This window comes from Thamnophis elegans, chromosome Z (genome assembly GCF_009769535.1).
Source record: "Thamnophis elegans isolate rThaEle1 chromosome Z, rThaEle1.pri, whole genome shotgun sequence".
In the NCBI taxonomy this organism is placed as follows: domain Eukaryota; kingdom Metazoa; phylum Chordata; class Lepidosauria; order Squamata; family Colubridae; genus Thamnophis; species Thamnophis elegans.
The window spans coordinates 119,237,793-119,375,118 of NC_045558.1; the positions used below are offsets into that span (position 1 = coordinate 119,237,793).

At 43.5% G+C, this 137,326-nt stretch overlaps 2 protein-coding genes across 2 annotated transcripts; both read left to right on the top strand.

The window, feature by feature from the left end:
- The first annotated feature begins 24,163 nt into the window (after window positions 1-24,163).
- CACNG8 (calcium voltage-gated channel auxiliary subunit gamma 8) lies at window positions 24,164-44,761 on the top strand. Its single transcript, XM_032237772.1, has 4 exons — window positions 24,164-24,413; window positions 29,955-30,038; window positions 39,374-39,514; window positions 44,042-44,761. Exons 1-4 carry the CDS (start codon window positions 24,191-24,193, stop codon window positions 44,686-44,688), a joined length of 1,095 nt encoding a protein of 364 aa, XP_032093663.1. The 5' UTR covers window positions 24,164-24,190; the 3' UTR covers window positions 44,689-44,761.
- An 11,845-nt stretch (window positions 44,762-56,606) lies between these two features.
- CACNG6 (calcium voltage-gated channel auxiliary subunit gamma 6) lies at window positions 56,607-121,056 on the top strand. The gene is made up of 4 exons (XM_032234768.1): window positions 56,607-56,931; window positions 115,317-115,391; window positions 119,949-120,086; window positions 120,818-121,056. Exons 1-4 carry the CDS (start codon window positions 56,607-56,609, stop codon window positions 121,054-121,056), a joined length of 777 nt encoding a protein of 258 aa, XP_032090659.1.
- The last annotated feature ends 16,270 nt before the right edge of the window (window positions 121,057-137,326 follow it).

Consider the following 137,326-nt stretch of genomic DNA (forward strand, 5'->3'; position numbering starts at 1 on the left):
ACGGTGTGAGACGGTGTTTCTCAAACTTCACACTTTTTAGCTCCCAGAATTTCCCAGTCAGAATGGGGAAATTGAACTTCATCCATTTTAAAGTTGCCAAGTTTGAAAAGTCGTTGTCGTTGTCGTCGTCGTCATCATCATCATCATCATCATCATTGGAAGGGACCTTGGTGGTCTTCTAGTCTAAGCCTCGACTCAAGCAGGAAATGCTATACTATTTCAGAAAAAAGGCTGTCTCCTCTTAAAAGGCTCCAGTGATGGAGCACCACAACCCCTGAAGGCAAACCATCCCCCCTGGCTGATTGTTCTCACTGTCAGGAAATTTCTCCTTAGTTCTGGATTGCTTATTTCCTTGGTTAGTTTCCATCCATTGTTTCTTGTTTTGCCTTCAGGTGCTTTTGAAAATAAGTTGACTCCCTCTTCTTTGTGGCAGCCCCTGTGTTCTGACCTAGGCTTCCTGAGACAGTAAAAGGTGCACGTTTAGTCCCCAAAACCCTCTTTTTATTTCAGCGGCTGTGAATTATGTCACAAATAGTTTGTAAAGAGTCTGACAGAAGTCTGCCAAAGTCTTTCAGAATAAGGCTGATAAGCATCCACCTTTATCTCCCTTGAAACACTGCCAAAGACCTAATTGCCCATTAGCTTTGCAAGACCACACGGAGCACAGAGTCAAAATGGAGCTTCAGAATTTAAACCGACCAGAACGAAAAAGTTGCTTTCTGCAAAGTCTTATGTGTCTTTTCTCCTCCTTTATATCTTATGGGAGGAGCCAATCATCTCCAAGTCTTACTCCTGAGTCTCCACTTTTGTCTTAACTGTTCTTGCTTTCTGGCAGCTCTGGGCATGTGCGCACTGGGAACAGGCTCCCGCTGTTCCTCTGCCTCGCTGATGTCCAACTCTGGAGGCTCTGGAGGCAGCACATAACTCCCAGATGGCCCTGGCCCCTCTCTGCCTCTGATGCAGAGCCCGCATCCGAGCCTTCCCCAGACTCCAGGACTGATCCATGTTCCTCCCCAACCTCCTCACTGTCTGAATCTGTTGCCAGCACTGCAGGCTGTCAGTGCACCACAACAACTGGAGATATTGAAACATTGCTATCATGTCACCTCTAGTCCTTCTTTTCACTAAAATCGACATACCCAATTCCCACAACTGTTCTTCATATGTTTTAGCCTCAGCCCCCCTAATCATCAGTTGCTCTTCTTTGCACCCTTTCCAGAGTCTCTGTTTTATATTTATATTATATATAAGATTTGAAATCCACCTATCTTAAAGTTGCAAGCTTGAGAAACTCTGGAATGAGAGCCCCCACTAATGGGAACCCAGTTTGCTGTGCTTCAACCTCTCAAGAGGAAATTCATGCTAAGAACAAGTAGGGAGGCATTCGTGCTAAACAAGGAGAAAAAAAAGACAAGCTGATATAGAAGCAACTCAAAGATCCCACGCAGAAATGCAAATACATGGAAAATGATCTCATTTTACAGGTACTCATTCAATTACAACCATTTGTTTACCGACCATTCAACATCACATGGACACTGGAAAAAAAAATGACTTACCAATTGGTCCTTGCACTTACGACAATCAGTACCAACACATGTGTTCAAAAATTGAGCACCTGACAATTGGAATGTATTTGCAACGGTTGCAATGTTCTAAGGCCATGATGGTAAACTTGTGGCATGCGTGGCACGCAGAGCCATTTGTTAGAGTACGCGAGGCATTGCCCTGTTAGCTCCAGCGTGCATGCACGCGCTGGCTAGCTGACATTAGCCTTCATTTTTTGCTGTCTTTCACCCTCTAGAGCAGTGTTTCTCAACCTTGGCAACTTGAAGATGTCCGGACTTCAACTCCCAGAATTCCCCAGCCAGCATTCGCTCTGGGGAATGCCCTAATGACCAGCTGGGTAGGCGGGGCTTGGTGGTCATGTGATTGGGTGGGCATGGGCAACTCAATGTCACTCAGGTCGATGGGCACATCACTTTAGCTGTTACAATGTAATTAGGCTTAACCAGAGAGGCAGTTTCTGTAAGGAGGGCAATAAAGATTAGGCTAGAAACAGCACCAGAATGTTTCCCTCCTGCCTTCCTTACAGGATTAGCCCAGTAAAGTGGAAAAAACAAAATGAGATATCTTCCAACAACCGGTTCTCTGAACTGCTCATAAAGTTAACAACCGGTTTTCCTGAATAGGTGCGAACTGGCTGAATCCCACCACTGCTCCGAAGGCTTCAGAAAAGCCTCCTGAAGCCTCCAGAGGGCATCCGGGTGGGCGGGGGAAGGCTGTTTTCGCCCTCCCCAGGCTCCTAGAAAGCCCCTGGAGCCCAGGCAGGGCGAAAAACGGGTCCATCGAGTGTCAAAAGTAGGGGGAGGGTGGGGGTCACACACGCATGCACAGGGGGGGTTGTGCACATAGAATTATGGGTGTGGGAATGCCCACGCATACCCCCCCTGCACTCCCCTCACTTTTGGCTCGCGATGGCAAAAAGGTTAGCCATCACTGTGCTAGGGTCATGTGATCACCATTTCTGACCTTCCAAGCTGGCTTCCGACAAGCAGTGGGGGAAACTGGATTCACTTAATAATCATATGACTTACTTAACAACTGCAAGTGATTCACTGTAGGAGATAAGCAGTCTGAGCCTGAGGGAGGAGTCAAACATGGTCATAAGTCACGAGTCCCTGCGCACCCGCAAGAGATCCAAGTCCAGTTCATCTTGAATGGCTCTCTTATCTCCCGCTCATTTCCCTTAGCTGCCAGTTGGTCAGATTCTTGCAGAGGGCTTAAGCTTGCAATAAATCTTTATCTCGCTTGAACTGCTTGAATCTCCTGATTTCTCCAGCATTTGACATTCACTTAACAGCCATGGCGAAAAGAGTTGTAAAATTGGATGTGACTCACTTAACAATCCCCTCATCCAACAGGTACATAATATGCGGATTTCTATCTCTTCCCCCGACTGAGGCTGCTGTTTCATGTCAGGATGAGACAACATGGGCTGAAATTGAAGCCAAAGAGGGGCAAAAGCTGCTCAGCATCTCCGTGTTAGTGGGATGGGGAGCATAGAAATTAAATAAATACAGGTAGCCCTCAACTTACAAATATTCATTTAATGACTGCTCGAAGTTACAATGACACTGAAAAAGGTGACTTATCACCGTTTTTCAAACTTATTGTAGCATCCCCATGGCCATGTGACAAAAATCTGGAAACTTGGCAATTGGCGTGTATTTATGATGGTCAGAGTAACAGGATAATGTACAGTGAAATATCTCTACATATATTCCCACAGAATTACAATTCCATTGACTCCTATGGAAGGAATAAAAATAAAGCTGTGATTCTGGGCATATTTATCTAGTGGGATTTGTGTCAATTAAGATTCTCAGCCGTCCATGTAGGGTGGTCTGGAAGTTGAGTCAACTGAACTTCTTTTTGGTTTGAAACATTTCGCTGCTAATTCAAGTCCCTTCTTCAGGCTGAGCAAGTTGGTTAGGGAGACCCCATATATGTCCTACAGGGCTGTTTATTTCTCACCTAATCTGAATATTGAAGCCTATGGTTTTCCCAATTGCAATGTATGGCTGTGAAAGTTGGACCATAAGGAAGGCTGAGCACCAAAAAATTGAAGCCTTTGAACTCTGGTGCTGGAGAAGACTCCTACGAGTCCCTTGGACTGCAAGGCGATCAAACCGGTCAGTCCTAGAGGAGATCCACCCTGATTGCTCTTTAGAAGGCCAGATCCTGAAGATGAAACTCAAATACTTTGACCACCTAATGAGAAGGAAGGACTCACTGGAGAAGAGCCTAATGCTGGGAAAGATGTAGGGCAAAAGAAGAAGGGGACGACAGAGAATAAGGTGGCTGGATGGAGTCGCTGAAACAGTCGGTATAAGCTTGAATGGACTCCGGAGGATGATAGAGGACAGGAAGGCCTGGAGGAACATTGTCCATGGGGTCATGATGGGTCGGACATGGCTTCGCAACTAACAACAACAAATCTGAATGCGTTCCTCAGGTTAGTAGGCAGAGATCCATTAAGAGTCCTTGCTCTTATATCCTTTCTCCTAGGTGGGCCATCAAGTATGGCCTCCATAGTAAACTTGTGGGATCCCCCTAACCAACTTCCTCAGTAGCTGAAGAAGCTACTTGGATAAGAAATGAAATCTTTCAACCTCTTCCCCCCCCCCCCAAAAAGGAATTCAAGTTGCTATGACTCAACTGAGATTTACCTTCAGTGGGTTGATGTCAAGCTAGCACATAATGTTTTAAATCAATTTTAGTATTAATATTTGTTGTTTTAATGTTTTATCTTATTCTTATGATTGTGGCCTAGCCAGCTCTAAGCGAGATGGGCGGCATTTAAGTTTAATTAATAACTAAAATAAAATAATGTTTATGATTATGATTATGCAGATAGTTCTTGACTTCCAACCATTCCTTTAACAATTGTCCCAAGTTACAACAGCAGAGGAAAAAGTGAGTTATGTCTGGTCCTTGCATTTATGGCCATCTGCAACATCCACATGGTCACATGGTTAAAATTTGGGTGCTTGGCAACCGGTATGTATTTATAATCTTTTCAATGTCCCAGGGTCATGTGACCACCATTTGTGACCTTTCTAGCCAATTTCTGACAAGCAAAACCAATGAGGGAAGCCAGATTCACTTAATGACCAGATGATTCATGTAACAACTGTACAAAAAAGTTGTAAAATTGGACCTGACTCACTTTTACCATTTCTTGTTTGGAAACTAAAGTTTTGGCCCCAATTGTGGTCACATAGGGCAAATAATTTAAGTTAATGGCAAATAGCAAAAATTAAGGGGAACAAAACACCCGAAGAAAATAAGCTAGGAGAAGAAGCCTGATCAGTTTCTAAACAACACACATAGGATATTGCAATAGTTCAGGAGCAATTGTATAATACTCCTCGACTTAGAACCATTCATTTAGAGACCGTTCAAAGTTACAACGGCGCTGGAAAAAGTGGTTTATGACGGTGTTTCACACTTACAACCGTTGCAGCATCCCCCTGGTCACATGATCACAGTCAGAAGCTTGGCAACAGGCTCATATTTATGACAGCTAGAGTGTCCTGGGGTGGGTGGGTTTGTCATGGGATCTCCTTTGGCAACCTTCTGACAAGCAAAGTCAATGGGGAAACCCATTGAGCCGAGGTGGCGCAGTGGTTAAATGCAGCCCTGCAGGCTACTTCAGCTGACTGCAGTTCTGCAGTTCGGCTGTTCAAATCTCACCGGCTCAGGGTTGACTCAGCCTTCCATCCTTCCGAGGTGGGTAAATTGAGGACCCGGATTGTTGTTGGGGGCAATATGCTGACTCTGTAAACCGCTTAGAGAGGGCTGAAAGCCCTATGAAGCGGTATATAAGTTTAACTGCTATTGCTATTGCTAAACCAGATTCTCTTTACAGCTGTGCTATGGACTTAAAGTAACAACTGCAGTGGTTTAACAACTGTGGCTAGAAAGGTTGTAAAATGGGGGAGGGGCACTCACTAAAGAATTATCTCACTTAACAACAGAAATTTTGGGCACAATTTTGGTCGTAAGTCGAGGACTACCTATATTGTGTGCATGGTGTACACTTATTTGCATTTGATTTCTAATTTCCAATTGGAATTACAGGAACAGGGACAGATATGGCTTGGGTGGGGGACCCCGTATAATGCCCGGGTCTGGTCCAGATTCTTTTCAACCTTTCTAGATGGCTCAGTGGCTAAGACTGAGCTTGTCAATCACGAAGTTCCGCAGTTCGGCAGTTCAAATCCCTAGTACAGGTCTCCAAGGTCCCTTCCAACTCCGTTACTATTTACTTTACTCTGTTTAGATTATTCTCCACTATCGTCACCACTAGTGGATGTGAATTCTTTCTTACAAGACGCATGTTAAATTTCAGGAAAATGGCAAGATTATATGCCCGGGTCTCCGTTGAAATCATCTGATGTGTTCTCTGTTGACGTGTGCTACAATTTTTGTTGCTATTATTGTTGCTTGGATGCTGTTGTGTTAGTGGGATATGTGCAGTTCCTGGGATGATGAGTCCTGACATTCAAAAACAACAACAACAAAATGCCTTCGCTGAAACCCAGCAAAAGGGGGTTCACATCCGAGCCTCCAAATCAGCCCACCACCCCCATCCCTCCGGCTTAGGCTTCTGGGTGGGGAGAGGTGGGGTTGTCAGCGTTGACATCTGCTGAGCAGAGATACAGCATTCTGTGTCGTCATGGCAACGGGAGCAGCGGGGGAAGGGAGGTAGCAGAAGCCTAGGCTGGCTTTCTGGCTGTGTCTTGAGCCTACATGCGCTTGCATGTGCCAAAAGAACCAAGACAAGGCACAGCCCTGAGCCATGTGCTGTGCACAACAGTTTCAGCAGCAAGGTGGGTGGACAGAATCCCCATAACTTGCAATGAAGTGATACGCTCCTACTCCTATTCCACTTCAGTGCCCAATGACATCAGTGGACCAGGCAGCTCCTCATAGACCGAGAATAATTTGCATTGGCCTCCTGTAGAGTGCCTTTCAATCAGCATCATGAACAGAGTTGAAAGTGGGAAGGGTCCACAAAGTAAAATCAACGCCATGCAATGCCATATGAAGCATCTCAACACACAATCCTAAGACAATATTCAAAGGCACGTAGCCATTTTCAAGCTATTTGCAGTGTCACCCTGAGAAATCTTAGAGAATAACACAATAATAGAACAGAATAACAGAATTGAAAGGGACTTTAGAGGTCTTCTATTCCAACACGCTGCTCAAGCAGGAAACCCTATATCGTTTCAACAAATGGTTGCCCAATCTCTTCTTTAAAAACTCCAGTGTTAGAGCAGCACAAATTCTGGATGCAAGTTGTTCCACTGATTTAATTGTTCTAACTGCCAGGAAACTCCTCCTTATTTTAGGTTGCTTCTCTCCTGGTTTCCATCTATTTCTTGTCCTGCCTTTAGATATTTTAGAGAATAGGTTCACACACACACCGTTTTTGTGGCAGCCCCTTAGGGTTCTCCTCACTTGGGAGAGGATATGAGGTTGCGTAGTACTCCTCAGTGGGAGATGATGCAATGATATGGGATTTTGCAGTAATGCCTAAAGATAAAGGTTCCTCTTGCACATATGTGCTAGTCATTCCTAACTCTAGGGGGCAGTGCTCATTTCAACACAGAAGAGCCAAAGATGTCTCCGTGGTCATGTGACTGGCATGACTAAACCCCCAAAGGCACACAGAATGCTGTTACTTTCCCACCAAAGATGGTTCCTATTTTTCTACTTGCATTTTTTACATGCTTTCAAACTACTAGGTTGGCAGAAGGTGGGACAAATAACGGGAGCTCACTCCATTACATGGTGCTAAGGATTTGAACCACCGAACTGCCAACTTTTCTGATCAACAAACAAAGCGTCTTAGCCACTGAGCCACCAGGTTCTAGTATGCCCCCAAAAGAGAGACAGCAAGATAGTGTACAAAGCAATGACATATCGCATAGTAATATAGGTGGTCCTTGTTTATCAGCCCTTGTTCAGTGACCATTCAAACATACAACAGCCCTGGAGGAATGGTAGTTGCAGTGAAGCCACTGCAGCGTGGTCTGTGGTCAGGTGGTTGTGATTTTCAATGTTCCCCGTCAGCTTCCCAAATGTAAAGTCAATGGGGAAGCTGGCAGGAAGTTAGAAGTCGTGATCCCTTGAGGTCCTTGCTTCATGACCTACTTGCTTAACAATGGGAGACTGCCAGAACTGCCTTTGCTAAGTAGTGTGGTTATTTGACATGACATGTTATGACTGAGATGGCAATTCTGGTTCCAATTATCATCATCGACTGAGGATTATCCCAACCATCACATTTTTTTTTAACGGACCACAGTCCAATATAAAATCCATTCTGCAAAATGCATTACTCCCCACATTGCTGAACACAATCTTCTTCTGCAAAGTAGCATACTTAGCCAACTTTGCTGAATGTCATGTGGTGACTGATGATAACCCCAGTCTCTTGACTTCTTTCTCATTGCCAATGTGTCTTGATGGCTGGTATAAAGAGATATTACTGAGATAATGATTCTTAGTGGCCTCCTTGTAGCTCTGCGTGATGCATTAAATGGCCAGTCTCTGCACACAACTGAAATGTGGGGGTGAGAGGCACCCTCTAAGCTGAGAGTTGCCCAAAAGGACACTTGGGTGGGGTCCATCTGCTCCCCTGTAGGATGCAATCCAGAAGAATGCAAGAGGGATCGTAGAAAGTGAAATAATGCAAAAGAGAGGACATAACTAGGATTAATGTAATGTATAATCTACCCTTGGTTCTTGCAGATAATCATCCAATTTCAGAGTCTTCTATCATTCATTTGCTTTATTAAAAAAAAGTTCAATCTGGACTGTGTAGGCTGAAGTGCAAAAAATGAGTTTCTTCTACTGAAGAAACGCTGAATTGATGTGGGCAGGAGAAGGACCACGTGAGTGCTGAAACTACATTGCAGATATGGGGAATTTGCTGCCTCCTAGATCTCCAGCATCTTGGAAATCTTGGAAATTTCTTGGACATACTAGTTGGGTGGGATATTGTAATCCAGCAATATGTGGAAGGAAATAAATTCTCCATTCACTCTGTACTGCTTGCGTCTTCATTTCTGGGCATAATTCAAGCGCTATTGTTTTCTAGCCTGCAAAACACTGATCAATCTGTGTCTTGTTGAATTCGAAGTCCTTTTTTCCCCATCTGTCTTCCTAGCCACCCACATCTTTAAAAGGGACCCTGCAAGAAAATGTGGGTCCTTGATCACAGTGTCCCCTGTGATTATGCAACACTCTCTGAAATGAGGCGGTCCTACACTACTCGACTTGATGAAATAAAGGAAGAACAACACAGTAAGGCAGTGGTGAAATTCAAATTCAAAGGATACTGCAAAATCCCCATTTCCTCCCCACTCTGGGGCCAGCCGGAGGTGGTATTTGCTGGTTCTTCAAACTACTCAAAACTTCTGCTACCGCTTCTCCAGAACCTGTAAGAACCTGCTGAATTTCACCCCTGCTGTAAGGTAAAGGTAAAGTTCCCCTCGCACGTATGTGCTAGTCGTTCCTGACTCTAGGGAGGCGGTGCTCATCTCCATTTCAAAGCCGAAGAGCCAACACTGTCCAAAGACATCTCCATGGTCATGTGGCCAGCATGTCTAAACACTGTTACCTTCCCACCAAAGGTGGTCCCTATTTTTCTACTTGCGTTTTTACATGCTTTTGAACTGCTAGGTTGGCAGAAACTGGGACAAGTAATGGGAGCTCGCTCCGTTATGTGGCATTAGGGATTCGAACCGCCGAACTGCCGACCTTTCTGATCGACAAGCTCAGAATCTTAGGCACTGAGCCACCACGTCAACACAGTATGGAATATTATTTCCATATAATTAGAATACAATGGCTTGGCCTCCATAAGTCATGAAGTCCCTTGGAACGTTTTAGGCATGGAGTAGAAATCTGGGTATTATTTTTTTTAAAAAAGAGGGGCACGTTTTGCACTGGGAAAAATCCGGGTACCTAACTCCCAGACAGATCTGCTATTTAAATGGTTAAATGGTTACTCATGCTGCAAGTAAGGGAATACAAGTAGTCTCAATTTACAGCGGTTCATTTAATGACCGTTCAAATTATAACAGCACTGAAAAAAGTGGCATGACCATTTTTCAGAGTTATGACCTTTCCAGCATCCCCATAGTCATGTGATCAACATTCAAACGCTTGGCAACTGGTTCATATTTATGACTATTGCTGTGTCCCGTGATCCTACGGCCACTGTTTGAGAAACTCCTGACAGGCAAAGTCAATGGGGAAGCCAGATTCACTTAACAACCGTGTTACTAACTTAACAAACTGCAGCAATCTACTTAAAAACTCTGGCAAGAAACGTTGCAAAATGGGGCAAAATTCACTTAATAAATGTCTCACTTAAGAACAGAAATTTTGAGCTCAGTTGTAGTTGTAAGTTGATGAGTACCTGCACCAGAGACAGAGGAGGTTAAATTGTTATGAAGATGAAAGAGCATAAATTCTATATTTAAACGAGGCGGCATAGTTTTCTAACTGTGGGGTCATTGGTGCCTCTAACAGCTTGGCTGTAATTTCTTTTTGCAGATGTTTCATTACCCAACAGGATAACATTGTCAGTGCTAGAAGCTCTGTCTAGCACTGATGTCTAACACTATCTATCCCCGATGATGTTGCTTATTTGGGTAACGAAATAGCTGCAAGAAAACAACCAAGTTCAGAGAACATCAAGGATCCCACAAACCTGAACTGCAAATAGTCTCTTCTATTCATAGTTGCCTAAATATGCCAGGGCATATCCCTGCTTGGTTACTCTATCACTTACTCAACAAAAGGATGTATATATGGGGAAGCTTGGTCAAGGGGTTCCCTCTTAATCTGAGGTCACTCACAGGGCTCACCTGCAGCAATTCAATCAGGTGCTAGTGATGCTATAGAAGACACCCAAAAAATATATTGCAGGACCCAAGTGATTATCACTAGGTCACAGGCAAAAGCAAGCAAGGCATAGTCATCCTATCTCAAGCCAAGGTGGCTGTGGTTTACTAAGATGGCTGTGGTGTACTTCACTAAGGTAAAACAGCTAAAGGTAAAGGTATGTGCTAGTCGTTCCCAACTCTAGCGGGCAGGTGCTCATCTCCGTTTCAAAGCCGAATAGTCAGCACTGTCCGAAGACATCTCCATGGTCAGGTGGCCAGCAAGACTAAATGCCGAAGGTGCACAAAATTCTGTTACCTTCCCACCAAAGGTGGTTCCTATTTTTTCTACTTGCATTTTTACATGCTTTCGAACTGCTAGAGTAACAGGAGCTCACTCTGTTATGTGGCACTAGGGATTCGAACCGCCGAACTGCTGACCTTTCTAATTGGCAAGCTCAGCGTCTCAGCCACTGAGCCACCACGTCCCTTAGAAAGTAGCTTACAAACATCCATATAAACATTAGAAATAATGTCTATAGAGATTCTCAGTCATTCGGGACATGATTGTCCCAAAGGTGCTTTTTCTTTGAAGATGTTTCGCTTCTCATCCAAGAAGCTTCTTCATCCAGTCAGAGTTGAAGAAGCTTCTTGGATGAGAAACGAAATGTCTTCAAAGAAAAAAGAAGGAAGTCCAGTTGCCTCTTGAGAAAGCGCCTTTGGGATTAGAAATAATGTGATGTGCTCACAACAATCTTATCTGAAAGTAAGCAACCTATCATAGACCTATCAACTTAGCATCAGGGGTGGGTTGCTGCCAGTTCTAACCTCCGCAATAGAAGAGGTTCCACAAATCTACAGTGCCATTTAGAACCGGTCCCAGCTCCCTCCCCCCGCCCATCCTCACATCATCAAGATGAAGAGCGAGAGGAGGAATTCTGGGAGTTGAAGTCCACAAGACTTAAAGCTGTCAAGTTTGAACACCCCTGGGTTTTTTTTTCCTAAAGGGTTAGGGGTGCAAGGGACTTGCAACTTGACAGCTTTAAGACTTGCGTGCTTCAATGCCAGAGTTCCTGAGCCAACATGACTGGAGGAGGAATTCTGGGAGTTGAAGTCCACAAGTCTTAAAGCTGTCAAGTTTGAACACCCCCGGGGTATTTTTTCTAAAGGGTTAGGGGTGCAAGGATCTTGTAATTTGACAGCTCTAAGACTTGCATGCTTCAAATGCCAGAGTTTCTGAGCTAACATTTTGGTTGCTAAGCAAGAGTGTTGTTAAGTGAGTTTCACCACATTTTACAAATTGGCCACTCCCACCCAGTCACATGGCCAGCAAGCCATTCCCACAAAGCAGGCCACACCTACAGAAGAGGTTCTAAAAATTTTTGAAATCCACCACTGCTTAGTATGCATTCATATGATCAAAATGACATGCCACATACAAAGCATGCATGGGTATGTTGCTCCCCCAACCCAATATACAGCAAGAAAGCACAATGATAGGCAATAGAGTTGTGTAAAAGTCACAAAATTAAGTCACTGAGAATAATGCTTGACATACAGGGCAATGTTATAAATGCCATATTCAGGTTGTCCTCGGCCACTTGTTTAGCCACCATTCACAGTTACAATGATGCTCAAAAAACAAGTTCTGACCAGTCCTTGCACTTATGACCATTGCAGCATCTCCACAGTCATGCAATTAAAATGTGAGCAATTGGCCTGTATTTTTGATCACCATTGGTGACCTTCTCCACCTCTCCCGACAAGCAAAGTCAATGGGAGAAACTGGCTTTGCTTAACGATGAAGATTTGCTTAGCAACCATGCAAAAAGTTTATAAATTTGGGTGTCTCCCTTAACAACTGTTTTGCTTAGCAATGGAAATGTTGGTCCCAATTAAGGACTATCTGTATACTTAGCAGCATAGAAGTAGCAATTTGTAAACCTGCCTTATCCTGCTTAAGGTTGTCACTCCAGGTTTATAGTGCCTGCGTGGAAAGGGGAAGCAGAAGGAAAAATTCAGAGGCATCTAGCATGCACTCTGCTTGTGCTCAGAAGAACTCTTAAACGTTAGTTCCCCACACTCGTACTTGGTCATCTAATGCACCCAGATATGTGCTCCCCACAGCTCAGACTACGCTGGAGAGATGCCTCCCACCACACACATCATCTCAGCGGAGGCTGGTGACCTAGTGCAGAATACACACAATGCCTCACAATGTGTGCCGGCATCACCCAGACTGTCCCCATCGCTACGTAACTCCGTCTCAGCCCGATGTGCCTCTCTGTTGCTTTAACCAGCCTCTTTCTGCTTGCTTTCTTCTTCTTTTTTTTTTCTGCTTTCCCTCCAATGGTTTCGCCCTATGACATAATAACAGCATGCTAGCATCTCTCTCCTATACAGCAAAATACCCCTCGACATAAAACGCCATTTCGCAGGATCTTCTCCGGCTGGTGCCACCACCAACCCACTGCTGGGTGGGGGGGACAAAAGGAGAAGCTGTCTCTCACCTCCCCCAGTGGGTGACACCTTTGGAAAACAGACTCTTTCGGTGGTGTGCTTGCAAGGTAAGCTGCTATGTCTCTCTCTCTCTCACTCACTCTCTCCGTCTCAATATTCTTCATTCTGTGCTGCAAAAGAGGTAGAGGGGAGGCACTTGGGGAGAACGGGAAGGGGAAATGGATCTGCTCTGATTTATAGGAATAATTTTATAACCATATCAGGATTTCTCCCCTCCCCTTCTGCACCAAAACTATCCGATTTCTAGAATGAATTTCTAGTTGCAGGCACTGCTTTCACCACCCTTTCGCTTCAGGTGACGATAACCTCTAGCCAGCTTTTGCTAAAGCATATATGCAACAGCTCTGTCTGAATCAGTTTTTACTGATGGGCATCCCTTTTGCTGTTCCCTCTGGTTGGTTTCAGCTACATTTCTGTGTCTTTATGAGTGTCTTTTGGATGGACTGAGTTTCTCCCAATATTTGAATGTAAACAGGATAAAAGAAGGCAGCCAAGAAAGATATAAACTACATGCATTGCTTTTTTATTTATTGTTGCACCCTCTCATTTTCTTTTCTTTCTTTCTTTCTTTCTTTCTTTCTTTCTTTCTTTCTTTCTTTCTTTCTTTCTTTCTTTCTCTTTCTTTCTTTCTTTCTTTCTCTTCCTTCCTTCCTTTCTCCCTCCCTCCTTCCCCCACACTCTCCCCGAGGTCCCTTTAAGAAGCAAGAAAAATGTCTCTCATGTTAGGCACAGCAGCATGGTTTCAAGAGATAGATGGAAATTTAAACAATGCTGCGGGGGTTTTGGCCTTACGAAGAACAGCTGCTTGTTGGGAGCAGCTGTTGAATGAATGGGGAATTCAGCTGGAAACGTGAAAGAGGAAATACCCTAGGATTAGACTGGACCATGTTTTGTGGTGCTGCTAGTTGGTTGCCCATTCTTTCTAGCATTTTGCACTGAAGCTAGAAGAACCACGCTTCCCGTAAGGTAGGGAATCACAGGCCTCCATTCCAAAATATTTGCAGGAAGAATCAAGGCTGTATATTGCAAGGGTTTGCCAATAGTGGTCTTGATTTCTAAGATTCTGCACATCTGAGTGGTTGGTGTTTTTTTTTTAAATTGTCCCAGAGATTTTTGTTGGAGCAGCAGATCAGATAAGGGGTGGGGGGGATCCTTCCTCAAATACACAGTGCCAAATTACAGAAGGAGGGGAGAAGCCGTTCCTAGATTTCCTTTATCTGGGGAGAGCCAACTGAGCTATGGATTCCTCAATTCTATAGAAAGAAAACCAACAAGAAGTTATATATGGAAGGATTTCTGGAGTCTCCAGACAGAAAGCTCTTTGTGGGTTTCTGTCAATTAAAGGTGAGGAGCAAATTTCCAAGCTGATGGAAACGGGAATTGCAACAAGCAAATGGGTGGAAAGTCCTTGCTGCTCTCTGAGCTTGGTTGCTTCCTTGCAGACATTTCATTTCCTGACTGGGCAACATCATCAGTGTGAGGGAGTGTGGGGTTTGTGCCCTGTTTATATACAGTACCTTGCCCTATTAATCTGGGGGGGCAGTTATATTCTTGCTAGATATATAGAAATAAGTCATTTTCTCCTTGGAAATGCCTTGATTGGGCAATAGTTAATCTGCTTGATTGTTTGCCTGATATTAATCCCTGCTGAGAGATAATTTTAAAAATTTAAGAAGGAAACAAAAAGGTCAGAACACATCGTCTCCAGTAGCCAAAACCCATACGATATAAAATGGGAGCAAACTCCATTCTCACTAGCACTGATGATGTTACCTAGTTGGGTAATGAAAAGTCTGCAGGCAAATAGCCATGCTCAGAAAGCACCAAGGACTTCACAATTGTACCCTGAGCTACAGATATTTTCTTCTGTTGGAACTAGCAAATAAGAAGTAATTAATTGGCTGCTGGATTCTATTTGTCCAGTTTTGAGGGCCTTAAATTTCCAGGCAGTGGCTTCAGAGAGTTTCTGCATTCTAATGCTAGCAATTGATTATGAAGTTGCAGATAATAATTTATGCCAAACAATGTGTTTGAGGAAGAGAAAGAGAGGAAAGTATATGGAAAACTGTGAAAAAAATGTTTTACTAGAGGAAGATGGAAATTTCTGCCTGGAATGGAGAAGTGCACCTCAGAAATCCCCAAGAATGGTGTTTGGGAAGCGTATTTCTTTTAATCCTGGTTCAATATCTTGATTTCTGTTGTGACACCAGTAGTACTTTTACTCCGAGATCATTATTTTATTATGATTCAATTGCCTGGAAATACATGGAAACAGTTACAAGTTGCTTGGAATGTTCCAAAGGAAGGCAATTGTAAATTATGATAAAGCAGAACATGAATTTAATATGTGGACCATAATAATAGTGATAATGATGATTATTGGACATGCTAAAAAACAATCACCAGTAAAAGAAATATAGAAAACTAAACCAGATTTTCTGAGTTCCCCTTAGAGAAGGATTGTAAGGTCAAATATGGCTCTCTGTCTCAAGGTCTATCAACCAAGTCTGTCAGTCCACCTATTTAAGTGGTCATGTTATTTTCACATACAACTTTCTATTGAATAAAATATCCAGTTCCATTTTAGCATCCATAATATTTCTTTCCTGATACTCCCCTTTCATCTGGTATTCAGCCATTTCAAAACCTACTTTCCATCCATTCATAATCCTCCCCTACTTAGCCTTCCTTCCTTCCTTCCTTCCTTCCTTCCTTCCTTCCTTCCTTCCTTCCTTCCTTCCTTCTTCTAGTTCATCACTCTCTAACCTCTCTCCAAGCCAAGATTCTCTCGTTCATCTATCCTCAAGTACTCCATCTGTCCTTCAAATTACTCTGCTTTTCAGGACATGAAACCAAATGTTCTTTATTTTGTTTAGTTTTCTCAAGCAAAGTTCTAATTAAGCAAAGAAAAGGACTCAATTAATTGCACGGAATACCCAGAGGAAGTGAATAAAAGCAACCAACGCAGACAATCCAGCTCTGACTATGTTGGGCAGGATATTTATGGCAGTAGGAACTGTCTCAGAAGTGAATCAAAAGATGATACAAAAGAAAATATTGCCCTAGTGTTACATTAAAGTCCATTAAATTATAGAGACGCTGTAGAAAATATTATGGGAAAAACTGGAAATAAACTGTTTATCGACCCATCATTCCTAATTATAGAATGTATAACTAGACCATTTGAGGAAAGCTATCCATTTCAGTTATCTACCATAGAAAAGGGAATTCCTGATTTTACAGCTCCAGCATCAAGGTCACCAGTGATGTTATAGTACCTGTACCTCTGTCCTTTTCCTAATCATCCATGATTATTCCTTAGGCCTCAAAGCTCTTTGTGAGGTAGAAAAATTAGAAGCTGTAACCAACATTTTATAAATGGTATCCATGGATACTGTTAGGATAGATTGCTTCCCACCCACCCAGGGCACTCAAGCAAAAGAACAGAGACCGTAGGTTGGGGGCTCTGAGCTACCACTTCATTACAATGTAGAAGCAAAAACTCTGGAATAAAAGAGGATTCCTCTGGATCTTGGATTCGGTCAAGACTGGTGTACGGCTGCTGGACTGCAGGTTAAGCCTGGCAAGCTTAAGAAGAGGGAAGCCCACGAAGCAGAAGAGATGAAATCACGAATAGAGCTTTGGTCTTCCTCAACCTAGTGCCCTGCAGATGGATGTCCCACTGGAACATCAGATGGGAACGCTAGGTGGTATCGCTCTAGATATCCAGAACATTTGGAATAATGTGTGGCTGCACAAAACAGAAATAAGAGGAGACACATTTAGGATAATGCAGTCAAGTTTACCGTTTCTTCCATCTTTGTTTCCTCAGTACTATAGTAACGTTCCCATAAAGACTCCTAACAAAATGTTTTATTACTTGGCACAATCATTGTCACATTCCTTTATGTGAATTTAGAGCTTACAGTCTTCTGAATGCCACCCCCACCCCCCCAAATAGCATTTGAAGAGGTAGAAACAGGTGCCGTGTAGATTACATATTTAAACATAGGAAAAGAATGGCATTGAAGTTACATTTAACAATCATGTTTCACACGATTGTTCAGTTAACCACTGCGTTCATATAACACTTCGAAATATAATCTAACCAGTTTGGGGTTCCATAAACCACTTAGCCACATAAATCCTAATCAGGATTAATACAAATCAAACATAGCATATTTGAGAATGCGTCTACTAGAGTTTTACATGATTCAGGTATATACAAGCATAGGGTTCAGTTTCGGAAATCTGGTAGGGGAGTGTCCCGAAAAAGTTAAGGTTTCAAAAGCATTTGTAAATCCCTAAGATTTAAATTCATTTTTTCCCAGTTAGTCAAGGTTAACTGGGGGGAAATGAATCTAAATCTTGGGGATTTGCAAATGCTTTTGAAACCTTGACTTTTGGGTTATACTTAATGGGTTATTTCATAGATAGCAAAACTAGCCAAGCTGTATTTATACAGTAATCTAGGTTGCATCTTGCACATAAGAAAGAAAAATGGCAGAGGCTAAAGTATAAATTCAGTTCGAAAATGTCTCCTTTCTTGTTTGACTTCCACTATCAATATTCAGAAGTGATGTACGCATCTAAAGTTTAACAATCTTCTTGCTGCTGTTTTTAGTTTCAGAGAAAAGGAATAGCCAAGAAGACTCTGGGTATCCCTGAAGGACCACAAGGATGGATGGAGACCTAGAGAGGGACACTTAGAGAATAACAGAATGAGTTGGAAAAGACCTTGGAGGTCTTCTAATTCAACCCCCTGCTCAGGCAGGAAACCCCTATACCATTTCAAACACATGGTTGAACTATCTCTTCTTAAAATTCCAGTGTTGGAGCACCCATAACTGGAGGCAAGCCATTCCACTGATTAATTGTTCCATCAGAAATTTCTCCTTAGATCTAGAAGTTAAACATAGAGTGACAACAATGGCTACTAGCCATGATGGCTCAATATTAATTTTGGGATCAGAGCATCTCAGCTTGAAGTAAGCTTTCGGAGTACATGAGCAGGAGGATGAGTTTGTATTGATGTAACGGTACAGAACGTGAGAAAGACCTTGAGAAAGAGGGCAAAGAAATGCTACCTAGGGAAAGGTCAAATAAAAGAGGACATAGCCCACCGCTGCATAATGGATGCAGAAACAGCTCAGAAGGGATCCTCCCTGACTTCTCAAGCTGTAAAGGGGATTGCGAAAGACTTGTACTTTCAGGCTTGCAAAATTGATGTCAGCCTTCCTGGGTAGCTCAGACAGGAAACATGACCAGATGAGCTAATTCTACTTTACAATAAGGCTAAATTAACATAACTTTGCAGGTCTGAAAGTGCAAATCTTCCATCATCTCCTTTACACCTAGGAGGCTAGGGGAGGGTGTCTTGTAAACCCTTTTCTCTGCCCATTATACAGCTGCAGGCTAAGCTCTCTCTTATCTGACCATTCCCTAGGCACCATCCCACTATTTTAAAATCTTTTCTCACCTATCATTACAATGTCCTTTCTCCCTGTAAGCTTCTGCTTGGAGGCTGGACTGGATCCTGGAGAATGATATGAGAAGGAGAGGCAATGAAAGTTCTTTCCAAGGGTTCCCACACCCGATAGCCCCCAAAATGCCAATTCAAGCTTCTCCCTCTATTTCTAATTCCTAGAGAGGGAAGGAGCTAGAAAACGACCATATGGATTTTAATGTTTGCATACATTTACATCCTGGCAGGTTTGCAATGTGTTCTAGTGTCTGGGTGATATTAGAGAGAGACATCAACTGATCACTAAGTACAGTACAGCCAGAGGAAAACGCCCAGTTTTTAGGATTTCAAAAATGTTTGCAGATTCATGTCTCATCATTTGGGGTTCTGCTGAGGTAGAATCCAGAGTAAAAACTTTATATAGCTGGGGTTTCTTTTCCTTTTAGGCTGTGAACTCAAGTGATAGGTTTATGCTAAAAACATAGCATTTAAGTTGTCTCATATGCTGTATCTTCATCCTGGAATGTTTTATATTCAATTTCTTCTTCAACTGTAATTGTAAGTAAGGCATCTATTACATGGTGTGTTTGCTGTGTCTTAGATCTGATTTTCTTAACAGCTCTGCTTCAAAATATGTGACTTAATAGTACTGAGAGTTTTTACCATGAAGTATATAAGCACACTGATGCTTATTTCTCCTCATGGCTGTTCTTTAGTTAATTCCCGAGCTTGTCAAAATACGGTTATAACATCATCTAACATACTATGAGAACAAGCAAGGTAATTAAAACTTAAATTTCTGCAGAAATGACATATCCCCCCCAAAAAATATAATTATCGTAGCTTCAGATCTATTTGAGGTTGATGTAGAAACAGAATAATTAGAAGCAAAAATTTTACTGTATATTTCCCTAAAAGGCAATCTTAGGTCCTGTCATACTACATGAGAAAAGTAAAAGTCTTTACACGTGTAATCTCAGTTTACTATAATTGCAAAAATGGATTGATGTGGAAATTTCCACTTTTTCCAATGTATTTTGTTATTGCTTGTAAGAAAATAACAGGGAAAAAATAATGAAATGTAAAAATAATTATAATGCAGATACTGTACATACAAAAACTAGAGATAGTGTTTTTATATTTAAAAAAACAGGAAAAAAGATAATAAATAAAATAATAGTTATATAATACAGATCTTACATCCAATTTGTTTTTAAGCCTGAACAGCATCATTGTATAATACTGTATAAAATAAATAGTATTGTATAATGAACTTGAACCATTGTATATTTAATTTGTGCATTTAACTCATATTTTGCTACAATAGATTCCATTCTTAACCATGGGTAGTCTTTAAACCAAGATGTTCTTAACCCAGAAACTTGATGTACATCAATATAGCAATTAACAGTTATAATGCTGTATTATAGAATTGTAACTGGAAATTTCCACTGTTGTAAATATAATTGGAAAATATTATTATGCTCCCTGACATTAGGTTAATCTTCTTTAGATAAGTAGACATGTGTAGTAATTCTGTATAATCTGTGATGAAGAAAAATATTATGTGCATGTCAGAGACGTATTCCTTCTATATTACTTTAGGTTTCTTAACTAAGGGCCATTTTTTACTTAAGCCTAAATGATGTTAGATGGGTGATACTATGAAAACACGATAAGATACTAGATTGGCAATATCTTTTTTTGCTAAGTGCAAGGTGTTTCTTTTGGCCAGTCCCCCCCTAATGCTCTATAGTATCTTTATCGTATCAACTAGCCATTTTAAAGTGATATAAATTCTACCATTATTGGTGTTAGTTGCTAGTGATGGTTAGATGTATAGAAGATGTTATATACTGCAAGTAAGGTAACCTTTATCTCTCATCTCTGGCCAACACAAATTTAAGCCATCCTTTGATTTTCTAGGGTTAAACTAGTATTTCCCCTTATTCTAACATTGCCCAAAGGTCTATACAGATATGTAAAATCTGGTAGGTTTTCTCACCTTTTATCTTGGAGAGAAGACTGATGTCTGGATGGGAAGAGGGGTAATAGTGCAGACAGCAATTCTCAATGTTGACAGCAACTTTCAAAGTAATACAATTATGAGATACACTTTATTTTAAAAACAGATCTATAGAAAACCTTCAGGCAACCAGCAGGATAAAGCCATAAGCCTTGGTAGTTATAGCTCACTAAGTCATTGTTCAAACTAACCATCACAAACCCCAGTTAATGTTAATATGGCTGAGATTTTATTCCCACACCAAGAAAATCAGAAGATAATTTTGTGCAGGAACCCAATTCTTGATTGTATTAATGATTTGAATTGTTGTTTCTTGGGTGCTTGTGTTGTAATTTTTATAGTGTTGTTCTTGTTTTCATTTAAATTCTGTCCACTGAGATCAGTGGCTATAGAGATAGGGTGGATAAATAAATAGTAAATCCATTTCTCGATAAAAATTTTTTTATAAATTTATTTTACTTTTGGATATAGTGATTTCTTCAACCTATGAAATAATCTAATCTGGTTAATTTCCTTCTGTAAGCCAAACTGGACTGAATGATATGAATTGTGTGAGGTTTTCCTTCAGTGAGGCTTACAGAAGGATATTAAATGAAATATAGGAAAATTGCAAGGCTATTTAATCCTGAGTCTTATTTCAGGAAATAAGTGAAAAGAAGATAAAGTCACCAGTCCATCAGTGGTGACCAATTGCAAAGTATTGGCAATTTGAAAAGGAAAACGCAGGATAGATACTTCTGTTGATTCATTTTAAACATCAGTTTGTCAGCTTATTTGCATGAAACAAAGCATTTAGATTTATATATCGCTTCAAAGTGCTTTACAGTACATACTCTAAGTGGTTTACAGAGTCAGCATATCATCCTCCAACAATCTGGGGGCTCATTTTACCGAGCTCAGAAGAATGGAAGGCTGAATCAACCTTGACCCAATCAAGATCGAACTCCTGATTGAGGGCAGAGATAGCCTGTAATACTGCATTCTAACCATTGCGCCACCACAGCTCTATAGAAAGAAAAATATACCATATTGTATTTTCCTTTCTACAGCCACATAAATATAATGGAGAATGTTGGGAAAAAATCCAAATAGGAAAATATAAACTCAAATTCTCATCAACAAATATGTTAAATATCATAACTTCCTCTCCATTATTGCTCCAAATGGTTACAAGTGTTGGTCAGCACAGTCAATGGGGGCCACCCAGACCGAAATCCCTACTAATGAAATGTGATTTAGAAATCTTGATTTGAGAGCATCCATCTTTGTATTTATGCAGGGACTTTTCTGCAGTGGCACCAAAACCATACAATTCCCTCCTGGCATAGTTTTTAATTATCCTTTTACATGCCATGCAAAATCCATCCCAACATTCTATTATTTTTGTGCTTCTTAATAATATTTGGGATACTTTTAATTAGCTTTTGTGTTGCATTTATTTTTACTGCCTGGTTCTACTGCCTACCTCTACAGCTTGTATGACTTTTCATTCTAACGTTTTTCTACAAATCAAACTACAGGTAGTCCTCGACTTACAACCATTCATTTAGTGACCATTTGAAGTTTCAATGGCATTGAAAAAAGTGACTTATAACCAGTTTTCACACTTACAACCATTGCAGCATCCCTATGTTCATGTGATCTAAATTTGGGTGCTTGGCAATTAGCGTCGATTTAAGGCAGCTGCACAAATCCTGTGTGTGTGTGTGTGTCATGTGATGACCATTTGCAACTTTCTCAGCCAGCTTCCAACAAGCCAAGTCAATGGGGAAAGCCAGATTTACTTAATGACCATGTGATTCACTTAACCTCTGTAGTGATTCGTTTAACAACTTTGGCAAAAAGGTCGTAAAATGAGACACAACTCAATTAACAATTGCCTTGCTTAATAGTGGAAATTCTGGGCACAGTTATGGCTGCAAGTTGAGGACTACATGTACTAGCAATGAATTTAAATCATAATCTTATTTATAAATAAATAGTGTTTAAAAGGATCAGGATCAGAGGTGGTATTCTGCCAGTTCGCCTGAGTTTGGGTGAACTGGTAGTGGTGGTGGTGGTGGGAGGCTCTGCCCACCTGCCCAGACATCATCACAGACGCTCTGCGCATGCGCAGAAGGTTCTGCACACATGAATGCTCCCGATTCCAAACCAGTAGTAAAAGTAAGAGCATTTCATGCCTGATCAGGATGCCTGTAGTTAGCACTGCAGCAATGAATGGGGTAAGAACTCTTTCTGTATGAGAATCTCTTTTATACTCAACTCATTATTTTTCTTCCTTTTGCCCCATTTGCTCAGAAATAATATTGGCTGACTGCTTATCAAGTGGCAAGCAATAGATTTATCAATTGCTTAAATCAAGGCAAGCTTCAACTTGAAAAGCCACATCTGGAATTTAGGGTGTCTCATATTTGGAAACCCATGAAGTAGAGATCAGGCAAAGAAAAGAAAGAAAGGAAATCAACCAAATAGACATAACATAAGGATATTGGGTGTATTCTCAGTCATTTCTGAAAACTTCCTGAAGCCGTAGATTAAGGGTGAATGAAAAAATTTAGCAGACACCATGAAGTGTTTTTGAATAATTATTTTTTTCCATAGAGCTTGCAAAGGTTCTTCAGTAGACATGAAAAGAAATCTAAAAGTTATCTGTTCCCTCTCCCCCTTCTTCCTGCTACCAAATCTTAGTGACATGCTAGATCAGTGTTTCTCAACTTTGGCAAGTTGAAGATGTCTGGACTTCAACCAGAGGTCGGTTGCTCCCGGTTCGGCCCGGATCAGGTGAACCGGTAGTGGTGGCAGCGGGAGGCTCCGCCCACCCGCCCGGATGCTTCTGCACATGAACAGAAGAGGCACACATGCATGAGCGCATGCAAACCGGTAGCACCAGAATTTGCAACCCACCTCTGACTTCAGAATGTCCAGAATTCTGGGAGTTAAAATCCACACATCTTCAATTTGCCAAGGTTGAGAAACACTGGGGTAGATGATTCATTAGCTTTCCGAGAAAGTAGGCTTCCAAAACCTGTAGTTCATATCTAGATATTTCATGATAATCATCTGGTATTCCAACTGTAGATGTCCTGTGGTTACTTTCCAGCTGTTTTTCCACTAGTTCTTCAGTATTTTGACAGCAGTGATCTGGAAGCTCCATCTCTGCGAAGATTTCCCAACATATCATAGTCTGCTGAATATCCGACCTTCATCTTCCAATTGTGTCCTCCACAAATCTCATCGGCCTCATTTTTGAAAATTTCTTCATACATTATCCATATGCTTTCCTAAAATTCTTGGAAGTTGTTCAGAAACTGCCTCTGATGTTCCCGTATCTTCTTTGAAACCTCTCTTGAAGTCCATCTGTTCTCCTTTTCTGAAGAGGGGGCACCCAAGATACAACATTTCAGAAGAAACCCAAAGGAAACTTCCACCAGCTTAATTCGCAGGAATCTCAAGAGCTTTGCAGGCGTTGCTAAGACAATCTTCCTTAATCTACTCCGTATTCATCACATTCTTCCAGGCAAGAGAAAATTCTCTCTTCCTCTCATTTCTCAAAAGAATTTGTGTTCCAGATCCTGCCTACTGGAAGAGGAGATTAGATACAGTAGGCAAAACATCCATAATCACCACTGCCTCTGCTGCTTGCATTTGTAACAACTGGCGTCGTTTCTTACCGCCAAGCTGGAGTCACTTAAGCGCTGGAATGAAGAGAGGATGGTCTGGTGTGAGAAAGGTGTCCAGATTCTACTCACAACTGTGGGGGCCTTTGCTGCCTTTGGTCTCATGATCATCGCCATTGGCACAGATTACTGGCTATATGCTCGTGCCTTCATTTGCAATACCACTAATATCTCTACTGAGGAAACGCCCCAGAAAGACAAAAAAGATCCTGGAGGACTCACCCATTCAGGTCTTTGGCGGATATGCTGTTTAGAAGGTAAGTCCAGGGGCGGGTTGCTGCTGGCATTACTGCCAGTTCGGCACACAAAAATGTTTGCGTGCACGTGCTCCGCTTTACTCATGCGCACATCAAATGCACTCTGCATGTGAGCACATCTGCACCTAAAAAGATCTGTACATGCGCACAACGTTAGAAAAGGAGAAAAATTAAATTTCTGCAATGAATATCGTTCTGTGCATGCGCAGAACCGAAAATCATGATGCCACTGCCAGCAGCAGAACCAGTTCGGGAGTGTGAGAGGCTGAGTTACTACCTACTTGGCCGAACCAGGCCAAACCGGTAGGAACCCACCTCTGGGTAAGTCATCCACTCACTGAAACAGGTTCAAGAGAGAAAACGTTCTAGAATTGTCAAAAAGCAAGTTTAGGTAGACATGAGGATTACCACAAGATATTACAGTACCAACAAAGAATATTTGTAGCTCATTGTTAAGCTCAGGGATCCTTGGTGCTCTCTGAGCTTGGTTGTTTTCTTGCAGATGTTTCATTACCCAAACTTGCTAATATCATCATCATCATCATCATCATCATCATCATCATCATCATCATCATCATCACTATGACTGCTAGCACTGATGATGAGAGTACCAAGGACCCTTCATATTACAGTACACCAAACATGGAGCAATTAATGGCCAGGTTCTCCAAGGAGACAATTTATTTACTAGAGAATTTAGCCAAAAAAAGAGAAAGACTAGAGGCAGAAGACAAGAAACTACAAAAGCTTTAAACACTGCAATTATGCACTGATTAGCTGGTGTAAAAACCAATATTGCTTCCACACTGGGAGGCATTGTTTTCCCCTAAATTAACTGAAAGCAGAATTAAAACAGTAGTTCTATTTTACATTTACCCTAGTGCCATATTATGCAGCAGAGCTTGTGTTCATGAGTTTCTATAATATTAAGTAAGTTTGAGTCAGCAAAACTCTCCAGCATACCTTTAATTAGAAGTTCCCACCTCACATCTCCTGCTTTTAATTGCATTCTATACTGTACAACATCAGCATAATTGATGAATCCTCATAAATAAATTGGGTCTTGTTCCTCATGGGATAAGAGAATTTAAATAATTACTTTTTTTTCTACTGAGACTTTTTTTTTTTACTATACGAACATAAAAGAAAAAGAGGAAATCAGTAATCAAAACTCCTAGAGTTCAGGGGAAAGAGAGACTGATTAATAGACATCTAAATTGCAGTTCCATTTGGAACAGGAAGCAATCAAGCAGTAACCACAAGGAGGAAGTTTGCAATTAAAGGCACAATAGTTTTGAAAACCATCAATAATGCTTCTTGTAATCCACATCAGGGAAACTGCCCCAAATTGTATTTGATTCCTGGGAAAAGATGGAAGCTCTGAATAAAGATGGGTAAATTAACAGAAAACATCTGACAACAACAGGTTGCCAATTACCACCATCTGGATTGTCAGTAAAATGCAACTGAACAAATTCCAGATTCTAGCATAGAACATGGCTTAATTACAACTGATGGAGAAAAGCCTTTGGTGAGAGGTAGGTTTAATAGGATGACGGTTCAAATATTTGTCTCTTGCAATGGAAAACCAGTTACCATCGTTCTGCTCCAATCTGCCATCTTTTAATACAATTTAATATAGTCAAGGAAGGATGCTCAGTGGGTAAGATGCTGAGCTTGTCAATCAGAAGATCAGCAGTTCAAATTCCTAGTGCCGCATAATGGAGTGAGCTCCTGTTACTTGTCCTGGCTTCTGCCAACCTAGCAGTTCGAAAGCACATCAAAAACGCAAGTAGAAAAATAGGAACCACTTTGGTAGGAAGGTAACAGCGCTCTGTGCGCCTTCAGGGTTTAGTCACGCCAAGTACATGACCACAGAGACGTCTTCGGACAGCACTGGGTCTTCCGGCTTCGAAATGGAGATGAATCACCGCCCCCTAGAGCTAGAAACCAATTAACAAGTATGTGCAGGGGAATTTTTACCTTAATATAGTCAAGCAACCCACCTCCACCCCCCCACCCACCCCAAAGATAGCCACGATGAGATGTGGAGATTGAACTACCAGTAGGTTGCTGAGATCATCAAGGACGCTAGTTCCCCATGCCTGCATGCAGGTGTTTATTCATAGGGGAAACTGCTGAGATGATATTACAGAAGTGATCTGACAGGGAATTCTTGTAGATACCTTTGAATCTACAAGCCAACACATTTTGGCTGTTATGACAGGCATTATACTAAGTATAAATATGTATATGTTATTCATATAAAGCACTGTCTTGCTCTTGAATTCCTCACCTCACCTACATAAGAGGAAACAGGCTGCCACATTGCCCACACACATATCTACTTTGAGAGAACCTGTGTTTTCACCCTGACTTTGCCTTTCAATGTTCTGAGCCTTCATAAGGGTAGAGCCAGTAGTTTTTTTTCTATTTTCCTTTTAGTCATCCCTCTGCTGTGGGGCAAATCCATTTCCTCCAGAATGGACGTAATTCCCTGATTAAGGTGTTAAATCAATATACCCTTATCTGGTACAGGTAGTCCTTGACTTACAATCATGACTCAACCTGGAATTTTGATTGTAAGATATTGTGGTTATAAGTCAAGCCATCACGTCACCAGACTGGATGATGATGATGATGATGATGATGATTATTATTATTACATTTTTTTCAGGGGTTGTTAAACAAATGACACAGTCCTTAAGTGAAAACATTTTCTCCAATGGGCTTTTATTTTATTTTTTTGCCAGAAACTGGAAGTAAATGCTTAAACTGGCAAACAACATCACAAATCATGGCCACATAACCTGAGAACTGCAAACAGCAGTAAAGGGAAAAGCTGTTGCCAAGTGACCAAGATACAATCACATGACCATGGTATCTATGGAGATTCTCAGTCATCCAGGTCACGGTGTCCCAAAGGTGCTTTTTCAAGACTGGACTTTCTGGTTTTTATTTGAGATGTTTCGCTTCTCATGCAAGAAGCTCTCATCCAAGAAGATCTTCTCAGAAGTGAATAAACTTCTTGGATGAGAAGCAAAATGTCTTCAAAGAAAAACCAGAAATCTAGTTCAATGGAAAATAATGGTGAAAAAAGTAAAGTTCTACATTTAGGCAAGAAAAACGAAATGCACAGGTACAGTATATGTGGTGCCTTGCTCAACAGTAGTAACTGTGAGATAGATCTTGGAGTCCTAGTGGACAACCATTTAAATATGAGCCAGCAGTGTGCAGCAGCTGCCAAGAAAGCCAACACAGTTCTAGGCTGCATAAACAGAGGGATAGAATCAAGATCACACGAAGTGTTAATATCACTTTATAATGCCTTGGTAAGGCCACACTTGGAATACTGCATCAAGTTTTGGTCACTACAATGTAAAAAAGATGTGGAGACTCTAGAAAGAGTGCAGAGAAGAGCAGCAAAGATTATTAGGGGACTTTAGGCTAAAACATATGAAGAACGGGTGCAGGAACTGAATATGTCTACTTTAATGAAAAGAAGGACTAGGGGAGACATAATAGCAGTGTTCCTATATCTCAGGGGCTGCCACAAAGAAGAGGGAGCCAGGCTATTTTCCAAAGCACCTGAGGATAGGACAAGAAGCAATGGGTGGGAACTAATCAAGGAGAGAAGCAACCTAGAACTAAGGAGAAATTTCCTGACAGTTGAACAACTTGCCTTCAGAAGTTGTGAATGCTCCAACACTGGAAGGTTTTAAGAAGAGATTTGATAATCATTTGTCTGAAGTGGTGTAGGGTTTCCTGCCTAAGAGGGGGTTGGGCTAAAAGACCTCCAAGGTCCCTTCCAACTCTGTTATTCTGTTAGTATTCTGTTAATTTCCTCTTGAAGAAGCACCTTTTGGACATGACCATGGTGTGTCTGTGCATGAGTGCAGCTGTCTAACTTTGAAAATGGGGCATAAATAGCTCTGGGGATGTCTGTTGTAACTTTGACTGGTCATTAAGCAGCCAGCCTATAAGTTGAGGACTATCTATTCAAGTGTTGTTTTTCACTTCTATAATCTTCTAGTTGACATGGCTTATGTCTACAGGAATCGAAGGTCAATACCTTTGGATGCTCTCAAGAAGGGGAACATTTAGGCATATCACAAAGGGATATAGTTCTTACCGATCAAATGTTTTGGACTTCCATGCCCATAATCCTTTGCTTCTGGTCACTGTAGCTGGACTAATGGGTATTGACATTCTAAACATCTGACAGGCATAGGATACCTTCTCCCTTCTTTTCCTTCTCCTACAAAAGATCCAATCACTAAATATGGCATTTCAACAGTTTCCCAATTACATTAAGAAGCACTTATTTAATCTGGCTTGTTAAATTATTTTCAGTATTCTACAGTCCCTTTATGAATACATGCTTTAATTAGGGTTTTACAACTTTGGTTTTGCATTTGTTGTAGAAAAAATCTTGCTGGCTTTTAGCTAAAAAGGGGGTACTTAAGCCATTAAAAAACAAGGCCTTTAAAAGAAGCAAATTAGATACAGTACCGTAAGTTCCACTAGTTGCAGCTTTGAATTTAACATGCTGGTTGGCCTCCAGTTGAGGAGGGATACAATAGACAGAGTGTGATCAATACAATTTCAGGAATTGATTAAATAAAACACTCAAGTATGGGGTTGTAGTGATTTCTTCTTCTTTTTTTCAAAACACTAAATGGAACTGCAGCTCTATCCTTTCTTGTGAAAAGAGCCGGAAGGCATTTAGGGGCATAGAGGTTTTGCTCCATGACAATACCGTCATAGCCATCTAACCTATAGAAATTCTATCCCATTGCCTCTCTGACATTCAGCTAAGCATCTGTTACCAGCTCCAGTCCTCCAGGCATTTCTCTAACCCCACCCTAAAGCCACCAAAGTTAATCACCTGGAACCTTTAAGTCTTCTTTTCAAGTCTTCTTGCGAGTGGGCTCAGCAACACTTAAAGGTTACGGATGCAAAATTGGTAGCACACGTATACTACACACTATATAAATCTTATTCCAGCACCCACTGACGATATAGCATGTGTTTTTCAACCTCAGCCGTTTTAAGATGTGTGGATTTCAAGTCCCCAGAATTCCTTAGTCAAATTCCCTGGCGGTGGGATTCTGGGAATTGAATCCACACATCTTAAAATTGCTGAGGTTGAGAAACATTGAAATAGCTGACTGAAAAGCTCATCAAAAAGGATTGTGCTAAATACTAATTGTTCCCGGTGTCACAGTCAAACATTGCAAGGGCAGTAGGGTAGCTGGGATAGCATCTAATAGTAGAGGCCTAGCATGAGGTATAGATCATGCCAGGACATCAGCGTGGCAAACTAGCCTAAGATGGTTCAGATGACCTTCTGTAACTCAATGACCTCCAAATATGGGGCATGCTGTTCCCATCATGCTGAGAAATGCTCTTATAAGAGTGGGAATGAGATGGAAAGTAGCATCATTGGCAATCCAGCAATGGGTTAATTTCAACATCATGCCAACTAACGCTGTGCTCTAATCCCCAAACAGCTGGTAATTTGTCTCTTCCTGTTTGCAGGGTTGAAGCGAGGAGTGTGTGTGAAAATCAACCATTTTCCAGAGGACACAGATTATGATCACGACAGTGCGGAATACCTCCTACGTATGTATAAATAGGTGGCTTATTCATTCTTGTGTCTTGGCCTCGGCAATGCCCTGTCACCATTGTTCTTTGAAATGTATGGATTTTTATGGCATCCCCAGCATAAGGAAAGGGCGGTGTGGCAGCTCAGCAGTTAAGATGCTGGACTTTTCAGCTGGAAAGCCAGCAGCCCAGGTTAGAGACCCTAGCGCCATGTGACGGGGTGCGTTCCCATCCTTGCTCCAGCTCCCTTGCGCTCTACATGGGACAGCCCTTGAAGAGCATTCGGAGACTTCAGCTCGTCCAGAATGCAGCCGCGCGAGCAATTGTGAGTGCACCTCGGTACACCCACGTTACACCTATCCTCCGCGAGCTGCACTGGTTACCGATTGGTCTCCGGATACGCTTCAAGGTGCTAGTCGTCACTTATAAAGCCCTTCATGGTATTGGACCTGGGTACTTGAGAGACCGCCTTCTGCCAATTACCTCCCACAGACCCATTAGATCACACAGAGTGGGCCTCGTCCGGGTTCCGTCTACCAGCGAATGTCATCTGGCTACTACCCAGGGGAGGATCTTCTCTGTGGCAGCTCCGGCTCTTTGGAACGAACTCCCCGCAGAGATTCAGACCCTCACCTCTCTCCAGGCCTTCTGAAAAGCCGTTAAAACCTGGCTGTGTCGGCAGGCCTGGGGTCGATGAGTTCCCTTCCCCTCTCGAATTGTGTGGCTGTTGGTTGTTTTTTAAATGCCCTGTACCTTTGTAGTTTTTGTGTTTTTCCCTTCCCCTCCTTCGGGTTTGTGCGCTGCCCTGAGTCCCGCAGGGAATAGGGCGGCATATAAATAAAATGAAACTCGAAACTCCCGTCAACCTAGCAGTTCGAAAGCAGGTAAATGCAAGTAGATAAATAGATACCGGTTCTGTGGGAAGGTGACTAGAGCTCCGTGATGTCATGCTGGTCACATGTCTGTGGAAATATCTTCGTAAAGCACTGGTTCGTGATCTTGAAATGGAGATGAGTACCTCCTCCTCTCTATGGTGGGATAGGGAGAGGGCGCTCTCCATAACAACAAGCAGAGTAAAGTCCGCAGGGCTAGTGAGCCCTTACAGATGTATTGGTTTCCTATAAAAGGGATGCGATTTTTGTTTTAGTGGTGAAGGAGTGAAGATGTCTTTGGAGACTGTCATATTGCAGAGAAGGATCCTCTTTTGAGGCTAGGAAATGCCTGGCAAAGCAAAAAGAAATCACAGCAGCATAGATGCAGCTTCTTCAAATTTCTGAGTACTCTAGTACAATTTCTCATGGGACTTCTTCTGCCACCACCCCCACCCACCTTCCATCAGCATCCCCCTGCCCCCAAATAACGAAAGTAGGGCTGGCGTCTTCATTATGTGAATTACGCTCCAGAGTAAGGCGTCCAAATTACGACCATTGCCAATGGCCATTTAATTGCTTTCTGTATGCCAAAGGACAAGGGGAAGATCCATATTGCTCCCTTCTTGGTTTCCCTCCCTTTCCTGCAGTCTTCCAATATTACAATTTTACCTCCTGGTCAAAAAGCAAAGTACATCAATATTTGCAGAGGAAGTTAACCTATGGTGAGGTCAGTGAGAGATAATGTGCTTACATAGTCAACTGCAAAAGAATAATTATTTTAGGCTATTGACCTAAGAGCTAAATTCCAGATTCTGCCCCCCACCCCCCCAAAAGCAAGACCTTGTATATTGCCAGATGCGGGACAAAAGTTACCCTTTTCCATCATATCTATAAAGAAGCTGTATAACAATAAAAGGCAATTTTTATACATTCTAAAAACACATCTCTGTATCCAAAACAACAGCATATACCTGCAGAACACAATCAAAACAAGCATCAGTTATAAGAAACATCTGGTTGGGTATATCAGAAGCCTGCTTATGTGCAGTAGTTTCACAACTGGGAAAGTTTTCTTTAAAACTCACTTTTTGTTTTTGGGTGTGTCCCCCCCACTCCCTAAATGCAGAAAAGTGCTTGCTAGATCCTCCTTGGAAAATAATTCAACATCTGTGATTGTTGAATCATAGGTTGAGTAAAAAAGAATTCTGATTTTTTGAGAGGGGAATAAATTTGCTCATAAGAACTTTACTAATGATGGATCTTAAGGCCTGTTTTCTGATCCTAAGTTTAATGTCTAGGCAGGTTTGGGTAAATAAATGGGGTAAATAAATTTACACTTTAGCAATTATTAACCCGTATTCCACTGACTTTACCTTGACTCGGAAGCTAAGCAAGATCAAAGCTAGTTAATACTTCAATGTGACCTAGACAAGGAAGTTGAAACCATTTCCAGGAAGTGCCTGCATCATATCTTTTCTGAAAAATGCCAAGAAAATTGGGTGGTTTTATTCAACAAATCACCAGGAGTTGAGCTTCTCTTATCAGAGATGTCACTTTTATTCACTATTTATGCAGGGGGAGGAATATAACATTCACGTAATATAATCAATATTATTCTACCTGCTAGTGAATCTTGTTTATACACATTGTTTTTACAAAGCTGCATTTAAAATGCAGTTTAAAGAGCATGTCAAGTTTTCAGGTAACTACATATAATCCTCATTTTACAACCACAATTGGGACCAGAATTTACATTGGTAAGCAAGACAGATTTAAGTGGGCCATGCTCAATTTTACGACCTTTTGTGCCATGATTGTTAAGTGAATCACTGCAGTTCTTAAGGGAATCTTACGGTCACTAAGCGAATGTGGTTTCACCCATTGGCTTTATCAGAAGCCACCTTGGAAGACCACAAGATTACAGGAGTCCTGGAAAGCTCTTTGCTGGTTGTCAATCACCCTAATTTTGATTATGTGACCATAGGGATGCTGAGACAGTCCTTAAGTTTGAGGACAAATTGTTAAGTCACTTCAATGTTGTTGTAACTTGAAATGGTCGCTGAATGAATGGCTTTAAGTCAAGGACTACCAGTAATGGATGGGAGACCATTTTCTCTTAATAAGGGCACTGTTGAGAAATCTGCTTCAGACAGAAAAAAAAAATACTGAAGTCCAAAGGGAATATAACCCCATCCAATTAGGTGGCTTCTTGTTGTGGTGATGTAACATTATCCCCTATACAGTTCCAATCCTGAAGATGCTCAAAATGTTGAAAACCAGGCTGTTTCCCAAGGATGTATGAAGGGTAGGGACTCAGCCGCTATGGGATGTTATCCAGTTCAGTTTTTGTCTTTGTGCTGTGCATCTTCTTGGTTGTCTCCTGCTTTAACATTGTAATAGAGCCAGAGACTTCTAGAGTTTGGTAGTTTCTAAATCAGCATATATAATCTCACCCATCCATCCATTTATCCGTCCATCCAATCAATTTAGAGCAGTGTTTCTCAACCTTGGGAATTTTAAGATGTGTGGACTTCAACTTCCAGAATTCTCCAGTCAGCATCGGAATGCTAGCTGGGGAATTCCAGGAGTTGAAGTTCATTCATCCGAAAGTTCTTAAGGTGGAGAAACACTGCTCTAAATTGGATGGATGGATGGATGGATGCATGGATGCATGGATGGATGGATGGATGCATGGATGGATGCATGGATGGATGCATGGATGTATAAATTGATCAATCAGTGGATCAAACAATGGATCAATCAATGGATCCAATACAACTAAATATATCCACCCACACAGTGCTTTGCAGAGGCAATACTTTGATCACTGTGGGAGACACCAAAAATTGGGGATAATTAATAATTGCCGTTATTGCTTGCATTTCAGCACAATTACACAGAGAATGCCATGCACAAAATTCCTATATGTTGTTGGAAAATATTCAGCTCATTTTCATGAAAGCCAACATAATTATAATGTAACATAACATAAACCAATCGAACAGCTTGTCTTCAAAAGTTGAGGGAGTTTCATCACTGGAAGCTTTCAAAAAGAGACTGGACTGCCATCTGTCAGAAATGGTGTAGGGTCTCCTGCTTGGGTGGTGGGGGGGGGTTGGACTAAATGACCTACAAGGTCCCTTCCAACTCTGTGAACCTGTTAATTCTTCTTTCCCATACATTAATAGACAAATCAAACCACAGCCATATTTCAACTTTTGTAGTACAAATTTGCACATCGAATCAATGTGAATGTTCCTTTTTTTTTTTTTTAAGATTCATCACGAAACAAGATTCTCTAGATTTAGGAATGAATGCATAAAATTGACCTACAATTGAAATAAGAGTGTTGTGGAGGCGGAGCCTCCAATGGCGTCTTCGTTATGTCCCTTCCTCTATTTCATGCAACAGTTCTGAAGTCAAATTTTGATTTGCTTCTTGGTCAAGCACAGGGCTCCCCTGCCTGTGGGTCAGACAGCAACTGAAGTAGACATAAACCTATCTAATGGAAGAGCCAGTTTGATGTTTTGGTTAAGGCACCATGCTAGAAACCAGGAGACTGGGAGTTCTAATTCTGCCTTTAGGCACAAAGCTATCTAGTTGGCCTTGGGCTAACCATTTCTTCTCAAACTAGGAAGAAGGCAATGGCAAATCACTTCCAAAATCTTGCCATGAAAACAGCAGAAACTAGTCCAAGTAGTTGCCAGAATCAGCACCAATCCCCCACAAAAAAGCCCCCAAAAGAAATCCATCTAATGCCTTAGGCCAGTGATGGCGAACCTTTTTCACCTCGGGTGCCAAAAGTTTGCGGGGCCACCCCCATGGCTTTCTTTGAGCCTGGGGAGGGTGAAAACGGCCTCCCCCACCCCCGGAGGGACTCTGGAGGCTGGAAACGGCCCATTTTCCAACTTCCAGTGGGTCCGGTAGATTCATGTTTCACCCTCCCCAGGCTCCAGAGGCTTTCTAGGAGCAAAAAACATCCCAATATGCAAACTGGAAGTTCAGGAAAAAAGTCCATTCAGGGAAGCCTCCGGAGGGTGAAAATCGGCTGGAAATCAAGTCCGAAAATCAGCTGGCCAGCATGTGTGTGTGTGTTGGAGCTGACATGGCAACACCTTGCATGACCTCAGAAATGACTCCAGGTGCCACCTGTGGCCCACATGCCATAGGTTCTCCATCACAGCCTTAGACTATGAAGAAATCACAAAACAATTCAAAAGTCTTGGGTTCAGAGCTTAGAGCAGTGATGGCTAACCTTTTGTCCTTGTGTGCCGGAAGAGCCCACACCCATAATGCAATGCGCACACAACCACCCCCGCATGGCCTCCCCCCCTGCACATATGAGTGTGACCCTCTCCATTGCAGTTCGTTTTGGGTCTAGCAGGTCTCCCTGAAGCCTCCTGGGACCAAAAATGGGGCATGGGAGGGGAGGATGCACCCTCCCTGCAGCCCATTTTGGGCTTAGTAGGCCTCCCTGAGACCTCCTGGGACCAAAGATGGGGCAAGGAGGAGGGAGTGCTGCCCCCCACGCTACCCCCCATGCACCTGTGCATGCATGTGCATCTCTTGCTGCGCGGCAGAGACCTGAAAATCAACTGGCTGGCAGGAGGTATGCGTCATGTACGGTGGATTTGAACTGGGTGACGGCTAGCATTTCCGCAGAGAGGGCTCTGTGGGCCACCTGTGGCAAACATGCCATCACGGGCTTAGAGCATCACTTGAAGAAGGAAACAATAGGTCATATTCTGCTCCTGGACACTAGCATCACTTCCCTGGTCAGTTTATTCTTGTGGTGGCAAGGAGATAGAAGGGAAACAAGGCCATCACTAGCCCATCACCCATAGACTAATAATACACACAAGAGACCCAATCTGCATTTTCCCTTTCCATACTAAAGAGAATCAAGGTGTAGAATGCTGAGTTTTTTCTTCATGCTTTCCAGTTTTTACTGGCAAAATTCACACAGGTAGTCCTTGACTTATAACCACAACCGAGCCCCAAAATTTCAGTTTCTAAGTAAGACATTTGTTAAGTGAGTTTTTCTCCATTTTACAACTTTTCTTCCCACAGTTGTTAAGTGAATCATAGCAGTTATTAAGTTAGTAACACAATTGTTGTGAATCTGGATTCTCCCTTTACTTTGCTTGTCAGAAGGTGGCAAAGAGTGATCACATCACCTGACCATGGGAATGCTGCAATGGTCATAAGGGTGAAAAAAAGATCATAAGTCATTTTTTTCAGTGCCATTTTAACTTTGAATGGTCACTAAATGAACTGTTGTAAGTCAAGGACTACCTGTACTTTCCTAACACTTGCTGCATACTGTTATTCAAGGCTATCTCCATAAACCTTCTACAGCTATAAAGAATAACCTCCCCCATCTCAGTATTTTCCATCTGTCTTAATTGCCAAACCAATCTGACTCTCTACAGTAAAATCTGCTGATTTAATACTGTGTGTGCTTTCCCCCTATTATTCTAAATTGTTTAAAAACTATTATGTGTGTCATTATTATAATCCTAGGATCCTTTGAAAAATCCCATAAAAATGGTGTTATCTATATTCTACTAATCCTTTCCTGTCTCTTTGTCTGCTTGTAACCTTCAGTTAGCCCAAATGGTACATCATAGTGCAAAAATATTTGAATCGGGTACCTCAAGTCCACCAACTTAAAGAATGCATACAAAATCTGGGACTCATTACTCCTATGTAATTGAAATTTCAAGGATCTTCACACTAATTGTTTTCACAAAATTGTGACTACTGCAGTGTGGACGGAGTCAGCCACAGCTGTGTGATCATCATTTCCAAATACTCATTGCCAGCTGCCCATAAGGAAGATCAATGGGGAAGACAGCAGGAAGTCAGAAGTCATTCCTGCTCCCATTTTTTTGCTTGTCTGTGGTCATTCTGTTTCTCAGTTTAAGGAAATATCTCTGAAAAAATAACCCAGTGGGTTGTCCAGTTAGTTCTAAAATGCAGACAGGGGTCTTGAATCAGAGAAGTAAGAGTATTTACGGATTTGGCTCAGCTTTTTCTGAATCTAAGGAATTAGGATGTTTGATTCCATTAACACTATCTACAGGTTTAAGTTTTGTTCTGTCATGTTTTGAGAATTTCATTTAGTAACGATCTCAACAATTCAGTTCGCAGGATTCTTTTGGATATAAAAGGCTGGGGATGTAACCCTGAGGGTTTTTTCTCACTTGACAAATTTAAACAATCTCCATCACTCCTGTTGCTGGCAAGAACATTTACTAGCATAAGCTGGACAGCCTCTGTTGCCAATTCCTGTTCTGCCACAGTAATGCAGCTGGCAAATGGAGCTGTTTTGTATGGTTATTGTGGGCCAAAATTAGGAAAAAGGGATAGTTGGTGTAGCGATTAAAGGCACCCAGTTGGGGACGGGGAACCTGGGAGTTCTAGTCACACCTGAGGCACAAAACCAGCTGAGTCACCTTGAGGCAGTCCCTCTAACTCTAGGAAGGAAGCAATGGCCAACCACTCCTGAAAAACCTTGCCAAGAAAACTGCAGGACCAGCCAATGCCCCCCCTCTTTCTCTTATCAGGGATCCAAACTTATCCAACTAAAATGGACTAAAATTCTTATCATCTCCAGCTACCATGAATAAATAATCCAGCACATGTGAAGAACAGGTTGGGGAAGGATCCCCAGTTGGTCTGTGAATGACTGGAAATTCACAAACAGCAAGCCAGCTCGCTTACTTGCATGTTAATTATTTAAAAAAACGAATGTTTCATTAAGTGTTACAATTGTATAAAACTAGATTATTCATACAAAAGGCAAAATGCATTAACCTGAATGGAGACCTTTTTGCCCTGTGATAAAACTCAAAACCACATCCCAGCAGTCACAACTATCCAGATTTAGAGTAATCTTAATCAGGGGTAGGTTCTGGCAGGCACTACTGCTGGTTCGCTCATGGGGACACTGGGTGTGTATGTGTGTGTGTTTGATGGGCACTGCATGCACGCACAGTGCAATATTGTTCTGTGCATGTGCAGAAGTGAAAAACAAAATGGTGGCACCTATGGCGTTGCCCAGAGAACCAGTTTGGGGCTGTGGCAGGCCTCGGCTGCTCCGGTTCCAGTGACCCAGGCCGCCAAACCACTACCGGTTCAGCCAAAGAGGTCCGAACCAGTAGGAACCCACTACTGATCCTAACAGAGTAACCACCGGTTATGATTCCAGGGTGAAATAACATTTTCCATATCAAAAACAAGTGAGCAGACAGTTTCCACCACATCATCTGACTATCTGAATATCTTTACCAACCCATGAAATACAGTACAAAAAAGAGAGTTTCAAGTCAACTTTGAAGATTTAGTTTCTCATTAACATTCAGTTATAAGGTCCTTACTATTCATTCCTGTCTGGCACAAGAAGGAATAAAGATTGTTTGTAACATCCAGTGATTACTGTACAATATTATGAACATCCAATCTTTTTAAAAAGGCATTTGGAGATTTAGAATACAAAACTCAATGTCCCTGGATTTTTGTCATCTTTTCACAGAGACTCCGTAACTATGCCATGTGTGCTTGGGGCCTGCCCTGTAAATGAAACAAGCTTTATGGAGACCATAGTTAGCTCAGGAATATTTGATGTAACAGCCCATGTAAGACACATTTTATAGTGTATTGATTGATATAATGAACTGGAGTTCATTGAGGGCCACATCAGGATTGTGTTTGACCTTGAAGGACCAGGGTGGGTGTGGCCAGCTCAATGTCACTCTTCTCAAGAGCACCTGAAAAGGCCCAAGCGCTTCGCCAGCAAAAATGGGCTCCTGAGCGCCGTTTCTGGCTGCGATAGCCTCTTGCAAACCTGCGGGAGCTTGGGAGTGCCACCCGCGGCCCTCACGGGATCTGTTTTCATCTGCGATGGCCTCCTGTAACCCTCTGCCAGCAAAAGCAGAGCTTGGGATGGCTGCATGCAGCCCTCCAGAGCTTCATTTTTGCTGGCAGAAGCACTGCATGTCGATCCTTTGCTGTTTCTAGGGTGGCTCCATGGGCCAGATCTAAGCATCCCGTAGCCCAGATCCGTCCCCCGGGCTTTGAGTTTGACACCCCTGGTGTAGTTCATGAGGACTGCTCCAAAGGGCTTGTGCAGACTCCATGCTTTAGTGTAGGAGTGGGGCCCTTTTATTAGTTGTGGACTTCAACTGCCTGAATTCCTGATCCAACCCTGCTAGCTCAGGAATTCTAGGAGTTGGAAGTCGATAAGTCATAAAGGGCCACCTCTGCTTTAGCATTTGTAGACACTGATAACCTGACAAAAATAAACTTACTTGAGAAAATGCACAGAATATTATCCAATAACATGAATAAGACTAGCTCAAAATTGTCTCTAGGTTGCCAATTTCCCATGCGTAAAAAATTTGCTATGGCATGTCATTTTATATTCTTCTTTTCCTTCCTTCCTCCCTCCCTCCCTCCCTTCCCCTGCTCCCTCCACAGGAGTGGTACGAGCCTCAAGCATCTTTCCTATCCTAAGTGCTCTTTTGCTGTTGCTGGGTGGGTTCTGCGTAGCTGCCAGCCGTGTCTACAAGTCGAAGCGCAACATTATTCTAGGTGCTGGCATTCTGTTTGTTGCTGCAGGTAAGTTCTACAGTGGGGATAATACAGGTAGTTCTTACCGGACCTACGACCACAATCGGGATCACAACCTTAGTTACTAAGTGATGTGGCATTAAGTGAGTCCTCGTGTGATTGTGTCCAATTTTACCACCTTTTTCACTGCAATTGTTGAGTGAATCTGGCTTCCCCCGTTGTCTTTGCTTGTTGGAAGCCAGCTGGGAAGGTTGCAAATGGCGATCAAATGGGGAAAATGCAAACATCATAAATACATGTTGTTGTTTTTTTGCCAAGCAACCAAATAGCAATCATGTCACCTTTGGGACATCGCAATAGTCCTTAAGTGCAAGGACCAGTTCCAAGCCATTTTTTTCGAACACTATCATCACTGAATGAATGGTCGTAAGTCGAGGACTGCCTGTACAGTGAGTAGATGCAAACTGTCCTTCTCTGGATCTCTAGAGAGATTAGTGGCATAGAGAGTTTGTTCATCAGGACTCTTGTCTCTTGAACTCAAATGCTTCATCCTTGTAACCCACCTCTCCTGATCCATGACTCGCTTTGTACAACTTCATGCATCCTTCTTCAGCTTCACAACTATCACCACTTTTCTTTCCTGGTTGTGTTCTGACCACAGAAAACCAGAAATGTAATTGGCAATTCTTGATTGCAGGCTTGGGTCTGGAGTGGGGGGGGGGAGGGGGAAGCCATTTTGATTTGATATGCTTTCCTATGTGTCTATGGAGATTCTCAGTCATCCGGGTCCATGGCTGTCCCAAAGGTTTTTTTTTCAAAAGGCAACTGGACTTTCTGGTTTTTCCTTGAAGATTTTTTGCTTCTCACCCAAGAAGCTTCTTCAGAACTGAAGAAGCTTCTTGGACGAGAAGCGAAACGTCTCCAAGGAAAAAACGAAGGAAAAAAGCACAATTGGAATATTCCTGTTTGTCATAGATTCCTTTTCTGCGCGATATGGAAGGGTTTCGAATTGTATGTCCTGGTTTGCAACATCTCTAGAATGTCTTATTAGCAGGCCTAACTTTAGCCAGAAGTACAAATGTTACAATATAAATGCACTACAGAGCCTGGTGGCTTTACCATATGAAGGGGGTAGGCCCATGTGTCGCATTATTTCATGCACATAGACATGTCAAGTTTTCTCCATCTTCCTGCTCTTTATTTATTTACCGTTCATCCCTCTTATGTACGTCTATTTATCTATTTCTTCCTTTTCCAGCCCTGAAAATAAGGTAAGGATTTTAAATGACCTCCAGGCCCTTTCATTTTCCTACTCCTCCCATTGTATACATCCAAACGGTAATGAATTTTCTATCTTTCCACTCAAACAGCCCTATAATCAAAATCTGCATCCTGGCAGGACCCAAGGGAAGCCAGGATCTAAAGTCAAGAAGTACCAAATACCAATAGAAACCGCTGATGCTTCAGAATCAGAGGTCTTGAAGGAAAGTAGTTTGTGAAGGGCCCTTGATGCATTTTGAGCTTGGAGCTTTTTTTTTTTTTTGCAGATGTTTTGTTCCCCAGCTAGGTAACATCATCAATCATGCAAACCCCACACCCTTCTAGCACTGATGACGTTACCTAGTTGGGTAATGAACTGTCTGCAAGAAAGCAACCAAGCTCAGAATGTATCAAAGACTCCACAGTCCAACCCTGAGCTACAAATATTATCTTCCATCAGTATTTCTTTCTGAATAGAGGCCTAGATCTCACTATGTGTGTGAGAGAGGGAGAGGGAGGGGGGGGGGAAATGTGGTTTTTCTCTGTCATCTAGGGTAGGGTGTGCAAGCTGTGACCCATGGTTTAGAGGTGGATTCCTACTGGTTCGGCCCAGTTTGGCCAAACTGGTAGTGGTGTGCCAACCTGGCTCTCAGAACCCGCAGCGACCCAGACTGCCCACGCCCCCGAACCGGTTTCCCAGCCGCCACCACCATCTTTTTTTTTAAAGTTCTATGCATGCGCAGAACAATTTCCATTGAATTGCACATGCACACACATGCAGGTGTAGAGAACAAACCAGCAGTAATGCTGGCTGAAACTCACCCCTGCCATGGATCATATTTTTTGTACCTTTCGAAACTTCTCAGGTTGCACTACCCAAATTAGTGGGAAAGTACCAATTATACCAGTGCGCTCTTCAGCTTTTAAGAAAAAAAAGGTAAAATCAATGTATTATACTCCCAAAAGGCTTAGCAAAGCTATTTTTACTTTAAAACAAAAAATAAAAACCAGTTCCCTCCCACTGAAGAGAGAGAAGAAAGAGTTTAGAAGTTCTTGTCCTATCTCTTAAAGAGATGGTTCTCAGCTGCCAATACAAATGAAATAAAATCAACAATTGCCGGAGATGCTGTAATCTGAAGCAATGCAGCTATTGTCCTGCCATTGAATCTTTTGACCACAATTAGGATTAGAATTTCCATTGCTAACCAAGGCAGTTCTTAAATGAACTGCACCCAATGCTATGACCTGTTTTGCCATAGTTGGTAAGTAGATCACTGCAGTTGTTAAATGAATCATGTGATTGTTAATCGAATCTGGCTTCCCCCATTGGCTTTGCTTATTGGAGGTCAACTGGGAAGGTCGCAAACGGCAATCCCACAACTCTGCAACACACGTCAACTGTCGTAAGTACATCCCAGATGCCAAGTACATCCCTGAATTTCGATTACGTGACTGTGGAGATGCTGTAATACAGGGAGTCCTTGACTTACGACCACAGTTGAGCCCAAAATTTCTGTTGGCAAGTGAAACATTTCTTAAGTGAGTTTTGCCCCATTTTACGACCTGTCACGCCACAGTTGTTAAGTGTAGCAGTGCAGTTGTTAAGTTAGTAACATGGGTGTTAAGTGAATCTGGCTTTACTAAATAAAACAATGTAAGTCGTAAGATACAAGCAACGAATTTATATAAAAAGATAAGGACATAGGAAAAATGAGAAGAATAGTAATGCAGCTCTACTAAGTAGTTTGACAGTGTTGTAGGAACCGGTTGTTTAGCAGAGTGATGGCTGGAGGAAAAAACTGTCCTTATGTCTACTTGTTTTGGCATGCAATGCCCTATAGCATTGTCTTGAGGGGAGAAGTTGTCCAGTATGTGAGGAGTCTGTAGATATTTTCACAGCCCTCTTTTTGGCTCGTGCAGTATACAGGTCCTCAACAGAAGGCAGGCTGGTAGCAACTGCTTTTTTTCTGCAGTCCTAATTGTCCATTGAAATCTGTCTGTCTTGTTGGGTTGCAGAGACAAACCAGACAGTTGTAGAGGTGCAGATGACAGAGACAATAATTCCTCTGTAGAACTGAATCAGCAGCTCCTTGGGCAGTCGGAATTTTCTGAGTTGGCGCAGGAAGAACATTCTTTGTTGTGCTTTTTTTAATGACTTTTTTATGTTAGGCGTCCATTTTAAGTCTTGAGATATGATAGAACCTAGGACTGTGATGGTGAACCTATGGCAAGCGTGCCAGAGGTGGCACACAGAGTCCTATCTCTGGGCATGCACACCGTTGATAGCTGCTCTTCTGGGTTCTGGTGCACGCATGCACACGCAAAGACCAGCTGGCTGGCGCACATGCACGTACTGGAACCTGAAAGAGGAGCTGGCCGGCATGCGCATGCACATGGGGCAGCTGATCTTCCAGTTTCCGGCACTCCCACACAAACAAAGACCAGCTGGCCGGCATGCATGTGTGTGCCAGAACCCAGAATAGCATCTGCTCTTCTGGTTTCGGCACTCGGTGATGAAAAGGCTGGCCAATACTGGCCTAGAAACCTGAAGTATCTACTATTAATAATTGATAAATGTCTAGTATTGTAAGTAGTAGTAGTAGAATGGGAGGGGGGCTCCTCCTAAAATCTACTATCATAACTCACTTTTTTTCAGTTCCAGTGTAAGTTCAAATGGTCATTAAATGAATTGGTGTGAGTCAAGGACTACCTATAGTTGTAAATGCAAAGACTGGTTGCAAGTCTTTTTTTTAAAATGCCGTTGTAACCTCAAATGGTTGCTAAACAAATGTTTGTAGGTCAAAGACTACCTGTTTAGGGTTCTTCCTCTTTCTCGCTCTCTTTTTTTTAATCAGTCCATCGTCAACCTCTCCCTGTCAGGCCTGGAAGCCGTCTTTTAACTTTGGGACTTCTGATCTGCCACATTTTCTATTGCGGGAAACTGGGAGGGGGGATTATACAGAGCATGGGTGATTTGTAGCCATAACAACATTCTTTCTCTGAAAATCAAGGCTGTTTTGCCCTGCAGCTGCGGTGAGGTGACTGGGAGGCATTTCCAGTTTTAGAGGGTGCCTGATTGGATCCTGTGATGGACATGTGGTGCTGGGCAGGGAATTGAACTTTCTTTTGGGTGGAGAAAATCTGGAAACTTTCAGATTTGGGTTTTCCCAGATGTGCCAATATGACATTTCTAATAAAATGGAACTTTGAGGAATTTCAGGCCTCAGAGTTTTCATTGGGGGTGTTACTTGGAACCCTGATGCTCTCAGTCTCTCTCTGTGTGTGTCTGTCTCTGCCTCTCTCTCTCACATACAGGCCTCAGTAACATCATCGGCGTCATCGTCTACATCTCAGCCAATGCTGGTGATCCCGGCACAAAACGTGACGATGAAAAGAAGAGCCACTATTCTTACGGCTGGTCCTTCTATTTTGGTGGCCTTTCTTTCATCCTGGCTGAGATGATTGGCGTTCTGGCGGTTAACATATACATTGAGAAGAACCGCGAAGCCCATTGCAAAAGCCGCACAGAACTCTTGAAGAACCCTTCTTCCTCCTCCTCAGCCATCTTACGCCTGCCCAGTTACCGTTTCCGATACCGTCGCCGGTCACGTTCCAGCTCCCGCTCCACTGAGCCCTCCCAGTCTCGAGAAACCTCCCCCGTTGGCCTGAAGGGCTTCCCTTCCACCGACATCTCTATGTACACACTGTCTAGGGACCCGTCCAAGGCCAACGTCAGTTCCCTCTATGGCGGTGCCAGTGAGACCGCCTCCACAGGGGCAACGACCTCCGGGGTGACCTCCGGGACTGGCGGAGGATTCTTACAGTTGCACAACACCTTCCCCAAAGATCCTGGAGTGACAGTCACGGTGACTGGGCCTGGGGTAGCAGGAGCCACTGGTACCCTGGGTAAGGATGCCTCCTCCAACACCAACACACTCAACAGGAAGACCACGCCAGTGTAGGGATGGACCTAAGAGAGGAGAGGGCATGGGAAGGAGAAAAGGGGAAGAAAAAAAAATACTGTTCAGAGGACATCAGGCAAGTCAGAATGTTGAGAAGCGAGAAATCCATCCATCCAGTGAGCATTTTTCTTGCTTGCTTTGCTTTGCTTTGCTCCTTCATCCTCTCCCCCTCCCCTCCTTCCTCTCTTTTCCATTCTTCTCCCTCTTCCCGTCTGTCTTTCCTTTCCACCCCCCTCTCTCTCCTCCCCTCCTTTATCCCCTCTTCTCATTCTCTCCCCTCCCTTTCCCCTCCCCTCCCGTTCTTCCTCTCCTTCCCCCTCCTCTCCCTTTCCTTCCCCTCTCAATCCATTCAACCAACCACTTCCTCTGATTCATCCAACCACAGGATCCAAAACCACAATTTTAGTGGAACAGAGGTGAAGGAGTTGGGCTGTGCTCACCAAGGGGCTTTCAGGAAAGGGGTGCACATATTCTTATTACCCAGATCAAAAGAAATTACTCAAAACACCACAGTCCTTTCAAGCGGGCACACTGGGGAGAACCAGAATTGACCCTGGACTACCCAAAAGCAATGCTGTGATTATTTGCTCTGTAGTCGTGGGAAGAAAGGTAATTCTCCTCACACACTAAGTGAAGACCTCTCCTACAGCCTGCTAAGGGATAAGTATAGACAAAGGCCCAGCCCCCACTCCTAAGCCTCCTACAAATGGCTTCCACAGCATAGTGTGCCAAATTTGGGGCTGCAGTGTGGATCAAGAGATTTGTTGTTTCCTCCAGAGGGAAAAGGAAACCCTCTCTTCCACTGCAGTTTAATTAAGGGCTGACAAAAGTTTGTGCCAAACAGTGCTGGAGAACAGTACAAAAAAAAAAAAGGTGGGTGGGTTTGAAAATCTAAATGGACCTACTGCCCCCTAGTGGTTGTCAGAAGTATTTCGAATCCACTAGTTTTGCCATATTTCCTTCCTTTTTATCCTTGACTTTGGCCCAACTCTTTAAGACCGAGCCATAGCTTTTCCTGAGATGAAGCTGCCTCTGGAGAAGAGGGAATCCTTGCTGTATTATAAAATTGTCCCTTGTCCGTATTGAAGTGACATTCTGCCAATTATTAGTCCTGTGGTTTGTCTTGTCCACCCCACAGAGCAGCCTTCCCCAGACATGATCTACGGTAGTTCCCTGGTTGTCAGACGACATCATGGGAGATCTGATGATTCATCACATCTGGAAGAAAGCTGGTTGGAGAAGGCTGCTGCAGTAGAACGGCTGACAGATTTTTCCCAGCGTTATTATCTTCTTTTCTATATCTGGAAGAACTTTAAAACAAAGAAACAGAGATGGTTTATATCTCTGCCCAATCCTACCTACCCCAGAATCAGCTTCCTAGGAAGACTTTTTACATATATGATAAATTTATAAGTGCACAGACACAAATATACGCCTAGAGATATTTATGAAGAGACTATTGAAATTCTTGTGATGTTTCATAGGACTTGGTTAATTAAACTTTTGGTCAGTAGTGAAACACAGGATCTTCCTTACCCTCATATTTCCTTCACTGGTGGATGCTTTCCCTGAATCTGGAAATCCTCACTGCCAACCTTGCATCTCCTTGTTATACAATTGCACCACCCAGAGCTCCCATAAGGACCAATGCAGTGTTTTTCAACCTTGGCAACTTTAAAATACATAGACTTCAACTCCCAGAATTCCCCAGTCAAACCTACTGATTGGAGAATTCTGGGAACTGAAGTCTGTGGAACTTAAAATTGCCAAGATTGAAAAGCACTGCTCTAGTGTATAATTTATATACCACTACCCCATCTTCCACTTAGTGACATTCTCACCCAAAGTTTATTTTGGCTACATCCTGACTACAAAACAAAAGCTGAAAGTTGCTGGTTTATGCCAAGATTATTAAAGCCTATGGCAGTCAGGTGCCAGATAGGTACTATTTTATTTTTATTTTATTTTTATTTTTTATAGTGACCCTAAAACACGGACTCAGGGAAGGTTTCGGTAAATAGATATTAATAAAATGGAGAACTGTAATCTAATATATATGGAAATGGATTGGAAAATGTAAATTAAAAGATGGATCACCAGAATCTTACTTCTTCTTCCATGAATGAGAAGTACTATAGACCAAATGATCCACATTCTGCAATATGTTAAACAAATATTCAAATCAGCGGAAACTACACAGGCAGCCCACGAAGGCTGTTGCAATCTTGCTTAGTTAGTAAGTATTAATTAGAAGCAGTAGAATTCTGACTAAGCAACCTTACTGTCTGGTTGTTCAGTGAATTAGTATCATTCTGGCCACCGAATTTTGCTTTGGAATTCACAGGTTACAGAATTAATAGAAAAGTCCTATTTGTCTTTACTATATTAGCCCTATATCTAATGGGGTCTGTTTCCTAGTAAGAAAGTTTAAGATTGCCACTCTGGGGGTCACTCATGCAGAATTTCAAGCCAGAAGAGAAAGTGATTTAACTCAGCTACTCATCATGACACACTGATTTGAAGAACCAGGTTAGAGATAAATTAGACAAGTTAGAACAATTAATCAATAGAACAATTTGCCTCCAGAAGTTGTGGGTGCTCCAACACTGGAGGATTCTAAAAAGAGATTGGACAACCATTTGTCTGAAATGGGATAGGGCTTCCTGCTCGTGCAGGGAGTTGGATTAGAAGACCTCCAAAGTCCCTTCCAACTCTGTTATTCTATTATGCTGTTAAATTGTCATGGAGAAAAGCTATCTGTGTGGTTGCTTGGAATAAAAAAATAACGTGATGACATATTATCAATCACTTGTCATGAAGAGTAACTAAAACCTTTGAACAATTTATTGTTTGGGTAATAGAAATACAGTTTGCCAAGATGTTCATTAGGGACATGCTTTGTTTTTTCAGTAGCTAATATTATGGGAATCTGAAAAACAGTTAGAAACTGTTTACTGTTTCTTCTAGGCTTTGGAGAAGAAGTATTTTTTTTTCCTCATATGTTTTAATGAAAATGTATTATTCTTTGTTCGGAGCAGGTCTTAGAAAATGTAGAGAAGGGTGAGATTTTTTTCCCATTCTTTTTGTGACAATGATATCATTTGAAACAAAAAACTCTTCAGAAAGAAGGACATTTAAAATGTGGAAAGAGAAAGGGGGACACTATTCGGTGGGAAAGTATCATCTGTTCCAAGTTTTTCTGTATAAAGTGGGTTTCGTATTTTTTTTAAGAAGTGTTCGGAATACAAGAACAGGAACACTGGCAAAAATCCAGTGAGTGTGCTACACAGAGAAACTTATAGCTGAAGGGAAAATCAGAAGAAACATTAACAATGAAAACACTTGTCTGTCTGTCATAATAGCAACAAACAAATGCATGGATTTTTACTGGAATCTACCTTTCAAATAAAGTCCTATGAAAACACTTTTGTGGGTAGATGTTATTGAAGGGAGAGAAAAGCATATCCAAACTGTGGGTGGTAGAAAGTTTTGTGCCTTGAGAATAGATCATTTGGGGGTGGGGCTGTGAAAGAAAGCCAAAGATTTAACACCAGAGTATCCACAAGGTAGGGTCAAAAAAATGTTAAGGTGGGAATTGTAGTGGTATGATTGAAAATCTGTTTTTTTATGTGAACATATAAAACATACAAAACGTTTTGTTTTGTTTTTTAAAATAGTTTTTATTAAACATTTTTACCTTTAAAAACAGAGAAAAAAACAACAAAAAAGAATAAAAACAAGAACAAACATAACAATATAAAATAGTTATACAGCCTTCTGTATCGGCATTCATAGCCTTTGTAGTTCTCCATTCTCCATTGTCTATCGATTTTAATTTCTATAATAGCATAATAACAGTTGTACTAACACTTGTAATAATATTAATTGTTCATATACAAAATGTGAACAACAATTTTATGTGAACATACAAAACAGGTATAACATTGATTACACCTGTTGAGGCTACCTAGTTGAGTTTTTTTGCCCTACAAACACCCCTGCAATGTTCTGACTTTTTTTTTTATGCTAACCTGTCTAGAATGGACCTGGCTAGCAAGATTTGTGCACTTGTCTCACACACATATTATCCAGTTTTATTTTTGCTTCACGCCCTCAGGTGTCTCAAAGCTGGCTCTGTCTTTGCCCGCAAACAAGTCATTATTGGTAAATGTTTCTGGTAGTAGCTGCCATATCAGCTCTGTGTCTTTCCACATTGCATGTTGAACTTGCTGGACTATTTAATCAGTGGTTCCCAATGTGCACCCCACAATTTGAACCTTGTTTAAACCAGGTAAATGGCCTTTTAGGCTTCCTCTGCATGAGTAGAGTTCACTTTTTAAGTAAAATAAGAATTATATGTCATTGGGGTGAGGGGGGCATCAGGTTTTTAAAGATTCTTAGGTGGAGCATGGCCAAAAAAAGTTTGGGAACTAGTGATTTGGAAGGTGTAATGAACCACTTTTTTGATGATTCAAATCATACTACAAGCTGGTTTCTTAGTATTTACCTCCCTACTTCCAATTAATTTATGTCTGGACTTTAGAGCACTATCTGCCTTCCATGAGCTGCCAAATATGATGGATTTCTAAAATTCTAGTGCTGAGGGGCTGCCAGGAAAAGGTGCACATTATTTATATAAGGAGCAGGAAAAAGAAATACAAAAATTAAGTTTTCCATAGGTCCTTCCAAATGAAGGGATCACAAAAGTGACTACATCTGTTGTTTTTTTTAGAGGATCAGATTGTGTATGTGATTACTGCCCCCCTCCACTGATATTTGAAAGAGGAAGAAGAAAATGTTCTCTTTTCTTATTTTCCATAAGATGATTGAGGGGAAGAACTAATATATTTTCTTCTTTTACTTTTTTTATAAATGTGATTGCTTTTAAAGTAATGACAGAAAAAGAAAAATACAAAGGGAACAAAACACAAAGATGCATATACCTTGTCCCCTACATTATTGAAATTCATTTTCAATACTAAGCAAAAATCAAGAACAGAAGGGCACAGCCTCATACTGAAAAGAGAGACATTAAAAAGTAATGTTCAAAAGTATTCTAAAACTATTCCTTCCTATTATCTCTATATACAAAAATGGCTGTGTGTGTGTGTATATATATATTCCAGCATAACTCTGGAACGCCTTGAGCAATTTCAACCAAACTTGGTACACAGATAACTTACTCACTGGGAAAAAATACTGTCAGAGTAAGACACCCATAACACCCCTCTGGGTTTGTGTTCTGTTAAGATACAGTCTGTTGTGCCTTAAAATGGAGTCTATTGTACTGCTGTAAAATGGCTTATACTGTTCAGCGCAGTGGAGTTGCCATGGTAACGGCTTCACAGTACTCCACAAGGGGGCTCCCTCTGGTAAGGGGGGGGGAGGGGAAATCCAACATTAGAAATTACATTTGGCCTGGACATTTTCTCCCTATAAATAAATACCTGGGCAACGCTGGATTATCAACTAGTTTGTTTATATAATTTAGAAGCTACCGAGATCCAAAATGCTGTGGATAGTTTCTATTTTAAAAATAAGAAATCTTTTTTAAAAAATACTCCCCAACTTACAACCCTTCATTTAATGTTTGTTTGAACTTAGAACAGCATTGAAAAAAGCGATTTTTTTTTTCACGTGACCGTTGCAGCCTCCGCATGGCCACATGATCAAAATCCAGATGCTTGGCAACTGGTTCATGTGACCCCCTTTTGCGACCTTCTGACAAGCAAAATCAATGAGGAAGGCAGACTCATTTAACAATCGTGTTACGAATTTAACAACTGCAGTGATTCTGTTCTGTAGGGAGAACGAGGCAGGCAGGAACTGAGGCAAGGCAGGTTGAAGCTAACACAACCTTTATTAACAGTTTAACAAGATAAAATGCAAGGCAAACCTCGAACTGGCAAACAGCAACATTTGACAGCTGACAGCCCTTTTATACCGGAGCTGTCAGATGCTGAACCAATAGAATGGCTGCATTCTCCCTCCAACTGGCTGCTCGCGTCTTGACCAATCAGGAGCCGGCAATGATAGTCAACGGCCTCGTAGCCTCGAGGACTTAACACCCCTCTCCTCCCAGTTAGCATATGCGTAGTCCAGGGATGTACAGTCACTAGAGGCAAGGGAGGCGGGGCCTCACCAGTCTCCTCAGGAAAAGGAAAGAATTTTAAAGATTTTTTTTAAAAAAAATTAAAGCCAAGATAGTTGCTACCAGATTCCAAGTCACAGTGGCTTGGTGTCTGCTTAGTGTTAACCAAAGCAGGAGGCGAGAGAACTCGGGGCCTCCTTTGCATAAGAAATTTTTCACGTTTTAAAAGTTAAGAAAGAGTTAAAAAGCAAAAAATTTCATATGCAAAGGAGGCACTGATTCTCCCGCCTCCTGATCTGGGAGCAGCGAATCATACCTTGTTGTTGCAGTTGAGCACGCTTACGTTGGGCGGGTTATTTCGGAGGGCGCGCTTCAGAGGAGAGAGGAGTGGGGGAGAAGGAGGAGGCTCGCTCTTCCCAGGGTCCAGATTCCCTTCGCTGCAAGCCTTGCCGTCTCTTGCATCCCAAAGGTGGGTGGGTGTGAGAGCTTTGGTGGCCCCAATTCTTCTCTGGGGGGGGTGTCTCCTGGGGCTGCTGGCTAAATAGACTCCCGAGGAGCAACCCCTTCCCTCCTAGTCTCCCTGTGGGTAGCTGGAAATGTCCGCGCATTTCAGCCAGCCATAAAACGCTTAGCCGGGGGTTTCCTTGCAAGAGCCAGGCGGGAGAAGCCCTCGCTTCTTTCTTGTGGAGACGGGCACTTTGCATCGCGGGAGCTGCCAAGCGCCTTTGCTGCAGACCTGGGCGCTTGGCGGCTCCCAAGATGCAAAGTGCCCCGCTGCCCCCGATGCCACGCCATGCCCTTCCGAGTGATACACTGACTTCCCCAGTTCCTGGCCCAGCACCTCCTTGCAGAAGCATCTGCTGCGAGGCAAAGCGGCCCAAGGCTGCAGGAATGCCCCGCCGGGCGAAGGAGGGGCGGTGGCGGCGGCAGTGGCTGCTTTAAGCATTGCCTTGTCTTGCAGCCGGGGCCACTCCGGGCTGCCGGCCACTGGCACGCGCTCCTGCGAGAGCCTCTGCGTGGCACCAGGAGGCTGCAGAGAAGCTTCGCTCCACTTCTCGCTCAGCCTTCCCCCAGAGGCGATCCGGGACTTCCAGCGGCGGAGCTTGGAGAAGCAGCGACTGTAGGCTGGGGCAGCGGGCGGGCGGCGGCATCGGGGGCGGCAGGGCACTTTGCATCGCGGGAGCCGCCAAGTGCCTTTGCTGCAGACCTGTGTGCTTGGCGGCTCCCACGATGCAAATCCCCCACCACCGCTGAGGCCGACCGCTGCCCCGCTGAGCTGCTTCGCCAAAGGCTGGGAAGGAACTCCGCTGGAGCTGGCGAGTCTTTGAAGAGATGCCCAGCTGAGCCTCACCAGGCATAAACCTCACCGCACGTCACTGGCGTAGTCAGCCAAGCACACAGGCCATGTTGGCTCTGGCCCAATTGTCTTAGTTCAGGGTGGCCAAAGGAAGAGAAGCTGGTGGAAAGTCCTGTGGAGCTTCAGGAGACTGCGCGGGAAACTTGATTGCCATGGGACTGACCGGATTTTCAGGTAAGCCTGGCAACGTTAACGCATCGGTGGAGGGTGTTGCGTGTGATTCTGGTTGCGCTGGAGCAGCCTCTGCCGATATTAGTTCCCCGGGACAGGATTGGGCCTGCACCAGGTGCTGGTCTGCTGCGCTGGTGACTTGCTGTCTGATCTGGCTGATGTGTCGCAACCCACAATGGGTATTGGCTACCCTTGATAATCTCTGAGGTGAAGTGGGCACTGTCTGAGTTGAGCTTTGGTCAGGCTGGGCACTATCCGTTTGATAGTAGCCCAAGAGAACAGAGATTTGGAAGAGCCAGTGTCCACTTCCATCTTGCAGGGTTCTCCCTCTATGTGCACGGTCAGGTATATCTTATGGGTAGCCTTGGTATGGGAAGCATGGCTGATAGCCCATTCAGAGTGCGGCTGGTCACCTGCGATGGCAAAGCAGTCTTCGCGGTGTTTGGGGAGTCTTTTTGTAAATTGTTTAGACAAGGTGCGTTCTAGAGGTGGTTGAGATTGTCATAGCCGCTCTGCAGACCTTGGCTAAATGTCCTTTCCTGTCACACCGACAGCATATTGCGGCTTTGAACCTGCAGACTGACCTTGCATGGTTCCCGCCACAACTCAGGCAGCCCACCTGAGGTAAAAAATCAGCCTAAGTCCATTTTTTCCTGGTGGCCAGTTTGAGGCGGCTAATCTCTTCTTCCTCGTCACAGAAGTCTTCTTCGTTATCTTCTTCGTGATGGACAGCATGGCCCCTGCTGGCATGGGTGGCCAGTGGCAGAAATCTCTGCATTTCTGCGGTGGAGTTGTCTGACATTTCATATGCCGTGGCTTCATCCACGGCTGCCTGAAGGCTCAACTCTTTTCATGCCAGCAAGTCTGAGGTCTTTGATACCACAAACCAGCTGTTCTAACAAGGCATCGTCCAGTACAGGAAAGTCACAGTGCAGGGCCACTGTTCTGAGGGAAGCCATGTATTCGCTCACAGATTCCCCTTCTTTCTGGGTTCTCTGCCTAAAAGCATAATGTCAGGCTTTGCGCGAGGGAGTTGGAGAGTAATGATTTTTAAGTTTCTCCAAAAGAGTCTCCCAAGGCATTGAATGGACGGATTGAGGTGCTCCAAACATCTCGTGGTCACATGAGCTGAGAAAATATCCTCTATTACGGCCACTGGACAAACCGGTGAAGTCATTTGCCTCCAGGAAACACTCAAACCGCTCAAGGAAGGCGTCCCATGTTTCAGTGGCCGGGCTGAATGCCTTGAATGCCACTAGACTAGCCATCCTTAGAAAGACGGAAACTGAGGAGTTAGCCTTGGGGCGATGTCTCGTTGCCTGTGACTTGAGGCAGCTCTTATTAGTGACTTCGCTTTTCCTCAGTTCTGATCTCATCTTTGTCGCCAGTAGGGAGAACGAGGCAGGCAGGAACTGAGGCAAAGCAGGTTGAAGCTAACACAATCTTTATTAACAGTTTAACAAGGCAAAATGCAAGGAAACCTCGAACCGGCAAACAGCAACATTTGACAGACAGCCCTTTTATACCGGAGCTGTCAGACGCTGAACCAATAGAATGGCTGCATTCTCCTGTCAGCTGGCTGCTTGCGTCTTGACCAATCAGGAGCTGGGAATGATAGTCAATGGTGTCGTAGCCTCAAGGACTTAACAGATTCACTTAGCAAATGTGGCAGGAAAGGTCATAAAACGGGGCAAGACTCATTTAACAACTGTCTCGCTTAGCAATGGAAATTTTGGTCTCAACTGTGGTCGTAAGTCAAGGACGACCTGCAAAGAAACAGATAAAGTGGAGAAAATAGAAAACCAATAACAAACTGTGGTTATGTATTAAATCTTGGTATATTTTATGATGAAGGTCGTTTAAACAATTATAGTCAAATGAAAATGGAGGTGTGGTGGTGGTGATGATGATGGTAACATGTATAAATATCTGAGTTAAAATATGAATTATAGCTTGATGACTGTGGAAGAGATGCACGAAAACCTTTTGTAACCAACTGATACACTTTCTACAGTATGTAAATAAGGAAGATTTTATGTGTTGTGTTTGTTTTGAAAATTAAAAAAAAAATATTTTAAAAAAAGAAAACCAATAACAATGAAAATAAGAGCAAGGCCTCAAGGGAACAGCCAGGCTTTCAAAAACACCTTCAAGGTGGGAGCGATACCTGTAGTATAGATGTGGCAACAGAGATGCCACAAGATGTGGCATATTTCCAGGATCCCAGAGGACATGCTGTTTAATCAGGGGGACAGAGACATTTGGGGCACAAATGTTTGAGTGTTGAGGGTGGCGGAGTCAGGAGATGAAGAGTATATCAAGACTGGAGAAATATTTCACCTACAGGTAGTCCTCGACTTACCACAATTGGGCCCAAAGTTTCTGTGGCTAGGTGAGACATTTGTTAAATGTGTTTTGCTCCATTTTACGACCTTTCTTGCCACAGTTGTTCAGTGGATCATTGCAGTTGTTAAGTTAGTAACACAGTTGTTAAGTGAATCTGGCTTCCCCATTGACTTTGCTTGTCAGAAGGCCCCAAAAGGGGATCACATGACCTCAGGATACTGTAACTGTCATAAATATGAACCAATTGCCATGCGTCCAAATTTTGAACACATGACAATGGGATGCTGCAACGGTCGTAAGTGTGAAAAATGGTCCTGTCATTTTTTTCAGTGCCGTGGTAACTTTGAATGGCCAATAAGTGAACTGTTATAAATAAAGGCCCACCTGTACTTCACTGTGGCCATTATTATAACTCTGTAATCATCTCCACAGAATTATAGGAGGGAACAGAAACAGAGAATAATAGTCAATATACCTTAAAGACTCAAGGACTCACTCTCCAAATACAGGTAGTCTTCAACTTATGACCAAAATTAGGACCAGAATTTCTATTGCTAAGCCAGGCAGTTGTTAAGTGAATTGCAGTTGATTTTACCTCCTTTTTTTTGCCAAAGTTGTTAAGCAATTCACTGCAGTTGCTAAGTGAATCATGCAGTCATTAAACATATCTGACTTCCCCTCATTTGCTTGCTGGAAGCCAGCTGAGAGGGTGATCACATGACACTGGAGGGCTGCTACTATTGCAAATTTGTTTGTTTGTTTAACTTTTATGCCACCATTTCACCAGGGCAACTCCAGAGACGGATCAATCACCCACATTTTGATCATGTGACCATGGGATGCTGTAATGGTTATAAGTGCGAGGAGTGGCTGTGAGTTACTTTCTTCAGAGCTAAGGTAATTTTGAAGAGTAACCAAAGAAATGGTTGTAAGTCAAGGACTACCTGTATCCTGAGAAAACAATACTCTAAACAAGGAATTACCAAGGAGAAAACAAAGCCCCCACCAACACTGGCAAGCTACCGTATATAAAAAGGGAGCAAGCCCCACACTCACTACAATTGATGATGTTACCTAGTTAGGTAATGAAACATCTGCAGGCAAACAACCAAGTTCAGACAGTACCAGGAACTCCACAAAATGTGACTATTTTAAAGGCAACACTCACAACTGAGTGCCACATCAGGAGATGCAAGCACCCTACTCTGAAAATAAATCAATGCTTTCTCCAGCAGACATCCAAATTCTTTGTAGGACTTGAAAATAATAAACCACACCAGCACAATAATTCATTGCCTCAAGTCAAACCCCACCAAGCACATGCATGATGGGGAAAACAAAAGGATTTGAAACGTTTACCCATGATAAACAGTCGGCACATTGAGAAGATTTCCAGGGCTATTGGAAGCCAACCAAGTTCCAAAGAGTGGAGGGACAAAGGAAAGTGCCTTGAGCCTCTTCCATGCCTAACAGGGGGCGCTGTGGGAGTGGGCGGCTGGCGCAAGAGGGCCTCCCCCATTCTTGAAAGGATCCAATTTAAGTGTCTTGCTTTTTTAAGAGCACCATACCCCTGCACACAAACACATCCAGACTGTCTATGAACCTCACAGCTTAAAATAACCCTCGCTGCATGGATGGTGGCTGAGAAACAGTAACAGGTGCTCTGTAGGCTTGCCAAGGCACCAGGGTGGCTGAGGTAGCTGCTATGCTCACTGCCAAGTTGGGGGCACTGCCTCGAAAAGACAGGGGTGCAGGGAGAGCGCTCAACAACTTTTTAGCACTGCTTGCAGTGTGTTGACCTAGATAAAACTCAGAAAAAGCTGGGCAACGGACCCAGGCACAAAACCTGGCCCAGAGCTTGGGTGTTTTAACAGGCAGCGGACAAACTAGCTTTTATTTTTTCCCCCTGGCAAAATAGATTCCCTAAACCAGCAGGGATCAGGAAAAGGGGATATGATGTGGCCCAACTTTTTCCTTCAGGACCGGGAGGAGCGCCTAGCTATGCGCAGGCGGGGGGAGACCCAACGGCAGAAAATTATGACGGACGAGCAGGAAGGCAAGATCAAGCTGGCATTCTTTGTGGCCATCGTGGGGATGACCCTGACGGTGTTGGCGGTAGGCACAGAATTCTGGGTGGAACTCAACACCTACAAACAGAACCACTCTGCCATCTGCGAGGCCGCCCACTTCGGCTTGTGGAAATTCTGCTACAAGAAACTCTGGGTCTACGATGTGGGAGAAGAGAGAGACACCTGCGGGCCTGCGGAGCTGCCTGGCGGTAAGCTTGTTTTGAATTCCCTTCCTAGTTGCTCTTCTTCTCTTTTGCTAAGTTTCAGCAGTTCTTTGAAAGTTGTTCTCCAACTCTGTTTGGACTAGTCAACTTTGCAGGCTTCTCCAGTGTCTTCTTCTGGTCTTCTTCTCCTTCCATGTCCCGTTGCTGCTCCTTCGTATGAACAGTTTTGTTATTGCAAGGAGTTTGTCCCCTGTGTTCCAGGAAATGCTCCTGGAGGTGAGATGGATGAGGCCAGCCCTGAAGAAGACAGATGAGATTGTTGCCCTTCTCACCTCCCCAGAAAACTCAACTCAACTTTCCACACACATTCTGTCTCTCTCTCTTACACACACACATGTATGTAATTGAAAAGACTTTGTGTTTCTACTTTGTTCCAGGAAGTGGGAAGGATGAGGTCAGCAGTAGACAGATGAGATATCTCTCTTGCTCACCTCTCAACTCAACTTCCCACACATGTTCTTTCTGTCTCACATACACACAAACACACACAGAGAGAAAGATATGTAATCGGGAAGACTTTATACTTGTACTTGTGTTGCAGGAGATGTGGCTGGGGTTGGGATGAGGCCAACGTTAGACAGATGAGACCAATGTCTGGCTCATCTCTCCACAAAAGCCAATCCAACTTTCCACACACATTCTTTCTATCTCACGTATATACACATGTGTACACATGTAATTGGAAAGACTTTGCACCTCTATAGCCATTCACCATCCACTCCATCACCAGTGGATTCCTCTTAGCCAGCCAAACAGCTGCTGCTCCTGAGTGCTTTCTTCCTCATTAACTATTATGCCACCTGGCAATTTATGAAGATGTTGCTGCCACTCATGGGGAGAATCTTGCAGCTGAAGGGAAATGTGTGCGGGGGAAGGGACTTTGCTGAAGCTTTTCACATGCAGTTGTGGGCACTGATGTCACACAAATTTCCTTATAGAGTGTTTACATGGAAGCATAATAAAATCATAAGGTCCATGGCACAGGCAAGGTAATGGTGGCAATTTGAAGATGAGGTTTTAGCAGCCATCAGTAAATCTGGGACTCTTCTCCTTAATGAAATGGAATAACTGCGGGGCTTACTAAATTACACTTTTCAGCAGTTCCAGCTAGCAAGACCAGTGGAGAAGGGCGTTGTTGCAGTCATGTCTTGACAGTAATGCTAATATTCCTGCTTAGACATATTCACTCTGCTCTTTTATTCACAAAACCAAACTGATACACAGCATCTGCCTCTCTTCTCTTTCTCCCCTTCCGTTCCACATATACCAAGACTGCTTATAATTGAGGCTTGTGATTTCAGGCTTGGCGTCTTTTTACAAGGATAGGCAAAGAACTTGCTGGGAAGAATTGCTGAAGTATTTATTCCCTTCGGCTAATGATGGGTGACTAAGGCCCTACTAGCACATTTTTCAGATTCTGGTTTCTGTAAGCACTTTCCCTCTTTGGATGTAGAATTGTCTTAACAATAGCCTTCTGCACCCAGGTGGATTCCCATCCTTTTGCATTGTAGTCAGTTGCCCTGTTGCCTGGAGGATTATAGGAGTTGATATCCCAACACATCTAGAGGCCACCAAATCAATAAAAATGATTGTTTAAATTAGGACAGCATCAGTTCATAAGTGTCTAAATTCAGAGCCCTTGTAGGGTCCTAGAACGTAAATCTTCCTAATTAGCACATTTTTCTTTGATCCCATCCATCATTTCCCCCCAACCTTTATCATAGACAAAGGAGTCCCTGCAAATGTTATTTGGCTAGTCATTGCGAGCTATGGGGGTGGGAGGCATTCTTATCTCCATTTCAAGGCCATTGAGCCAGCGCTGTCTGAAGACGTTTCCATGGTCATGTGGCCAACATCATGTCGTGGAGGGCTGATACCTTCCCACCAAAGTGGTGCTAAGCCCTCGACTTGCGATCAGTCCTAAGTCCTCGACTTACGATTGACAGTCAACAAAAGCTTAGCCGTGCCTGATTGGCTAAGGCGGGGCTAGCTAAGCGCGGGCTGTCTGCTTTGTTTTCATTGGTCGCCCTGCTTGACAGCTCCGGTATAAATAGCTGTCAAGCAGGCCGAGGTGCTAAATCTTGTATATAGTTATCTGTTGTCTGGTTCTGTTAAAATAAACGCTATTCTACTTACCTCAGCCGTCTCACATCTCCTCAATCAGTCCAGGATTTAATACTGGCGACGAAGGTGGGATGCTGAAGGTTCCAGCATGAGTAGCTACGGAAGAAGGAAAATTGATTAATTTCCTCTTCGTACAAATTTTTTTTTTACCTCAGCGCGATTCTTCTTGCTATAGCTTCACTGCCTCCATTCGCGCCCTTCGGCTCGGCCAACTAATCTTGGGCCAGTTTCCTTGAATGCTTTGAGTGTTTCCTCATTGCTAACAACTACCACCAGCTGCCTTTGGACCGAAAATGCAGTTACTTCCTCAGCTCGTGTGGACCCGAAATGTTCAACACTGCCAGGGCTCTTGCTTCACCTTGGCGGTTTATGAGTTGAACTGGGAAACACTCATCGGCAAACTAAAAAACCACTACGCACCGACTCCATCCCTTATAGCCCGCCGGTACGCTTTCTGTCAGTGCGTAGACACTATAAGCCAATTCTTACAGTGTCTCTGAACGGCGGCTATACAGTGCGAATTCATTGACCTCGATGACACGCTGGTCGAGCAATTCGTCTGTGGGGTCCGTGATGTCTGCCTCAAGCAGAGGTTGCTAGCCCAAGCAGACATCACCTTTCAAAAGGCAATGGAAGAAGCCAGAGCCGCCGAGTTGTCAGAAAAATCTACGGCAGAAATACAACAGTGCCAACATCTAATCACACCATCTCAAAGAACCTGCCTCATAGATGAACTAGCTCTCTTAGATGATCTGGAGGACCTAGAGGCTGCCTCCGCCGGCTGCAAAACGTTCCACGGTGGCTGCCTGTTTGGGTTGCAGCGGCAATCACACTCATTCTGCCTGCCCATTTAAAGCAGCCACTTGCTGCTGCTGTTCTAAGAAAGGCCACCTCGTTCATGTATGCCGCACTACCCTACCACCGGTGCCTCAAGCTGACTACTGCCCGGCTCCAAGCCGACAGCAACACCGACAGCAGACCCAGAGGGACGACTGCTACACAATCACCATGAACCCACGTCTCTGCTGCATCGGTCAGCAAAGCTTTGGCTGACACAAAAAAAATCATGATTTCCCTGCTCATCGAAGGGGCTCCTTGCGTCATGGAGGTGGACTTGGGGTCCTCCTGCTCCCTTTTGTCCTGGGGCGCCCTCTCCAAGATGTGCCCTGCCATCTCATGCAGCCAGCTGACGCCTGCAGATACAACTTTAAAAGACTACCAGGGGACTCAAATTCCTACCCTGGGCAGCTATGCTGTTTGGGTGGACTATGGGGATTTCCACAGGAAGCTCCCCATCCTGGTAGTCGGGAAGCCCCTGCCAGCTCTATTGGGACTTGACTGGTTACCTTTGTTGGGCCTGTCCCTCATGGGAGTCCATCAAACATCTACCATACCAACTACCCTTGAAGACATCATCTCTGAGTTCGCTATCTTTGACAGCACTTTAGGTGAATATAAGAGTTCCCCTATTTCTTTAAACTTAGACCCCCCAGGTTGCCCCTATTAGGCTCAGGGCTCACAGGGTGCCATTTGCCTTGAGGCCGAAGGTTGATGCTGAATGGGAGACTCCAATAGCGGTCCCCATTAAGGCCAATGGGTTTATCAGGATCTGCGCCGACTATAAGTCGATCATCAACTTTGCCCTCCAGGCAAATCCATATCCAGTTACAGTTGTGCAGCACCTGCTCCAATCTTTAGGGCAGGGCTGCATATTTGCCAAACTGGATATGGTACAGGCCTATCAGCAGCTCCCGGTGGATGAGGAGGTCGCCACTGCCCAGATCATCATCACCCACCATGGGGCTTTCCGCTGCCGCTGGTTACAATTTGGCATCTCCATTGCCACAGGGATCTTCCAGAGTCTCATGGAGCGATAGCTCCAAAGGCTCCCAGGCATGGTTCCCTACTTCAATGATGTCCTGATCGCTGCCCACAGTTGATCAGGGCTCATCAAAGTCCTTAGGAAGGTCCTCAATCGTTTCAGGGGCGCGGGCTTAAAATTGAACCGCAGCAAATGTTCCTTTGCTGTGCCTAGGGTGGAATTCCTGGGTTTCCTTGTGGGCGCCCAGGGCATCAACCCCACTCCCTCTAAAGTAGCAGCCGTCAGGAACACCCCCACTCCTACCTCTAAGGCAGAGCTGCAGATGTTCCTTGGTCTTTTAAATTTCTATGCGCCATTTCTTCTGCACAAGGCATCACTTGCCGAGCCGCTGCATTGGTTGCTTGACCAATCTGCGGCTTGGTGTTGGGCCAGCTGCAAGGCGCATGTGTTCACGGTTGTCAAAGCCATGCTTACGTCAGCGGCTGTCTTAGTCCAATACAGTGACAAGCTGCCGCTGACATTAGCATGTGATGCCTCCCCTTTTGGTGTGAGGGCAGTTCTGAGCCATGTCCTCCCCAATGGCTCAGAAGCCCTCATAGCTTTTTATTCCCTGACACTCTCCTCTGCCGAGAGGAACTACAGCCAGATTGACAAGGAGTCTCTGGCTGCTGTGTCTGGGATTAAAAAGTTCCACAATTATCTCTACACACGGCTTTTTACTCTGTACACAGACCACAAGCCTCTCCTTGGACTCTCGTGGATTTAATAAGTGGCACCTATTTATCTATTCGCACTTGTATGTTCTTGAACTGCTAGGTTCTCAGGAGCTAAGGCAAACACAGGGGATCACCCTGTCACATGGCGCTTGGGCCTCGAACCTGAGCTCCAGCTTTCCAGCCAACAAACCCAGCGTCATAACCGCAGAGCCATCATGCTACCCCTCAACTTTTATCATGCAGAGCAATGGTCGGATTCAAATGATTTAACAATTGGTTCTCTGCCCTAATGATTTCTTCCAACAACCAGTTCACCAAACTTTTCAGAAACTTAACAACTTGTTCTCCCAAAGTGGTGCAAACTGGCTGAATCCCACCATTGACACAGAGTCTTTTTTTATTCCATCATCGGTCTTGTGACATGCCCTAAGTATTTTACTTGCTGATTACTACCTTGAGCAAGTAATCACGCTTTGTTTAATTCAGGATTGATTGGTGGGGATCCTCCTTTCGGTCACTCTGTTCTTCACAATCAGCAGCATCTCTGTGGTCATGTAAACAAAATTCAGAGGCTTGGCAATGACTCGTGTTTATGATGGTTGCAGTGTCCTGGGATCATGTGATCACCTTCGGCGACCTTCTGATGAATAAAGTCAATGGAGAAGCCAGATTCACTTAACAACTGTGTTACTAACTTAACAACTGCATGAGGAATTTGGGTTGCAAGTAAAAAAGAAAGTATAGCAATTAAAGTAGTGAAGTGGGCAAGAGACAATGGATAGATGATTCTTGTTTTGATTTCCTTTTCCCTTTTTTTTTTTAAAGCACAGCAATTAAAGTATTGAAGCGGGCAATAGATGATGGATGGATGATTTCTCTTTTTGGTTGTTGTTCTGATTTCCTTCTCTCTCTCTCTCTCTCTCTCTCTCCCTCTCTCTCTCTCCCTCTCTCTCTCTCTCTCTCTCTTCTTATTTTTTAGATAGGGGACATGATTAGAAGTGATAGGAAAGAAAGAAAAAATTGTTTACTAAAGGGTGACATGATTAAAAGCTAGAATAAGTGATAGAAATAAGAGAAGGGGGAATATTAATGTATACATTTTTATGTAACAAAATGAAAGTAATAACAAGAAAATGTGGAATGATTGAACAATGATAGACTGCAACCTAATATAAATGTGTATTATTATTAGAAATATGTAAGTTGAGTGAATGTAATAATTATGATTAACTTTATTAGTTTTATTTATATTAGAATGTATGACACCCAAGTGCTACACTTTTCACACATTGATTTGAGATATTTATAAAAAAAAAATAAAAAAATAAAAAACTTTAAAAAACAACAACTGAATGATTCACTTAACAACTTTGGCAGGGAAAGTTGTAAAATAGGGCAACATTTACTTAATAACTGTCTTGCTTAACAATGGAAATTTTGGGCTCAATTGTGGTCCTAAGTCAGGGACTACTTATATTGTTTTCTTTATTCACTTTTTCTTTTTATTAAATAACCTAAAATCAGAGAGTTGAAAGGGCCCTTCTAGTCCAACTTCCCACCCAGGGAAGGAAACCTCATTTCATCCTAGACAAATGGCTGTCGAACCTTTACATGAAACCATCTAGTACCGTGATGGCGAACCTGTGGCACGTGTGTAGCCATATCTGAGGGCACATGAGGTGTTGCCCTATGTCAGCCCCCTGGAGGGTGGGTGAGGCCATTTACAAACTCCCCCCAGCTTTAGGAAAGCCTCCGGAGCCTGGGAAGGGCGAAAAACAGCCCAACAGGCAAACCAGAAGTTCATTTCCAAATTTCTGGTAGGCCCGTTGGTCCTGTTTTTCACCATCCACGGGCTTCAGGAGGCTTTCCTGAAGCCTGGGGAGAGCGAAAAATGCCCCAATGGGCCTACCGGAAGTCTGAAAGCTTCAGTGAGACCTGCGTGCATGCGTGAAGGGAAGTGCAAGCAGGTTGTGCGTGCATATGTGCGGGGGGGGCATTTCATTAGGGGTGTGGGCACGCACACATGCACGCCTTTTTGGCACCCAAGCAGAAAAACATTCGCCCTCACTGATCTAGTAATAAAATATCCAATTATAGCAATCCTTCTCTTTAATAATTTTGCTTAACCTTGTTATTGTCTATATTTCTAAGCTTAAATTCTATTTTTCTATTCCAGCAAACTGTCCTCCTTTATTCTATTCTTGGACCCACAAAAATAAAATCGTCTATCATTTATTTATTCATTAAGCCTGCAGGTTGACATGATCTTGATCATGAGCTCATTAAGAGCTCATCTACATTTTCCTTACCTCCAGCTAAGAAATTGATATCATCTGTGTATTTCAAATCATTGTTTTCACCTTCACATTTTAACTACTGCTGTCATCATTTCCATTCGCTGTATGTTCTGGGAATATATATCTATATTATATTTCATATTCTATTCTATTTCTCTGAAATCTGTTCTTATATCTCCTCCCCCCCCCCTTCCTCCTCCTCTTCTTCCCTTTTCTCCTTCTTCCTAAAGACTCCTTAGAAGAATCACTTTGTTATCTTTAGCCTTCAATTCAATGGGGGGAAAATTCCACCTCTTTTTTGTATTTTCTCCTTTCCTTTATTATCATTCTCATGTTAGCTTGAAATTTGTCTCCCCATTTATGGCTCCTTACTTGGGGGGGGGGATTAATACTTTGCTATGTGAGAAATTAGGGCAGTGATTCAGTAATTTGCACATTTTCTTGCATGTCTTCTTCAGCGTAGGCATATACAGTGATCTTTCCTAATTTTTAGGTCACACAATTTCATTTCATATTCACTGATATATTCATTGACATGCAATTATGAGCACTTTAATTGCCTCTTTTTCACCAGCTTTATACGGCTTCATTGATATTTCCTCTGGTGCTCTCCTGTTTGACAGGTGGCCTATTATCTTCAGTACTTCATTTTCTAGTGGAGTTGGATTTTGAATATATGATTTTTCTATATATATATTATATTTGAGAATATAATATTTCTATCATTCTACAATGATAAAGGGTTTTAGTGTAGTCCTTCTTCCCGGAGTTTGCCTATATACGATTATTTCTGTTGATGCCTCTTGTGTATTTCTAGCTCAATTGTAAATGTCTCTGTAGTTTCTCTGCTCCCTTAAAAAGTTATTTGTTTCTTATATTTATGTGCTATATGTGTTGATAATTTGGCTGATACCTTTTCCATTGTCCTTTCTAGCTAGATCTTTAAGAAATTCATACAAGCATCTGCACTCACAGAAATTGACATTGTTTGGCATTAAAAGTGATTAAAAAAAATTCTGGCAATGATAAAACAGGTATCTGATAGCTGGATTAAGAAATAGAGACCGTGTGGGAAGGAAGTTTTAGTCAGAGGCATGATATTTTTGGGCGTAAAAGCAGTAGTGGGATTCAGCCAGTTTGCACCTATTCGGGAGAACCGTTAACTTTATGAGCAGTTGGGAGAACCGGTTGTTGGAAGAAATCTCATTTTGTCTTTTTCCACTTTACAGGGCTAATCCTGTAAGGAAGGCAGGAAGGAAACATTCTGGTGTTGTTTCTAGCCTAATCTTTATTGCCCTGCTTACAGAAACTGCCTCTCCAGGTAACCCTTATCCCATTGTAACAGCTAAGGCGAAGCGCCCATCGACGTGAGTGACTGAGTTGGTCACGCCCACCCAGTCACATGACCACTGAGCCCCCCCTACCCAGCTGGCCGTAAGGGCAGAGAAACAATTGTTAAATTATTTGAATCCCACCACTGAGTAAAAGAGCCAGGATATATATAGAGGTAGTCCTCAACTTATGATCACAATAGAGCCCCAAATTTCTATTGCTAAGTGAGACAATTGTAAGTTTTGACCCATTTTACGATCTTTCTTGCCACAGTTGTTAAGTGAGTGACTGCAGTTATTAAGTTAATAACACTGTTGTTAAGTGAAACTGGCCTCCCCATTGAGTTTGCTTGTCAGAAGGTCACATGACCCTGGGACACTACAACCGTTGTAAATATGAGCCAGTTGTAACTTGGAATGGTAACTAAATAAACTGTTATAAGTTAAGGAACACACACACACATATATATGTTGCATTTGTGCTGATAAATAAATAAAAGACTAGCATAGATCTAATTCAAGCTATTTAGCTCTCATCAGCTAGCCATACCCATACTGGGATTTGAACCTGGGCTGTTTTTACATGTTAGGCAGTTGTATTAACCACTAAGCCACAAGCTTATTTAGACATACCAGGTACTTTGACATAACACTTACTTATTTCCTTGGCTCAGCTGATAAGGGAGGAGAGCTTGTGGCTTCGAAAAGCCACAAGATGTGAAGACTCTGGAAAGAGTGCAAAGAAGAGCAACAAAGATGATTAGGGGACTGGAGACTAAAACATATGAAGAACGGTTGCAGGAACTGGGTATGTCTAGTTTAATAGAAAGAAGGACTAGGGGAGACATGATAGCAGTGTTCCAATATCTCAGGGGTTGCCACAAAGAAAAGGGAGTCAAATTATTCTCCAAGGCACCAGAGTGTAGAACAAGAAGCAATGGGTGGAAACTAATCAAGGAGAGAAGCAACTTAGAACTGAGGAGAAATTTCCTGACAGTTAGAACAATTAATCAGTGGAACAGCTTGCCTCCAGAAATTGTGTGAATGCTCCAACACTGCAAGTCTTTAAGAAGATGTTGGATAGCCATCTGTCTGAAACGGTATAGGGTTTCCTGCCTAGGAAGGGGTTGGACTAGAAGGCCTCCAAGGTCCCTTCCAACTCTGCTATTGTATTGTATTGGTTTGGTGGCATTTAAATGACCAAAAATATGCTGTGAAAGCCATTATTTTGGAATTGAATGCAGTGAGATTCAAACCATGCATTAAATCTCCCCCAAAAAATTATGGCTTTGTGTAATGTGTTAACCAGGTCAGAGGGTTATTCTAGACAAGTAACCAACAAAATAGTAACTCAAAGACAGAAATTTGCAACCATAATTTGCTTCCAAACCATTTGTGTCCCTTAACCCTAGAAAGCTTGATAGAGATTCACACTTCAGAAGAACAAATGAACGTGTTGGTGCAGCAGGCATGAGTGCATTCATTCATTATGCTTTTAGCCTTGCCATAGTGGGTAACCTCTAGTTTCATCTTGGTTTAATAGAAAAATTCAGGAATGTCAGGGACGTAAGTAAAGCTTCAGATGGAATCATAGGGCTAGAAGAGACCTACCGGTAGTCTAGCCCAATCCCCTGCCCAAAGAGAACCAGGAAGTACCAGGGAGGATAGTTGCCAAAATAAATGTGGACTTCAATTCTCAAAATTCCCCAGCCAGCATGAATATCTGGAGAATTCTGGGAGTCGAAGTCCACACATCTTAAAGTTCCCAAAGTTGGGAAATACTGCTCTAATTTGTCACTGTTTCTTCTGCCTTACTTGAAACTGTCAACCACTGGCCTAAATTCTTCTTGGTTTGCCAACTTTTCTAAGGAAATCAAACCATTATAGCTATTTATTTTTGATAACATATTAGAGCAGGGGTAGTCAACCTTTTTATACCTACTGTCCACTTTTGTATCTCTGTTAGTAGTAAAAAATTTTAACCGCCCACCAGTTCCACAGTAATGGTGATTTATAAAGTAGGGAAGCAACTTTACTTTATAAAATTTATAAAGCAGAGTTACAGCAAACCCTTACCGCCCATCATGAAAGCTGGAATGCCCACTAGTGGGCGGTAGGGACCGGGTTGACTACCACTGTGTTAGAGGGTGATCTTGATACCTATGGCTTACTGGATTTCTCCTGAGAAAATACCAAGGTTTTTAACTATCTGTCTCCAAATTATTTATGTACAAAGAAATGCATAAGATAAAGAATTCAGAGGTGGCATTATTGACTGCACCTCTTTCCTTTCTCCATGAATATAAACAGCATAAAGGCATGAAACCCTTCCAAGGTTTCCCTACAATACAGTAAGAATGTAATGGTAGCCCTCATTTAGTAACTGTCTCATAAAACAACTATCCACAGTTAAAACAGTGATCAAAAAGAAACCTTGCAAGCCATTTTCAACCTGTGCAGGTCTGTAAAACAAACAAAAGAGAAGTAAAATTGTAAACACAGCCCTGATTTCATTTAGTGACCGCTTTGCTTAATAACTGAATTTCTATTCCCAATTATGATCACTAGATGAGAACTAGTTCCATTACATTCTTATACGTTGTTCAGACACTCCTTTTCCTGGATTTTAGATGGTCCAATCTTAAACACATCTGGGTTATCATGGTGGCACACATGCACAAAGGGATCTTGATCTTCTCAACCTTTTGCCACAAAAGCAGTCATTGTCAAATGATTTGTCAGGCATGAAAGATCAGATCCACATATGAAGGTTCAATTAAACTGATTTATTCCTAAAGACTATGCACAGAAATATTCTCAATTAACAGTAAACAAATGCTTAAGAGTTAGATCAGGGGTGAAATCCAGCAGGTTCTCACAGGCTCTGGAGAACCGGTAGCAGAAATTTTGAGTAGTTCGGAGAACCGGCAAATTCCACCTCTGGCTGGCTCCAGAGTGGAGTGGGAATGGTGATTTTGCAGTATCCTTCCCTGGCCACGCCCACCAAACCTCATCACACCCACCAAACCACGCCCACAGAACCGGTAGTAAAAAAAATGAATTTCACCACAGAGTTAGATAAAAGCTAATGGCACTCAAGGAGCATTAAACTTAATTCATTTGTGACTGCATAACAATTCTAGGCTGATTTCCCCCCTTTCACTCCACCCCCCAGGTTCTATTCTTCATCTACATCTTCCCAAGAAACTACTAATTAAGGTGCAAGGATTTTACCATCTCTGGATTTCCTTCCCTTACATATTAACCAAAGCAATATTTCTCAATCTTGGCAGCTTTAAAAAGTGAGGATGTCACCTCCCAGAATTCTCCTCTCCTAGAATTACTCCCCAGATACTGGCTGGGGAATTCTTGGAGTTGAAAGGCACACATTTTTAAGTTGCCAAGGTTAAGAAACACAGAACTACATCATGAACAATTCTATTTCAATACCTTTGTGGGGAGAGGAGACAGGAAGGACCACTTTTCCCTTTTCATTTTCATAAAGTGCAGATTGTCTTGCAAAATCACACAAATTGACTCCTGCTAAGATCTCCATTTATAATCTAAGCACATTCGCTTTTCCTTTACTGTTGGCTCAGTGAGTTTTAGAGATAGCTAATGCTTGCAGTTGCTTGGGTTTAATTTCTAAATTTCATTTGAAGCACAACAGAAATTCTTAGGGATCTTCAGCTGGGGTAGATATTAAGAGACAAGATTATTTTGGAGTACTTCAGTCGTTGAAGGAACAGGTGTTGCCGGGGCTAAAACTTCTTAATTGCATCTGCTATTTCAGAAATGTTGACACTTGTTCATAGCTTTCAGTTATGTACCATTTCATTTATATCCCATCCTTTCTTCAGGAATTTTGCAATTATGCATACAGGCTGTTTTGCATCAGACTAGTCCTGTCACTAAGACGAGTCAAAGTATCATCTGTGGCATACATATCCTTTGTTTAATCCCTGGACTAAAACTAATCTTATCACTTTCAACAGTTTTTAATTTTGGACGTTGATGAGATGTCATAGCAAAAGATTTTTAAAAAAAATACCCATGCATCTCCCGTCTCAATTTATAATTTCTGCCATCAATGCCAAATTCAATGGGAAGAGGAGAGATCAAAAACTTAAGATGCAATCATATTTATCATTCCAACGGAGTAATACTTAACAACTAAAGCCAGGCCAAATATTTAAGCTCATTTTGAAAGGTTTCCTGTTTTTTAAGGACTACATTTCTATATTTGATATATGCTATTCGATTTGCAAAATTATTCCGGTATGTGTGGCTTGCAAAATATTAGGAGCACGGAGTTAAGATGGTGGATTTCCTTCAATACTATGGAAAAAGTAAGAGTCAAACTTCATTCAGTTTGACTTGGTGAACATACACATGTAGTTTCCTTGCAGACAGAACTGGCTTACTACTGCCTTCCTCTATTCTAAGGCATGTTTTCAATTTCCCAAGTTAACAAACGGTCTACACCTGATCTTGAACCCAATGTCAATTAGTTGCTTTCTCTAATAGGCAAGAAAACCTCATTTGAGCTTTTCTCTCCAATTAGAATATTTTTTTCTAAGTTTAGCAATAGCAACAGCCCTTAGACTTATATACCACTTTACAGTGCTTTAAGCAGTTTACAGAGTCAGCCTATTACCCCCAACAATCTAGGTCCTCATTTTACCAATCTCAAAAGGATGGAAGGCGGAGTCAACCTTGAGCCTGGTGAGATTCAGACTGCTGAACTGCTGGAAGCCAGCAGTCAGCAAAAGTGGCCTGCAGTACTGCATTCTAGCCACGTTTTAATGCAGAAAGAGGTTACGTGGAGGTGATGCGGAATCATTTGGCTTGGACTGGCTTGTGTTACTCTACGATCACAAAAGGACAAAGCAGGTCTCCAATGTTACACGTAGTCCTCGACTTCCAATCATTAGTGACTTACAATCATGACTATTTGAAGTTACAAATGGCACTGAAAAACATGACTTATGATAGATTTTCACAATTATTGGCCATTGCAGCATCTGCTTGGTCACATGATCAAAATTTGGGCACTTGGCAACTGCAACTGGTATTTATAAGAGTTGTACTGTCCCAGGGTCATATGGTCACCATTTTAAACTTCCCAGATGACTTCTGATAAACAAAGACAATGGGTGAAGCCAGTTTTGTTTAACAACGGCATGATTCACTAAGGGATAGGCTGTTGGGGGTTCACAGCGGTTCGGGCAGTGGTGGGTTGCCAATTTTTTTACTACCGGTTTGGGTGCACTCGCATGTATGCGCAGAAGCTTTTGTGCATGCGCAGAAGTGTCTAGGCAGGTGGGCGGAGCCTCCCGCTGCTGCTTCTATTGGTTTGCCCGATCCGGCTGAACCGAGAGCAATTCATCTCTGGGTTCAGGAGAACCTCTAGCTAAGATTCTGTGAAGTTCAGAGAACCCCCAAATCCCACTCCTGGCTGGGCCCGCCCGCCCCACACCTCCCCTCCTAGGAGTCCCCACGCAGACCGTTTTGGATGCAGGTAAGTGCAAGGCACGTGCAAAGGCTCTGGGAGGGAGTTTGGGAAGGTCGTAAATAGGCCTGTTTCTAGCCTCCAGAGGGCCTCCGGAGCCTGGGGAGGCTGTTTTCACCCTCCCGGAGGCTCAAGGAAAACCTCCAAAGCCCAGGGAGCGCAAAAATGCCCCCTCCCACCATGGTGCATGAGGTCAACTAGGCCATACCCACCATGGCCACGCTCACCCAGCAACTGGGCAGAGAACCCCTTGATAAAATTTTTGAAGCCCACCCTTGGATTCACTTAACCACTGTGGCAAATAAAGTAAAGTATTGAACCGAGCACTTTTGACAGCATGCACCAAGGAATATATCAGGGCACTAAGGACAACTAAAAGAACACATATTGCCACCTTGGTTGCGTCCGCCGAGTCCCGCCCAGCCGCCCTGTTTAGGATAACCTGCTCCCTCCTAAATAGGAGGGAGGCGGGGGACCCCCTACAGGGTAAGGCTGAGGAGTATGTCCAGTTCTTGGCGGACAAAGTTGCTCGGTTTCGGTCGGACTTGGACTCCACCCCTGCAGATCCAGCCGAGACACAGGGGAATAACTTGGCAGACCATCTCTGGGTTGAGTTTCAGGATGTTGCCTCTGGGGATGTGGACAAGGCTATGCGAGCTGTGAGTGCCTCTACCTGTATACTGGACCCGTGTCCCTCCTGGCTGGTTGCCAACAGCAGTGAGGTGACACGAGGCTGGATCCATGCGGTCGTCACCGCCTCCCTTCGGGAGGGGCACTTCCCCGCCGCACTTAAAGCGGCGGTGGTGAGACCCCCTCCTGAAGAAACCATCCTTGGATCCAGCCGTTCTTAATAACTACCGTCCAGTCCCCAACCTTCCCTTCGTTGGGAAGGTTGTTGAGAAGGTGGTGGCCTTCCAGCTCCAGCGTACCTTGGAGGAAGCTAGTTACCTTGACCCCTTCCAGTCCGGCTTCAGGCCCGGTTACAGCACAGAAACCGCTTTGGTCGCATTGACCGATGATCTCTGGAGAGCCAGAGATGGAGGCCATGCGTCCATCCTGGTTCTCCTTGACCTCTCAGCGGCTTTCGATACCATCGACCATGGTATCCTTCTGCGACGACTGCGGGAGGTGGGAGTGGGAGGCACTGTTTTGCAGTGGTTCTCCTCCTACCTCTCGGACAGGTCGCAGTCGGTGTTGGTGGGGGGGCAGAGATCGTCCCCGAGGCCCCTTACTTATGGGGTGCCGCAGGGCTCGGTCTTATCCCCCCTACTATTTAACATATACATGAAACCGCTGGGCGAGATCATTCGGAGGCACGGGATAAAATACCATCAATACGCGGACGATACACAGTTGTATCTGTCCGCCCCGTGCCAACTCAATGAAGTGGTGGACGTGATGAACCGAGGTCTTGAGGCCGTTAAGAACTGGATGAGAGCTAACAAACTGGTACTCAACCCAGACAAGACCGAGTGGCTGTTGTGTTTCCCTCCCAACAATTTGGCCAACGTTCCATCACTCAGGCTGGGGGGTCAAAATTTACACCCCTCAGATAGGGTCCGCAACTTGGGAGTCCTCCTGGACCCACAGCTGACTTTTGACCATCATTTGTCAGCTGTGACCAGGGGGGCATTTGCCCAGGTTCGCCTGGTACGCCAGTTGCGACCCTACCTGAATCGGGAGGCCCTCACAACAGTCACTCGAGCCCTTGTGATCTCTAGGCTGGAATACTGCAATGTTCTCTACATGGGGCTGCCCTTGAAGAGCATCCGGCGACTTCAGCTAGTCCAGAATGCGGCCGCGCGAGTGATCGTGGGCGCACCTCGGTTCGCCCACATAACACCGATCCTCCGTGAGCTGCGCTGGCTACCTGTTGATCTCCGGGTGCGCTTCAAGGTGCTACTTACCATTCATAAAGCCCTCCATGGTAGTGGATCTGACTATTTGAGAGACCGCCTTCTGCCGATTACCTCCCTTCGTCCCATCAGATCGCATAGAGTAGGCCTCCTCCGAATTCCATCCGCCAGTCAGTGCCGACTGGCGACTACGCAGAGGAGAGCCTTCTCTGTAGCAGCTCCGACGCTTTGGAACGATCTCCCCGTGGAGATTCGTACCCTCACCACCGTTCAGACCTTCCGCACAGCCCTCAAGATCTGGCTATCCCGTCAGGCCTGGGGATAAGACCCTAATCTCGCCCCACCCGAATGTTGAATGAATGTTGTGTATTATCGTTTTATTTTATTATACTCCACATTTTCTTTTTGTGTTTTGTCTTGCACTCCCTTCCTACAAATTGTAAGCCGCCCTGAGTCCCCTCAGGGAAAAGGGCGGCCTATAAATGTCAAATAAATGACTAAAATGACTAAATGAGTAAAATGAGTTGTAACCTACTTAACAAATGTCTTGCTTAGCAACAAAAAATCTAGGCTCAGTTGTGGTTGAAAGTTGAGAACTACCTGTATTGAGTGGTCCAGTGAAGTACAGGTCAGTGTAAGCTAGACAGAGCTACTAAGGAGTATTTAGCTGTGGGGACCAAAGAAGAAATAGGGCAGAAGAAGGAGATCTTATCTGAAGAGCTATAAACTAATGAGAAAGACCTATCCAGGCCAGCCAACCAAATACCAATGAAAATAACTACATGCTGCAGGACATAAGAGTAATAACAGCATGGTTGCTGGTCTTCTCCAGCAACAGATACCCAGAAGTATAAATCTAACAACAACATTCCCTGTCATCTTGGAGAGATCCTATCAACATAATCATTATTATCATCACCAGCTTTTATCACTCGCAATCTTCGGTGAAACCATTTGCAGTGCCAATAGAAAAAACCACCAGCCTAATAATTATTTGTGATGTTGATAATTCTACTTGATGTTTTGCAACATGGAAAACAGTAGAATAAGTCTGTCAAAATTAGTGTTTCTCAATTTTGGTGAATTGAAGATGGAAGGATTCCCCAGCCAGCAGAATTCTGGGAGTTGTAATTCCACTCAACTTCAAGTGGCCACGGTTGAGAAAATCTGTGTTAAGGTGAGTAGGCTTGGTGTCTTGATGGTAGATGGCCCTGGAGTCTTTCTGAACTTGACTTCCCTTGGATGAAGGAAGATCATAAATAAAGTCCCATGAAAGAGTCCCAGGACCACCAACCCATACAAACTATTTGTTCTAAAAATAATTTTCCAGTTCTCTGGGAACTAAAACTGGATAAAAAAAGAGAAAAACTATATGGAACTTTAGCAACCTTGGCTGAAATTAGGAAGGTTGGCTTTTCTACAAGGCATCCATTGGGGGAAGGTCACAAAAGTCAAGATGGAGGCCACAGCTGTGCCATTAAAGCCCTGTCCCTTTTAGATATGTAGTGCATGTGACATATATATTGAAAAGCAGTCATCACCTTGTCTTGTATGACTCCTATTATTGATGTCCATTCTACAAAATTTCTACTACACATAGTCCTTGATTTACAAAAATTCTTTTAGTGACTGTTGGAAGAATAAATTGGGGTTCCCAAATGAGCTGGAGCTGAGCAAGAATAAATAAAAATGAGACCCAGACAGCTGTGAGTGTTGCGTCCTCTTGACGCAGCCGGCAGCCAAGCCACGCCTTGCAAGAGGCTGATTGGTCTTGGCGGGGCTGTCGGCGGGCGGGAGAATTGCGGCCACCCCGTTGGCCGGCCGCCTGACAGCTATCAGTATAAATAGCTGTCAGACGGCGCTGTCCAGCGCGCGTGTACTGAACTTGCTGTTGTATTACCAGTTGTCAATAAAGGTTCCTGTTAGTTACCTCAGCGCCTCCTTGTACTTAAAACTTGGCGACAAGGATGAGCGACATCGACCCAGTGCACGTCCTGGCCATTGCTGCTGCTTCTTCTTTCTCGCCTTTCTGTCCTGAGGCGGAGAGTTGGGACGCCTTTCTTGAAAGGTTCGAAATTTTCCTCCAGGCCCACAGTCTCACCGATCTTCCTGAGGGGCAAAAGCGAGGAGTTTTCCTCCATTATTGCGGGGCTGAAATGTTTGCCACCACTTGTGCCCTGTCAGCTCCTTCGTTGTCCCATTCAGTTCTGTTCGACGTTCTTCTGTCCCGACTGAAGGTTCACTATGAGCCAGCTCCCTCCCACTATGCCAGGCGCCAACATTTGCGTCGCTGTACCCAACGGGAGGGCCAGTCTATAGCCCAGTATGTGGCAGCTCTTCGCACCACTGCCATCAACTGCGAGTTCCTGGACTTGGATGACGTGCTCTTGGAGCAGTTCATATACGGCCTCCAAGATATAAATCTCCACCGCCGCATCCTTTCCCACTCGGAGCTCTCTATGAAGATCGCCATTGATGAGGCATGAGCATATGAAATGGCCAGCCAGTCCACGCTGGATCTTCGCCATTTCCCTCCTTCGGTCACGGCTTCTCTTCCTCCTGCTTCCATCCACTGTCAGGTGGGCCCAGAAGACCCTCGTTCCGACTTCGATCTCTTGGTGGATCGCCTCTGGTCCCTCTCCTTCAAAGATGCCGGGGCCTGTCTCAGTTGTGGTGGCCGCCATTCCCGTTCATCCTGCCGATTTCGGGCCACCCTCTGCCGCCAGTGTGGAAAAAAGGGGCACATCGCCGCGGTGTGTTGCTCCCCTGCCTCCACGCTATGGCCTGCCAGAGCTCCTGCCGGGCGCCGGCCTGCGTCCATTCCATCATCTTCCCGTCAAGGGTGCTATGCCGTCTCGGAACCCGAGGGGCTCACTTCTGAATGGCTGCTGGACTCCTCTTCAACTGCTCCAAGGGGCCGGGGTAAGATGCACCCCGACATCTTACTGGCCAGCCGACCCTGCACCATGGAGCTCGACACAGGCTCCTCGAGATCCATCATCTCCTGGGACACTCTGAGACAGCTCTTCCCCCGCTTCAGATGGGACCGACTTTCTTCTGCCCCTTGCCACCTCAGGGACTATCAGGGGACTTCCATTTGTCCTGGGGTGCCTCACCTTGCCGGTCCAGTATGGCCGGGTCCAGGGTCCCTTGCCCCTCATTGTGGTGGAATCCCTTGACCTCTCTCCTGGGGCTGGACTGGTTCCATGCCTTCGGCCTGTCCATCACCGGTGTCAATTCCCTCAGGCTGGCCTCCGATCTGGACCTGCTAATCTCGGAATTCGCTGATGTATTCAGCGATGCCCTGGGCCATTATAAGGGCACTCCCATCTCCCTGACCTTAGATCCCCTGGTGGCACCCATTCGCCTCAAGGCTCGCAGGGTGCCCTTGGCGCTGCGAGCTAAAGTCGATGCCGAGTTGGACAAACTCATCTCCCAGGGCATTCTAGAGCCAGTGGATCATACCCTTTGGGAGACCCCTATTGTCCTGCGTCTGAAGTCAGATGGCTCCCTGAGGGTCTGCACTGACTACAAAAATACAGTCAACAAGGCGCTGCAGGGCCACCCCTACCTGGTGCCCGTCATCCAGCATGTGCTGTATTCCTTGGGCCAGGGCAAGATCTTTGCCAAGTTGGACCTGGCCCAAGCGTATCAGCAACTGCCACCGCCCAGGCCATCGTCATGCACCGGGGTGCGTTTCGCTGCAAGCGCCTACAATTTGGCATCAGCGTTGCCCCCGGTCTCTTCCAGGGACTCATGAAGCGCCTATTCCATGGCATCCCTGGCGTGATGCCATATTTCAATGATGTCCTGATTGCCGCCCCGGACCAATCAGGACTCATCTCCACCCTCAGGATTGTCTTGTCCAGGTTCCGCGCTTCAGGTCTCACCTGAAGCACTCCAAATGCCAATTTGGGGTGTCCTCCGTTGATTTCTTGGGTTTCCATGTGGATGCCCGTAGCATCCACCCCTCTCCCGCCAAAGTGGAGGCCATCACCAATGCTCCCACCCTCTCCAACAAGGCGGAGCTTCAGGCGTTTTGGGGGCTGCTTAATTTCTACGCCGCCTTCATTTCCCACAAGGCATTGGTAGCGGAGCACCTTCACCGCTTGTTAGATTCTTCCGCCCCCTGGGTCTGGACCATCCGCGAGGCGCATGCGCTCGCGGCTGTCAAACACTTGTTGACAGCTGCCCCCATGCTCGCTCAGTATGATGAGCACTTGCCCCTCCTGCTGGCCTGTGATGCATCCCCCTATTCGCGCACCATGTCCAGGGCTAAACGGAACTACAGCCATCTGGACAAGGAGGCTTTGGCGGCCGTAGCTGGAGTGAAGAGGTTTCATCACTAGCTCTACGGCCGCTCGTTCACCCTCCTTACAGACCACAAACCCCTTCTCAGCATTCTAGCAGGGGATCGTGCCACCCCCCCCCCCCCCGTCACCCCATATGTCCCGATGGTCCGAATTCCTCGCCGCTTATTCTTACAGGCTGCACTACCAGCCAGGTAAGCATATGGGCCACCCGGACACATTGAGCCGCTGTCCGCTTCCCACCCAGGTGTCCAACCCTGCCTCGTCCGTGGCCTCTGGCATCTTCCTCGTGGATGACTTGGAGTTGCCACTCTCCGCTTCCAACATTGCCCAGTCCACCTCCTCCGACCCCCTCCTTCGCCGCATCTTGGACGCTGTTCGCCGGGGCTGGACGGCGGATTCTTGGGGTCCCGAGTTCCTGCCATTACTCCGCCGCCGCACCGAACTCTCCATAGTCCAGGGATGCCTTCTCTGAGGATCCCAGGTGGTGGTGCCGCCTGTCCTGCGCCAGTTGGTCCTGCGTCGCCTCCACGAGGGCCACCCAGGCATTTTGTCCTGGCACGGCTGCCGGACGGCGGGAGAATTGCAGCCACCCCATTGGTTGACCGCCTGACAGCTATCAGTATAAATAGCTGTCAGGCGGTGCTGTCCAGCACACGTGTACTGAACTTGCTGTTGTATTACCAGTTGTCAATAAAGGTTCCTGTTAGTTACCTCAGCGTCTCCTCATACTTAAAAGAGAGGAAAGAAGAAATATTTATTCCTAAAACAAAAGAGTTTGCCTTCAGGGGCAGGCTGTTTAGAAATGGGGTACAGCAACAGATTTTTATAGGGGGAGCTTGTCTGGGGTGTGGAAGTGTCTATAATATAGACTCTATATGCTGATTCTAGGGGGACACTTGATGTGTGTGTGTGTATGTGTGTGTCAGTGGTGGATTGCAGGTGGTACGCCCCGGTATGGGTGTACCAGTGCCTGCCCAGAGCACTGGATACTGTTCCGGTATGGTGCTCCAGAGAGCTCACACGCTTGCACGAGCTCCTTACCTGTATTTGAGCTCTTCGACGCTTCCATGCACATGCATGGAGCGTACAACGCCTGTGCAACGCTCTGATGAGTAGCTGGAGCATTGTGGAGGCATCGCAGAGGTGTTGTGGAGGTAAGGACGCATGTGCACAATGTGTGCATTTGTGCACTTGCTGTGTGCATGCATGTGGGGGACGTCGGGCCCTGTTGCACCGTACCAGTTGCAATGAGATCTGGAACCCTCCACTGGCTCTGTGTCTGTTTGTGTGTGTGTGTGTGTAGGTATGTTCATTCTTGTGAACATACACTTCCTCTGTGATACTTTAATTAATTCTGTGTTTGTGGATTAATATGTGGATTAGGTCTGAATAATTTATTTAGGGGTTTGAGAAAATTTGTTAATTTTAGTTGATTAACTTAGTTTCATCTTAACTGTCAATTATCTAATGAATCTACTTATTCTCAGACAATTGTGGATTTTGTTAATATTTTAAGGGAAGATGGAAACATTATAAAGAATAAAATATATTTGGAAATAAAACTTCTCACGCAATTGTTTGAAGTTACAAAAAAAGTGACTTAAAATTGGTCTTCAAGCTTACAACCCTTGTTGGATGAGAAGTGAAACATCTTCAAGGAAACACAGAGAAAGTCCAGTTGCCTCTTGAAAAAGCATCTTTGGGACAACCATGACTGGATGACGGAGAATCTCCATCAGACATCCCATAGCAGTGTTTCTGTCTGAATGCGCTATAACGTGCTCAGCTTAAAAGATTTGTGAGAAGCTCCCCTTTCAACCCCACCTCCACCCCTACCGCCAAGCCTGGTTTTCCTTCCCTGTTCTGAGTTAGACGATAAGTTATTCATCTTCCATCTTAAATTCTCTATAGTACAGTTAAGCTGACTTCTAACAAAAGGCTGCTGAGCTGTGCTGATGTTCATATCTCTCTCTCTGCAAAGAAATGCAGCTGTGGGGGCGTTTCAGTTTGATTAGAGCAGCTGTGCTGCCTTTGTTCTTCTTTCCGGATCAAAGTCTTCGCCTCCAGTTCTACTTGTTGCCTCACAATTGGCATATGTGTGGCAGTTATCCCAGATCCAAAGCATCACGCTGAAATTTCACACCATCCTGCCCTGCCACGAAAGGAACCAATTCCTCCGCTGGCCCCCGGGAATGTGACACTGATGCGCTGCATGTAGCTGGTGCTGACGTTCATCTTGCCAATTATGAAAAATCTCCCCTACTGATTTTGGCTGATCAAACTCGCATTAAAATACAGGCTTATAAGACTACGACATACAATTACAATTTGGACCAGAATTTCTGGTGCTAAGCAAGGCAGCTTTAAAGTGAGTCACACCCAGTTTTATGACTTTGTTTGCCAGAGTTGTTTAAGCAAATCCCTGCAGTTGTTAAGTGAATTATGTGGTTGTTAAGGGAATCCAGCTTTCCCCAATAATGTTGCTTGTTGGAAGCCGGCTTGGAAGATCGCAAATGGCCATCACATGATCCAGGGATGCTGCACTTGTAAGTACGTAGTTGCCCAGCACCAAAATTTGATGCTCTAACCATTGGGCCATCTCATGATCATAAAGATGCTGTGACGGTCATAAGTGCAAGAACCAGTCGTGCGTCACTTTCCTCACTGCCATTGCAACTTTAAGTGGTTGCTAAACAAATGGTTGTAAGTCGAAGATACCTGTGCTGCAGTCAGTCAAGTCTTGTGATTCAGTCTCCTTGCCAAATGTTAAATGAAATAATTAGAGGCAAGCATACATGGGTGACCTTGTGGACTATATCTGCCTATGGAACAATTGGCATAATGTTAGCGATACAGGTAGTCCTCCACTTATGACCACATTTGAGATCAACATTTCTGTTACTAAGCAAAACATTTGTTAAGTGAGTTTTGCCTCATTTTACGGCCTTTCTTGCCACAATTGTTAAGTGATTCACTGCAGTTAAGTTAGCAACACGGTTGTTAAGTGAATCTGGTTTCCCTATTGACTTTGCTTGTCAGAAGGTCATAAAAGGTGACCCCGGAACACTGCAACCATCATAAATACATTCCAGTTTTCACGTGTCTGAATTTTGATCACATGAGCATGGAGATGGTACGACAGTTCGCGTGTGTATGTGAAAAAATGGTTGTAAGTCATTTTTTTTCAGTGCTATTATAACTTTGAAGGGTTATTAAATGAAATGTTGTAAGTCGAGGACTAACTGTATTTACATCCTCTCAACCTGAATGTCAGAAAATTTAAAAAGGGCAGATGTGCTAAGTCAGACATATGGCCTTACCACTAAGCCCTGATTTTTCTGTTATGTCCAGGGCCCACAACCACATAATCATAGTCCATTCATTTTACTACATATCCTATCTACAATGTAGGTTAAAAAAAGGGTGGAGCTTTAATTGTGTGGATCAAAGCCCTGGCCTTTTTCATTTTACATGCACTCCAAAGGGGCGGGGCTTTGATGGCACAGCTGTGACTTCCATCTTGACTTTTGTCACACCCCCACACCCCAGAGGTGGTATTCAGCCAGTTCTGATAAGTTCTGGAGAACTAGTAGTGGAAATTTTGAGAGTTGGGAGGGAATGGGGATTTTGCAGTATCCTTCCCCTGCCACACCCACAAAACCACATCCACAGAACTGGTAGGGGAAAAAAATCGAATCCCACCACTGCACCATCCCCTTCTAAATTTATGTAGAAGATCCAACCTTCCTCATTTTAGCCAAGATTGCAAAAGTTCCGCATAAAAAAGAATTTGGGAAGAAACCTTCAATCTTGTCTTTTTATCTACGCTGAGAGCATATGCACCAAAGACAAATTCCTTGTGCATCCAATCACACTCGGCCAATAAAGAATTCTATTCTATTCTATTTAATGCGCTAATGATGAGCATCAAGACAGTGTTCAGCCTCCCCCCCCCCCCCGGTAGCACATTCATAAGTGCACCATTGGCAATCTTACAAACAAACTAGAAAGCTTTTGAGTGTCAGATTAGCAACCAAGACAATAAGAAATGGGGAGGGGGGAGAGATTGAAAGAAAAATTAAACAACAGTGCAGTAATTAGCTTTAGATGCTTAAAAGGCAAATGGAATAGGTGAGGGATGCTGACAAATAATTATCTCACTGCCTATCACTGAAGATGTTACCTAGTTTGGCTAATGAAATGTCTGCAAGAAAATAACCAAGTTTAGAGAGCATCACTACCTTATTTGAACCCTGAGCTACAAATATTCTCCTTTATTGGTCTCTCTTATTTCTACCTTCATCTGTTGTGAGTCTGTGAGAAGTTTGGTGGTGGGAAATTTTGGACAGATTTGCCATTTCCCAACTGCAGCAAGACTGATCCAGAACTATCTAGGTTCATGAAATACATACAGTGAAATATTTAATACCTAATACCTACGTTTAGAACCTCTTCTGTAGGTGTGGTCTGCTTTGTGGGAGTGGCTTGCCAGCCATGTGACCGGGTGGGAGTTGTTGTGTCCTGGCCAGCAGATGGCGCTGTGCAGGGTGCCTCTGATTGGCCAGGACGTGTCTGCCAGCTGGTGGGAGAAACCGGACTCTCCCATAGGTTCCCTGCCTGACAGCTCCTGGTATAAATAGCTGTCAGATGGGGGGTTTGTTTGTCTTGTCTGTTCTAGTGTTAAATAAAGGTTCCTGTTACAGTTAACCGGTTTCCTCAATTTGTGTCCCTCAAAATACAAAACTGGCGACGAGGGCTGGAAAACCGGATCTTTACTGTGTGCCTCCCATGGCTGCTGCTACTGTTTTTTTGCCGTTCTGGCTGGAGTCTGAGGCATGGGACGTGTTCATGGAACGCTTTGAATGCTTTCTTCTAGCCCATGACCTAACCGATCTGTCCATTGACAGGAAGCGCAGCATTTTTCTTCATTACTGTGGGACGGAGATGTTCGCTACTGCTCGAGCTCTCTCTGCTCCCACCCCAGTCTACTCTGTGTCATGGGACCTGCTCTTGTCATGGCTGAAGACCCACTACGAGCCCACGCCCTCCCGTTTTGCGCCGTGCTAGTTCTTCCGCCGCTGCGTGCAGAAAGAAGGGCAGTCCATCAGCCAATACGTGGCTACGACCATTAATTGCGAGTTCTCTGACCTCGACGAGGCCCTCTTAGAACAATTTATTTATGGCCTCAGGGATGTCCATCTGCACCGTTGGATTCTATCTCACTCTGAACTGACACTTAAAATAGCTGTCGACGATGCCTGTGCCTACGAAATGGCTGATCGGTCCACTCCCAATCTCTGCCATTTCCCTCAAACTGTTTCTCCTCAGGTTCCTGCCTTCCCTATCTCCCGCCAGCAGGCCTCGGACATCTTCCAGTCCGAGCTGGATCTGGCTATTGACCGCCTGCAGTCTCTATCACCTAAGGATGGCCGTTCCTGCCTCAGCTGCGGTGGCAGGCATGCCCGATCTACTTGCCATTTCCGCGCCGCCGTCTGCCGAAAGTGCGGCAAGAAGGGACACTTAGCAGCCGTTTGCAAGTCCACCCTGCTGGATCAACGTCAGTCAAGCCTGCCTGCTGTTGCCTACCTATCTCTGGCCCCTCCTCCTGCCTGCCGCCAAAATTGCCTCTCCGTCAGGGATGCGGTCAACGCGTACCCCGAGTGGCTGGTTGATTCAGCTTCTTCCTCCTCTCTGGGGGCTCGGGGTAAGCTCCATCTCTGCCTTCTGCTGGAAGACCAGCCCTGCTCTATGGAGTTGGACACTGGCTCCGCTAGATCTATTATGTCCTGGGACTCCCTCCCCACTCTTTTGCCCCACAACAAGAAGAGCCAGCTGCTTCCCGCCTGCTGCCGTTTACGTGACTACCAGGGGAACCCTATCTTACTGTTAGGCTGTGGCCATTTCTTAATTTCCTATGGCAACTTCCAGGCCCGCCTTCCCCTTCTGATTGTAAAAAGTCCCTTAGCCTCTCTTCAAGGGTTGGATTGGTTTCGGGCTCTGGGGTTGTCTATTGCTGGGATCCACTCTATCTGTTCCTCCCCACCTCTAGGGGATGACCTCTCCTCCCTCCTTTCCGAATTTGCAGACATTTTCTCCCCCACTTTAGGCTGCTATACTGGTACCCCTATCTCTCTCAGCCTAGACCCAGCAGTCGCTCCTATTCACCTGAAGGCGAGGTGCCTGCCCCTTGCGTTGAAGGCTAAGGTGGATGCAGAGCTTGATAAACTTCTGGCACAGGGCATTCTGCAGCCGGTGGACTTTGCCCCCTGGGAGACCCCCATTGTGGTTCCCTTGAAAGCCGATGGATCCATTAGGATCTGCGGTGATTTTAAGTCCACCGTCAACAAGGCCCTGCAGGCCCACCCCTATCTGGTGCCTGTGGTCCAACATGTGTTACATGCCCTAGGCAAGGGAAAATTTTTTGCCAAATTAGATTTAGCGCAGGCGTATTAACAGCTGCCTGTTGATGACGCCTCCACGGCTGTGCAGCTAATCGTCACGCACCATGGGGCTTTTAAATGCCGCCGCCTACAGTTTGGCATTAGCGTGGCCCCAGGCATTTTAAAGAGACTCATGGAGCGCTTGGTCCATGGCACCCCCTGGGGTCACCCCGTATTTTGATGATGTCCTGATCGCCGCGGTAGACAGACTAGGACTCGTTAAAATACTACGGACGGTCTTGCGGCGTTTCCGCGCCGCTGGCCCCTGTTTGGAGGCCTCCAAATGGCAACTTGGGGTGCCTGCTGTTCCCTTCCTTGGCTATTGGATTGACCAGGCCGGCATTCATTCAGCCCCGTCCAAAGTTGAGGCCATCCTAGCTGCTCCTACCCCTACTAACAAGGTTGAGTTGCAGACCTTCTTGAGCCTCCTCAACTTTTACTCTGCCTTCATCCCCCATAAGGCCACTCTTGCGGAGCTGTTCCACCGACTGCTGGACATCTCCGTTCCCTGGGTTTGGACTAGCCGCGAGGAGCATGCGCTTGTGGCTGTCAAACACTCTTTAACCTCCCTGCCCGTCGTAGTCCAATTTGATGAGCGCCTACCTTTGCTACTCACTTGTGATGCCTCCCCCTTTGGGGTTGGTGTTGTGCTGAGCCATGCCTACCCTGACGGGTCAGAGATTCCCCTTGCTTTTTACTCCCGCACCTTATCCAAACCTGAGCGCAATTACAACCAGTTGGATAAGGAGGTGCTGGCCACTGTTGCAGGAGTAAAGAGGTTCCACCACTATCTCTATGGCCGTCCCTTTACTATTCTCACTGACCACAAGCCCCTATTGGGGATGCTTGCGGACAACAGGCCTACCCCTCCTAGCATTTTCCCTGTTGCGTCCTACCGTGCCAGCCGACGGGCGGGGCTGGAGCAGCCAGTACCTGATTGGCTGCGACACACCTGCAAGCTGGAAGGAGACGCGCCGGTCACCTATTGGCTGGCCAACTGACAGCTCAAGTATATAAAGAGCTGTCAGTTGGTCAGGAGCTGTCCGCATTCTGAATCCTCTCTGTTAACTAGACCTGTTTCAATAAACCCGTTAGGAACCGTTACAGTTGCAACGATGACTCTCGCCTCGTTACTTAAAACTGGCAACGAGGATGTCAGAAATGGACCCCGTTGTAGTGCCTGCTCTGGCTCCATCCTCCGTATTCACTGCTTTTCATCCAGAAACTGAGTCTTGGGATGCATTTCTGGAAAGATTTGAGGTCTTCCTTATGGCCCATGATTTGTCGGAGCTCCCCAGGGGAGAAGACCCGGCACATTTCTACATTACTGCAGGACAGAAATGTTTGCCACAGCCTGTGCGTTAGCCGCCCCGGCACCTGTGCATTCACTACCCCTCGACATCCTGATGGAGCGACTTAAGCTGCATTACGAGCTGTCTCCCTCGAAGTACACTCGCAAGCAAACCTTCCGACGATGCATCCAACGGCAGGGCCAGTCAATCGCCCAATACGTCGCCGAACTGCGAGCAACCACAATAAACTGCGAGTTTCCAGACTTAGAGGACGCTCTGCTGGAACAATTTATATACGGGCTCCTAAATATCAACCTACACAGGAAAATCCTGGAAAAGTCCGTACTCTCAATGAAGATTGCTGTTGACATGGCCTGAGCGTACAAAATGGCTGGCCACCCAGATACTCATCAGTTGCCCCCATCTGCGCTGCAGGGGTTGCCCAACTCCTGTGACCCCTGTGCCGACGCCACCGCTACGGTCGATCGCATGAGGGCACAGCCTCTGTGAGAAGGAAACAGCTGTTTGAGTTGCGGCGGCCACCACCCCAGGGCATTTTGTCATTTCCGCATGGCCGTCTGCCGCCGTTGCGGTAAAAAAGGCCATATCTCCAATGTATGCAGATCATCCACCGGAGACGCTCGAAACCCGAGGCCTCCTCCTTCTTCTGCTTCTTCTACCCTTCCCATGACGAATCAGCCTCCTGCTGGCCGCCGTCAAGCCCAGGATCGTCCTCAGGCTGCATGACCTGCTACGCCATGTCCACACCGGAGCACACTTTGCCCGACTGGCAAACCGAATCGGCTGCAGCTTCATCCTACGGCGGCCAGGGTAAAATGCACCTCCGCATATTACTCGCAGGCCGCCCCTGCAAGATGGAGCTAGATACAGGCTGAGCCTGCACCATAATCTCCTGGGACACCTTGAGGGCACTTATACCAACCCTCCAGCTTGCACAATTGAGTCCCGTGGACTGTTTCCTCCGGGACTATCAAGGACATGCCATCCCCATCTTGGGTTGCGGCACATTCCCCGTGTCTTTCCGCAAATTCCAGAGTCGTTTACCCCTCGTAGTGGTCAAAACCCCATTAGCATCACTATTAGGCATGGATTGGTTTAGAGTTCTAGGGCTGGGAATCTCTGGCATTAACTCCCTCCAGCTAGCCCCCTCCCTGGAGTCCCTGTTATCAGAATACGCCAACGTCTTTTCAGACTCCTTAGGGTGCTACAATGGCACCCCCATTACCCTCAATCTGGACCCCTTGGTGGCGCCCATCCGCCTGAAGGCTAGATGGGTCCCCTTAGCCCTGAGGGCTCGCGTGGACGCCGAGCTCGACAAGCTCGTCGCACAAGGCATCCTGGAGCCTGTTGACCACGCCCCCTGGGAGACACCCATCGTTCTACCCCTCAAAGCCGATGGCTCTCTGAGGGTATGTGCTGACTATAAGGCCACACTCAACAAGGCCTTGCAAGCCCACCCATACCCCGTTCCAGTAGTGCAGCATGTCCTGCATTCCTTGGGCCAGGGCCAGACTTTTGCAAAACTGGACCTGGCCCAAGCTTACCAACAGCTGCCAGTGGATGAGGCGTCCGCCACTGCACAGACCATCGTGACGCACAGAGGCGCATTCAAATGTCGCCGCCTCCAGTTTGGGGTCAGTGTGGCACTGGGAATATTTCAGGGTTTTATGGAGCGAGTGCTCCATGGCATTCCGGGGGTCGTCCCTTACTTTGACGATGTCCTGATCGCTGCTAAGGACCGATCAGGACTCATCAAAACTCTAAGGGACGTCCTTTCCAGGTTCCGAGCAGCCGGACTGCACTTAAAGCGCTCTAAGTGCAAGTTCGGTGTGCCATCGGTAGAGTTCTTGGGATTCTTGGTGGATTCCATGGGAATCCATCCCACCCCCTCCAAGGTGGAAGCCATTGCTTCCGCCCCCACTCCCAACACCAAGGCAGAGCTTCAGGCTTTCCTGGGCCTCCTTAATTTCTATTCCCCATTCATTCCACACAAAGCCACAGTGGCAGAACCATTGCATCACCTACTCGACGCATCTGCCCCCTGGATCTGGACAGACCGCAAAGCGCAGGCGTTTGCGGCTGTCAAAACGCTACTGACCAATGCTCCTGTGCTAGTGCAATACAACGAGCAATTCCCTCTGATATTGGTATGCGACGCCTCCCCCTATGGGATTGGAGCCGTCCTCAGTCACTCCTACCCCGACGGAACCAAAGCACCCATCGCTTTTTACTCCCGCACCTTGTCCAAACCTGAGCGAAATTACAGCCAGTTGGACAAGGAGGCCCTCGCGGCCGTTGCGGGAGTAAAATGGTTTCATCATTACCTGTATGGTCGCCACTTCACACTAGTGACCGACCACAAACCCCTCCTAGGTATCATCGCAGGGGACCACCCCACCCCAACCATATTGTCCCCAAGAATGGGCCATTGGTTGGAGTTTCTCTCCGCATACACCTATAACCTCACATACCGACCGGGCAAACAGCTGGGGCACGCTGATGCCCTCAGCCGTTGTCCGCTACCCACCCCAGTCACAGACCCAGCACCCTCTGCATCGGTATTCACTTTGACAGATGACATAACCTGTCCATTGTCGGCCACCGATGTGTCTCACACTATGCGTTCAGACCGCCTCCTCCAGAGAGTGTTGGATGCAGTCAGACGGGGCTGGATGGAGGAAACTCACTTCACATTGATTTCTTCGGCCCATTAGAGGGCCGCTCATTCTTAATAATAGTAGACGCCCTCTCCAAATGGGTTGAAATCTTCCAGATGGCTTCAACCACAGCGGGCGCCACCGTCCAAATTCTGCAGTCACTATTCACGACTCATGGTTTGCCAGATGTCATCATTTCCGATAACGGGCCCCAGTTCCAGTCCTACACATTCCTGATGTTCCTAGCTTCCCTAGGCATACGCCATGCACCTACGGCTCCATACCATCCTGCAGCCAACGGTTTGGCTGAAAGAGCTGTATGATCAGCTAAGGAAGCCCTAGCTAGGCTAAACCAGCTCCCATGGCCACAACGCCTCCACACGTACCTAATGGCACAACTCCACACCCTGTCAAGCTACGGGGAAAAGCCCAGCCAAAGTCCCAATGGGCCGTTGGTTGAGAACCACCCTAGACAGAATGCACCCTGCCTTTTCTCCTACAGCACCAAACATAACAGACCCCCCTAGGAATTTTCTGGAGGATGAGGGGGTGTACGCGCAAAATTACGCAGGGGAACCGAAATGGCTGGCTGGGGTTGTAACAGAGATAACAGGGCCCACTGTTCCCTCTAAGGTGCGCGGCTGCACGGCCGCGCACATGGCAAGAAACCCCCGCGCAGAGGTTTCTAACTGCCGCGCAGATTTCTTTCAAAGTAAACGTAGGGAAGTCCTTTGCAGGCGGCTAGAACTGGCCGCCCGCAAAGGACCTCCCCAAACTTGTTTCAGCGGCAGCTCTCAGCCTGGGCGGCAGCGTCATGTAGGCTGTGGAAGGAGGGGGAGGAGGAGGGAACCAAAGAGAGGCTTTTACCGAGTCTGCGCCCCACAGCCAGGACCGTCCTTGCGCCTCAAGCCGCGTTTCTTCCTGCAAAGCCCTTCTGGCGTCAAGCGGAACTCTCAGGTTGCCCGAAGGGCTTTGCAGGAAGAAACGCGGCTTGAAGCGCAAGGACGGTCCTGGCTGTGGGGCGCAGACCCGGTAAAAGCCTCTCTTTGGTTCCCTTCTCCTCCTCCTCCTCCTTCTTTCTGGAGCCCCTTCCTCAAAGATTTGGTACCAAAGCAATGGCGGTGAGGAAGTTGTGTCTTTTGGATTTTGCACTGTTGTCTTTTCAATGGTTCTCAGACTGGTTGAACCTTTAGCAGCTGGGGTGATATTCTTTACTGTTAAGGTTACAATTGGATGTGTTGGACGAATCTTAAAAGATGAAACTTTTATTAAAACGTTTGACTTAACTAAAAACGTCTTCCTTTTTCTTCTTCTTCTTCTTCTTAAATATGATTTATTTATTTATTTTTACTTCAGAAGTTTGATGACCGTTGTACAAACTAATCCAACCTAAATGTAGAGGAGGAGAAGAAGGGGGGGGATTTAAAAAGAGCAGAGGAAAAAGAAAAGAAAGCATGAAGAAAACATAAAGAAAGGGATGGGAGGGAGGGAAGGAAGGAAGGCACCTTATGTTGAAACAGAAAATATTATATAAGGAAGAAAATGTAAATAACTTAGGAAGGAAGGAAGGAAGGAAGGAAGGAAGGAAGGAAGGAAGGAAGGAAGGAATTGCACTTAATATTGAAGGAAAAGAGAATGAAGGAAAAAGTATTGGAAGGATTGAAAGAAGGAAGGAGGAACAAAGAATTACATTTAATATTGAAATGGAAAAGAAAATATAATGAATGAAAGAAGAAGTATAGGAAGGAAGGGAAGGAAGGAAGGAAGGAAGGAAGGAAGGAAGGAAGAAACAAAGACTGTTGAAACAGAAAAGATAATATAAGGAAGAAAATGGAAAGACGTATAGGAAGGAAGGAAGGAAAAAAGGAAGACAATGTTGAAATGGAAAAGAATATAAGGAAGAAAATGGAAAAAAGTATAGGAAGAAAGGAAGAAATGTACTTAATATTGAAACAGACAAGGGAATGAAGGAAAAAATATTGGAAGGATTGAAAGAAGGAAGGAAGAATGGAAGGAACAAAGACAATGTTGAAATGGAAAAGAATATAAGGAAAAAAATGGAAAAATGTTAGGAAGGAAGAATTACACTTAATATTGAAACAATTTAATATAATGAAGGAAAAGGAAACAGGAATAAGGGAGGGACGGAGGACTTCAGCTCCCAGAATTTCCCTGGCTGAAGAATTCTGGGAACTGAAGTCCACCCCTCGTAAAGTGACCAAGGCTGGGAAAAGAATCCGCACTAGGGACAATGCAAGCTATGCTTCACCCCGTCAGTCCATCTTAGCGTGCAAGAAAGACATCAGACAACGCCATAGTTGCTATGGTAGCATTTGGCTATGCGCAGCGATGCTCTCCTGGTCTTTATGGGTGGGAGGGGGGGCAGTTGAGCTGTGATGCTAATCCCCTCGTGGGAACACAGAGGGTGGGAGAAGAGAACCAAAGAACTTCAAACTCCAAGGTTCTGGAGTGGAGAATAAGGGGATCAACTTTGTCTAAATGATATTGACATATAAAGAACGGTTGTAGGAACTGGGTATGTCCAGTTTGATGAAAAGAAGGACTAGGGGAGACATGATATCAGTCTTCCAATATCTCAGGGGTTGCTCCAAAGAAGAGGGAGTCAAACTATTCTCCAAGGCACCTGAAGGCTGGACAAGAAGCAATGGATGGAAACTAATCAAGGAGAGAAGCAACCTAGAACTAAGGATAAATTTCCTGACAGTGAGAACAATTAATCAATGAACCAACTTGCCTCCAGAAGTTGGGAATGCTCCAACACTGGAAGTTTTAAAGAAGATTTTGGATAACCGTTTGTCTTAAGTAGTGTAGGGTTTCCTGCCTAGGCAGGGGGTTGGACTAGAAGACCTCCAAGGTCCCTTCTGTCATTCTATTCTACGATTAGGGGACTGGAGGCTAAAACATATGAAGAATGGTTGCAAGAACTGGGTATAATGAAAAGAAGGAATTGGGGAGACATGATAGCAGTCTTCCAATATCTCAGGGGTTGCCACAAAAAAAGAGGGAGTCAAGCTATTCTCCAAAGCACCTGAGGGCAGGACAAGAAGCAATGGGTGGAAACTAATCAAGGAGAGAAGAAACTTAGAACTAAGGAGAAAATTCCTAACAGTTAAAACAATTAACGGAACAGCTTGCCTCCAGAAGTTGTGAATGCCCCAACACTGGAAGTCTTTAAGAAGATGTGGGATAGCCATTTGTCTTAAGTGGTGTAGGGTTTCCTGCCTAAGCAGGGAGTTGGACTAGAAGACCTCCAAGGTCCCTTCCAATTCTATTTCTATTGTATTCTCTATATTCTATTCTTTCTCTATTCTATTCTAATCTCTTCTGAACTAAATGTTTATCTAGAACTCAAATAAATAGCTGCTTTTTGGTTTTATTTTTTTAATATTTATCAGTCTCTCTTTTATTCCATACTTCTGGTTGAAAGACTATTCTATGTCATGCTAAACAAATGCATATTCTAGTGGCGGTGGGGGCTCGTTGGCATCTTCAGCAGCAGCCCTGCCTCCTGTGAAAAAAACGAAGATGGAGCAGATCCACGCAGATGACGTTGCTGCAACATGACTGGAGGAGGAATTCTGGGAGTTGAAGTCTACAAGGCTTAAAGCTGTCAGGTTTGAAGACCCCTGGGGTTTTTTTCCTAAAGGGTTAGGGGTGCGAGGGTCTTGTAACTTGACAGCTTTAAGACTTGCACGCTTCAATGCCAGAGTTTCTGAGCCAACATTTTGGTTGCTAAGCAGGACCGTTGTTAAGTGATACTGATATTATATAACACTTTTAATTAAGCGGGTACCTTGAATAAACATAACTTTGAGTTTCAAATAATACTGATTTCGTTGTTGTCTTCGGTGACATCTGTGAAAAAAATTCAGGTGCTCAGGCATGAAAATGTGCCGCTCAAACACTATACTTTTCCGCTCACACTGAAAAAAAATTAGAGGGAACATTGACAGGGCCCTGCTCTTACAGGGTCCTGCTGGCAGACGGACGAGTATGGAGGCGCCATGTGAATCAGCCGCGGTGCCGGGCACCGGCGGATCCTCCCGTTGCAACAGCCGGTACCTGATTGGCTGCGATGCACCCGCCAGCTGGAAGGAGACACACCGGTCACCTATTGGCTGGCCAACTGACAGCTCGAGTATATAAAGAGCTGTCAGTTGGTCAGGAGCTGTCCGCGTTCTGAATCCTCTCTGTTAACTAGACCTCTTTCAATAAACCCGTTAGGAACCGTTACAGTTGCAACGATGACTCTCGCCTCATTACTTAAAATTCCCCCAAATGTCTAGATGGGCTGAATTCTTGGCAGCCTATTCCTACACCCTTGTCCATAAGCCCGGCCACCATATGGGTCATGGAAACGCGCTGAGCCGTTGCCCTTTGCCTGCCTTACTTGATGACCCTGCCCCTACTAATTCTATTTGCCTCATTGAGGACCTCCATCTGCCGATGTCAGCCTCTGACATCGTGCAGGCCTCCCTCTCCAACCCTGTCCTCCCGGCTGTCATGGATGCTGTCCGCCAGGGCTGGCCTGCCAGCTCTGCGGAGGTTTCCCTGCTTCCCTACTTCTGCCACCGCACTGAACTCTCAGTTCTCCAGGGCTACCTGCTTTGGGGCACCTATGTGGTCATCCCTACCATCCTCCGCCGAGCTGTCCTCACCCGCCTCCATGAAGGGCACCCCAGCATAGTCCACATGAAAAGCCTCGGGTGGGGCTATATCTGGTGGCCCTCCATGGATCCGGACATTACAGCTTGGGTACAAGCTTGCCCAGCTTGCCAGCAGGTGTGGCCGGCACCTCCCGCCGCATAGGGACTGGGACCTTCCCCGGGCCCCATGGAGCCGACTTCATGTCAACTTCCTTGGTCCTTTTGAGGGACTCACCCTCTTTATTGTTATGGATGCTTGATCCAAGTGGGTTGAGCTCTTCCCCATGAAGAGCACGACCTCTGGGGCCACTATCTGCGTGCTAGATTCCCTGTTTACGACCCATGGCCTTCCAGATGTGTTGGTTTCAGATAACGGCCCCCAGTTCACCTCCTCCAAATTCCAACTTTATCTCTCCAGCCTGGGGATTCACCATGCTCTGGTGGCCCCATTTCACCCGGCGGGGAACAGCTTGGCGGAGCGCACTGTTCGCTCCGCCAAGGAGGCCCTCAGTCGCATGGCTCTGCTGCCCTGGTCTACCCGGCTCTCCACCTACCTCCATTCCCAACACACCACTCCTTGCCCCTTGTCTGGTAAATCCCCTGCTGAACTTCTCATGGGCCGGAAACTCCGCACCACCCTAGACCGTCTGCATCCCCACTTCATCCCTTCTGCTGTCTTCCAACCCCCCCCCTCAGGCCTTTCTGGTGGGTGAAGGGGTGTTCGCCTGGAATTTTGCAGGCGACCCGAAGTGGCTGCCTGGAATCATTTCAGATGTAACTGGGCCCTGTTCCTACTGGGTCCTCCTCGGCGATGGGAGAGACATTGGCAGAGGAATGTAGACCAGCTCTGCTGGCGAGTTGCGGAGGGGCCCATGGACCATCCGGCCATTCCAGAAGCAACCGGCCCTACCAACGCCGCCTACCGGCCCGACCAACTAAAACCCGCTAGCTCTGAGTCCGCTCAGCCGCCACATTCTCGTCGGAACACTTACCAGTACAAACTGGCACCATGGCCAGGGTGGGCCCTCCAGCATTGATCGCGTGGCCAATCCAGTGGAGCAGAGACAACAGCGCTCATCCTTCTTCAGTGGCGGCCACACCTTTACTGAGACACTCGCAGCGCATGCGCAGACGCCCGAGTACCTTCGTGACTACGCTTGCGCAGTCCAGGGGAAAGGGGTGTTGTGTCCTGGCCAGCAGATGGCGCTGTGCAGGGTGCCTCTGATTGGCCAGGACGCGTCTGCCAGCTGGCGGGAGAAACCGGACTCTCCCATTGGTTCCGTCTGACAGCTCCTGGTATAAACAGCTGTCAGACGGGGGGGGGTTGTATGTCTTCCCTGTTCTAGTGTTAAATAAAGGTTCCTGTTACAATTAACCGGTCTCCTCAGTTTGTGTCCCTCAAAATACAAAAGGAGTGGCTTGCCAGCCATGTGACTAGGTGGGAGTGGCTTGCCAGCCATATGACTGGGTGGGTGTGGGCAACGTGTAAAATGTGGTGAAACTCACTTAACAATGCTCTTGCTTAGCAACCAAAATGTTGGCTCAGAAACTCTGGCATTTGAAGCACACAAGTCTTAAAGCTGTCAAGTTACAAGACCCTTGCATCCCTAACCCTTTAGAAAAACCCCAGGGATGTTCAAACTTGACAGCTTTAAAACTTGTGGACTTTAGCTCCCAGAATTCCTCCTCTCGCTCTTCATCTTGATGATGTGAGGATGGGCGGGGGGAGGGAGCTGGAACCGGTTCTAAACAGCACTGTAGATTTGTGGAACCTCTTCTATAGAAGAGGTTAGAACTGGCAGGAACCCATGCCTGCTATGTCTCTCTGTATAGAAGAATTTGAGACTTACGACCACAATTGAGTCCAAAATTTAGGCTGTTAGGTGAGATATTTGTTAAGTGAGTATTCTCCCATTTTACGACTTTTCTTGCCACAGTTGTTAAGTTAATAACATAGTTGTTTACTGAATCTGACTTCCCCATTGACTTTGCTTATCAGACGGTTGCAAAAGATGAAAACTTGATCCTGGAACACGGCAACCATTATAAATATGAACCAGTTGCCAAACGTTTGAATTTTGATCACGTGACCAAGGAATGCTACAATGGTTGTAAGTGTGAAAAACAGTTATGTCACTTTTTAAAGTGCCATTGCAACCTCGAAGCCTCACTAAATGAGGACTACCTGTAATTCAACAAAAGAGAACATTTATCCATGGTGGAATCTCGTCTGTGCAACCTTCTTCTCTGTATCTATTTGATATTGTCTTAAAGCACCAAAAGAAAAAAAAATCTTTTGAAATGGCTATATTGCTGCATTTAGTTCCACCAAGTTAATGCTTAACTTCACCCACTGCCAAAATTGTTAACATTTATGAAACATGAAAGAGCAAAGTTTGTATAGCGGTTAAAGCATCAGGCTAGAAACTGGTAAACTGTGAGTTCTAATCTGTCTTAAGCACCTCACTCCTCCAGCCTCTTGTTGCAATTCTCCAGATGTGACTGACAATTGTCAGTTGTCTAAGGGCAAGGCTAGCAATAGCCAAGGGAATGGGACTCCTCCCTGCAGCTTAACAAACAGTTCCACCACAAAGTTTTGGCAAGGCACTCTTGACAGAAGCCACTAAACTAACCTTTGTACAAAAGTGAAGGTTGCTCGGAGCCTTGGAAATGAAAGTGTGAAAGTTATATCTGGATACATTCCAGTTTAGAAATGAGGCCGCTGGTATTGACAACAGGAGCAAAGTCTGACCAGATGGCTATGGCGGAGAGCGAACAGTCCATCAAACTGAAATTAGATGCCTGACTGAAGGACTCAGCAGATACCAAGCTCAATTTAATTCTCCCCTCCAAGTTTATGCTATACTTCTATTCCCCATTCACTTTTTATGCACAAATGATAGCCAAAGGGCACTATTTTGTCTGGCTTTACTCTTGCCCTCTCTCCCTGTGGAGGCATAATAATCTCAGTCCAGCCTTATGACTTGGAATAATAGATGGACACACAGGCATTTTCAAACAGATTAGTCTTCAATATCTCTATTTCAAGAATGAAATGTTGGAGAGATGTATTTCTATACATCAGATTCAGATCTGTCTGGATAGAAATGCCATCTGATCAGGATATCCATTGCTCAGATCCCTGGTGTCTGAAAGAATTGCATTCTGCACCTGCACTGGGAAATGCTTATTCCTCTTATTGAATTGTTTAGATGTGAGACAAGACATTGGCCCACTTCTCACATAGTGCTAGGTTTATTGTGGAGTCCTTGTTGCTGTCTGAGCTTGCTTGCTTGTTTGCTTGCAGACATTTCATTACCCCATTAGGTAACATAATCAGTGCTAAAGACAGTGGGATTTGCTGCTCCCTATTTATATACAGTAGTGGCTTGGATTACCAGTGTTGATGGAGTTGTAGTTTTCTTCTTGATAGTCACATAGAGATAAGCCATATTTTGATACCATTCAAAAGAGACAATAGTGAAGTTAAAAAGGAAAGAAAAAGATCAGAACATATCTTATACAGCAGCCTACACTCCGATAAGCAGGGATTAACACTAGACAATCAAACAAAAAACAATACCCTAATCAAGGATGGAGGGATGGGGATGTGCTCATTCTTTAATGGCCGTTTCTGGCTCCCATGAGGGTGTCCCTTTCTTCTGACCATGAAGTGCTTCCCTCAGTTTACACATTAGCTTATATTTCAGATAGTCCTTGATTTACTACAATTGGGATTTTAAAAATCCATCATAATTAGCAGAGGTCATTAAGTAAAATATCCTGATTTCATGACCTTTTTGCTGCAATTATTATGAAAGACATCATACTATCTTGATTTGTAACCCTTCCTGCTAGCTTTCCCACTGACTTTACTTATCAGAAACCAGCTGGGAAGGTCAGAAATGGTGATCACATGACTCCGGGACACTGTAATCTTCACAAATATATGCTAGTTGCCAAGCATCCAAACTGCATTTAAATGAGTGTGGGGATGCTGCATTGCTGGGGGTGCTGAGTGTGGGGACCAGTCATAAATCATTTTTTCACCCAGCACTGTCATACGTTCAAATAGTCGCTAAAATAATGGTCATAATTTGAGAACTATCTGTATTAAAGAAATGGGATTCCTGGCTTCTGGAAATGCTTCTGCCTAACTGGACATTCATGGGTTTAGTCCTCTTCTCAAAGGTGGACAACTTGATTTTCAAAAATGTTTAGCAGTCTTCTCAAAGAGTGATAAGGTCTGGTGCTTTATTCAATTTACAGTTGGGTTGCACAATGGTTAGAATGCAATATTGCAGGCTGACTCTGCCCAGTGCCAGGAGTTCGATCCTGATTGGCACAAGGATGATTCAACTTTTCATCCTTCCAAGTCAGTAAAATGAGGAGCCAGATTGTTGGAGGCAATATGCTGACTTTGTAAACTGCTTAGAGAGTGCTGTGAGACACTATGAAGCAATATGTAAGTCTAAGTGCAATTGCTAAATCAGGAGAGAAATACAAGTTCTTCCAGCTGTTTGTTGCTGGTTTTGTCCCAAATAAAAGTTTAACAGATTTCCTGCTGCTTCTGACAAGAAAAGGTTTTGCATGACTGTACTTTTTACTGGTTTTATGACTGGGGGCAATCCGATTTCTTAGCCAGGGTATTTTATGAACATAGATTCAGTGCTATTTTAAAGAAATGCTAAACCCACAGTTGTCCAGGTTTACCCCACCAGATATTAAAAGCAGGCATTGGTATTTAATGAAAAGAAGGGCAGGGGGTGACATGATAGCAGTCTTCCAATATCTATGGAGCTGCTATAAAGAAGATGGGGTAAACCCAGTGGTGCAATTCAGTTGGTTCTATCCAGTTTGGGCGAACTGGTAGTGGTGGCAGTGGGAGCCTCCACCCTCCTGTCCAGACATCATTACATCCTGTTTTGGACACTCTGTGCATGCGCTCACATTTGCGAACCAGTAGGGAAGGTACGTTGATTTCACCCCTGGGTCAACTTATTCTCCAAAGCACCTGAAGGAGAATAAGGACAAGACACAATGGATAAAAACTAATCAAGGAGGGAACCAACCTAGAATTAAGGAGAAATTTCCTGACAGTTCAGTGGAAAAACTTGCGTCCAGAAGTTGCAGATGTGCCAACACTGGGAGTTTTTAAGAAGGGATTAGACAACCATTTGTTTGAAATGGTATAGGATTTTCTGCCTGGGCAGCAGGTTGGATTAGAAAACCTCCAAGGTCCCTTCCAAATCTGTTATTCTGATTGTTTTTCCTGCTGATCGGTAATGCTAGGTGAAAGGGAAAACACATCCAGGGGGTCTCCTCCAAGCCCTGCCTCCTCCAAGCACTGGTAACACTGATGGTTACCAAGGCAGAATAGAGCTTAGCATACATACATTGTCACAATGCAAATTAATACTGCATATTTTACTGCCAACTCAAGATGATATACAGATCAAAACCACTATGCAGGGTGTTTTTTGTGTTATAGATAGTTCTTGACATATGACCACACTGGAGTCAAAAATTTCCCTTGCTAAGTGAGACTGTTGTTAAGTGAGTTTTGCCCCATTTTATGACATTTCTTGGCAAACTTAATAAGGGAATTACTGCAGTTAAGTTAGTTGCACAGTTGTTAAGTGAATCTGGCTTCCTAACTGACTTTGCTCATCAGAAGGTTGCCAAAGATGGGACACTGCAACCATTATAGATACATGTCAGCTGTCAAGCATCCATTTTTTTATTTTTTTTATTTTTTATTTAAAACAAATACAACATCCTTCTTTACATGCTATAGAAAGTGTATCAGTTGGTTACAAAAAGACTTTTCGTGCATCTCTTCCACAGTCAACAAACATAATTCATATTAACAAGTATTTTAACTCAAATATTCATACATGTCACCATCATCTTATCTCTATTTTCATTTGACTATAATTGTTTAAGCTTCCTTCATCATAAAATATACCAAAATTTAATACATAACCACATACTGGCCTTTCAATTACTATTTCTTAAATCCTCCACTAACACTAAATCCTTATGTCCTAGCTAACATCCATAATATTTAATAACAAAGTTTTCTAATCCTCTTTTCCAAATCACAAGTTTACATCCAGTTTCCTTATGTTATACCCATATCTATATATATGTTGTTATTCTTATCCCTCTTTTATTTGACTATATCCTATATCATAACATTTTCCCCCTAATAATCAAAACTTTAATTGTATCTAACTTAGTTATAGTATTATTATTATACAATTGTATCACAGCGGCTAGTTATTTTGCCGGATTTGGCATTAGTTACTAGTCGGGCCCCACCCAGGGGCCTAGGATGTCGTAAAGTATTTTCGTAATATGCATGCAGATCCAAGCAGTGCGGCTTTTTGCATTTGACTGATGGTGATTTTGTCAACTTTTAACTGTTTCTAATGTAATTCCAGTGCTTTTGGAATAGCACCCAGTGTGCCAATTACCACTAGAATTACCACTGCTGGTTTGTGCCATAGTTGTTGAATTTCGATTTTTAAGTCCTGGTATTTTGCGATTTTTTCATGTTCCTTCTCGGCGACCCTGCTATCACCTGGTATTGCGATGTCTATGATTGTGACCTTATTTTTCTCAACCAGTGTGATGTCTGGTGTATTATGCGCCAGTATTTTGTCCGTTTGTATACGGAAATCCCACAAGATCTTGACCATCTGATTTTCAGTGACTTTTTCAGGCTGATGTTCCCACCAGTTTGTTGCTGTTTTAATATTATAATTTTTGCACAAATTCCAATGGATCATTTGTGCTACTGAATTGTGCCGCAATTTATAATCAGTCTGCGTGATTTTTTTACAGCAGCTGAGTATGTGATCAACAGTTTCATCAGCTTCTTTGCAAAGTCTGCATTTGGCATCATCAGAGGATTTTTCGATTTTGGCCATAATGGCATTTGTGCGGATAGCTTGTTCTTGCGCAGCTAGGATTAGTGACTCTGTTTCTTTCTTTAATGTACCTGTTGTTAACCATAACCAAGTTTGTTCACTGTCCACTTTATCTTTTATTTTTTCCAGAAATTGGCCATGCAGGTGGTGGTATTATTATTATTATTATTATTATTATTATTATTATTATTATTATTATTATACAATTGTATCACAGCGGTCAGTTGTTTCGCCGGATTTGGCATTGGTTACTAGTCGGGCTCCACCCAGGGGGCTAGAAGGTCGTAACGTATTTTCGTAATATGCGTGCAGATCCAAGCAGCCAGGATTAGTGACTGTTTCTTTCTTTAATGTACCTGTTGTTAACCATAACCAAGTTTGTTCACTGTCCACTTTATCTTTTATTTTTTCCAGAAATTGGCCATGCAGTGCTTTGTTCTGCCAACTCTCCATTTTTGATTTTATCACATCTTTTCTGTATTCTTGTTTCGTCTGTTGGGCCTTCGGTAGATTTTTGTTCTTTACTTCGATTAATAGATGTTCTTGACTTTCTTTTAAATAATCAGCCAGTGTATGTTTTTCTTCTTCAACTGTTTGCTTCACTTGTAATAATCCTCTGCCACCTGATTTTCGGGGCAGGTATAGTCTATCAGTATCACGACGTGGATGTAAACTGTAGTGCATTGTCATTAGTTTCCTGGTTTTTCGGTCCAAAATGTCCAAATGGTATTGCCCAGGTATTTATGGCCTTGATTGTATTTCCACCATTCAATTTAGATTTCAAAATTTTCCTAACTCTGTTGGTGTACTCTCGCCTGACAATAGTTTTTACTTCTCCATGCTTGATATTATCCAACTGCAGAATGCCTAAGTATTTGTAGGCTTCATTTTCATTGCATTTAATTAGTTGGCCATTGGGCATTTCAATTCCCTCACATGCAGTGATTTTGCCCCTTTTTATGGATACAGTGGCACATTTTTCTATACCAAACTGCATTGAAATATCGGTGCTGAATACTCAGACTGTGTTTGTCAATGATTGGATTTCTATTTCTGACTTTCCATAGAGTTTCAAATCATCCATATATAGTAAATGCGAAATCTTTTCAGCTTCTTTGGCTGTTTGGTAGCCTAATTTCATTTTTTTTTTAAAGATTACTGATAGTGGGATCATTGCGATGATGAAGAGAAGAGGTGAAAGTGAATCACCCTGGAAAATTCCTCGCTTGATATTAACCATTCCGTAGATCTCATTCCCTACTGCCAACTCAGGTCTCCATTGTTTCATCGCCTTTTCAGTAAAGGATGTAATATTTTTGCTAATGCCAGTTGTTTCTAAGCATTTTATGATCCAACTATGTGGCAGTGAGTCAAATGCCTTTTTGTAATCAATCCAGACCATATTCAAGTTCGTTTTTCTGTTCTTACAATTTTCTAATATCAATTTATCAATTAGGAGCTGATCTTTTGTGCCCCTGCTCCTTCTTTTGTTCCCTTTTTGCTCTACTGGCAAGATGTTGATTGTTTCCAAATAATCCATCATGTTATCTGCAATAATGCCTGTGAGTAATTTGAAGGTTGTTGGCAAGCATGTTATTGGTTTGTAGTTTTCAGGTGTTGTTCCTTTAGTTGCATCTTTCTGAATCAAGTATGTTTTTCCAGTTGTCAACCATTCATCAATTTGGCCCTTTTGTAAAATTTCCTTCAGTTGCCTGGCCAATATTGCATGTAAACTGGTCAGATATTTGAGCCAGAAACCATGCAATTTGCCCTTTCCAGGTGATGTCCAATTCTTTACCTTTTTTACTCGATTTTTGACCATCTCAGTTGTTATTTCTAATACCTGCATTTGTTTGTTGCCAATGCTTTTCTCAAAGTCATGTATCCACTTTGCTTCCTTATTGTAGTCCTTCGCATTTTCCCACAATTCTTTCCAGAATTCAAGTGTGGCCTGCTTTTCTGGTTTTTCACTTTTGGTGTCACCATTCACATTAAGACTTTGATAAAAACGCCGTTGGTCTGATCGAAATTGCTGATTTTGTTTATATTGGATGATTCGTGCCTCATATCTTTCAATTTTTCTAGCTGTTGCTGTTATCCACTGTTTTACAATCTCTACAGCTTCATTGATGTTTCTTGTATCCAATCTATATCTTCTGATTAGCCGATCCATGGTTTTGTTGTTTTTAAGCCATTGCTCATGCATGTTCTTTAAGTTACTAGCATCTGCCCTTAATTTTTTGACTTTTTGTTCTAATCGGATTTTCCACTTTGGCTTTGATGCTTTTTCTGTTGTGTGACTAGGTACTTTGATTTTAATGCCTAGTTCATTAGTGACTATTACAGCTGCGCTGTACATTAACTGGTTCGTTTCCAAGATGGATCCCGATTCAATTGTTGAAAACACTGCATTAACCATTTTCATGATAGGGGCCAAAATTTTCTTAGGCACAGTTTTTAGTGATGGTAAACGTTGCCTTTCCTCATTAAGCAGAAAATGCTCCATGACCTTATCCTTCAATTCTTTTTGTTTTTGAGTTAGTTCATCAGTTGGTTCAGTGATAACTGGTTCTAGTGGTGGTGGTGTTATTTCCTCCCTGAGAGCTTCTTCTGGGAGTTCTACTATAATGTCTTTAGTTGTGTCTTGAATATCAGTTATTTCTGCTTGTGATATTGTTTTTTTGGTTTTGCAATTTGCCTGAATTTCCTCAAGTTCAACTTCACTAAACACTTTATTCCGTATAATAAATCGCCTTTGATCTGCTAGTCGTTGTTCACTAACATTTGAATCTGGATATTGTTCTTTCCATAATTCATACATTCGCTTTAAATAACCTCTTTTTTCTGGCTCTGAGTTGTACTAACAGGCCATTATGGCACGGTTTTCATATGCACTATTTTTTTGTCATTTTGTTGGCTGGTCCACTTGTAGCCCACTTGTCGACGGATGTCCAGGGACCCCAACATCCGCCGTGGCCCTTGTTAACCCGCGCGACGACCGATGTGGTATAAAAATTTTATTCGTTTCTTTCACCATATTGTATGGGTTGGCAGGGTTTTTTTATGGGGCCAGTTGCCAACCTGACCCCAACCCTCCTCCTTTCTCATCCGGGCTTGGGACCGGCAATGGCGGAGTTGTTGTTGTTGTTGTTGTTGTCGTCGTCATCATCATCATCATCATCATCATCATCATCATCCTTTATGTATAATCCAAAGGGATTGCTCATCTTCCTTACATGGGTACCATTCGATATTCATATCCAATTATACTCATCATAACACTACACATTGTATACATTAGTAACATTATCAGTTATTTATTTAAGCTATATCTATTGTCAATAAATTTCACTAAGTTTAATTAGTTTTAAATTATATTCTTCCATCTATCAACCTGTATCTTTCCAAAGGCAAAACAGTCTCATATCTTTTGCCATTTATGGTGCCAGTCCTCTAATCATCTTCTTGATCAGCTTTGTATAGACTCCTCTTAGCAACTCCTTGCTTATAAGATCTCTCATATAATATTGATGCCCGCTTTTTGTTTCCTTATTCAGCTTATCTTTTATTGTCAGCAGTGTTATCAATGCTTTTGCTAGTAGAATTTCTTTCTTTAAATCCATAGATTCTTTGGTTTTTTCTTCTTCTGTATCTTGCCCTCTGGAATAAATTTCCTCTCCATTTAATTCCTCTTTCATTATTCCATTCTTTCCATTTTCAGAGACAAAACAATCATAATCAATATCAGCAGGTTTAATCTTTTTATTTCCACCCCATTTCGCATTTGATAGACATCTTCAATTTCTTTATCATATTTTATTGTTATATGCTCTAAATTTTCTAGTTTTTTCTCTATCCTTTTATATGTATTTGATAATTTCTGTATTTCTGGAAGTATCTTTTGAAAACTTGAGATATCTGTTTCCTTTTGAAATTGTGCCATTCTCTCAGCTAACAAACACAGCTGCTCTAGGTTGTAAGGTTAATAAAATTAAAACATAGATTCACAAAGAACTTTTGTTTTCACTTTTCTCTGATTAAAAATATACTTCAAAAAGACATCTGTGTGCTTCTCTTCTTATCACTCTCTGTAGCCAAGCAGTGAAACCTTGTAGTGCCAAGACAAAACAATCAGTGGAGGGGAAAAAATTGTTCCATTTTCAATACACAAACTCCAATCCACAAACCCTCCCAGCCTCCGAGCAGCAGTAATACCGTTGCAAATCTAATTTCTTTTGTATCTTTTTGTATTTCAAATTAGAAAAAAAAGTCCAATCTTTAAATGAGTTAGAAAACTACCCACAGCCATGAAAGAGGAAAACTTTAGTCCATAGGTTACAGAGAACAATAAAAGAAAAAATAGAAGAAGAAAACTTAATCCATCCATTTCAAAAGGCCTGCATAAATTCCATCCATGAGATAACATTTAAAAAGTAAGATAACCACTGCCCAAAACCATTCCAAATTTAATTCCGCCACTTGATTCTTCTGTTCTCCAATTTAGATTAATTTTAAATTTTTTATAGGCAGTCTCTTTTTAAAACAGTAAAAGTTCCTCACCAGCTGGAAACACTTTCTCTTTCCGTATCCTTCCATTTTGGAGCCGCCCCGACTTCCTCAGCCTTGGCTGGATTTTTTGTCCCCGGCTTGAAGAACTTCTCTTGCTTCTTTCAGGGACTTTGCGATGTCCCTGAGATCAGCAAGACGTATTCTTCCTGTTCACCATCTCTTTGGGACGGTTTAGGTCCGATTGGACCACCCAGCGGCAAAAGTATTGGCTGCAGCCTCGGAGCATCCATATCGTCGTGACGTTGGCTCCTCCTCCAAGCATCCAAATTTTGATCACATGACCCCAGGGATGCTACAACCATTGCAGTTGTAAGTCACTTTTTTCAGTGCTACTATGAATAGTCACTAAATGAACTGTTATAAGTGGAGGACTACCCATATATCTTTGCACATGATGCAGAAACATAAGAGACAAAGTGAAGTTCATATTATTACTAGAAAATGCCTCATTTCTGTCCTAGGAGCTTTTTTTTCAATGCTGGCAAAGATTGAGAGAAAGAAAATGCCAGAGAAAATGTCTCCACAGTGTCTCTGTGCTTGTTTCTCACTTTAGTTAAACGAGTCTCTGTGTTTACAAAATGAAAAGAGCTTCCTCTCCCTCTGCCTCTCCCCCCCCCTCCGTATTTCCTGTCTTTAAGATATAATTGAGATAGAAGCGAGAGAAGGCCTGTTAGCATTCAGGAATAGCTAGACTCATTTTCTGCATCCATTATTATTAGCAGTTCATTCCTTTTAGTGGGATTTTCTACTGATTTTTCTTAGTGAAGCAGTCCGGGTAGTCCTCAACTTACAACCACAATTGGCACTTGAATTTTCATTGTTCATCAAGGTAGTTGTTAAGTGAGTTGCGCCCAATTTTATAATTTTTGGGCCATGGTTGTTAAGCAAATCAGTGCAATTGTTAAAGGTATTATGCGGTCATTAAGCAAATCCAGCTTTCCCCATTGACTTTGTTTGTTGGACAGTGGGTGGGAAGGTCACAAGTAGGAATCACATGATCTCAGGACACTGTAACAATCATAAATATTTTTTATTTGCCAAACACCTAAATTTTGATCATGTGACCATGAGAATGCTGCAACAGTCATAAGTGTGAAAATGGTCAGAAGTCACTTTTTTCAGTGCTGTTGTAACTTTGAATGGTTGCTAAACAAATGTAAGACCACACCTAGAATACTGCATCCAGTTTTGGTCACCACACTATAAAAAATATGTTGATACTTTAGAAAATGTGCAGAGAAGAGCAACCAGGATGATTAGGAGACTGGAGAATAAAACATATGAAGAACGGTTACAGGAATTTTGTCATGGTTAGTCTAATGAAAAGAAGGACCGGGGAGACATGATAGCAGTGTTCCAATATCTGAGGGGCTCCCACAGAGAGGGGGGGGGTGGGTCAAGCTATTTTCCAAGGCACCTGAAGGCCAGACAAGAATAATGGATGGAAATTGATCAAGGAGAGATTCAACCTAGAAATAAGGATAAATTTTCTGACATTGAGAACAATCAACCAATGAAACAACTTACCTTGAGAAGCTGTGGGAGCTTCATCACTGGGGGCTTTTAAGAGATTGGACTGCCAGAAATAGTGTAGAGTTCCCTGCACCTTTGGACTAGATAACCTACCATACAAGGTCCCTTCCAACTCTGTTAATCTGTTCTAAATCAAAGACCACCTGTATTACTTCAACACTCTGCATAGGTTCAGAAACATATCCTTTAATTCAGTTCTTGCTGAATTCAAACCTAGCTGCAAAGCTGCAAGCTACTAATGGTTAATCAGGAATGCAATTTTACAGAAACGCATCAATCTCTGAATTGACGAAGTGCAGAAAGACAAGAGAATCAACTCGAGAGGGAGGGTCTCTTTTGTTTTTTGTATTATAATTATTGTTCAAGCAGGGAACTCAAAGCAATATATCCCAGACCATTTTTGTCTTCCCAGGATTGTGAAAAATAGACGTATCATTATTGAGATATTCCTGGAAACCTTTAATTTATGGGATGTCCTGGAAATGTAAAAGAATTTAGAGCTGAGGGGCACTCATGCAAATATCTCTGGTTCTGTAAGCCACAATGTGCTTCTTTCTGTCAGAACTGGGAACTGAGACACAAAATAGCTTTGGAATATTTTAGAGAAAATGTTGCCATATAAAGACTATTGCTGTACTGGGTGTCTGATGGATAGCATGTTCTTTTTAAGAATCTCAGACTCTCTGAACCATAAATTTGATCCAAGAATAATGGCGCAGAAGTGCAAGATAGAGTGGCTTTCCTTCAAATGTCTTTGCCCCAACATTTTAACATGCTGAAATAATAGCATTAATGCTTCAGGATAGCCTCAGTTTGGATCAGGGAAGATCTGAAGTACATCTGAAAGAATCCCTAAGGAGAATGGAGATGTTATTTGAGTAAACAGAAGCTTCTGGTTTGAAAGCTAGAGAAAAATCCTCCTTATCTGCAAGACTGCAGAGCACACCTCCGGGCATTCTGAGGGAAAAAAAGAGGATGAGATAAGAGTCCCCAAAGATGGAGGGGGATATCTGCATAATGGAGCAACTGCTCCAGTGTTTGGAAAAAAAATTAAAACAAATCTTTGTTGATCTTGATACAGGCTACAAAGGGAAACTGAAATGAAAAACGGAAAACAAACGCTTGCAAAGGATTAGTGAAATTGTAATAAAATGTACACTGGCTGATGAATTATGTTACATGTTAAGGATCTATTAGTCTTCAACTTAAAACAGTTCATTTAATGACCATTCAAATGTACAATGGCACTAAAAATTGACTTATGGCTGTTTTTCACACTTAATGACCATTACAGCATTCCCATGGTTACATGAACAGAATTCAGACGCTTGGCAACTGGTTCATATTTATGACAGTTGCAGTGTCTTGGGGTCGTGTGATCACTTTTTGCAACTTTTGACAAGGAAAATCAGTGAGGCCAGATTCACTTAACAACTGGATTATTAACTTAACAACTTCAATGATTCACTTAACAGTTGTGGCAAGAAAAGTAATAAAATGGGACAAAACTCATTTAACAACTATCTCACTTAGCAACATAAATTTTGGGCTCAATTGTGATCATAAGTCAAGGACTACCTGTATACTCTCCAGATTTGGATTCCAGCTTGTTAAATATTAGTGACTTGGTCAGGAAGAAACAGTTAAATTGCTTGCTAAAAGTTGTTCAATAACAGCAAGATAGGAATCTACAGATGAAAGAAACAGAAGATGGTTGTTTCAATTAGTTCCCTTGGGAATTGTGAATCCTCTAATAAGTCAAAAGCAACAGCTCTTGTATAGCCAGCAAAACCTCACAAACTGAGAAACTACACTGAAACTCTGCATAAAAACTAGAATATCAGAATACTTGTAGGAAATGAGCAGGCTGAATTGGAGGGAGGAATCAGGTGCGTTATCAGTCTTTGTTCCCACAAGAAATCTAATTCTGTTGAATTAGTGAATTCTCTTATTTATTGCCAATTTCCTTTGATCATTAGTAGTTCAGATTCTTGTACAAAATCTTAAATATACAACAAACCCACATTCATTTGAACTGCCTTGTTTCCTGATTTCTTGTGCCTGACAATATAGAGTTAATCAAGCAGATATAAAGTGAAGCAGTCATCATGAACTTTAAAATTGCAAATATGCCACTCAACATATTTGACTTATTCATCCAACCACCCAAAATACAGGAATTACGGAAAATAAAGGAAATATGACCCAAAAGCAATATTTAATGGTTGATAAAATTTGCAGGGACTTTTATACTTGTATTGAGACAAATAGGAGAAATAGACATTTTGTCATTTCCTTGATGGAGCATCCTGTTTTTGTGGTTTATAACTAACAAGTCATAAGTTATTCAGTTTGTCATTTATGTGGAAAATACATTTGGAAGAAAACCACAGATTTTGCAATCTGATGGAACAGGATTTGTGAATGGACAGATGTTTGATAATTAAAAGGAAAACAAGATTATTCATCAGATCTGTTGTTATTATACCAGACTAGAATGAATTAGCAGAAAGAAAGGATCATTCTGTGCTGGAAATATGTACAAATTGGTAGTTGACTCACAGTTGGATTTAAAAAAAATGGTGGGGAGAACCTATTGTGATGGATTGTTACTTTCAAAAACGGCTACCCACAATAAAATATATTCCCTCTTAATTATGGTTGAACAAAAAGCACAGTTTGAAACATATTAGGAGTTTTGGATTAAAACTGGATGCCTTTTGGATCAAAACTGGGTGCCTTTCTCCAGTATCTTTTCTCTTTCTTCAGAAAGAAAGACTTTAATTGTGAAGTTGTGACTACCATCTTGATTTTGATCACTCCCTGTAAATGCCCTGATAAATGCTTGGGAAGGGTCATACTTAATGTTTTGGAAGAATAACATAGATCACAATTCAGGATGCAAAATGCAATGTCTATTTTCAAATCTGAGGCATGGTTTTCTGAGGTGTTTTTTTTTTCTAGATGAGGAAATATTTTAAATTTTTAGGGTATCAACTAATGTTTTGGGGTGTTGGCCACTTTCAGAATGGCAGGAAGCTATACCAGAAACCTGAGGCATAGAAGGAACTTAGGTGGAAGGTCGGAATTAAAGGGAAAAAAGATCTATATTATAGATTGATTATATAAACAGATAAATTGCATCTCTATGGCTTAAAGGCAAAAATGTTGTAACTTCAGAGCAAAAGTCACAGCTCTTGGCTAATTTGTGTCATGAGGCCTTTCAGCTCCAGCGGTCCTTGGAGGAAGCTAGCTATCTTGACCCATTCCAGTCCGGCTTCAGGCCTGGCTACAGCACAGAAACCGCTTTGGTCGCATTGACCGATGACCTCTGGAGAGCCAGGGACGGAGGCTTTGCCTCCATCCTGGTTCTCCTTGACCTCTCAGCAGCTTTCGATACCATCGACCATGGTATCCTTCTGCGACGACTACGGGAGGTGGGGGTGGGAGGCACTGTTTTGCAGTGGTTCTCCTCTTATCTCTCGGACAGGTCGCAGTCGGTGTTAGTTGGAGGGCAGAGATCGACCCCTAGGCCCCTAACATGTGGGGTGCCGCAGGGTTCGGTCTTGTCCCCCCTACTTTTCAACATCTACATGAAACCGCTGGGCGAGATCATTCGGCAGCACGGGATAAAATACCACCAGTATGCGGACGATACTCAGTTGTATCTGTCCGCCCCGTGCCAACTCAATGAAGCGGTGGACGTGATGAACCAGGGACTTGAAGCTGTTAGGGACTGGATGAGGGCTAACAAACTCGTGCTCAACCCAGATAAGACCGAGTGGCTGTTGTGTTTCCCTCCCACCAATTTGGTAAGTATTCCACCTCTCAGGCTGGGGGGGTCAAACATTATACCCCTCAGACAGGGTCCGCAACTTGGGAGTCCTCCTGGACCCACAGCTGACTTTCGAACACCATTTGTCAGCTGTGACCAGGGGGGCATTTGCCCAGGTTCGCCTGGTGCACCAGTTGCGCCCCTACCTGAACCGGGAGGTTCTCACAACAGTCACTCGTGACCTTGTGACCTCTAGGCTGGAGTACTGCAATGTGCTCTACATGGGGCTGCCCTTGAAGAGTATTTGGCGACTTCAGCTAGTCCAGAATGCGGCCGCGCGAGCGATTGTGGGTGCACCTCGCTTCACCCACATAACACCTATCCTCCGCGAGCTGCACTGGCTACCTGTCGATCTCCGGGTGCGCTTCAAGGTGCTACTTGTCACCCATAAAGCCCTACATGGTAGTGGATCTGGATACTTGAGAGACCGCCTACTGCCAATTACCTCCACGTGACCTATTAGATCTCATCGATTAGGCCTCCTCCGAGTTCCATTTGCCGGTCAATGCCGACTGGCAACTACGCGGAGGAGAGCCTTCTCGGTGGCAGCTCCGACCCTATGGAACGATCTCCCCGTGGAGATCCGTACCCTCACCACCCTCCAGACCTTCCGCACAGCCCTCAGAATCTGGCTATCCCGTCAGGCCTGGGGCTAAGACTGTAACCTGCCCGAATGGTATGAATGTTGTGTTTTTAATTATGTATTGTCTTATATGTTAAAAGTTTGTCTCCCCCTCCCCTTTGGGTTGTGAGCTGCCCTGAGTCCCCCCAGGGAAAAGGGCGGCATATAAATAAACTTCTACAATCTACAATCTACAATGAGTAAGATACTCCAGTGATTTTTATCAGATGGCTTGGTATGACTTTGGAAAAGGCTGTTTCCAACTGTCCATCACAACTACGTTCAGAAACAATTCTTTCTTAATATGACAAGGCTGAGTGAGTGCCTTTAGTAGGACTTCACATCACCGAACTCCTGGGGTGGGCAAAAGCATCACCTGAACAAAAGGGAATTGAGGCCACTTGTTAGTTGATAACTGTCTTAGCTTTCTATAAAAAGAACCATCCTTGCCTTTGACTGAGCTGGATCCAACTGTCTGGACTACTGGTACTTAGTACTGATATTAACAATGGTGAACCGTATCAAAACACAAGAAGATACAGATCCCAGACCTGAAATCTCTCTTTCTTAGGACTTTAGTTTGCATCTGACTATGTAGGTAGTCCTTGATGAACAACACTTTGTTTAGTGATTGTTCAAAATTATAATGACACTGAAAAAGTGACTTATGACCATTTTTCCACATATGATTCTTGCAGTATCCCCTTGATCACATGTTCAAAATTCAGATGCCTGGCAGCTGACTCATATTTATGTTGGTTGCAGTGTCCCAGAATATATAATCACCTTTTGCGATATGACAATCAAAGTCAATGGGAAAGCCAGATCCACTTAGCAATAGTGTTATTAGCTTACCATAATAACTACAATGATTCACTTAACAACTATGACAAAAATGGTTGTAAAAATGAGGCAAAATTATCTTAACAATTCCCAAAGGTGCTTTTTCAGGAGGTAATTGGACTTTCTTGTTTTTTCTTTGAAGATGTTTCGCTTCTCATCCAAGAAGCTTCTTCAGCTCTGACAGGATAGTAGGGAATGGATGAGATGAGCTTCTTGGATGAGCAGTTAAACGTCATCAAAAGGAAAACAAGAAAGTCGTTACCTCCTGAAAAAGCACATTTGGGACCACCGTGACCTGAAAGACTGAGAATCTCTACAGTTGAATAAGTAGACTAGACTAGGCTACCTTAGGCTAGACTAGACTAGAAAGGAATAGGAATAAGAATAGAACAGAACAGCATAGAATAGAAGTGGAAGGGAGTTGGAAGGGACTTTGGAGGTCTTCTAGTCCAACACCCTGCTTAGGCAGGAAACCTTATACCATTTGAGACAAATGGTTATCCAATATCTTCTTTAAAATTTCCAGTGTTGGAAAATTTACAATTTCTGGAGGAAAGTTGTTCCACTGCGGAGGTGGGCTGCTGCCAGTTTGGACTGGTTCACCAGTACCAGTAGTTCCAATCACTGGCTGGGCCCGCCACCCTGCCCTGGTGCTATCCCATCCTATATATCTCACTTTCTGGCTCGCTGGCCCCGCCCATGCAGCCCAGCTGATTTCTGCACCGTGCCCACTCAACTCTTTGAGGCTGCCCGAGAAGGTTTGCTGGAAGCCATGTGCATTAAATCGCTGTGTGTTTGATGCCGTGTGCAAGCATGAAAGGTGTGTGTGAGAGAGAAGCGCACATGCTCACTTTTTCGGTTCTGCACTAGGCAAATCAGTTGTTAAATTATGTGAAGCCCACCTCTCTTCCACGGATTAATTGTTCTAACTGTCAGTAAAAAACAAATGACTCACTTAGGAACAGAAATGTTGGGCTCCATTGTGGTTGTAACTTGAGAACTACCTGTAATTAGCACATCTAATCACTCTGACATGGAAATGATCTCATATCTGTCATAGAACTCCTTTATTGCCATTATTGGGTAAAAAATGGATGACTTTTTCAGGGGATTTTGCAGGGAATGGTGAATACACAGTCAAGAGGACTATGGCATAAACATGCAGATTAAAAGCACATCCTGATGTGGGTAAAAAGGGGCCGGGGCTTTGATTGCATGGCAGTGGCTGCCATCATGACTTTTTTAATGCTTTGCCTACTGGCAGTCCTGAAGCATAAACCCCTGAAGCATAAACCTCAAATCTCTACTTCCTCTTGAGTTAAACATCTCACAGGTTCCTTGCTATCAAGTCTTGCTATTTTGAAAATGCATTGTCCCTAGCCAGCCAGCTTCTAACTTACAATTCTGTGTAAAGTGGGTATCTTTTCTCACCAATTCAGTCCCATAAAAATAATTTTTGCATTGAACAAAAATCTGTCAGTTTGGGCAAGGAATCCTGCTTTGGGAGGGTGCCATAATTTTAAATCATAGTGAATCTAAGTGCAATCTTCTTTCTGTCTCTCCACTCTGTACCCACAGAGGACTTGTGCCCTGCAGCTACTTGGAATTTCTCCAATTCAAAAAGATGCAGTTATTGCTCAAGCTTTCCTTTGGGGACACAATTAAATCCACTCCACTGGGTTATGCAAAAAAAAACTTGGAAAAGACAAGGCTTGAGGCATGAATCATAAAGAATATCTTGGGGGAAAGGGCTCCAAACCCTCTGCTTCAGTTGCCAAATTGTAGAAATTGCCTCTCTCTTGAATAAAGTTTATAAATTGGTTCATATGTAAAGGGAGAGATTAGCAACTGCAGGAATTTCATTCTCATTGCCTGGGTTTCTTAACCTTTCTACTACCGGTATCCTTATATACTGTACACAGTATATATGTATTTGAACAATATTTTTGATTTATGGGGGAAAAAAGCAGGAGCAAATCGCTAGTTCTTAGGACTGCAGAATCAGCCGGTGCATTGCAGATATGCAGGGAAAAACTGGTGGCCATGTCAGTCCACAAAGCCAAAGAATGCTTAAAAGGAAAAAGTGTTTTCTGTTCACATTTTTCATGGTTTTTGTGGCAGAAACATCTGGCAGGCAACAATTTTTTTATATAATATATAATGATATAAAGGGGAGCGCTGTAAGAAGTTGTTGGCAACTTGGAAAAAGCATGCACCAGCAGAAATACACTGGGATTATAGTTGTTATTTTAATTGCAACTGCTTTACATCATTTGCATCTGAAAGCAGCTCATTCATAAGCCACAAAATACATCAGCTCTTCAATCCACAGAGTACTACATTCATCCTTTACTGAAACTGTGAAAAACTAAAATGATATTATTGGTTTATTATGTGTGTGCATATGCATAGGAATTCTCATATAAAAACGTTTTGTTCTTTTCTTCTCCTGTCTTCCTTATTTTTTTGTTAAGTAATGCCTCCCCAAATTGAAAAAAATAACTGTAATTGTAATTAATTCAAGAGGAAATTGCCAAGAAGTTACTTCAGGAATCTTTCATTAAAATAATTAAATCATATAAGTACAATGTGTAATCTTTCTGCAACATAGTGCCATCAAAACATTTTGGACTATAACTCATATGAGTTAAAATTAGTTATAATGACAAACAAAAAGTGACTTACAACTGATCCTCACACTTACAACCATTGCAGCATTGTCTAATTATCAAAATTTAGGCCCTTGGCAAGCAGGTTGGATTTTACTATAATTGCAGCTTCCCAGGATCATGTGACCATCATCTGTGATCTTCCTCAACAGCAAAGTCAATGGGGGAAGTCAGATTCACTTAATGATTGTGAGATTCACTTAATAACTGAACTGATTTGCTTAACAACCATGACAAAAAGGTCATAAAATCAGGCACAAGTCACAACCATCTTGCTTAGTAAAGGAAACTCTGGTCCCAACTATGGTTGTAAGTTGAGGACTACCTATACATCTATTTCACCACTGTATTCAGCTATCAACACACATAATTAATTGTATTTTTCATCCTTTTAATTGTGATCCAAGTCTTTAATTCACCTTAGAAACTCTTATGATCTGTTGGCAACTAAACTGATTTTGACCAAAGATGTACTTTGCTTTATATGCTGAAAAAGTATTCAATATAAAATTAATCTATTTTCTCTGGGTTTTTTTTTCAATGTTTAAACTTTAGGCAAATGTTTCATGAAAACAAGAAATGCATATTTTCAGTTTTACAATGTCAGGGAATTGCTAAGCAAGTGTCCAAATAAAATCAGAGACGCTGACACAAGCTTGTCTTTTTATATAAATAAATATATTAATGTCTATATTTACAGCAGACAAGATAGTCAGGAAAACACACTAACATCATGAGGTAAATCATGAACAGCATACACAACACACAGAAGAAAAAGGCGGGAAAAAAGGGAACTCCCCTTTACACCCACAGCAACCAATCATAGTATAGATTACCTCATGCAAGATTCTGCACTCTCTAACCAATCATCTACAAGTGTCTGTGCTGGCCCATTATACAGCTACTAAATTTAAATATCCTAACAAACGGTCATTGCATTGAAAGTTTAAATAATGTTTAAATGATGACAAGTTATTTTCTCAACCACAGTTCTTTGCTTCAACCTTTACTGCATCTAAATTGTAATCTGAATTTTGATACAAAATATTTCCTATCATGAAGCATTCATTAAAATGCAGCAAAGCACAAAAACTTAAATGGTCTTATAAAGATAAAACCTAATCAAGTTATTGTCTAATAGGAAACATTCCTTCATCCTTTTCAATTAAAACATGTTTGTAATCCTGTGCATTGTTTTAATTTGTCATCTTACGTTTGATGTTTGAAAGCTTGGATCATGAATATTTGGCAAAGATCTATACCAACATTTATTTAGCATGAAAGACGTACAAAAATAGTACGTTGTGGTGTAGGTAATTAAATTATTAATAGTAACCAGGGCAGCAATTCTGTGGTCTCTGAGAAAGAGATTTTATTTCAGAGGAGAAATTTGATGTCAGAAACAGTCTCCAGTACTGTCCAAAAGAAAGGTCTGAGTATGGCTGTTTCTGAAACTGGACAGGCGAAAGGAATTACTCTGAAAAAGGATTACAGGGGGAGATTTATGATAGTTTATATGAGATGGCAAAACATTTCCACAGATAAAGTATAGGGGCTGTTCCTGGGAGGATTTTCTTAAATTCATGGCAATTTTCAAGTTTCATTGCTAGAACTATTTTATATAGCCAGTATTTGGAAAGAAAACAAAAACTTAATGTCCTTTTTTGGACTAGGTTTTGTTTCATTGTTTAAGTACCTAAAGTGGAAGAAATATTGAGAGATTTATGAGAAATGAATTTTGTTTGAGATGATTTGAAGAAAGGGAGGAGGAGGAATATAGTAAAGTAATCCTTGATTTGAACTGTCCAACTGTCCATTGCCAAGTGATACCAACAATCAATCAAAAAGAATAGAGCTGGAAGGGACCTTGGAGGTCTTCTAGTCAACCCCCTGCCAAAGCAGGAGATTGGTGGCTGTCCAATCTTTTCTTAAAAGCCTTCAGTGATGAAACATTTACAACTTCTGAAGGTAACCTGTTTCGCTGGTTAATTGTAATATAAGTGATTTTAAGACCTTTTTTTTACTCCCATTGACTTTGCTTGCCAGAAGCCCCTTTGGTAAGCACAAATAATAATCATGTGGCTCAGAATGCTACAACCATCATAAATACATGCCAATTGTGAAGCACCTAAATTTTGAACACATGACCATGGAGACGTGACCGCAGACATGTGATAGTTGGAAGTGCTAGGACCCATTGTAAGTCACTTTTTTTTGAGTGCCATCATAATTTTGAACAGTCATTGAACAAATGGTCGGGGATTGCCTGTGGTATACCTTAATGACAAATGAGTTAAATGCTTTCTTTCTTTTCAGAAGCTAACTGTTCTTATTTCAAATTCTTCACCACTGGGGAGAATGCCAACATCTTCCTAAGGACTACAAAAAAGGGTAAGTCCATCGGAGGTGTTCAGGTTGAAATGTTGTATGACAGGAAGAAAAAAGGAGCTACATGTGACAGTCAAGAGCCTTCTGCATCCCATACTTTTGAAACTAGAAAGCTTTTGGTTCATATGCTGATTCAAGAAGGTTTGGAGAGGGACTACCTGAATTGATGAGAGGGCTTCACTACAGTTGTTCTCAAACCTGCCATTAAGGACAATGCACAACATTTCTGTTGTTCTAAAGGGTCTCTCTTGTTGAATTGTCTGTTTATTATTCAATAATAATGCTGAATAGAAGGAGAAAGGGGTGAGCCATTTGTCTGTCTTGAAAAGCATCCCTCTAAACCAGTGTATTCTAAGTAAATTTAAGATATATGGACTTCAATGCCCAGAATTCCCCAGCTAGCATGGACTGATTGGGGATTTCTGGGTATTGAAGTGCATACATCTTAAAGTTGCTGAGTGAGAAACCCTGCTTTAAATGATTGACACAATTCTAACCTGTTGCTCTAATGTGGGTTGAACATGTAGCATTCTCCCATTCAAACCAGATTTTGAATATGAGCTAACATTTACATTTTCTGAGCCTGCAATTGGAGACTGGATGAAAGTTGTCCTGATCAACTAGATCCAAGGAGAGTCTCTTGAAGAAGAGGCACACTCCTATCTTTTTTCAGAGCCAGTGAAACCATCTCAGTTCTCAAAGACACATTTATCCCTGCACATGCTCCATCCCCAGAGGTCTCAATCAACCAGGAAGAGCATTGATTTAATACACAGTTGGCCACACCCACAACTCCAAGGATGTTGTTCATTTTCTCAGTACTAACACACTCAAACTTATCCCTGATAACATCAGAAGACTGCTTCAGCCACCTATTCAGGACTTGTCTAGCTGAAGGCCAACTCATAGTGAATCTGAGCAATGTTGTCCACCGGGTGACTTGAATAGCACTCATAGGGGTTTTGCAGATGCTCCAATGTCTAGAAGGGTCTAGATTGCCCTGCACAGGGATATTGGCCAATATGTAGAAGAGAAGGATGGAGAAATAAACCTTTTTTTGCCACCCTTAGCACTACATCATAGGCTCTAACAAAAGCTTTTATCTATGTCTGGCTAGATTCATTCTTAGTTTTCTCCCAGGCAAATCTAGGTGTCTCTTCTGTGCTTTATCCTCTTTATCTACAAGCCACAACAAATATCTATAGAGAATCTCAATAACCCAGGTCATCGATGTCCCAAAGGTGCTTTTTTCAAAAGGCAACTGGACTTTCTTGAAGTCCAGTTGTCTTTTAGGAAAGAGAGAAAGTACAAGAAAATCCAATTATCTTCTGGAAAAGCACCTTTGGGAAATGACACAACATGACAAAGGTCGGCATGCATACTTGCAATCCAACCTAAAATTTTGTTTGTTTGTATTTCGTATTTCTCAACTGCCTATCTCCCTCAGAGATTTTACTACTACACCTCATTCCAAATGGTAACTGAAGCATCAATGAAAATGTTAATCAAAATCTCAGGAAAAAACATAAACTTCCTCTCAAACCCATTAAGTACATGGGATGAGCTGATTAAAGAGTCTCGGCCTCCCTGCTGAGGAAGGATGCTATGGAAAACTCCAAAGTGATAAGGGACAGGTGGCAACATCCTGATCATGTAGTCACTGCCAAAAGAAAAGGCCAGATCCAATTTGTGTCCCCCACCCCTTGGTCAGACCTATGATTTGCTAGGTTTGGCTCATGTTTCTGATTGTGATAAATTATGGCACTACCTTCAAGTCTTTTTCCATAAATATCCACTATCTATCTTAGTGGACTATCTTGAGGCTAGGGGCTAAAACGTTAAGAACAGTTGCAGGAATTGGGTATATCTAGTCTGGGGAAAAGTAAGGACAACATGATAACAGTTTCCCAATATCTCAGGGAAATAAAGAAAAGGGGGTCAACCACTTTCCAAAGCACCAGAAGGCAAGATAAGAAGCAGTGGATGGAAACTAATCAAGGAGAGAAACAATTTAGGACTAAGAGCCAAGGTGGCGCAGTGGTTAAATGCAGCACTGCAGGCTACTGCTAGATCAGCAGGTCAGCGGTTCAAATCTCACCGGCTCAGGGTTGACTCAGCCTTCCATCCTTCTGAGGTGGGTAAAATGAGGACCCAGATTGTTGGGGGCAATATGCTGACTCTCTGTAAACCGCTTAGAGAGGCCTGAAAGGCCTATGAAGTGGTATATAAGTCCACTGCTATTGCTATTGCTATTTCCTGACAGATAGAACAACAGTAAGTGGAAAGGCTTGTCAGAAGTAGTGGGTGCTTCATCACTGGAGGCTTTTAAGAAAAGACTGGATAGCCACTTCTGTGAAATGATATAGGGTCTCCTGCTTGAGCAGTGGGTTGGATTAGAAGACCTCGAAGATGCCCTCCAACTCTTGTTATTATGTTTCTGGATTAAATTCTTAAACTATGCAACAACCTCTTTGGGGAATAAATATTTTTATGCTTTTCAGGTTCTGCAGCTCCTGCTTCCAACTTGGCTTCATCTAAATTTCTTGTTGCAGTCATCCTAAATGCCCTCCAGATGTGTTGGAATAAACCCATAATTCTTGGACTGTCATCCATGTTGGCTGGGGACTATGGAAATTGAAGTCCAAATCAATTGGAAAGCATAAAAAAGCAAAGGCCCAGATAATTACAGCTAATCAGAAAATGAACTGATGTTTAATGTTTGCAAAGATAAATTTGGTGATGCTCCTATGCACAAATGTAGTAACACCTTGTAATCTTAGAGTGCAAGGAGGTTAAATTGTGAATTTTTAACTGAGGATCTTTAATATTGTCCTCTGCCCAGAGTCACTGTGTGTGAATTGATTGGCTATATGCATTTGTTTAATAAATAAATAGCTCTCCTCCAGTGGTGGTATTCAGCTGCTTCGGACCAGTTCAGACAAACTGGTAGTGGTGACCTGCGGCTGCCGACCACCTGCCCCAGCCCTAAGCCGTCCTATTTAGCCACTTTTTCTAAGCCGCGCGCATGTGTGCACATTTTCAGTGTGTGGTGAACCGGTGGTAAAATTATGTGAAACCCACCTCTGCTCTCCTCACTATAGAAAACATTGAATTGATAATGGCAGAGTCACAATTCAATAAGCCTGTTACAAATTATGTTGAAATCAATTTCTGCCACCTTTCATGGTTTAAATTTAAAAACTCCACCACCCAATAAATCTGGGCATTCTTTCAGTCATTATACTTTTGAAAAATCTCAAACAGTTAATCACTGCAGCTTTCCTTTAGGGCTGCAACTGCAGCTTTCAATCAAAAAAGATCTTTAAATGATCATGAAAAATGCTCCCAGGGTACTATTCAAAAGATCTGAAATTACGCTGAAGGTTGCTGGGACTGAGAAGAAATAGCTCTTCATCTTTTGGAGAATATGATTATATCCCCAAAAGACAGATAGATAGATGGATGATAGACAGATGAGACAGATTAGATTAGAGGGAGGACAGGCAGGCAAGTAAGCCAGCAGGCAGATAGTGGGGGGACGCGATGGCTCAATGGATAAAGATGCTGGAAAGCTGGCAGTCTGGTTTGAGATCAAAGTGCTGTGCAACAGGGTGAGCGCCCGTTACTTTCACCAGCTCTTGCCAACCTAACAGTTTAAAAGCATGCAAATGCAAGTAGATAAATAAGTACCACTTCAATGAGAAGGTAACAGCATTCCATTCACCTTGGCATATAGATATGCTGGTCACATGACCATGGAAGTATGTTTGGACAATGTTGGCTCCCTCACCTAAGAAACAAAGGCGGGCACCACCCCCAAAAGTCGGACGTAACTAGACAGAGGAAACCTTTACCTAGATAGATAGATGATAGATGGAGAGGTGAGGAGGAGAGAGAGAGGGAGGGAGGGAGGATGGATGGGTGGGTGGATGGATGGGAGGATGGATGGGAGGATCGATGGATGGGTGGGTGGGTGGGCGGACGGGCAGGCAGGCAGGCAGGCAGGCAGAAAGACAAAGAGGATAGAGTGTATTTGCTGGTATGTGACCTGTGTCTCCACTGCTTTCTCTCTTCCATTATCATTGGTATTACCGTAAGTGTATGTCTTTCTTTGCTATACCCAGTGATTGCTCACATTGTAGCTCTGAGCATCATATTTATGCATGATAATCAAGCCAATGTGTATTGTTCTAAAATGGCCTTCACCAGCTTGCTATCTCCAATTATGCCTGGCTGTGGCCATGCTAACAGAAATTATGACTTGGTGGTCAACATGTAAAGAAGGAAACAGTTTCTCTAGATCAGTGTTTCTCAACCTTGGTAACTTTAAAATGTGTGAACTTCAACTCCCAGAATTCTGCTAATTGAAATCTTTAGGGCTGTGACTGCATTTTAAAAGTTCTCAAGGTTAAGAAACATTGGTCTAGATATTGATGATTTCTTGATGGCCACATCAGAGTTAGGGCACAAGTTATCCTGCCAGTATGCCCCTGTTTTCCTCTGTGAAATGTTGGGTGGAACGAAATGACTTTTTCTCCCCTGCTTGGTAACACTGCATAGAACTGAACATCACGGCAGCCGTTGTGTCCCTCCTCAGCATCACCTTGATGGCCATGGGATCCCTCTGTATCACAATGGCCCTGAGCAAAGGAGTCGATTTCCTCCTGAAGCCAGCATCATGCTTCTTTGTAATATCAGGTATGGATTCTGGAGAATCTTCTTTTTCTGTCCTCAAATATGTAGGATGGGAGGAATGGGAGATGTTCCTTTAACCATGATATTCCTTAAAACAGTGGTATCCAATCTTGATAATTCTAAGACCTGTGGACTTCAACTCTCAGAGTTCCCCAGCAAGCATGGCTGGCTGAGGAATTCTGGGAGTTGAAGTCCACATGTCTTAAAGTTACCAAGGTTGGACATTCCTGCCTTAAAACATAAGGATAAATAAAAGGAGCCGCACAATGCTCTTCTAAGTGGTCCAGCTCAATCCAGTGTCCCTCTCTATACTGCTTGTTTGTGGCCTTGGTTCACAGCTGGAAATATCTCAAGGATAACATCCCACACCAGTGATTTTTCAAACTTGTCATCCTAGGACATGTGGACTTCAATTTCCAGAATGTCTTGGGAAAATCTTGGAGACGAAGTCCACATATCTTAAAGATGCCACATTTGAAAAATATTGCCCCTTTTAGGCACAAGGAATCAGGAGCTTTCATAAAGCTGTATCATGGAAGATTTATTCAAAATATAGACAAAAATCTAGTCAACAAATGATCAACACTAAATTGGCACTACATACGGGTCAATGGAATTCAGGTGGGGGGCTGGAATTTCTTGTGACAACACAAGGACTCTAACCAGATGACACATTTAACTCTGCTCTCCTACTTTGTCTGCTCTTCTACACTTCTCTTTTGTTTCCCTTCCAGGATTGATGGTGTTGGTGACTTTGGAGATTTTCCGACAATCAGTCAGGTGGCTGATCACCTCCAATGACATCATCCCACTAGAATACGAGTATTCCTGGTCTGTGGCTTGTGCAGTGTCTGCAGGGGCAATTCTGATATTTGGGGGAGCTTGCTTCATCCTCTTGTCTATCCCAGGTTTGCCCAAAAAGCCTTGGGAATATTGCATCAGAAAGAGAAGCACCAGTGACCATACTTCCTAATGTTGGAGGAAAAGTCTCTCTAACTTTCACTCTGCAACCTTTACACACAGAGGCGGAAAGAATCAATCTTTTCCATTCTACCCCCTGCCCTATTTCTCCAGATATTGGACACACTTTCCTTTCCTATTTTGTGACTTGTAAATAGAACCAGTTGTGCTTGTCTTGTTTTAATTTGGGGTGGGGAAGCAAGGGAGGGGGACTGCAAAAAAAGGGCTCTGTTGATGAACAAGTGAAAGCTGTGTAAGTGAACTGAGACACTAACAAATCGAGGGAGGATGAAGGCCTGTATTTAAAACCCAGTTTTCATAAATAGTTATTTTTAACTCAATAAGAGGACTTGTGTCTTGAAAGTCTTTTAAATTCACAGTGAGGTCAGACAACAAAATCTCATGTCAATTTCCCATCTTAGCCGAGTTCCACCCAGAACAAAAATTACAATTCATCTGTTGGAAAATTGAAAGAGCGTGAAAATGAAAAGAACAAAAGAATCTTGCAATATGGCTTGCATGTTTTCTTTTGCATACCCTACGGATTCACCCAAAAATATGGTCTCTAGCTAGGTCCTTTGAGAATGATAGGGAGACACTGAAGTTACCAATCTAACTTTCCAAACCACAGGTGAATTCTTAGCCTATCATTTGGGGAACTGACTTTTGTTCAGATGAATTTCCATCCAGCATCCTGTCAGATTAATTAGCCAAAATCTACAACAGTGAAATCAACGGACAGGCAGAATTCTCAAAGATCATTTTTTTCCTCCCCCCTCAGTTAAGTATCTTATATTAAAATATATATATATATATATATATATATATATATATATATATATATATATATATATATATATATATATATATATATATATATATCTTGAAACTTTTCCAGTGAATAATGCTTCTAGAAGCAGAGTCCAGCTGATAAGCTGACATGAATTGAAGCTCTCAACTCAGAGAAGGCACATAAAGACAGTGTAGGGAAGCCACTTATAGCAGGAACTTTCTTGATTTAAGAGTAACTTCTGAAGGGAAGTGGAGAGAAAGTTGCAAACAACTACAGATTTACAACATGAATTTATATGTTGATGCCTAACCAGAATCCTTTGTCTGCTCTGGACACCCTAGCCACTCTCCAATGACAATGTTTATCTTCTTGATACAATGGTGGTTTAAAGCACTTGGAGGCAGTTATGTGAGCTGGGGAATTCTGGAAGTTGAAATCCACACTGCTGAAAATTGCTGAACTTGAGAAAGACTGTTTTAAAACACCCATGACAACGGTGTAGAAATGAGCCACTAAGAAAATTCTATTGGACTTTGCCATTTTGTGCTGATTTTCCTCAAAATCCAAATATTGCCCTTGGATTGATAGGGATTAATGCAACAATGCATCTTGGAAAGGACAGCAAACCAAGTTGCTTTGATAAAGAAAGGCAGAGTTTTTCAGCCATACTGGCTGGGGAATTTTGGCAGTTGAAGTACAGCCATCTTAAAGTTGCCAAGGTTGAGAAACACTGAAATAGGAAATAAAGATGCATGGATGATGTTTCTCTTCACTGCCTCAATTTGTTCCGAAGATAACCTCTGTTTTTATGGAGACAGGAAGGACCATTCCCATTTCTTTTATCCTGCTTTGCTTTGCTGTATTTGGGAAATGGGGGAGGGGGGTGACAAAATTATTGGGGGGGGGGGGCAGGAAATCATGCCTTTTTGTTTCCCAGAGCCTGCTCTGTTTTTTGGAAAACTAAATAAATGTTTGAAGGACACCATCATAGTGGATGGTATTTTTGGTAAATTTGTGTAAATCACGCTCTTTTATGGGTGGTGCAGAATCAATAAAAAGATTCTACAGAATAATTCATGGGGATAGGCCAATGGTGGCAAACCTTTTCGGCACTGAGTGTCCAAACTAAATCATGCACGCATGCACGTGCATGTGTGCGCTGGAAACCCGAAGACCAGCTGGCCAGTGCACATGTGTGGGTGCGCCGGCCAGATGGTCTTTGCGTGCACCAGAGCACTGAAAACCCGAAGACCAGCTGGCTGGCGCACATGTGTGTGCCAGAAACCAAAAGAGCAGCTGGCAATGGCATGTGTGCCCACAAAGAGGGCTATGTGTGCCACCTCTGGCACACGTGCCATAGTTTCGCCATCAGGGGGATAAGCCATTTCTTTGAAATAATTTATTTTTTCTTGAATTGCTAGACCAGATTACATCAAATTTTCCCACAATTTCTTTTACCATATATTAAACTTCTTTGATGGGACAATATTAACTGTGAATTAATTTGGAACTGTATTCTGGGCCACAACTGGAAGCCATTGAATATTCAGCTAAGGTCATGTGTCTGCAAGATATGGTCAAAGAGAAGAACAGCAATGGTGCAATTTAAGCTCTGCTTTTCTTAAAAAAGAGAGAGGAATTTCAGTCATAACATTGGACCAACAGCTTGGCTTTGTATTTATCACCACATAATCAGCCAGATATTTAGGCTGGATTTGACATGTTTATTCACCTATCAAGTCCCTCCCAAGGGCTTGATATAGGTAGATATGAAGGTATTAAAGGTATCATCACAAAATATAAACTGTTCCATATAAAGCTGCCTTTTGCAATTGACTGACAGCAATTTTGTCAAAGACGATGGTGTTCAGATGGTATATCAGTGGTGGGTTCCTTCTGGTTCGACCGGTTCGGCTGAACCGGGAGTGGTTCAGCAGCCTGGGTTGCTGGAACCAGCAGCGACCCAGGCCTGCCACGCCCCCAACCAGTTCTGCAGGTACTGCCATAGGCACCCCGCCATCTTGTTTTTTGCTTTTGTGCATTCACAGAACTACTCGTATTGCACTGCGCAGGACCGACAGCGCACATCAAGCAAGTGCACAGTGTGCATCAAGTGCGCACATAAGCAAACCGGCAATAGTGCCCGCAGGAACCCACCCCTGTGGTATATTATTATTATAGTATACCTAATATAATATGCTAGCTAGCATTCCTGCATACTTTCCATTGCATATTAATTTAGATGATGCAGACTTTTAAAAGTTAGTTTTGAATCTATTTGTTGTATCTCCAAGTCATTATAAGACAATTTAAACCAATAGACGTGAAATATAATGCAAACAAACCCTTTTAAGAGACTTTTCTTCATTATTTAAGGCTGAGGCCTAGCAAGGGCCCAGAGATTGGGGCGTGAAAAGCAGAGGTCTGTAGTCTTGTGAGATTACAGAAGAAAGGGAAGATGACAAGGGACAAAATTACATGTGGGTTTTCTCCATCTGGCCTTACGCAAGATGCAAGGAGCTCAGCTTCTATTCCTCCTTGTCAGCATCTCAGCCCTAGGACAGGGCGTCCCACGGCTAGGTCCTCCAGCAACGCGTACCACTCTCTCAGTTATTCTTGTTCTGTTCTGGGCCTCTCCAGTTACATGCTGGGATGTAAACAGTGCCCTGGTCTCTCTTTCTCTCTCTTTTTTTTGGTCTCTGCAGAGTTTTGCCAGCAAGGAAACAACTTGTCACAAAAAGACAAGCACAAAGTCCTGCTTCTAAGCAACCACCAGCTTTCCCTTTAACCTGGATTTCCCTACAACGGGGGGCTTGAGCGGGCTTTCCCCAGAGACGGTTTCCCCTTGCTTTTTAAGGATGTAGCGATGTGAAATCATCCACCTTCTTATTCAGGTTTAAAGATACAGTAAACTGGTCTGTGAACATCAGATTTTTTAAAATTGCAGCTGCCTTGAAGCCAGAATAAGCCAGTGGCTAAACAACATTTCTTTCAGCTGGCTAAACAGAGCAATGCCAAAATGGGTGCCCCTTTCCTCAGCCTGGCTTCACACCCAGTTGTTTTGCAGCAGAAAAGCAACAAGAAGTTTTTTTTTTTAAAAAAAAGCAGGTCGCTATTTGTAAAGCTGCTCAAAAACCCAATGCTGGAGGACAATGGCAGCTTAGCAGCCTTGGGGATGGAGGGAGGGAGCCCAAGAGCAGGGGAGGGGGACTGGCAGGGGTCCAAAGGCGCTCCGATGGTGCAAAAATGAAATTTTGCTATTGGAGCTGCAGTGCAGCTGAGCTGAGGCAAATCAATTCAGCTGCTTCACATCCATGACGGTATGGGGTTAAGGGGGTGTGGCGCCATGCTGGGAGCGGTGCCAGTGCTCAGTGTGAAACTAGAACAACCCATCCAAACAATTAGAAACAGGGCTACTAATTTAGTGCAAATCCTTGTGCATTTGACCACAGTTTGACATGCAAAAATCAGGAAGTGGGGGAGATTAAAGCAGGGAGAAATGTATTGGTAGATTGATCAGTGGCTAAACAGCCTAACAGCTTTCAAAGAGGCTGCTTTGTAGCTGATAAGTTTAATTTTGGATCACTATCTGTTTCTTCCTACCAGTTTATCAAAGGCCGCACGTAGATATAATCTGGGTGGGATCAAGTTCTTTCTGCCAGATGACATTTCTTTCATCTCATCTCTAACCCATGCCTGAGACAGGTATCCTTCAGCCATCCTTAGCAGATTGGGTGTTAAAATAGCCTTTCCCGCAATCAAACAAGCCATAAGCTATAACTGTTTTGCTTTGGATGAAATTTAATGCACTTCGCTAAACATCTCATCACTTTCAGTCAGGTGACGTCTGTGGCCATGGGATCAGCCCACTTACACAGTAATCTTATGACTTATTACCGCAATTGGGACCATCATTTCTGCAGCTAAGTGAGGCAGTTGTTAAGTGAGTCACACCGAAGGGTTTTTTTTTTTGCCACAGTTCTTATAAATCTCTGCAATTGTTAAATGAATCATGCAGTTAAAATGAATCCAGCTTCTTCCTTTGACTTTGTTTGTTAGAGGCCACCTGGGAAAATTGCAAATGGTGATCACATGACCTCTGGAAGATGCTACAATTATCATAAATACATGCTGGTTAATACCTAAATTTTGTTCACTTTTATTAGTGCTGTGGTATTTATGAACAATCACTAAAAAAGTTGTTGTAAGTCGAGGACTACCTGTATTAGCCATCAGGCTGGTGACAGCCTATTCTCATCACTTCCTGCACCATTTTTCTTTGCACATGGGGAGAATCCATTATTTCAATCCAAAACTCTGGGGAGGGGGGTGGAGTAGGAGTGTGAGGGAGAGGTTTCTTTATCCCAGGCTCATAAGGTTGTTAAATTGCCCCATATATTATAGTTAACATGTCACATTTTTCCTGCACTGCCTGGAAAATCTGGGTTATTCAGGTGGAGTAAGAAGGAAAATGTGAAGAGCGGAGAGACTTTCATTCACATCTTCAAACCAAATGTCGAAACTTGAAAACTCCGACTTAAGCACCCAGTGAGCATCTTCATTTCTATTTATTTCTTGTGGTTTATGGATTGCAACTTGGGGAAATTTGTCCCATGCTATTGCATGTATTTATGACTCTGGGCAGAAAATTGTGTAGCATCTAGCCAGTTTTTATCAGAAATGTGTCCAGAGAATTTAGGATTGCAATTGACGTCTCTTAATTAATAAACTCTTTGTTTGAATTAGATGTGTATCCTATCAACAATATTAAAAAGAGTGGGGGTAGAATTTAAATAAAGAAAATGATTCTTTCCAAGCATTCATACCTGGAGTTTTTTCTCTTTCTCTCTTCAATTCTCTGAGTTAAACAAGGACCAAATTTTCAGGCCTCTTTTTACTGAACAAATCTTTGTAATTGTTTAAATCATATATGTATCCCACCAACAGTATTAAAAAGAGTGGGGATGGGAGTTAAATAAAGAAAATGGTTCCTTTCAAGCGCTCAGAGCTTTTTCTCTCTTCAAATCTTTGAGTTGTAACAAGGACCAAATTTCCAGACCTTTTATTATTAAGCAACATTACCCAGCTTAATATGGAAGGTGTCAACTTCGAACAGAACCTGGCCACAGCCACACAAAGGGGGAAGTGGGGGAAGGAGGTTGGAATGCATTGCTAGACGTAACAAAGAGCTTTCTCATGAGAACCAAGGTCATCTCTACTGACAATCAATAAGGTTGGGGAAGAAGTGCCTGCAGAACCCACCAATTAATCCAATTGGCCAACGTGACCTGTGACACTTGAGGATGGGGTTATTTCCTAGTTTAATTATACTGAAACTGCGGGAAAGATTTAGATTTGGTTTTCCATTGAAGCTGTGCTGATATGATGTACTCATTAAAGAAGAGCATTGAGAAGAAGCCAAGTCTCAAGATCCTCATTAGCCAGAGCTAATGACAGAAAGCAGAATCCCGAAGTACATTTTTGGCTGGGACGGTCTCCTGAAACCCTCTGCCAGCAAAAATGGAGCCCGGGATCAGTGGTGGGTTCCGATCGGTTTGGACCCATTTGTCCGAACCAGTAGTGGTTTGGTGGCCTGGGCTGCTGGAACCAATCCAGGTCTGCCCTACCCCTGAACTGGTTCTCCTGGCAGCACCATAGGTGCCATCATAGGCACCGCCATTTTGTTTTTCAGTTCTGCACATGTGCAGAACAATTTTATTGTACTGTACATGCATGTGCAGTGCTCATCAAGTGGGGAAAAACTTTGGATACTTAATCGGAAACTAACATTGGCTATGGCGTATAAAGAAAATCTTTATAAGATGTTCTACAGATGGCATCTCCCCCCAGCACGGCTCTCCAAAATGTTTAAAAATCTGGCCCCAAATTGTTGGAAGTGTAAAAAAATACCAGGCACATTTTATCATACGTGGTGGGAATGCAATGAGGCAAAAAATATTGGAAAATGATTCAATCATGGTTAGAACAAATGGTGGGAGACCAAATTTTGTTTAAACCAGAAATTTTTTCCTAGGCCTAATACCAGAGGGGTTTAAGAAAAATGTACTCTATCTAATTATACATGTACTAACTGCGGTGCGCATAACTTTTGCGCAGTATTGGAAAAAACAAAATACACCATCAGAGCTAGATATAATCAGAAAAGTGTTGCCCTGTGTGGAAGCAAATAGGCCCACTCTTGAACTTAAAAATAAAAGGGAATCAGAATATTTTGAAGTCTGGAATAGATTTTATGATTGGTATAAGACAAGGTGACAAGAGTGGAACAAACTGTATATATTGTGATTGGACAAAAGGATAGATAATGCACTAAGTAGGCTAATAGTTAATGGTTGAGACTAGCTGTATATAATGTGAATGTATGGTCACTTTGACTCTGCGGTACTGCATTGTTTTAAATATAAAAATAATAAAAAATATATTTCAAAAACAAAAGAGCATGCGGGGCCCACCCACAAATGAAATGGCAGTAGCGGCTGCCAGAACCCACCTCTGCTCACAAGGACCACATGCGTCCCTCCCATTTTCACTGGCAGAGGTACTGAGGGCTGGTCTGCTGTTTCCAGGATGGCCCCACCAGCCAGATCTAAGCACCCTGCAGGCCAGACCAAACTGGCTATTAAACAGTTCCATGCTGGAGAATTCTGGGAGTTGAAACCTATGCATCTTATAGTAGCCAAATCTGACAAACACTGTCACAAAGCCGTTTTAATTTTCCTGTGGAATTAATTTCTTGGTCTAGTCTACATAATAGGGCTAACAGTGTTAAAAAAACAACAACAACCCCAAAACCCTGTGGATTTTATTCAGTTATGTCCTTTTCTGCCTGTCATGACTTTCCTTGGAAAACAGGAAATCTCTTCTCCTGCAATTACTTACTCACTTCCATCTTTAAGGGTTTTTTCCCCCCACAGGGAAATGAAAGAAATCACAAGGATGCCCTTCCTCTCTGTAGATCTAGCAGTTGGTGACTAGAATGCCAATGCTGAACCACTGCAGATAGAGTGACGTCACAGACAGAGAAACACTCCTTCCTTTTACCCATTCAGCCTGAACATCCGGATGAAAGGAGCCATATAAACCCAGGCGATAATAGAGACATTATTGAAAGAGAGGAAGGAGGAGGATCATTAACATGTGGGACATGTCCCAGTCGGAATGCAGAAAAAGATACATGCTAACATACATAAATATACTATCTGCATTTACATAACAGAAAGTCAGCCTCCTGCATTCGGGATCAGTTCTGACTAATGTTGCATCTAACTACAAGAATTGCTCTGGTGAACTGCCTTTGCTTTAACCATGACATGATGCAAATACACACAAACACACGTATGATGCAGAGTGTTTATCAGTAATAATATAGTGCACCCATATAGTCCTAACCATTCTTAACTGAATTTAAGAAATAGTTTAATGGAATTTTTTCCCCCTGTCAGCTCATTGATGTAGGCAGGATCAGAAAATACAGATAGTTCTCAACTTACAACTGGTTGCTTAGCAACCTCGGTGGGGAGGGGGAGAGACTTAGAGTCACGTGACTATGTGAACTGCTTGGCAACTGGACTGCATTTATAGCCACTTGCAGTGCTTCCCAATTTTGGGAATCCCAAGCAAACCATTGATTCAGTTTCCGACTGCCATGTTCAGTTAACAAATGCTACAAAAAAAAGGTTGTACAATTGGAGTAGGTCACCTGCTTTATGACTGTCATGACAGTGATGAGAGGGCTCCATTAAGGACCACCTGTAATGTGGGAATAGATTGGAATGTATTTTAACATATTAAGATATTGTAACCAAATCTTGAAAGTCTGTTATATCCCCACCTTTTACTTAACACAATCAAGGAGTTGTTTTGAGTTCCTTTCTGTTTCCAAGGCTCAAATAGCTTTTCTTTACCAGCTCACCATTGTCTTCCCCCTTCTCCAAGCCAAAATTCAGCAAATTCTATCACATTTTCCCTGAAACTCAGTATAAAACTACAACCACATTATATCTTTTTCCAAATATGCCAAACATTTTCCAAGTTCTTGCTTCTGGGTACAGTAGTGCAATCCCTATAGTTATATTTAGTCCATGAAATTTAAAAGCTGCTGGTAGCAAAACATACTTTTCCATGTAACAAAACACTGCGTCTAGCAGAAATAGGCAATAAATCTGTGTCTGGTACTTGCAATAAACAGCTTGAGGGAGGAGGATGGAATCCACTGTACCTGTGGTAATGATGTAGGGTGGACAGGAACATAACAGGCTTCAGGCATGGCTAGCTACAGCACGGAAACCGCTTTGGTCGCATTGACCGATGATCTCTGGAGAGCCAGGGATGGAGGCCATGCCTCCATCCTGGTACTCCTTGACCTCTCAGCGGCTTTCGATACCATCGACCATCGACCATGGTATCCTTCTGCGACGACTGCGGGAGGTGGGGGTGGGAGGCACCGTTTTACGGTGGTTCTCCTCTTACCTCTCGGACAGGTCGCAGTCGGTGTTAGTCGGAGGGCAAAGATCGACCCCTAGGCCCCTTACATATGGGGTGCTGCAGGGTTCGGTCCTGTCCCCCCTACTTTTTAATATCTACATGAAACCGCTGGGCGAGATCATTCGGCAGCACGGGATAAAATACCACCAGTATGCGGACGATACTCAGTTGTATCTGTCCGCCCCGTGCCAACTCAATGAAGCGATGGACGTGATGAGCCAGGGCCTTGAGGCTGTCAGAGACTGGATGGGGGTTAATAAGCTTGTGCTCAACCCGGATAAGACCGAGTGGCTGCTGTGCTTCCCTTCCACTAATTGGCCAAGTGTTCCATCCCTCAGGCTGGGGGGTCAAATACTACGCCCCTCAGACAGGGTCCGCAACTTGGGAGTCCTCCTGGACCCACAGTTGACTTTTGAACACCATTTGTCAGCTGTGACCAGGGGGGCATTTGCCCAGGTTCGCCTGGTGCACCAGTTGCGTCCCTACCTGAACCGGGAGGTTCTCACAACAGTCACTCGTGCCCTTGTGACCTCTAGGCTGGAGTACTGCAACGTGCTCTACATGGGACTGCCCTTGAAGAGTATTCGGCGACTTCAGCTAGTCCAGAATGCGGCCGCGCGAGCGATTGTGGGTGCACCTTGTTTCAGCCACGTAACACCTATCCTCCGCGAGCTGCACTGGCTGCCTGTTGATCTCCGGGTACGCTTCAAGGTGCTAGTTGTCACCTACAAAGCCCTTCATGGTATTGGATCTGGGTACTTGAGAGACCGCCTACTGCCAATTACCTCCACTCGACCAATTAGATCCCACAGATTAGGCCTCCTCCGAGTTCCATCAGCCAGTCAATGTCGACTGGCAACCACGCGGAGGAGAGCCTTCTCTGTGGCAGCTCCGACCCTATGGAACGAACTCCCCGTGGAGATTCGTACCCTCACCACCCTCCAGACCTTCCGCATAGCCCTTAAAACCTGGCTGTCCCGACTGGGGCTAAAGACCTCACCGTACCCGAATAGTATGAATGTTGTGTTTTTTAATGAAGTACTGTCCTATATGTAACTTGGTTTGTCCCCCCCTCCTTCTGAACTGTGAGCCGCCCTGAGTCCCCCCAGGGAAAAGGGCGGCATACAAATATTAATAAATACCAAAATAAAAATACCAAAAAGGGAAGGACCAAACTGAGGCTATCAAGCTCATCCCTACTCAGTGCAAAAATCCTAAGTAAAGTATCCCAGAGTTTGTTATCTATTTGAACATCAAGTAAAGAGGAACCCATGCCATCTGGTTATGGGTAGTCTTTGTTTAATGACAATTTGCTTACCTTTCCCCCAATGGTGAAATTCAATATTTTTTGCTACCAGTTCTATGGGTGTTGTTTGGTGGGCGTGGCAGGAGGATACTGCAAAATCTCCATTCACACCCCACTCCAGGGGAAGGATATTGCAAAATCCCCATTCCCTCCCCACTCTGGGGCCAGTCAGAGGTGGTATTTGCCAGTTCTCCAAACTACTCAAAATTTCCACTACTGGTTCTCCAGAACCTGCTGAATTTCACCCTGCTTGCCCCACTCCCAGGTACTTACAACTTGATTTCAAAGTTCTGATAGCCACATCCATTTCCATGGTCACATGATCACATTGTTGGTGCTTGGCAACCCACTAACCTTTATGGCCATTTGCAGAATCCTGCAGTCATATGACCATGATTTTTGTCATTTTTTACCTGTTTTCCAGTGTTTCCTTCCAGTTTCCAGCACAAAAAATACCCAATGATTCGCTTAGCAACCATGGCAACCATGCAGTTAACAACTGCAGTGTTAACTTTATGATCACTAGGAAAAAAAATCATAAAATTAGAATTGGTCACATGGTTACCCACTAAATGACAGCAATCCTGACTGCAATTCCAGCTCAATTACAGTTATAAGTCAAGGACTAACTATAATTGATCATATTTCATAGAAGGAGGTCAATGCTTTTTTTAAAAGAGAATGGGACCTTCAGGGACCTCAGAAACTTTTTAAAACCTATTCTGGAGGTTACAATATGGTTCTCCCATACTCCCTGCCTCAAAATGGCATGACATTGGGTCAACAATTTCCAGCTATTGTGGTTACAAGGCAGAGGCTAGCTTTGGTGGCCACATATAGTTGTTCATTTTTTCACCCAGTGATGCAATATATAATTGTACTCCCAAGTACCTGTCCAAACAAAAATCTGCATATTGGTTGGAGATTTGTAACATTATATCATGAAAGGATAAGCAGCCTGGTTGGGTGAGGAGGCCCAATAATACAACTCTACAGAACTCTACAATAGAAGTGGTATTCAGCCGGTTCTGACCGGTAGCAGAAATTTTGAGTAGTTCGGAGAAACAGCAAATACATACTGACTTTACTTTATTGTCATTGTACACATATACACAGTATACACATACAACAAAATTAACATAACACCCAGAGACCAGGCCCAACACACATAACAATCTTCAAACACACACACACACACACCAAAAAAAATCCCTGCCCCTAAACCACCCAAGCATCCACACAACACACCAAGTAGTGCTGTCCAAAGCAGACTGATGGTGGCCCTTTAGTTCATTGCTGAGTGCAATTATAGCTCTGGGATAAAAGCCATTCGGAAAGATGTGTGGTTCTAGTTTTAATTGTTCTGTATCTTCTGCCAGAAGGCAACAGTCTAAAAAGATTGTAAGCAGGATGGGAAGAGTCTCTGAGAATGTTATGCAACTTCCTCAAACAGCGAGATGCGAAGTTGTCATCCAGGGCTGGTAGCTGGAGCCGGGTGATATTCTGAGCAGTTTTAATGATTCTCTGTAGAGCTTTTTTGTCTGCTGCAGAGCTGCTCCCATACCACGCAAGAATGCCGTTATGTCAGGACACTGTCAGTAGTGCTGCGATAGTAGGACAGAAGTAGATGCTGAGATAGATTTATCTTCCTTAGCATTCTCAGGAAGTACCTCTTCCTGAGAAATGCACAGAAGGACAGAAGTGCCTTCTTCACGAGCATGTTAGCATTCATGGTCCATGAGAGGTCCTGCGAGATATAAATGCCCAGAAATTTAAAACTACCACCTCTGACTGACTCCGCCCCCATCTGTTTGCTGCCTCCCGAGTCCCAGCTAATTGGCTGGGTCTTCTTCTGTTGCACTGCACAGGAGAATGGAGCTGGAAAGCAGGTTAGTGGGGTGGGGAGGGAATGGGGATTTTACAGTATCCTTCTCCAAGGATTGGGGAGGGAATAGGGATTTTGCAATATCCTTCTCCCAGGACTGGGGAGGGAATGGGGATTTTGCAGTATCCTTCTGCTGCCATGCCAAGCCACACCCACCAAGCTGCACAATGCCCACCAAGCCACGCCCACCAAACTGGTAGTAAAAAAAAATTGAATCCCACAACTCTCATTTCTCTTCTCAACTTTACTCTTATAGTTATGGCTATAAGTGGAATGATTCAGAGGATGTTCAGCATCAAATGCTGAAAATGCTGTAAAGAAATGGCAGTTATGGGCATACGGTAGTGAATCTCAGCTCTTCACATGCTGGCTCAACATCTCTCAGCACCACATGGGGGCCAACTTAACCTAGGATCAAGAGTCCTTCTGAGCTCATTTTGTCTGTTGTGTTTGCTGTTTTGTCTTCTTCAATGTCCTGACCCTTCCAAGCTAAGATAAAAACCCACAATACATAAATATATGTTTGAGGGGAACGATGCTTGAAAAGAGCTATGTTCTCTTCCCCTGGCTATTCTTGTATGGTTACATATCTTGTACAAATGCCAGAAATTCAGTCTTTCCAGAGTGCAGGAAAATCCTCACCTGTTTGTTCTCTGTTATACAGATGTTCTGAAAGCTGGTCTTTCCAGAGTTGGAAAAACCCCAAAGGAATTAATTCTTCCCAAATAAGGGGGGGGGAGGGGATGGAATACTGCTTTTTATCCTGCAGTGCTCTCTAGTGTTCATAAGCCCTAATTACATCTGTTCCAGGTAAGAAAGAATTCCATTTCTGACTAATGTGAACTATATATATTTTGTTCAAGAGTTTAAGAAAAAAAAATAAAAGGTCCTGGATTTCAACCTCCAAAATCACTAGAAATTATAAAATCAAACAGTTTTTTCTGCTTTGGATTTCCTTTTTTCAATTGTTTTCCAGAGGCATACCAAGCATTTATTATGCCATACAGCAGTCTTATTCACAGAATAAAGATGGCAATCTAGCATTCCACCAGTAAGAATATCCTGTTTTGTTCTTGGCATAACTAACTAGACATGATGCCCACCCAAATTGTAATCTGTGTGTGTGTGTGTGTGTGTGTGTGTGTGTGTGTGTGTGTGTGTGTGTGTGTGTGTGTGTTCGTTCCAGCATAATTCTGGAACGCCTTGAGCAATTTCAACCAAACTTGGTACACAGATGACTTACTCTCTGGAATAATGTGGTGGTATGATAGATACCCTAAAACCCCTCAGAGTGCGGGTTTTGTTAAGATACAGCCTATTGTGCCTTAAAATGGATTCTACTATACAGCGCAGTGGAGCTGCCATGATAATGACTTCACAGTACTCCACCAGGGGGCTCCCTCTGGTAAGGGGTAAAATTCAGCATTAGAAATTACATTTGGTCCGGACATTTCTCCCCTTTAAATAAATGACGGGTTATCGGCTAGTTTCTATTATTAGGTAAAAGTGTTGTTCAGTGAGCCATGCCCAATTTTATGACCCTTGGGCCACAGTTGTTAAGTGACTCATGTGGTCATTAAGCAAATATGATTTTCTTCATTGACTTTGCTTTTAACAATGCTGCAATCATTGTGAATACATGCCAGTTGCCCAGAGCCAAACACCCAAACTTTGACCATGTGATCAAAGGGGAGCTGCAACACTCATAAGTGTGAGGATCAGTTGTCATTTTTTTTCCAATCCCCTTGTAACTATGAATCATTGTTAAATGTGATAGAAGAGAATATGTATCTCAGGGTTGAACTGTGGGGTCCTAGGAGCTCTTTGAGCTTGATGGGCTCAGAGAACCGATGGCAAACAAGCATCCCACAGTTGATAAATGAATGATTATTAAATCTAGGACAGTGATGGCGAACCTTTTTGCCATCACGTGCCAAAAGCATGGGGAGCGGGGTTATGTGCATGCCCACACCCATAATTCTATGCGCTCATCCCCCGCACATGGGCATGCGATTCCCCCCCCATGCTCCCCTGCTTTTGGCACATGATGGCATGGTGGACCCATTTTTTGCTCTCCCCAGAAGGCTCTCTACAGCGAAAACAGCTTTCCCCACCCCTCTGGAGGCCAGAAATGGCCCATTTGCTGACTTCCAGTCACACCAGAAGGCCCGTTTTTCACTCTCCCCAGGGTCCAGAGCCTTTCTAGGACCCTGGGGAGGGTGAAAATGGCCTTCCCCATCCCCCAGAGGCTCTCCTTGGCCAGAAACGGCACATTTCTCGACTTACGATCAGACCTGAAGGCCCGTTTTTCACTCTCCCCAGGCTCCAGAGCCTTTCTAGGACCCTGGGGAGGGTGAAAATGGCCTTCCCCATCCCCCAGAGGCTCTCCTTGGCCAGAAACGGCACATTTCTCGACTTACGATCAGACCTGAAGGCCCGTTTTTCACTCTCCCCAGGCTCCAGAGCCTTTCTAGGAGCCTGTGGAGGGCGAAAACAGCACTCCCCACACCCTGGAGGCCCTCTGGAAGCCAGAAATGGCCTGTTTCTGGTCAGACAGGGAAGACCAGTTTTTTGCTCTCCCCAGGCTCCAAAGCCATTCTATGAGCCATTCTATGAGCCCAGGGAGGCCTCCGGAGGCCTGTTTCCTGACTTCTGGTGGGCCCAGAAGGGCCGAAAATCAGCTGCCTGGCACGCATATGTGCACCGAAGCTGAGCTCGCATGTCCACAGTTATGGCTCCACGTGCCAACTGTGGCATGTGTGTCAAAGGTTCGCCATCACAGGTCTAGGACTATCCGTATATATTACTAGTAGCTGGATACCCCTGCTTCACAATTAAACTATGTGATCGGGCTATGCAGGAGAAATTTGGTTCATAATCCACTGACCATCAGTAGTGGTCAGTGATTGAAACATATAAGGCAATATCGCTTCCGCCGCCTTGAGTCCGGAAGCAGTTCCATAGGTGGAAGCAGTGGAGAAATTCAATTTTTTTTACTCCCAGTTCTGATTGGCGTGGGTTGGTGAGCATAGCAGGAGAAGGATATTGCAAAATCTCCATTCCCACCCCACTCTGGGGCCAGCCAGAGGTAGTATTTGCTGGTTTTCCAAACTATTCAAAATTTTCGCTACCGGTTCTCCAGAACCTGTCAAAACCTGCTGAATTTCCCTGTGTGGAAGGCGTAGACTCAGACTGATCCTGAGTGAAGGAGTGGAACGTCTGCCAGTTTGAACTGAGGTAACAGAATGTGAGGCAACTGGCAGTTGGAACAGAGTTCTTTTCAGATGGGAAGGGAGAATGGAACTCCTTAGCATCAGTGTGTGTTAATTACAGTATAATACTAATGAGCTGATGGTAATTTCGAAAAATCCTTTTTTAGCGAGCACTTAGAAGCCAAGAGGAACATATGTGCCAAATTTCAAGTTTGTAGGCTTTACCTTTCTGGAGATTTTGTGATGAGTGGTACTTGCCTTTTATATATAAAAATTTTGTATTGTATACTGACTCAAAACAAGGTACCCTAGGAAAGGAAGAAAATGGAGCCTGGGATGATATTAAAACCCGTTTATATTGGGCTATATTCAGTCAGACGTATGGCTGGCTGCCCTTCTCCCTTGAAAATGCTTTAAAATACATTAAGAGCCTTGCTTTGAACCCAGTAATGGCTGTGGCAGCTCTCCTCATTTGTTGTTAAGATACTGATGGGGAGAGCAGAATAACAGAATGACAAGAGTTGGAAAGGACTTTGGAGGACTTCTAGTCAAGCCCCCTGCTCAAGCAGGAAACCCCATACC

What these genes read in the sequence shown, in the direction of transcription:
- CACNG6 (XM_032234768.1), top strand. Translation starts at nt 56,607, where the DNA reads ATGATGTGGCCCAACTTTTTCCTTCAGGACCGGGAGGAGCGCCTAGCT. An exon ending in GCCTGCGGAGCTGCCTGGCG is followed by an intron (nt 56,932 to 115,316) that starts GTAAGCTTGTTT and finishes CTTTCTTTTCAG; the next exon opens with AAGCTAACTGTTCTTATTTC. An exon ending in CCTAAGGACTACAAAAAAGG is followed by an intron (nt 115,392 to 119,948) that starts GTAAGTCCATCG and finishes AACACTGCATAG; the next exon opens with AACTGAACATCACGGCAGCC.
- CACNG8 (XM_032237772.1), top strand. Translation starts at nt 24,191, where the DNA reads ATGGTCTGGTGTGAGAAAGGTGTCCAGATTCTACTCACAACTGTGGGG. An exon ending in GCGGATATGCTGTTTAGAAG is followed by an intron (nt 24,414 to 29,954) that starts GTAAGTCCAGGG and finishes TCCTGTTTGCAG; the next exon opens with GGTTGAAGCGAGGAGTGTGT. An exon ending in CATTCTGTTTGTTGCTGCAG is followed by an intron (nt 39,515 to 44,041) that starts GTAAGTTCTACA and finishes TCTCACATACAG; the next exon opens with GCCTCAGTAACATCATCGGC.